The sequence below is a fragment of the Podarcis bocagei genome (assembly GCF_964188305.1).
Source record: "Podarcis bocagei genome assembly, chromosome: 8".
Taxonomy (NCBI): Eukaryota; Metazoa; Chordata; class Lepidosauria; order Squamata; family Lacertidae; genus Podarcis; species Podarcis bocagei.
In genome coordinates, this window is record NC_138133.1 from 626,237 (window position 1) to 770,415 (window position 144,179).

At 44.4% G+C, this 144,179-nt stretch overlaps 1 protein-coding gene across 1 annotated transcript; it reads right to left on the reverse strand.

Annotated features, from left to right (window-relative positions):
- Positions 1–27,375: 27,375 nt before the first annotated feature.
- On the reverse strand, positions 27,376–83,131 carry OLFM4 (olfactomedin 4). Its single transcript, XM_081206001.1, has 6 exons — positions 82,919–83,131; positions 59,884–60,077; positions 57,022–57,174; positions 37,884–38,096; positions 36,800–36,953; positions 27,376–29,564 (listed from the first exon to the last, which is right to left on the reverse strand). Exons 1-6 carry the CDS (start codon positions 82,920–82,922, stop codon positions 28,756–28,758), a joined length of 1,527 nt encoding a protein of 508 aa, XP_081062127.1. The 5' UTR covers positions 82,923–83,131; the 3' UTR covers positions 27,376–28,755.
- Between the last annotated feature and the right edge of the window lie 61,048 nt (positions 83,132–144,179).

The window sequence follows — 144,179 nt, forward strand, 5'->3', positions numbered from 1 at the left end:
CACAATAATTAACCAAGAGATAGAGTGGAAAATCAAACTAATGAATCAGAAGAATTTTGTTTGTTTTTTTTAAATAGTTTTTATTGCATTTTTTCAAGCATAGACAGAAAACAGAAGAAAAGAAAAGAAAAAAAGAGAAGAAAATAAAAAGAATCATAACCCTTCAACAGCTTATTTCAACTTTCTATCAAACTTCCCCACATCTCCCGCACAATGCCTTCTTAACAATAAATTTATCAGCAAATTATAACCTTGTTTCATGTGTTTCTTTGGTACTTTCAATTGCAGTTTAAGTTTAAATCCCTTATTGTCTATTTTCTCTAAGAACAAAACATATTATCATCTTTAACATTTAAACTTTGATTCCTTCAATAATGTTATCCAATTTCATAAATGTTACACTCTCATTGCTGGGGCTAGCATTTCAAATTATGCGTCATTTTATAGTTCATATAACTTATAAAATTTTTGCAAATAATTCTTAAATTTTTTCCAGTCCTCCTCCATTGCTTCTTCTCCCAGGTCTCGGATTCTGGCAGTCATTTCGGCCAACTCCATGTAGTCAATCAGTTGCGTTTGCCACTCTTCCAGCGTGGGCAAATCTTGAGTCTTCCAATATTTGGCGATCAGAATTCTTGCTGCTGTAGTAGCATACATAAAAAACGTTCTATCCTTCTTTAAGACCTTTTGGCCGACAATACCCAAGAGGAAGGCCTCCGGTTTTTTAGGGAAGGTGTACTTAAACACCTTTTTTAACTCGTTGTAGATCATTTCCCAGAAGGCCTTCACTCTTGGGCAAGTCCACCAAAGGTGAAAGAATGTTCCTTCAGCCTCCTTGCACTTCCAACATTTGTTATCAGACAAATGGTATATCTTAGCAAGCTTGACTGGGGTCATGTACCACCTGTATATCATTTTCATAATGTTTTCTTTCAAGGCATTACATGCCGTAAATTTCATACCGGTGGTCCATAACCTTTCCCAGTCTTCAAACATGATGTTGTAACCAATGTCTTGAGCCCACTTTATCATGGCTGATTTAACTGTCTCATCCTGTGTATTCCATTTAAGCAGCAAGTTATACATTCTCGATAATACCTTGGTCTTTGGTTCTAACAACTCTGTCTCAAGTTTTGATTTTTCCACCTGGAATCCTGTTTTTTTGTCCAACTTAACAACCTCGTTAATTTGGGCATAGTGAAACCAATCTTGCACCTTATCCTTTAAATTTTCGAAGCTCCGCAACCTCCAATTGTCACCAATTTTTTCTATTAGTTCCCAATATTTCGGCCAGCCGGCCTCCATATTGGGTTTTTTCCACGCCTTAGCCTCCACTGGTGATAGCCACCTCGGAGTCTTACTTTCCAGTAAGTCTTTGTATTTCAACCAGACCGTAAAAATTGCTTTCCTGACAATATGGTTTTTGAACATTCCATGTGCTTTTGCCTTGCCGTACCACAAATAAGCGTGCCATCCTAACGAATTGTTAAAACCTTCCAGGTCTAGGACATCTGTATTCTCTAATAGAATCCAATCTTTCAACCAGCAGAAGGCTGCCGCCTCGTAGTATAACCTTAAGTCTGGCAGGGCAAACCCCCCTCTCTCTTTTGCGTCAGTTAATATTTTAAACTTTATTCGGGGCTTTTTGCCCTGCCAGACAAACTTTGAAATATCCCTCTGCCACTTTCCAAAACATTCCATTCTGTCCACGACCTGCAAGGTTTGAAATAAAAACAACATTTTTGGCAAAACATTCATCTTAACAGCAGCAATTCGGCCCAGCAAGGAAAGCTTCAGTCTCGACCAAGTTTCCAAATCTTTCTTAACTTCTGACCAGCATTTCTCATAATTGTCCTTAAACAAATTCAAATTTTTAGGCGTCAAGTTTACCCCCAGGGATTTCACTTTCTTAACCACAGTTAACTCTGTTTCCTTCTGAAACCCCTCTATTTCTAAGGGCGTCAAGTTTTTCCCCAAAACTTTAGTTTTTTGTTTGTTCAACTTAAATCCTGCCACCCGACCAAATTCTTGTATCAGTTCCAGAACTCTTTTTGTACTAGATTCTGGCTCCTGTAATGTTATTACTAAGTCATCTGCAAATGCTTTCAGTTTATATTGTTTCACTCCGACCGTAATCCCCTGTATTTGCCGGTCCCTCCTAATCATGTTCAGCAAAACCTCCAGGACTGATATAAATAGTAGGGGGGATAGGGGGCACCCCTGGCGTGTTCCCTTTTCAATATGGAACTCCTCTGTCACCACATTGTTCACTATCAACTTAGCTTTTTGTTCTGAATAAATTGCTTCTATACCATTTTCAAACCCTCGTCCCACTCCCATCCCTTCCAAGTTTTTCTTCATAAATTTCCAAGAAATATTGTCAAAGGCCTTCTCAGCATCGATAAAAATTAACACTGCTTTGGTGTTAATATTTGTTTGTAAAAGTTCCAGAATATCGATAATATTCCTAGTATTGTCAAACAAATGCCTGCCAGGAAGAAAGCCTGCTTGGTCCTTATGAATTACTTCATTTAAAACCTTTTTCAATCTACTTGCCAAAATGTCTGCAAATATTTTGTAATCCACATTTAGGAGTGAGATGGGACGGTAGTTCCTAAGTTGAGTCTTTTCAGTTTCCACTTTGGGTATCAATGTGATGAAAGCTTCTTTCCACGTTTCCGGTGCCCTTCCTCCCCCCATAATCTGATTGCAAACCTCCATTAGTGGTAGAATCAGATAGTCTTTTAATGTCTTATAGTACTTGGAGGTAAGCCCGTCTGGGCCTGGAGATTTGCCCAGCTGCATATTCTGAATGGCATCCTCAATTTCCTGTTGTGTTATTCTACAGTTCAAGATTGATCTCTTCTCCTGAGATAGTTCTGGTAAACCGTTGAGTTTCAAAAATCGTTCCATCTCAGACACTTCCTCCGGCCCTTGTGTGTACAACTTTTTGAAGTATTTCTGGAAGCACTTTCTAATTTCACCTGGTTTCTGGATATTTTTCCCTTCCACCTCTAGATTGGTAACGTAGTTGAGTCTCTGTCTTTTTTTCAACTGCCATGCCAGCAGTTTCCCACATTTGTTTGCTGACTCAAATGATCTTTGTCTCATTTGTTTAATTTTCCATTCCACTTCTTGATTTATCAATTTCAAATATTGTGCCTGATGGAATTTAATTTCTCGCAAGATCTCTTTGGATTTTGGTTTAGATCTCAACCTTTTCTCTCCATCTCTTATCTTCTCTAATATTTTATCCTTTTTCCCATTCCAGAGTTTTTTCTTAATTGTGTTTTGTTGTATCAGAAACCCCCTCATTACAGCCTTACTGGCGTCCCAGATTGTTCTTTTTTCCACTGAAGTGTTCAAGTTGATTTCAAAATAGTCCTTTAAAGTTTTTTGGGCCTTCTTTACGATCTCTTGATCTCTAAAGAGGGTGTCATTCATTTTCCATCTGAAGGAGCCGGCTGGAGTAAGTCTCAATTCCATTTTCAGGGCGTTGTGGTCGGAGCAAGTCTTAGGGCAGATTTCCACTCTTGTAGTCTTCGGTGCCAGCCCTCTAGTTGTCCAAATTTGGTCGATTCTCGTCCATGATGAGTGGGCTTCAGAAAAGAAAGTTCCCTCTCTACCTAGGGGGTTCCTTGTCCGCCAAGTGTCAATCAAATCCATATTGTCTGTCAGTTCAAAAAAGGTTTTCCATCAAAGTAGAGACCACCCCATTCATGTCTCCCATCATAATGATGTTCGAATAGTCCAGATAGTCCAGTAGTGTCTCATGTAGCTTCTTGTAAAATTCTGCTTTCCCCTCATTTGGTGCATAAATTCCTAATATCAAAACTTTTTCTCCTTGAGATTGTATTTCAATTGCCAAGATTCTCCCTTGCTCATCTTTAAACAAAAATTTCGGTGCTAGGTTCTCCTTTGCGTAGATCACCAGGCCCCTCTTTTTTACTTTGTCTGATGAAATAAATTCTTGGCCTAGTCTTTTATTAATTAGTACTTTCCTGTGGAGCCTAGTCACGTGCGTTTCTTGCAAGCAAATTATATCCAAATTTTCCTTTTTCAAAATATGGAAGATCCTTTTTCGTTTTTCCGGGGAATTTGCGCCATTAATGTTCCAACTGTACAGCTGCAGAGACATCCTGTATCAATCTGTTGTTGCTCTTTATGGGGTGTCCTCCTTTTTGTCCGGGTCCGAGGGAGATGGTGTTGGTTCCAATCCAGGCTGTGGCAGAGGCCAAGGGACTGCTGTTCCCTTCTGGAGATCCTCTCCGTGGTCGTGCAGGAACTTCTGGTTGTCCTCTTTTGTCTTAATTCTAACCTTCTTTCCTTTGTATTTAAATGATAAGCCTTGTGGGAACTCCCACCTGTAAGGTATTCCGTTGCCTCTCAAGAGTCTTGCTAGGTCAGTATAGATGGCTCTGAGATCCAGTAGTTGTTTTGGTATATCCTTATAAATTTCTGCTCTTCTATCCTGGATCTCAAGTGATTTATTAAAATGAAGGTCAAGTATTTTGTCTCTCTCCTGTTTAGTCCTTAGGATGATCAGGCAGTCTCTGGGTCTGTCCTTCCTGGTAACACTTCCCAGTCTAAATGCCGTTGTTATTTTAAAGTCTTCGTCTTCCTTTATTCCCCAGAATTTGGAAAATTCTGCTGTCAAAAAGCCAGTCAAGTCTTCTTTTTCGAACTCTGGGATAGAACGTAATCTTAAATTATTTTCCCTGTTTCTCAACTCCACCATAGACAGGTAGGCCTGCTGGTCACTGATGTGCTTGTGTAGTGGCCTTACCTCTCCTTTCAATTCATCCACTTTTTGAATTGCTTGGTCAGCTTTTTCGTTCGCAGCTTCGGCCAGTTTCCGGTTCTCAGACGTAGCGTCTTTTAGATTCCCAATTGTTTGTGAGTGCTGTGCCACTTGATCAGATAGCTTTGTAATGGAGGATGTGGCTAAGTCAATTTTTGCTGTTTGGTCATCAACCTTCTTATTTAAGATTGCAAATTGTTGTAGCATTTCCTTCAGAAGTGCATCAGATCCACCTGCAGCCATATCCTCTATTGCTGGTTGTTCAGCTTCCTTAAGTTCAGCTGTTGTTAAAGGTTCAGTTCCCTTCAACTCAGCTACTGTTGGAAGTTCAATTCCCTTCAGTACAGCAGGGACTGATGATCTACGTGACTGAGAAGTCAGAGTTGTTTGCACAAGCTGGCCTTTTGTTGCTTTCGCTTTTGCAGATCTTGTTTTCGGTTGGCCACTCATTCCCCACCTGTCTATGAGTCAAGGTCAAGCTGTCAAAAGTTCCATGGGAAGGACAGGCCTCAGTGTAGATAACAACAGCGGAGAGACAAAACAAAGTTAGTTCCCAAGAAGTTGCAAATCCCAGTCTCCACTAGAGGGAGTACAGTTGGAGGGAGTACAGTTGGAGTTCAGGAGAGAAGGAAAAAAGTTATGGTCGCCGTTAAAGTTCCTGCAGCTAAATAGTTTACCAATAGTCCTTAAAACTTTTTCCACTAGCAGAGCCCTTCCAAAGTTGCCACAAGTATCACCTCTCAAGGCGCAAGGTACAGTTGCTTAGTTATATAGTCCAAAGTTGCCTCTATGTATCTGTTTCAATTTTATAGATTGTATCTGCAAAAGACATTCTTTTCCCCTGCCACCCTGAGGCTGGGTCTTAAACTTTAAAGTCCACCAGAGGAGAAGGTTCCCAAATTACTTCCACACTATAGAATAAATTAATAAGAAAGCTTGCCTTTAATTTCAAGCCTCAGCTCTGTCAGACGCATAATACTTCCACTTTTAAAATCCTTTTCCACTGCTTCCAGCCTGTCAGTTCCTTTGCCTTTGATCTGTAAGCCTTGCCGGAAGACGGACTTCCTGTTTATCATCACTCCGCTTTCAGCCAAATTCAGCCAAATTCAGCCAAATTCTAAATCTTGAGAGTCTTAGGAATCTTAAAAATTGTAAAGTCCCAATTACTCACGGATTGTAATTTTCCAATTTTGAAGGTTTCAGGAAGAAAGGTCAGCGCTGATCGGCAACAGCAGCGCGGCTTCGCTCCGTTGACTGCGAAACGACCCTCAGCGCCGCTACCCCCTCTGCGATCCGGAGCCCCGTTACGGGGTCCCTTCAACGTTTTAGGGGCTGCTTCTGGCACCCGCCGGGTCTCGAGACCACAGGCTTCTACCACCTGTGGTTTTCCTAAGTGGGTCTCCGCTTCGCCGTAGCGGACGACCCGTTTTCAGCGGAGCTCCCCTCTCCTTACAAGGAGCAGGCAGCCATTGCCGAACGCGCCGCCTCCAGAAGAATTTTGAATCTGCAAATAAGATAGGGAAATATTTAGCGTGGCAGATAAGAGAAAGGAAGAAACAAAACACGATTAATAAAATAAGAGAAGGAGAAAGGATTGTGGAAGAACCAAAAGAAATAAAAAAGATATTTCAAAAATACTATAAGGATCTGTATAATAGAGGAAAGGAAACAGAACAAGAAATAGATCAATTTTTGCAAAAGCATCATCTGAAACAAATTGTAAAAGAAGAAAAAGAGGTACTAGACCAGATAATTACACAGGAAGAGATAAAGAGGGCTATAAGAAAGATGAAAGCCGGGAAGGCGCCGGGACCGGATGGCCTTCCGGCCAAATACTATAAAACATTAGATAATCAAATATCACCAGTGCTGGGAGAAGTGATGAATAATATATTGAAAGAAGGAAAGATTCCAAATACCTGGAAGGAAGCCTATATCACACTGATTCCCAAAAAAGATGTAGATACTATGGAAGTAAAGAACTATAGGCCAATTTCATTATTAAACAATGATTATAAGTTATTCTCAGATATAACGGCGGAAAGATTAAAAAAGGTTTTGATTAATAAAATACATAAAGACCAAACAGGCTTCCTTCCAGGGAGACAACTACGGGATAATGTAAGGAATCTGATAGATATTATCGAATATCTAGGATATGAATATAGATAGACAGGCAGCATTGGTTTTCATAGACGCCGAAAAGGCATTTGATAACATTTCATGGAACTTCCTAAAGAAGAGCTTGGAAATGATGGGAATAGGGGGGAAATTTAGAAGAGGTATAGAAGCAATATACAAGGAACAGAAAGCAAAATTGGTCATAAACAATACCACAACAGAATACTTTAATATTCACAAAGGGACCAGACAAGGCTGTCCCCTGTCCCCCTTACTATTTATAACAGTTCTGGAAATACTCAATAAGAGACTGAGGGAGGCAACAGAAGTGAAAGGAATCAAGGTAGGAAAGAGGGAATTTAAAATCAAAGCCTTTGCAGATGATATTGTATTGACCTTAGAAGACCCAAAGGAAAGTGTAAAGGAAGCTCTACGAAAAATTGAGGAATTTGGAGAGGTGGCTGGTTTTAGGGTAAACAAGAATAAAACTAAAATGTTGGTTAAAAATTTAACTAAGGAAGAAACGATAGAATTAGAACGAAAGGCGGAAATCACAGTGGTCAAGAAAGTAAAATATTTGGGAGTGTGGATTACAACCAAAAACTTAAATCTATATAAGGACAATTATGAACTCACATGGAAGAAGATAAAGAAAGACCTGGAAATTTGGGGGAGGATGAAACTTTCCTTTTTAGGGAGGATAGCAGTGATCAAAATGAATATTCTGCCGAGAATGCTGTTCTTATTTCAAACTATCCCAGTTCTTAAAGGTTTAAAACAATGTAAAGAATGGCAGAGAGCCCTGGCGAAATACATCTGGCAGGGGAAAAGACCACGGATAAAAATGAAAATATTGATTGACAAAAGAGAAAGAGGAGGTTTTGCCCTCCCAGACCTGAGCCTATACTATGAAGCAGCGTGCCTACTCTGGCTAAAAGATTGGATAAAATTGGAGAACAGAGAATTATTGGACCTGGAAGGTTTCAATAACTGGTATGGGTGGCACGCATATCTCTGGTACGAGAAAGTGAAAGTTCACAGGGCCTTTTAAAATCATATCTTTAGGGGACCAATATACCAGGTCTGGGAGAGAAATAAGAACCTTCTCAAAAGAAAAACGCCCTGGTGGATTTCACCAGTAGAGGTTCTAACGATAAAAAAAAATCAATATGGAGGGGAGGAACCCTACTTATGAAGATTTGGTAGGAAAAACAGAACAAGGGCCTAAACTTAAGCCTTATGAAGAAATAAAAGATCTATTCACTGACTGGTTACAATACCATCAGGTGAATGACCTGTTAAAAGAGGATAAAAGGAAAATGGGGTTTGATGATAAAAAATCAAAATTCGACATAGAGATAATAGAAGGTAAGAGTAAAACATTGTCTAAAATATATGACATGTTATTAGAATGGCACACAAAAGATGAGGAAGTCAAAGAGGCAATGATCAAATGGGCAATTGACTTCGGCTATAACATCGAGTTTGAAAAGTGGCTGGAACTGTGGAACAGCAGTATCAAGTTCACGGCCTGTACGGCTCTGAGAGAGAATGTCTGGAAGATGCTGTACAGATGGTATCTTACACCGACGAAATTGGCCAAAATGTATAGATTAAAGAACAAGACATGCTGGAAATGTGGTGAAGTGGAGGGAGACCTCTACCATATGTGGTGGCTATGCAACAAGGCGAAGGTCTTTTGGGAAGTAATATATAATGAGCTCAAAAAAATATTAAAATATACCTTTCCCAAGAGACCCGAGGCCTTCTTGCTGGGAATTATGGGTAAAGAAATAAAAAATGAAGACAAAAAAATATTTCTCTATGCCACCACAGCAGCAAGAACTATGATGGCACAAAATTGGAAATTAGAAATTATGCCTAGTATAAGTGACTGGCAGGTCAAAATGATAAATTACGCCGAGCTTGATAGATTAACAGGCAGAATACAAGACCAAGATGACCAGAAATTCCAGAAAAATTGGAGTAAATTTTGGAAATATATTGGAACAGATTTATAAGATGAACTGGCAGGACTAGAACAACTCTATCAGCGAATAATTATAAGTTTAAAAATTAAATACGCAATCATGGAATGTATTTGATACTTTCCAAAAGGGTGAAGGGAAGTCAAAGGCTCGGTAGAGCCTAAAATATTATGATTTTCTTTTTTATGATTTTGTATGTTTATACCTTGTTTGTATAGTATGGGGAATGGGAATAACAAGCTATGTAAATGTGTTTATTTTGCATTTGTTTGTTCTTTATAAATTCTGAATAAAAACTTAATGGAAAAAAATAAATAAAAGTTCTTTAGATAGCCACCCTGGCTTCTTTAGGCACCTTCCATGTTTCCGTCTCATTGGTATTGCCTGAAGTTGTGCTTTTACTATCTCCCTCTTAATAAACTCCCAGCCATCATGAACTCCCTTTCTTTTTAGTATTACTGTCCATGGGATCTCACCCAGCACTTCCCTAAGTTTTATGAAGTCGACTTTCTTAAAGTCAAGAAATTGAGTCCTAGTATGTTTGGCTGCTCCTTTCCGCTGTATAGTAAACTTCAGAAGAGCATGATCACTCATGCCTAATGATCCTTCCACTTCTACCCCACTAACCAGGTCATCAACATTGGTTAGGACCAGATCTAAAATGGCTGTTCCTCTTGTTGCTTCTCCCACTTTCTGGACAATGAAGTTGTCTGCAAGGCCAGTGAGGAATCTGTTTGACCTTATGCTCTTGGCTGAGTTTGACATCCAACAAATATCCGGGTAATTGAAGTCCCCCATTACTATTATCTCCCTTCCTTTTGCATGCTTGGCCATCTGTTCCAGGAAGGCATCATCTATGTCCTCTGTTTGGCTTGGGGATCTATAGTAAACTCCCACAATGAGGTCACTGTTATTCTTCTCTCCCTTAATTTTGACCCAAATGCTCTCACTTTGGCTTTGAGGTTCTAAATCTTGGATCTCTTCACAGGTATACACATCCCTGACATATAACGCCACTCCTCCTCCTTTCTTGTCTGGTCTGTTTCTCTGAAATAGATTGTATCCCCCCATTATTACATTCCAATCGTGGGACTTATCCCACCAGGTTTCAGTGATGCCTATTATGTCATATTTAGTTTGCTGTACCAAGAGCTCAAGCTCATCTTGTTTATTTCCCATGCTTTGCGCATTAGTGTACAGACATTGAAGTCCATTAATCATTCCCCCGTGTCTCTTATTTAAGGATTTTTTCCTCCCACCACTAGGTCTGCGTGCTGTTTGCTCCATTTGGTCTATGACATTTGGATGATCATCTTCATCAATTGATAGGCTCCTACCTTCAGGAGCACTGTCTCCCTCCCCCACATTGGTCAGTTTAAAGCCCTCCTGATGAGGTTTCTGAGATTTTTGGCAAAAACATTTCTCCCAACCGTTGTGAGGTGCAGCCCATCGCTTGCCAGAAGTCCATCTTCAAGAAACTGCAGTCCGTGATCTAAGAATCCAAACCGTTCCTGTTTACACCATTTGCGAAGCCAGCTGTTCAATTCCCCTATTTTTCCCTCTCTCCCTAGGCCACGTCGTTCAACTGGGAGGACAGATGAGATGACAATTTGTGCATTTAATTGCTTCAATTTCCTGCCCAGAGCCTCGTAGTCTCTTTTGATCTTCTGGAGGCTATTGCTTGCAGTGTCATTGGTTCCCACCTTTCTCCCTCCTCTATGTGACATCCTTTTATATATTTGAACATGGCTATCATATCACGCCTTAACCTCCTCTTCTCCAGGCTAAACATGCCCAGCTCCCTTAGCTGTTCCTCATAAGGCATCGTTTCCAGGCCTTTGACCATTTTGGTTGCCCTCCTCTGGACACGTTCCAGTTTGTCGGTGTCCTTCTTGAACTGTGGTGCCCAGAACTGGACACAGTACTCCAGGTGAGGTCTGACCAGTGCAGAATACAGTGACACTATTACTTCCCTTGATCTAGATGCTATACTCCTATTGATGCAGCCCAGAATTGCATTGGCTTTTTTAGCTGCCGCGTCACACTGTTGGCTCATGTCAAGGTTGTGGTCAACCAAGACTCCTAGATCCTTTTCACATGTACTGCTCTCAAGCCAGGTGTCACCCATCTTGTATTTCTGCCTCTCATTTTTTTTGCCCAATAATGTGAATGACGTTGGATCAAAGAGAAGGGGGATTGGGAAATATGGACAAATCTGAAGTTGGTATGGTTGGGCCGAGCTGTTGTGGTGGGGATGAGGGTTGCTGTGTTGCCGGGGATGTTGCTTTTGTGTCAAAAAGTGCAAGTTTTGGATGGGAGGGATTGTTTCAGGAGGTGGCAGAGGGATGTTCCTGGATTGGTTTGGCAGGGCACAAAGCCTCGAGTAAAACTTAAGATATTGACGGATGCTAAAGAAGGAGGTGGACCTGCCCTGCCAGACACCTAAACTTTGTGGTGAATCATCTGCTCTTTGCTGGCTGAGAGAATGGCTGCTTCTTGAAAGCACTGAAGTGTTGGATAATGGCAGATGAAGTTGATGGACTAGACGGAATTGGCGGAAAAGACTGGCAAGATCCGAGACCAGGGAGAAGAGTCGGTGGAAGAAGACTGGGAAAAGTTTAAAGACTATTTATAGACATATTGTAAAATTAATGAATGTTAGAAGAATGTTGGAATGAAATTATATGGCTTCAGTAGAAATGTTATAAGGAATTAAGTATAAATAGATTAATAGAGTATTAAAGTAAAATAAGGTTAAAAGGTGTTAAGATAATTATAGGATAGAAAACAGGGGAAGATGGTAAGGAATTGCTGAAATAATTAATAGAAGTGGAATACAAAAAGGGAGGTGTGAGGAGGCTGTGGAAATATGGGAAAGAAAGATAAGATATTGGAAGTTTTTTTTCTTTTCTTCTTTTTTATGTGTTTTTAAAGTGTTTTTGTTTTGTTTTGTTACAATGTATTGTTTTTTTTTCTTTGTTTTTTCTTTTGTAAGTGTTTAAATTGTTGTAAAAGTAATAAATATTATTTTTTAAAAATGGTCAAAAGCCTGGAAACGATGCCTTATGAGGAACGGCTAAGGGAGCTGGGCATGTTTAGCCTGGAGAAGAGGAGGTTAAGGGGTGATATGATAGCCATGTTCAAATATAGAATCATAGAATCCTAGAGTTGGAAGAGACCACAAGGGCCATCGAGTCCAACCCCCTGCCAAGCAGGAAACACCATCAGAGCACTCCTGACATATGGTTGTCAAGCCTCTGCTTAAAGACCTCCAAAGTAGGAGACTCCACCACACTCCTTGGCAGCAAATTCCACTGTCGAACAGCTCTTACTGTCAGGAAGTTCTTCCTCATGTTTATATAAAATATATAAAAGGATGCCACAGAGAGGAGGGAGAAAGGTTGTTTTCTGCTGCTCCAGAGAAGCGGACACGGAGCAATGGATCCAAACTACAAGAAAGAAGATTCCACCTAAACATTAGGAAGAACTTCCTGACAGTAAGAGCTGTTTGACAGTGGAATTTGCTGCCAAGGAGTGGTGGAGTCTCCTACTTTGGAGGTCTTTAAGCAGAGGCTTGACAACCATATGTCAGGAGTGCTCTGATGGTGTTTCCTGCTTGGCAGGGGGTTGGACTTGATGGCCCTTGTGGTCTCTTCCAACTCTATGATTCTATGATTCCTTTGGCCTGATTCAGCAGGCTCTTCTTGTGTTCTCAAGAGCCCCCAGCTGAGCCATGATGTACCTGTTCCCAAACCTGCCTGGCAGGTTTCAACCATTAACCCCTTCTCTTAGAATCAAGAACTACTGAATTAGAGGGTGCTATGAGAGGTTATACCAACCAATTCCCAATCTTGGAACACTTTTCATCATATTGCTCTCCACTGTTCATCACATACTCAACAACTGTGAGTCAGTTCTGCATAAATACAGACAGCACTTTATTTGTCCTTTTCCATTGTCAGCTATGGAGTGCTGGGATTTCAGGCACTCCTCCCGGACTCCTGGTCCGGAACAGACATGCTGTGATTACTGTAAGTCAGCAGCAAAGTAGTTAATGCTCTGAGGACTGCAAAATGGACTCAGGCACATTCCAGCAAAAATTACCATTTTGTACCTGATACTTTCGCAACCCAACATTCATTTGTGGCAGTATTGTGCTATCAATCCATGTGCGTTCCAGCTGCATGACTCCTATTAATTTTAATAGAAGTCAGGAGAATAAAATGCTGAGCAAAGCACTTTGAAAATGTGTTCCATTCTAGGGGAATGTATTGCTCTGCTTTGTGCAGGGGGACATCTTTAGAAAACAGAGCTGAATGCTGCATCATTTCAATAGCTCACGCCTTTGTGCTGACTCCTAACAGTGGGGCTCTCTGGCTGGTGTAACATTGCCATAGACAATAGGCTTCTTTACTGAATAAATGACCAGAATTTATCAACCTGGAGCAGAGAAAAAATCAGGAGAAAATAATGTTATAACATTTGCATGTTATGTTATTTGGGAAAGATAGATAGAGAGCAGAGGCTCAGACAATCTTTTCCTGAGTAATCCCATCCACAGCACTACAGTTACTGTGGCACTGTAGACAGTGGCTTGAAGGCCTAACCAGTCTATTAGACAGAATGAAATTTGGTTAGTCTGTGTTTAGCCAGCAGGAAGCACAATGACATCAGCTGCTGGTCTTGGGCACCAGCTTCAGGGCCAGTTCACACATGCATGTACATCCAGAACTGTGCCGAATTGTGTGGTGTTTGAGCTGCAGTCACATCAGGGCTGCTGGGAGATAAACTGGGTTCATTACAAGCCATGATAAGAACATGCTGCCCCCCCAAAGGTACAATGCAGCATATACTATACCTTCTGGACAATATGAATGCAACCTGCAGGGTAGTTTCCCCAGGGAGAGCCTTTTGCATCCATCTGACACAATCCACAGTGGGCAACCCCTCTCCATGTATGACTTATCTGGGTGCTGAAGGAGGATCTCAGGGTAGGGCTGGCATTCCTATCATCTTACTGTGTATTTGGTGTGCTGGGTCAGTGGAGCTTTGGGTCCACTTCAAGGACTGTTGTAGTGCAGAGATACTTCCAGGGGCATTACCAAGGACCTGGCCTGGACTTTCTGGCAATTCCCCCCAGAGCTGGAGCTAGCTGCTCTGGCACCCGGAGCGGCGCACATGCTGTGCACCCGGGGGCAGGGCTAGCGTCCTGGGGGGCAGGGCGGTGATGTTACGCTCCCCCCAGGGATGACATCCGGGGTGGGTCACACACCCCTTCCACCACACATCCCTTCCTTCACCAGTGTTTCCCCCTACCTTGGTTGCTGTCTATTTGTGGCTAGAGGAATTCAGAAATAAGAGAGCTCAGTTGTGGTGTGATAGCCAGGCTGCAGAGTCAGACATACAGAAAGATGTCCGAGTGTGTCATTAATCTGGCCCCTCAAGTCAACAACCCATTGGACACTAGCTCTCCTCTCCTCACTGTCATCTGAGGACAAGAGTGTCTGGATTATCATTTCACTGAATGCACACTATGCAGTGTTGGATGGTTGGCAAAACAGCATCCATCACAGCCTTCTTTTGCAGTCTAACTTGCCGGAGCTGAAACAAGATATGGCCTGGGCCTGCCACCTGAGTGTTTTGCTTTGATGTTGAACCAGCAGGGGTAGTACACGCAAACAATGTATTCCACTATCAATGCTAAGTTGTTGAAGATTTTGCCTTTAAGGCCATGTATAGAAACACATATTCAACAAAGCCTGTTTGCTGTTCACCACGTTGAATGGCTCATTGGGCCATTTTCAAAAAGGGCCAGATCCATGGGAAGTTTTCCTCTCTGTTATGTACTGAGTTGAACAGGATCCAAACTGAAGCAGTCTGATTGGTCCTAGAACAATAGGATCCAAATTGCAGCAGTCTGATTGGTCCTAGAACAATGCAGCAGTATGATTGGTTGGCAGGAACCACCCAATCATGCTCCAGATATAAGTGAATCCACAACCTGATTGGCTTACAGTAGAATTCCAGAATTAGCCAATCATGTGCAGCCCATTGTGTAAATAATGTATATAAAACAGATACTTTGAGGGGACTTTCATTCATTCCTCCTCACCACTATGAGCTGAATAAAGAGCATGAAATCACTTTGCGACTCTGAGTATATTTCACTCTCCTTATGCCCTGTGTGATCCAATATCTGTATGCTTGATCAGTAGACAGATCCTTTATGACATTGTCACTCAGTGAAGCAAGAGGCTCGCCAGTTGAGAGTTTGGTGAATGAAGGATCAATTTCAAGTTCTGTAGCAGATTCCAGCATCTTGCCAATGTTACCTGTCCACTTGCTGTTAGACAAGTTCCCTAGCTGTTCCCGTCAAGTGCTGTGATCGAGTGTTGCAAGGGCAACTTGGTGGTGTAGAGGACACAAACAAATCAGATCAGCTTATGAAGAAGCTTGACCTCTACCCAATGCATAGTACCAAGTGCCCAGCCAGTGTTAACATTTGTAGAACCACCTCCAGTGACTTGGAGGCCCTTATCAATGCGTGCAGCTCCTTCCAGGCATGCCAGTTATTGGAGAGGTAGAGGCTGACAGCCCTTGTCATGTGAAATAAGTATTACATATGATTTCCTGACCAGGATATCCCATATCCTCTGTTCCCCAGATGACAATTTCTCACTCCTTTCCCAACTGTTGACCGCCCCCCCCCATTTTTTATGCCCCACCCACAGAGCATTTGCTATCAGAAGAAGGGCACACAAGCCCTCCACCATCATGAGAAGACTCATTAATCCCTATTTTATTTTATTTTATTATATTTTATTTTATTCTATTCTATTCTATCCTATTCTTTGGCAAATTTATAGAAAGAAAAACATAGGCCAATAGATAAATTTTAGAAAGGGGCAAGGTTAGAAAGACTTCTCCCGGAAGTCTTTCACCTTGGGACAAGTCTACCACATATGGTAGAAGGTACCCTCCTTTTCTTTACATTTCCTTCATAGATTATCACTGTTGTCATAAATCTTTGCTAATTTTACAGGGGTTAAGTACCATCTATACATCATTTTCATACTATTTTCCTTTAACGCCATACACACAGTGAACTTGACCCCTTTCCTCCACAACCTTTCCCAATCTTCAAACGTTATGTTATATCCTACATCTCTTGCCCAGTCTATCATCACAGATTTAATTTGTTCATCCTTTGTATGCCACTCCAACAACAGATTATACATTTTAGACAATTTTTTAACTTTAGAATCTAACAACTCCGTTTCCAGTTTGGTTTTTTCTGATGCAAAACCTTTTTTCTTATCTAATTTATACAATTCATTGATGTGGTGGTAATGTAACCAATTTATTTTATCTTTAATTTGGTCAAATGGTTTTAATTTAAATCCTTCTTTATCTTCCACTAACAAATCTGAATATCTCAACCACTTGGTTTCCATGTTTGACTTTTCCTGGGTCTTTGCCTCCATTGGCGAGAGACACCTGGGTGTTTTCCTCTCTAAAAGATCTTTGTATTTTATCCAAACATTATATAGAGATTTTCTAATTACATGAATTTTAAAACCATTATGGGCCTTTACCTTGTCATACCATAAATATGCATGCCATCCAAACACATTGTCAAATCCCTCCAAGTCTAAAACATCTGCGTCTTCTAGTTGTATCCATTCCTTAACCCAGCAAAGAGTGGCAGCTTCAAAATAAATCTTCAAGTCTGGCAGGGAGAATCCCCCTCTTTCTTTTGAATCCATTAATAATTTGTTAATTAATCCTGGGGTTTTTCCCCTGCCAGATGAATCTAGATAACGCTTTCTGCCATTCTTTAAAACATTTCACATTATCAATAATTGGTAGGGCTTGAAACAAAAACAGCATCTTTGGCAATACATTCATCTTAACCACGGAAATCTGGCCCATTAATGACAATTTCAAATTTGACCAAATCTCCAAATCTCTCTTAATTTCATTCCATAATTTCTCATAATTATCTTTATATAAGTTCAAATTTTTCACCGACACATTAACTCTCAGATATTTAATTTTTTTCACAAAGACTAGGCCTGTCTTTTCTTGTAATAATTTGCTTTCCTCATTATCCAGATAATTCTCTAATACTTTGCTTTTGCTCTTATTTAACTTAAATCCTGCTACCTGCCTTAACTCCTGTATCATCTCCAGTGCTTTTACTGCACTGGAGTCTGGATCTTGAAGTGTCAACACCAAGTCATCGGCAAAGGCTTTTAATTTATATTGTTTGGATCCTACTACTATACTTTTAATTTGTTCTTCTTTTCTTATCATACTTAACAAGACCTCAAGGACTGAAATAAACAGCAGAGGGGAAAGTGGGCACCCTTGCCTGGTACCTTTCTCAATTCTAATTTCCTCTGACACCACATTATTTACTATGATTTTAGCTTTTTGTTCATAATAGATCGCATTAATACCATTTAAAAATCCTGACCCACCCTACTACTTTCTAAATTTTGTGTCATAAAACCCCAAAGTACATTGTCAAAAGCCTTCTCCGCATCAATAAAGTTAACATTGCTTTACAATTTTTTCTTGTTCTTAACTTTTCCAGAATATCTACTATATTACTTATATTGTTTTCATATGTCTACCAGGCAGAAAACCTGCCTGGTCCTTGTGAATATATTCTGACAAGACCTTCTTCAGCTAGTAAGCAAAAATTTTGTAATCCACATTGAGTAGGGAAATTGGCCTGTAGTTTTTGACATTGGATCTATCTTGATCTTGTTTTGGAATCAGAGTAATATAAGCTTCCTTTCAGGTTTCAGGTGCTTTGTCCCCTCCTATAATCTTGTTGCAAACTTCTAACAGTGGCTGAATAAGCCAGTCTTTCAATGTCTTATAGTATTTTGCTGATAAACCATCTGGTCCCGGGGCCTTGCCAAGTTGCATTGAATTTATTACATTTTCTACCTCTTGTCTTGAAATTAGTCCGTTTAGTAGGGTCCTTTTACTTTTGGGAATCTTCTGCAAACCATTTTTGTTGTTGTTTAGTCATTTAGTCGTGTCTGACTCTTCGTGACCCCATGGACCAGAGCATGCCAGGCACTCCTGTCTTCCTGCAAACCATTAGTTCTGATAAATTGCTCAATTATAGCTTTATCTTCTTTACCTTTTTTATACAGCTGTTTGTAGTAATTCTGAAAGCATTCTGAATTAGAGAGCTGGAGCTCTTCTTGCAAGCAACAGATAACACCGTCTCCACCAATGAGAAGACAGGGGAAACCCCTGAGAAGGAGGCTAGTTCACCAACACAGGTGCCAGATATATGGAGAAACATGACTCAAAGAAGTAGGAGGCCCAGGGTTCGCTCTGATTGTTTAGAAATACACAATCGCTTTGAAGTCTTCTCCCCTAGCATGGAAGATGAAGAACAGATTCCATTTGAGGATCTCTCCCTCATTAGAGTCGATCAGGTATATGAAGACGAGCAGCAAAGTCAGTCCTCAGGGAATGTGCAGGCGACCTTGGAACGGACAGCTCATGGAAGAACCCCGACCAAACCTAAGAGGAGGCGTGTAGTGGTGATAGGGGATTCCATACTGAGGGGAACAGAAGCAGTGATCTGTGGGCCTGACAAGATGTCTCAGGATGTGTGCTGTCTCTCCGGGGCTAAGATCCAAGATGTAACTGAACGACTGCAAGGAATCATAAAACCCACTGACAAATACCCCTTCCTCTTGGTTCATGTGGGAACCAATGACACTGCAAGCAAAAGCCTCCAGAAGATCAAAAGAGACTACGAGGCTCTGGGCAGGAAATTGAAGCAATTAAATGCCCAAATTGTCATCTCATCTGTCCTCCCAGTTGAACGACGTGGCCCAGGGAGAGAGGGGAAAATAGTGGAAGTGAACAGCTGGCTTCGCAAATGGTGTAAACAGGAACAGTTTAGATTCTTAGATCACGGACTGCAGTTTCTTGAAGATGGACTTCTGGCAAGTGATGGGCTGCACCTCACAACGGTTGGGAGGAATGTTTTTGCCAAAAATCTCAGAAACCTCATCAGGAGGGCTTTAAACTGACTAATGTGGGGGAGGGAGACAGTGCTCCTGAAGGTAGGAGTCTATCAATTGATGAAGATGATCATCCAAATGTCATAGACCAAATGGAGCAAACAGCACGCAGACCTAGTGGTGGGAGGAAAAAATCCTTAAATAAGAGACACGGGGGAATGATTAATGGACTTCAATGTCTGTACACTAATGCGCAAAGCATGGGAAATAAACAAGATGAGCTTGAGCTCTTGGTACAGCAAACTATATATGACATAATAGGCATCACTGAAACCTGGTGGGTTTGTAATACTGAAGGGATACAATCTATTTCAGAGAAACAGACCAGACAAGAAAGGATTGTGGGAGTTACTATAGATCCCCAAGCCAAACGGAGGACATAGATGATGACTTGCTGGAACAGATGGCCAAGCATGCAAAAGGAAGGGAGATAGTAGTAATGGGGGACTTCAATTACCCGGATATTTGTTGGATGTCAAACTCAGCCAAGAGCATAAGGTCAAACAGATTCCTCACTGGCCTTGCAGACAACTTCATTGTCCAGAAAGTGGGAGAAGCAACAAGAGGAACAGCCATTTTAGATCTGGTCCTAACCAATGTTGATGACCTGGTTAGTGGGGTAGAAGTGGAAGGATCATTAGGTGCGAGTGATCGTGCTCTTCTGAAGTTTACTATACAGCGGAAAGGAGCAGCCAAGCATACTAGGACTCAATTTCTTGACTTTAAGAAAGCCGACTTCATAAAAACTTAGGGAAGTGCAGGGTGAGATCCCATGGACAGTAATATTAAAAGGAAAGGGAGTTCATGATGGCTGGGAGTTTGTTAAGAGGGAGATAGTAAAAGCACAACTTCAGGCAATACCAATGAGACGGAAACATGGAAGGTACCTAAAGAAGCCAGGGTGGCTATCTAAAGAACTTTTAACTGAGTTAAGATTAAAAAAGGATGTGTACAAAAAATGGAAAGGGGGGAAACCACCAAAGAGGAATTCAAACAAATAGCCAGCACATGTAGACACAAAGTCAGAAAAGCTAAAGCACAGAATGAACTCAGGCTTGCTAGTGAGGTTGAAGGGAAAAAAAAGGCTTTTATGGGTATGTCCGTAGCAAAAGGAAGAACAAAGAAACAGTGGGGTCACTCAGAGGAGAAGATGGTGAAATGCAAACAGGGGACACAGAAAGGGCTGAACTCCTCAATGCCTTCTTTGCCTCAGTCTTCTCCGATAAAGAAAACAATGTCCGACCTGAAGAATTTGGAGCAAATGATTCAGCAGAGGAAACACAGCCCAGAATAACTAAGGAGATAGTACAAGAATACTTGGCTAGTTTAAATGTATTCAAGTCTCCAGGGCCAGATGAACTGCATCCAAGAGTATTAAAAGAACTGGTAGAGGTGATCTCAGAACCACTGGCAGTCATCTTTGAGAATTCCTGGAGAACAGGTGAAGTCCCGGCAGACTGGAGGAGGGCAAATGTTGTCCCTATTTTGAAAAAGGGGGAAAGAGAGGACCCAAATAATTACCGCCCAGTCAGTCTGACATCAATACCAGGGAAGATTCTGGAGCAGATCATTAAGCAAACAGTCTGTGAGCACCTAGAAAGGAATGCTGTGATCACCACAGTTCAAGAAGGACACTGACAAACTGGAACGTGTCCAGAGGAAGGCAACCAAAATGGTCAAAGGCCTGGAAACGATGCCTTATGAGGAACGGCTAAGGGAGCTGGGCATGTTTAGCCTGGAGAAGAGGAGGTTAAGGGGTGATATGATAGCCATGTTCAAATATATAAAAGGATGTCACATAGAGGAGGGAGAAAGGTTGTTTTCTGCTGCTCCAGAGAAGTGGACACGGGGCAATGGATTCAAACTACAATATAGAAGATTCCACCTAAACATTAGGAAGAACTTCCTGACAGTAAGAGCTGTTCGACAGTGGAATTTGCTGCCAAGGATTGTTGGAATGAAACCATGACAGACGAGTAGCAGGTGTCATGTGAGAGGCGTCTCTCGGAGCAAGCCCCGAGAACTCTCTTTTATTGAATATCACAAACATTGTCACAGGTGCGCTCGTTGCTGATTGGTTGATACAAACACAAAGCAACTTGTTGCTGATTGGTTAACACAAATACAAGGCGAGGATAGGCATTAATCATCAATAGATTAAAGGCTGGGAAATGGAGCACAGAACTAGACAGGCATGAAACCTCCTAATTAAATTATAACTAAAGATTGATATAGCATGACTAAAACAATTACTAATGATTGATCATAACATGAAAGAATATAATAATTGAGTTCCGTAGATGTGGTCAGCTATGCATTAAGAACAGGTCATAGTGTTTTTCATGAACTTAAGATGAACTGAGCAGCCTAGGGAAATGAGGGAATGTCTTGGTCTTTGAAACAGGTTGTACAGTGTGTACAGAAGCAGAGAAAAGCTTATAAGCGAGACTTCCCAGAATGCCAGAGAAAAGAAGCAAGACTTCCCAGAATGCCACAGTTATGTGCAGAAGCAGGATTTCCCTTCATCTCCCCCTTTCTTTTCTTGTTTGCGAGGTGTGCTGGGTGAATAAGACAAAAATATTTCGGGATACGTGGTCTGCCAGTGCATGCCCGAAATAAGTTCGCCAGGGTTGATGGGACAAAAATGTTTCGGGATACGTGGTATGCCAGCGCATGCCCAAAATAAGTCTGCCCACATCTCCCCTAATGTTTACTGTTGGTGCTGCCATTTCGCAAAATAGGCAGCAAGGAGTTTATTGGGTGGTTGAGGGGGAGAGAGGAGGCGAGACAAGAGATTTATGAGGCCAGGAACGCGTTGGAGGAAGCAACATAACAAAAATTAATATACATATAATGACAATGGCATATTGAAAAAGATTACGAAGCCAAGTCATGTTTGGTAACCAGCCGGTGAACCACTGGGTGAAGGAATCCCAGAGGCCAGAAAATCCAACGTCTTGTTTAATGTGGTGTGTAAGATTTTGCAAATGAGAAATTTGGCTTTGAATGACTTTAGAATTATCAGTAATATTAAAACAACACATGTCGTCCACTTGTTCACAGCCATAATGATGAAGCATGAGCAAATAGTGATAGCAGCACGATTTCGTAAAAGTCCATGGTGGAGTTCACTCTGTTCTTTATTCAAAAGGTGAAGACCTTGTGAAGTAAAATTCAGGGCTTTTGCTGCAGAACAAGGTAAAGAATTAATGTTCATACGATTCTGTACAGCCAATCCAGGGACTCCTAAGAGAGAAACAGCTAAAAAGATATATTCAAACCTACTGGGAAGAGAGACAAAAGCATCACAATCATTAGTCAATTCCACAGAGCGGCGATATCGAGAGCGGGATAAATGATGCTTCTTGGGTAAAATGATGGACAAACAGCTTAAACAACAGGGTGTTCCATGGCTGATGTTTGCTGGAATGTAATTAAATGTATAGCCTGGACACGACCAGAACCAGCCTTCAGGCAGCTCTGTATATTTATATACATAAGAAATATTTACATAATCAGAGCAATTAAAATTATCCTTGCCCATTTTCACACAATTAGTTTTTGTGCAATTCACCAAACGGGCACAAGTAACATTAAAGGAAGCCACGTATGGGGTCAATAAATCAATAGCCAAAGGTGGGCGTCGGCGTACTTGGTTACCCCAGTTATGGTAACCAGAATAACCAAGAGTGCGGAGAGAATCATTTTGGGGTAGAGATGAATAAAACCAGGTATCATTTTGCAAATCTAGAGGGTCATGGCAAACAGGGATAAGGCAAGAACCAAGGATTTCACCTATGGATACCTGCTGGGTGAGGCAGAAGGAAGAAACATTAAGGGTCTTTGCAAAAGATTCCCACACATTTATCGGTGTGGAACCGCCGCTATTAGGAGCGGAAGCGGAAAGAGGCAAAAACAAAACGCTGAAAATGAGCACTAAAGCAAGTAGCTTTCCCCCCGTTATGGGCCATTGTTCTACCCATACCGGACTGGTAGATTTCCAGCTGAGGGGAAGCGCAAGATTACTCATTAAATTGAATGGTAGCTTGTAATTGTTGTAGTAAGTCTCTGCCCCACAGATTGAGGTGGATTTTTAACACACAGGGTTGGATGTATGCAATGGTTTCAGAGCTATCAGGCAGAGAAACAGGCAGCCACTGTACACTTTTGGAAGAGGTTTGGGGTCCACCCACACCCCAGACTGCAGAGGCAGACTCAAGGGGCCACGTGGGGTCCCAGCAACTACTGGAAATTACAGAAATATCTGCGCCCGTGTCAATCAAACCTTCCAGAACTATACCATTGATTTTATACTTACGAAGAAGTTTCTTTTCTCCAATCCTCTGGACTACAGCTAACAGCTGTGGAGGGAAAGAAGAGAGCTCGTGCAAATTACTATCCATAATAGAAGCAGTAGGATGACAAGGGAGAACCAACAAATGCGCCCAGGACTCACCCTTATTTAACTGCATGGGCATATGGCTCCAAAGTTGAACCATTATTGTGCCCACATAGTCAGGATCCAGAACTCCTGGAATAACCTGGATTCCTTCTTTTGCCGCAGAAAATTTGGGTAAAATTAAACCTGCGACTTTAGGAGGTAGTGGGCCTGCCAACTGGGTGGGCATAAGCACAATTTCACCAGGTAAAACAGTGTCTTTGGTCTCTTGATTGATCAAATCAATGGCAAATTCAGAGGGTGTATTTTTAGAAAATTTTTCAGCAGCGGAAACTAAAGGCGGAAAGCTCTCTAATTGTCCTGGCCCGAGAGTGGGGCCGCAATGGAGTTTCCCAGACTCCTGCATTGATTAGCCCAATGATAGCCTTTTCCACATTTCGGGCATTTTTTGGAAGGTCTAGCCTTGTTGGCAGCACCATCCTTAGGTTTGGTTGGGGTTCTTCCGTGAGCTGTCCGTTCCAAGGTCGCCTGCACATTCCCTGAGGACTGACTTTGCTGCTCGTCTTCATATACCTGATCGACTGTAATGAGGGAGAGATCCTCAAATGGAGTCTGCTCTTCATCTTCCATGCTAGGGGAGAGGACCTCAAAGCGATTGTGTATTTCTAAACAATCAGAGCGAACCCTGGATCTCCTACTTCTTTGAGTCACGTTTCTCCATATATCTGGCTCCTGTGTTGGTGAACTAGCCTCCTTCTCAGGGGAGTCCCCTGTCTCCTCCTTGATGGAGACGGTGTTCTCTGTTGCTTCCAAGAAGAGCTCCAGCTCCCTAATTCTTTGGAGCGTAGCTACACGTTCCTCCAGTTGCTGGACTTTGTCTTTTAAGAGGGCAATCAACATGCAATTGCTGCAGGTAAAGCTGCCTGCAACCTTTGGCAAGATGGCAAACATTGCGCAGGAACCGCAGGCGACTGCAGCTGTTCCCTCCCCCTCCATCTTGGGAACGTGTCATTGGGTGTGGCTACAGCGGTCCTCCATCATAAAAAGCGTGAAGACAGGACAAATAACTCCCCCCACAAAAAAACCTAGGTCTTCCCCAACAAACGTTTGAGACTAGCTCCCCTAAATCTAAAAGATGGATCATACTGCGCACGCCACTAAACTCCCACAGCTAATCCCCTGCCTCAACAGAAACCCTGCCCCCTCTGACCTTTGCACAGGGAGAACAGCTAATCAGCCACAAAGAAACACACACATGTGCTCCTGGTGATTAAGCTGCACCAGCTCTCAATAACACAAAATGAGGATTCCTATAGTAGATCTCCTACTAAGCTGGCAATGTAAACAGTTGTTCTTCTTCTTCTCCTCCTCCTCCTCCCCCCCCCTCATTCTTTATATTAGCACCATACTGGATTCCCAAATTAAGGCATTGCGTAAGGACAGATGTCAGGGGTTTAGGGACAGAGGCACAGGTGAGGGGGGAGACGGAGAGCGATGGGGAAGAATCCCAGGACAGTGAGGAAGAGGATGACAATGACTTGAGGTCTTCCATGAGTCTCTCAAGTGAATCGGAGGATTCCCAGAAGGGGGCGCCCCTGGTCAAGCCAAGGGGGGTCACGGGGGGACTTGCCAGGAGCAGGGAAGCAGCAGGGAAACCCCGAGTGGGAGTGGGAGATCGGGGTCGGCTTCCCAGGAGGAACGGAGTGAAGAGGGTGGAGTTCCCAGTGTGACACACGGACCAGAGCAGGAAGGAGACAGGGGAAGGAGATCGGGGCAGGATGTCCTGCCGGAAGGGGAGGAGAGTAGTACAGGGAGTAGTGTAACTGTCAAAAGGAAGGTCAGGGGTAGCGAACGCGCGCCAAGTTCAAATGTGGAGGCGCGCGGAAATGCAGAGAGCCCGGAGGAGGAGCCTGGCCCCAAAGCACGAAGGAGGGGGGAGCAGGCGTCTGAGGAATCCGCGTCAGGGGAAAGCAGAAGGGAAGGAACCCAGGTGGGCAGAAAGACCCTGCGGATAAGAAAGGACAGGAAGAGGTGGACTAGCACAAGCCTCTTAAACTGGTGTAGAGGCGGGACCGATTCAGAGGGGACTTCAAACGTCTAGGCTAAGAGACGCGGGGCTGCACGCCTCGGTTGTGGAACCAATAATGAACTGCAATAAACATCCTTGTATATAAGAAGAGCTTGGCGTTGGTCTTTTGTGAGCTGAGACCTGAGGCAGCCCCTGACAACAGACTTTAGTCCCATTTTACAGGTTTGACAAAGAGTGTGCTAATCAACAGGGGCTTTTGGCCAAGCACAGCTCTCTGCTAAGTGTACATATGCAATTGGTGTTTCTGAATCCCTGGTGGCTGCACAGTACATGCTGCTTCCAATCAAACTAGGTGGTCAGGTAAATGTAGCAAATGTGACAGTAGCTTTTAAGTTAATTCCACACATTTTTAAATAAAAAGCTATGTCACGCAGAAGTTCCTCAGCTTAGAAAACCTGATGTCAGCGAGAGGACAGGGTTGGAACTTTTCTCCCTGGCTTCCAATTTTGTATATGGAACCGGGCCAGCTCAATACATTTTGGCACCTAAGTCAAACCAGAAAATGGTGCCCCCTCCAGGATCTGCATCAGGATCTGCTGCCTCTGTGGATCCTGCTGCCTGAGGTGGTCACTTCACCTGGCCTCATGGGTGGTACAGAAAGACATTTTCAGATGGAGGAACATTCAGATCTTCAGTGTGAATAAAATTGGGCTATACAGATTGGCCACATGCTCATGATGTCAGTTGAGCTGGCCTTCCCAAGATTCTAATCCAGTTGGGTAATACACACAAAATTTGCTGACAGACTGCACAGTTTACTTCTACACATCCATTTGGGTTTTGTTAGGAGTCACATAAGCCACCATGTTTAGTGGCGTGTGAGCATCATGGTTTGAAATGGAATCTGCCCAAGCTGTTTCCTAGACTAGCTGTCGGAAATAGCATCACCCACTAAAGAATTCCATTTCATTTTTCTTTGCCTAAATATAGTTTATTGAAAAAGAAAAGAAAAACCAGACCAGTAGTAAAGCTATGCATTTTTTGCAACATTCAGTGCCAAATAAATATAAGCCCACATTCAACATGAATAATGCAAAGCATCACATTTATGCAAATGCACTTACAGTATCCAAGCTAACACAACTTCCATGTTTTATTATGAATCTACTTTTAATTTTTGGGGTTTTTTTTAAATATTCATTATTCGAAATTTATATGGCAAACAGAAGTGTGCAGGAAGAAACCACTGAACAAGTAGAAGAGAGACAGTTGTGAGATTAAGCACACTAAATTCTGTATTAGATGGTGGTCTAGAGTTTTCTTTTATTTACAGAATATAGAAGTCATAGAAAATTTACCGTATGTACTTCATTCAAAATTCTAATCACAATTATTCATAATTAATAAAAATGCAAAAGATGGTATAGCATATTATAATTTCTTGCTACAAAAAAATCAATTATTCACTCATTGATCACAACAAAGGAGGGGATTACAAATGTTTGCACAGTATCTTGGAATTTGTTGTTCAAAATGTCACAAATAAGACTCCCTTTTCATAAAACAATTAGTATTGCTCTCCCATTTCCTCCAAAAGTAGGGACAACAGCAATGAGCCATTTTTTATATATTCCAGTCCAAAAAAGGAAGGCTCCATTTGGTCTAAATCTTTACCTTTGCAGCACTCTTTTCACATCAAGAAGCTTGAGGACTGGAATCTATCCAGAGATAGATTAATATTTGGCTAAAATTGGCAGTACTTTTACATTAGTGGCAAATTGTTTTGCATACACCCTGGCTTGGATTATGCTGTGTGGACATAAGGTCACAATCTACCTTGTGGATTGTTCTCTTGAGCAAGCCTCATTGAAATGAACATAACAATCCTTTGCTGTGTAGCTCTTGTTAATTTTATTATCTGGGCTTTCACAGAAGGAGTGTGCCTCATGAGCTTATCCACTAACTGTATTTTTTCCTTTGTGATCCTTCCACATATCCCTGAGCAACAACTTTAAGGCCCCATCCAGATTTCACAAGATATACTTGTGGGAGTCAGTGGAGAGGGGTAGTAACCATAAAGGGCCTGTCCCAAAAAAAGTTATCAGTTTCATTCTTACTATCCAAAGTTGCAAAGCACCATTCAGAGTGCTGGAGAGGGATGAAAGAGTCCTCAGTCTACAATTTATATAACTTTCCACTTTAAAACATTTCATTATTGTTAGTAAGTCTAGATGAGTGTTGATGACATTCAAAGAATATTTTAAAACTATAAGGTAAAGGTAAAGGTAAAGGTACCCCTGCCCGTACAGGCCAGTCGTGTCCGACTCTGGGGTTGCGTGCTCATCTCGCTCTAAAGGCCGTGAGCCGGCACCGTCCGAAGACACTTCCGGGTCATGTGGCCAGTGTGACGAAGCTGCAGCTGGCGAGCCAGCACCAGCGCAGCACACGGAAACGCCGTTTACCTTCCCACTATAAAGCGGTCCCTATTTATCTACTTGCACTTAAGAGTGCTTTCGAACTGCTAGGTGGGCAGGAGCTGGGACCGAACGACAGGAGCTCACCCCGCCACGGGGATTCGAACCGCCGACCATACGATCGGCAAGTCCTAGGCACTGAGGTTTTACCCACAGCGCCACCCGCGTCCCAGACAAAATCCCAGATTAAAACTATAATCATGAATAAAACATGTCACTATAAGGCACAGGAATAGGGGAGAAAGTACAGACAAGGAGTTGTCATGTGTTATTCTGATACCACAAATGCTAACCAAGTGCTGCCTATGACACACACAAACAACAGCCTGGGAGCAGAACCAAATTCTCACTGCAATGAACTACTGCAATTTGAGCACTGGGAAAATGTAATAACAGTAGTGGTGCTTTAAGAGGAAATGTTTTAAGTCTGCATAGCAAATAATATGGAGTAGAAAAGCCCTGAGGTAGAGATGAATATATTCCCCTGCCCCAATCCAAAAAGACCAGGTCCCCCCTCTAGTAACAGACATGAGCATCACACATAGGAAGAACACTGACCTAAAGGGACAATTGGTCTGAACCACGCAAGGTGTATTGTTATGGGCACAATCAAGCCAAGCTTAAGCAGTTTTAAGTCCTGCTCATTTCAATGGGAATGTTAAGCAAAGGCTTAATGAAATAAAGCAAAGGCTGGTGAAATAATTGAAATTTAAGTGTTCAACATTGGCTGGACCTTGCCCCAAGTTTTCCAAACCTCCATGTTGCCATGAGTTAATATTACATTTCTTCCCCTCGCCCCTCAGAAATGTAGTAGCAATATTGGGAGATAGCACAAATGAGTTACAAACAAGTCAAACCTCTGCTTTCCCCTCTTCCTCTGCTTCACTTTTGTTGTGGAAGAGTCTGGAAGGTCAACTGATGCTGAACAAGGTAGCCATCATTGAACACATAAAGTTTCCCATCTATAGGGCTGTAGTTGATACTCTGAATTGTTTCTAGCATTTTATCTAGAGTGATGCTTGTTCTGCCTTCTCTTCCTGTGTTTGTGTCATATGTGTAAAATATTTCCTCCTTCCTAGTATTGATGGGCCTTGTGGCATAGAGCACACCACACACAACAAAAGCATTGGACACGGCTGGCTTGTACTGCCTTGTTTCCCATGTACTGATCACCTCAAGAGTTGTTTCATTAAGTCTGCTAATCACGATATTACCTGTGCTATCTTCTTTTGAGTAAATTACCCACAATCCATTCTCATCCACAGCAAAATCCAGATCTTGCCATGACACCCCTGCATATGAGAACCGATTGTTAAAAGCAGCATCTGGAAGAGTTTTCTTCAGCACCACAGTATTGGTGCTTAAATCTAGTTTGCTCATATCTCTTGAGCCATGTTGGTTAAAATACATATAGTTCTTGTAAGCAACCATGCCACTGCCTTGGCCATATAGAATTCTAAATTGATTAGAGTATCTGAACAGCAATAAATTATCAAAGGAATCATGAAGTCTATAATATTCCAGGTATCTTCCATCAGTGTTCAGTGGTGCAACCCAATAGAGCTCCTTTTCAGGGTTCAAGGGAGAGGTATATCTTCCCCAGGCACCATATTTGTAGTCAAATCCTCTCCAGTTTAGCTGAATCACAAAGGGCTGGCTGGCATTTGCAATTCCACCATGACTGCAGCTTCCTGAAACCAACCAAAAACAGAGTGTGTTGCACATATGCAGTTCAAAGATTCTGAGTATCTCTGGCAGTGAAATAACTTATGTCTCTAAAATCTTCACCTCTCACTTGCTTTGTGCCCTCAGTCACTCACCACCACTTCCTCACCCTCATTTCTACCTCCCATCCTGCTCTTGGCTCGTTATTACCTCTCGTGTCACAGGACCCTCGCTCCAGACCAGGTGTCTTGGCAACGCATCAGTTTGGAACATATCTAGAGAAAACCTATTGCAATCACGGGGGTTTCCCCCCAGAGATTAAATGAATCATTCCGGGCAAAATTGACTAAGAGTGTCATGTCCAGAAGGATGGCTGTGTTTCAGTTCTCATATTGTTTTGCAAAGTGTGGGTTAAGCAGGTTTGCCTTTAAATGTGAATTGAATTGACTTTACAGTGGTGCCTCGCAAGACAAAATTAATCCGTTCTGCGAGTCTCTTCGTCTAGCGGTTTTTTCGTCTTGCGAAGCAACCCTATTAGTGGCTTAGCGGATTAGCGCTATTAGCGGTTTAGCGGCTATTAAAGGCTTAGCGGCTTAGCGGCTAAAAGGCTATTAGCAGCTTAGCGGCTTAGAAAAGGGGGGGGAGCGAAAAAAATCGCAAGACTCGCAAGACTTTTTCGTTTTGCGAAGCAAGCCCATAGGGAAATTCGTCTTGCGAAGCACATCGAAAAACAGAAAACCCTTTCGTCTAGCGGGTTTTCCGTCTTGCGAGGCATTCGTCTTGCGGGGCACCACTGTATCCACCATTCTGACTCCCAAGCAAACATATTGCTAAAACAGGAGGACAATGCATTCCCAGGGTCAATAGTATTGAAAAGAAATGGTTGTTAACGTAACAACATCAAGCATTTATGTAACACTTTAAAGAGTTTCTAGATGGGGGGGGCAACCTGTGGCCTCCAGGTATTACTAAACTACAAAACCCATCATCCCTGACCATTGCCCATTCTAGCTAGGGCTGATAGGAACTGGAGTCAACTCCTGGAGGGCCATAGGTTCCCATCATTGCTCTAGACAAAACATATTACCATTTGGCAAAACTGCTTCTAGGCTGTACTATTTCAGAATGCACAGGAGAAGTGCATGATAGAACCTCCACCTCCAAAAACAACAATAAAGAACACCTGCACATAGAAAATTAGCATGTCAGGTAGAAAGCTAAATCTTGTCCTTTAATATGCAATCCTCTACCTGGAATATGAAGTTGTGGAGTTCAACCTCCTGATCTGATTGTAGTGAGTCTATAAGACAAATGTTACTCAGGGCTCATCCACACTTCCATTTGTTCCTGGGAAAACCCAGGGACCCATGCTTTCTAGACATGGGGCAAGTGGAAGTGTGAACGAGCCTTTAGTCACCCTTACAACAGCTCAGGCCAGTGTTGATTGCTATCCCCAGACTATTGATGGGAGAGTTGCCAAATCCAACCCTGCGAGAGTTCATGGTAAGGCATGAACTGAACTGGGGACTGCCCAACTCACAGCTTTCATGCTCCAGACCTTATGCAATCAACATGATCTCAGCTCTTGGCATACCTACATTTCTGTACTTAGAGTTATATATACCTCCATCAGCACAATACAGGAATATATTATGTAGTTTTATGATCTGGGTTTACTGCTAAATGTTGTGCCACTTACCAGCTCGCTAAATCAATGGGAGCTCTTTACACAGCAGAGAAGCCACTATAATTTATAGTTTGCCCTTAACTGTCAACACATTGACTGAATTAGTGCACCTAAATCAGTAATGTTATTTTCAAATTAAATGCTTATTAACGGCATGCATAAATCTGCAACTTACTTTTTAAAAAGCTGCAAAAAAGATATAAAAATGTCCACAGCAAGTTGCAGAGATTCAGCCTAAAATAATTTTTCATGTCATTAAACCAAGCACGGATCTAGCTTCATCTTAATAATTCATGCATTGTTTCATAAATAAAAAACAATCATGTATTCAGCCAAAAGGCTTTTTATGGTACAAAAGAAATAAGAAGATCTTATTTTTCCCCTTAAAAAGATCTCTTTCCTGAACATTTGTTTGTTCTTTACTTATGAAATAATACATGAATTATTAAAGTTAGAAGTGGGTTTGGTTTATTAAGATCAAACATTGTTTGAGGTTCAATATCCAGTCTAGGCTTTTCTTTTTAAAAACAAAACAGCCTTTTCAACATGCACACAACATGCACACAAATAGTCAGGGTAGGTTATCCATTTCTTGTACTAGATTTGAATACTGTGTTGCTGTTGAGTTTCTTTAATGTTGGCATACTGAGCAGAACAGGGTGGGGTGGAGGGGAGTAGAAGAAAACAAAGCATTCTCTCACTTTGTAAATATTGGAAGGCATAAGAAATAAATGTACATCCATTATTCAAGCTGTCACTTGTTTTCAAAGCTTGACCATGGGACAGCATGCATGTCAATGCAGGGGAGTCAAGAAATGTTCCACACACAACTAGGGGAATTAGCAGATATATGTTCATATACTTAGTAAACTCCTGTGGTCCCCCACAATATGCTGGAGCCATGCTAGTCTTTCTTTCACCTCAAGTATAACTCACAGATATCGGGGACCCCTCACACTTTCCCATGACATGTACACAGTCATCAGGAAAAGCTTAGCAAAGCACTTACAAATTTCAGGGAATCTCAGAAGCACACAGCATATTCACACACATGTACACACAATCCTTGCAATGTTTGAAGGGGCACTAAGAGAGTATATGGGTGCTTTTCCAGATAGTGAGGACTGCAGTTCTGGGAGAGGAACCAGGGATCTTTCTTTCCTTTCTTAAATGGCAAAGACTGAAAGTCATTGTGGTGAAAATGATTTGAGCACAAGCCTTTGCCCTGAAAGACAAATGCTTTAAGTCATCTTCAAGCACTACATTTTGAGCTCAGGAAACGCAAGAGTGGGACAGGCAGCAAGGATATATCCACGAGCTGCATCCCTCTGTCACCTTTCCCATCACCTTTTAGCACAGGGAAAGCAATCTTCTGAAGCAGGAAGACTTCCATACATGCTTTTCAGATCCCTGGAGAAACACGGCTCTCAAAGGTTTTCCCAAAGTACAGCAGGCTCCCTGCTTCAGACCACCTTCTGCAAATTGGAAGGAAATGAGCATACTCCTCTCTGGACCCTTTTCACGTACAGTGGTGCCTCGCAAGACGAAAAGAATCCGTTCTGTGATTCTCTTCGTCTAGCGGTTTTTCGTCTTACGAAGCAAGCCCATTGACGGATTAGCAGATTAGCGCTATTAGCGGCTTTTAGCGGCTTATTGGCTTATCGGATCAGCTGATAAGCGGCTTAGCGGCTTAGAAAAAGGGGGGAAAGGGGAAAAAACCCACAGGAACTCGCAAGACATTTTCGTCTTGCGAAGCAAGCCCATAGGAGATTTGTTTTGCGAAGCACCTCCAAAACGGAAAACTCTTTCGTCTAGCGAGTTTTCCGTCTTGCGAAGCATTCGTCTTGCGGGGCACCACTGTACTTGCTAAACCATCAAGGCCATCACCAAACAAAGAAATTTTAAGCACTTTCACTATTCTCAGGAGTCTTTGAAGTAAGTCATGAAAGCTAAAGCAGGATAAAACTGAAATAAGCTTAATGAGATCCATGCTAAAACACTCTTTCTTGCTCTTTCCTGTCTAAGTCTAAGACTTAGACTGCAAGAAGCTTTCATCATAACTTTACATGAAGGGAAAGGGAGAAGGGAGAAGAGGTGGAGACAGACAGGCAGGTGTCACTAGCACATTAGACTGCTTTAGGCAACAGCTTCCCAGAAACAGGACAGGTGTAGGCATGGACATAGCCAGGGAGCAGGGGGGCATTCGCCCCCCGTAAAGCAATCAAAATCTCTACAAATCATTACACATGTGAGGTTCTCCCTCCCTTAACAAAAGCCTGCCCCCCTAACAAAAATCCTGGCTATAGCCATGGACATAGGATAGCTCCATTAAGATTCCTACTCAGCCCTGAAGCTCATTGGGCATAGAATCATAGAATTGTAGAGTTGGAGCAACCCCTAGGGTCATCTAGGAATCTTTTGCCTAACCTGGGGCTCGAACCCATGATCCTGAGATTAAGAGACTCATGCTCTACCAACTGAGTTACACCAGCAACCATTGGTTACTTCTCAGTCTCACAGGAAAGTATAAATGACATTAGACTTATAAAACACTTTTTCGCATTAGAAAACACTACAGGAAAAAATAATACCCTGCCATCTTATCTATAAGGTGTGCATGTGTAAAGAGGGCAGATGCACCTACAAGGCAGCAGCTCCCTTTTTTGAAACAGGTGCACTTGTTCATGGCATTATAATCATGTTTACAGTAGTCAGTGGCCATGCTAGAAGTCAGAGGCATATCAAATATGATCTACAGTGAAATAATTGTGTAGATAAGACAAACGACTATTTTTGGAGGGGAGAATTGTTAAACAGATGAAAATGTCAATGATTTGCCAAAATGTTCTTCAGAAAATGAGGGTGTAATTCAGTACAGTATGCCAAATGCTTTTTTCTTCCTTGGAATGAGCATTGAGTTAGAAATTTGCAAGCAAAATGGAGGACACATTTTGTTTTAACATTGCTGCAAACTAGGCTAATCCACTCTATTGAGCACAGCCACAAGAGAAGCTTTACAACAGAGCATCTCACGAGGTGACTTTCTAAAGCTCTGCCATAGCCGTTAAACTTTGTATAGTCTCATTAGATTCATAAGCTTAGACAGCTCTGGGATTTCCTAGGCACTCTTCACACCCGCCACAAAATATCAAGGAAAGAGAGAGGAGAAAAAGGAAAGCATTGGAATCAGGACAAAAAAAACCACCCAGTTTAATACAAACATTATAAATATAAGATGAACCCAAAGCAAATGGAAGCCAAATGGGCTGGCAGATATACACATGGAGCTAAGTTTGCTGGGAGAATGTACTTAACTATCTGCTCTCACCTGCTTCAATGAGTGCAAGGAAGCTGTAAACCCACAAAGCCCCCACCCACTTAGAAAGTAAGGGAAATTACAGGGTCCTCCTGCTCCCCAGCTGACTGGGTGTTGCAGTCAAGTCAGGGGCAAATTAGAGATTACATGCAAATGTAGGTAACAATAAACCTCCAACAGCCTTGTTTTAAAATAATATGGAAAAGTAGCCTTGTTGTGGAAGGCAGTAATTTTAAACAAATTAGTGGCAGACTAGTTTCTTTTATTCAGACTTACTCTGACTGCTTTCCCCCATACAGATGTATATTTATTGTGAAAGCTCATCCAGCAACGCCCCCAAAAAGGATGAAAATACACCTAGTGGGAGAGATTTTTGTGTGTGGGAAAATGACTAGTGCAAAAAGCATAGAGCCTCTCCTCCTGCACACACAACTGTGTGACCCAAAATTCAAAGTTTTTTAGCTGTTTCTTGAAGGAGAGTAATGCCCTTTCTGGGCTTCAGAGGTGTTGTTTCAGATCTTTTGTGTATGTGTGTATGTTTTAAATCTCTCTCTCCCCAGCCCCACTTGACCTGACAGACAAAAGGGTTCCTCATCCTTCAGAGAGAAAATGCAGCTGCTGCCTGAAAGGCAAGTAAGTTCAAGAAGGTTTTTTGAACAATGAAACTTTGTCTTCCATCACTTCATTTATCCTTCTAGCAAGGAAACAGAAGCATGTGGTGAACAAAAATAATAAGATCTTTCTGAGATGAATTGCCCTTCATACAAAACACGTAACTTTTTTCCTGACCCACTTTGTACCTTATAATCCAGGGACTGTTTCCTGTGGGCCTCTAGATATTATTAGACTACAAATCCCATCCTCTCTAGCCACTGAACACGCACGTTAGGACAATGGTGGCTGCAGCCCAACAACACTGGAGGGTCACAGGTCCCCGCAAGAATGTAAAGTACCAGAGACTGTCCCATCACCAGGGAATGGGCAGCAGCCGCCTACTCAGAGGGCAAATCCTGGGTCCTGTGAAAATGGCAGCACAGATAGTTCAGCAGAATGGTGTGCTGTTCACCAGAAGATTTTCTGAATAAGCCCAACTGAGATGAAGGGAGCCGTCCAAGAGCATAACAGAAGCCACTACACTACCTGATGGTTAATCTGTGGTCATTGAAGTGTCTTCTACACTTTGCCATGGTGATTATCTGAGACTGATTTCCCCTATGGCCCATTTCATTAGCATACTGCAAGCATACTGATAGTGCAGGAAATGTATTTCCCAAGGTTATGATGAGCAGGAGATCACAAAGGAAGTTTCAGAAGAGAGTCACTGCAGAAAGATTAACAAGATCCTCCATTATGTTATGTAGATAACTTGAATGTATTAAATTCTGGCATCAGTGAGTTATCACTAAATCTTGCTACCTCTGACAAAGGTCCCCCGCCTCCAAAATTAGGAGCCATTCTGGAATGTGGTAAGAGTCATTGAGCTAAAGCTCAACGGGTTGGGTAGGGTGGGAGACTCATTCAGGAACCTTGCAAGCAATCTGCTTAATAAATTGAAGTCAAAATTTTGACCGTTCTTGGTACTTTTGACCAGTGGGGAAGTGTTTTATTCCAGCATTTTTCTGCGCATTTTACCATGTGGCTTCATTTAGGTACCAAGTCATGTCTCAGTATTTTTTAGAGTTGCAGTCACACACAACCTGGAACAATCTAAGGGGTCGGGAGCCTTTGGCTCCACAACCTAATCATTATCAGGATTGGTGTTGCAGGCCAAATTTGATAGGTGGGAAAGGCCACCCACTGTCAATCACATGATGTCACCATGCCATCCAGTGCCAGGTGTTTTGAAGTCCCAAACCTTACAAGGTGCTGCTGAAATTGAGGCCTCCCCTTTCCTTTTAGAGTTCAAAAGGGCTTACTTCTGGTTGGTTAGGATATTATTTACTTATTTACTTTCAGAAGCATTTTAATCCCTGTTTCATTGCAAAATGAAGAATTTCTCCATTAATTGCCTGGTCCTCCTCCTCTCTGCTCTTTTTCTCATTCACTGCAAGGAAGGATGAAAATGGCCACAGTGTGACATGCTGAGGGCTGGGCAAATGAATACTAAAGATAATTCATTCACAATATATGTAACAAAATGAAAAGTTTTCAGGAAAGAAGCCTCAGATCTAATTATTTACCCTGCCCTCCAAGAATGGAAAATATGAAAATATACTTCTGCAACATAGGTTCCATCATCTAACAAAACAAATACTTACCAGGAGGGATGTAGTGGCTGGTGGTGCTCTGGTTTGTATTCGCTTCACATTCTTGCAATTTATTCTTTAGAGCCAGAATTTCTCGGCGGACTGCAAGGATGTTATGCTTATCCAGCGATTCCAGTTCATTCACCATAAGACTCAAATTCTTAATCTAGGCACATAAAATGGTAGGAGTGACTTTTGGTTATGCTCAAGTTTGTTTTGCAAACTCATTTTTTGCTGATATTTTAATAAAGGATGTTACCAAGAGTGCAGTAAGTACAGTGGTACCTTGGGTTAAGTACTTAATTCATTCCGGAGGTCCGTTCTTAACCTGAAACTGTTCTTAACCTGAGGTACCACTTTAGCTAATGGGGCCTCCCGCTGCTGCTGGGCTGCCGCTGTGCAATTTCTGTTCTCATCCTGAAGCAAAGTTCTTAACCCAAGATACTATTTCTGGGTTTGCGGAGTCTGCAACCTGAAGCGTATGTAACCTGAGGTACCACTGTAATTAGAAATTGTGCATTTCTAACAATAAATGTTATGCCATCACCATTAATGTAGATAGATGTATGACAGGTGCTCAGTGTCACATAGAAATCTTTTGGCTTTTGCAAATAGCTTAGGATAAGGTTACTAATTTGCTTTAACTTCCTGTTTTGTTTTGTGTGCGTGGTTTTGTTCTTTTACTGTGAAGTGCCTTGAACAAAATGAGTGAGCGATTGGATGCAAATTTATGAATTCTTTTCAGTGCTCAGTGTGGGAATAGTTACTAAATTTTTTTACAGAGCAGGCTACTTGTGGAGCTTTTGATTGGTCCATGGTAATTATTCTGGACCACATAGCTCCCATTTCCTCCTTAGGGCCTGGATCCTTCTCCCCCTTACTCTTGACCCTTATTCCAGCCCCACTGTTTCATCCTTGACACTATTCTCTTATTCATGAACCAGCCATATTTTCCAGTCCTTGTGTAAACTGGCTAGGAAAGGAGGGAATAATTTCTACCTTTGGCTATATGTGCATAATTTCAGGAGAATCATATTAAAGCTACTGGAGATTTTATCAGGAGAAACTGTGGATCTTAACAAAGCTTTTAGCATACCTCTCCATACAGCTGCTCAACAATCACATTGCTTCCCATTAGTGTACTTTTCAGCTGTGTGACTAGCCTCTCCATTTCACTGATTTCCAGTTTCATCAGTTGGAAGTCCAGTTCAGTGTAAGAAACGCTCATCTTCTCCATGCGCTCAATCTTGATGGTTAGGTTTACAATCTTTTTTTCATACATTGCAATTTCTTTGGTGTACTTGGTAATCTATACATATACACAGGAATGTATTCCATTTTAGAAAATGTATTTAAGATACCTTTTAAAAAGATAAGTTTTGCCCCACTGCACCTCTGTAATCTCGCCAAGATCAAAATATGATTACTTGGGTACCACTGAGCACAGAAGCTTATATAACATTGCTGTGGATTCTGGTCTAAAAATAAAGACAAAGATTACAGATAAATGACATAGATAAAGAAGAATGTCTGCAGGATAGGGAAAGTGTAATCACTGTTCAGCTACATTTTTCTCAGTGGGTTTTAATTTTTATTGAGTTCAACAGAAAAGTGCCTCCAATTGTGACAGAATGACATAGATGATCCTTATCCATACTGTCAGGGGTTTAGGTGCAGAGGCACGGGCAAGGGAGGAAACAGAGAGCGAAGGGGAGGAGACAGAGGAAAGGATGAGTGATGACGACGACCCGAGATCTCCCAGTCTTTCCAGTGAATCAGAGGATTCACAGAAAGGAGCACCAGTGGCCAGGGCAAGGGGGGAGTCTAGGGAGGCACCCCAGGAAGATAGAGCCAGAGGAGACTCAGAGGGGAGCAGCTGGAAATCGGGACCAGCGTCACCGCCAGGAAGCAGGGAAGAGGAAAGGAGCCAGGGGGGAAGCGCTGGCAGCTCACCACAGGAGGGAGGGCATGAGTCAGGAGTGGCCACACCTCCATCGGGGAGCGAAGAAACGGTTAAGAGGAAAGTGGAAGGTTGGGCGCGCGCGCCAAGTTCAAATGCAGAGGAAGGCGGCGCAGTGAGCAGCCCCGAAAGGGAACCGGGTCCTAAAGCCCGGCGCAAGGAGGCAGAAGGGTCCGGGTCAGCGTCAGAAGAATCCCGGAAGGAAGAAGCCCCGGGGGGTAGAGGGACCCAGAGGAGGACAGTCAGGAGGAAAAGGTGGAGCAAGGCGAGGATATTAAGTTGGTGCGCACGGGGCGGAGACTCAGACGGAGCCTCGCCGATCTAGCTAGTAGACGTAGAGTTGCAGACAGCAGCGTGAGAATGGAAACTGTAATTCAATAAAGACTTTTACTTAATGACCGCTGGCTAGCGTGATCCTCTGTGAGCTAGGATCTTGAAGCAGCTCTGACAGTAGGCTCCGTCTCTACATTGTGGGCATCTGCAGCCTCGAGGAGGGGAGAGAAACAGGCGCCCACTAGCGAGCTCACGAACGGCAGGAGACATGACGGCTGAGCAGCAGATAGAGGACCTCAGAAAAGCAGTGGCACAACTGAACGCCGAGGTTCTCGCATCCAGGAAGAGAGAGGACGAGGCAGCTGCCGCCTGCAGGGATCTCCAGGTCAGGTTAGACGTACTGGCAAAGCAACCACCCCGGCAGGAGGGAATTGGGTTGGCGAGACGGACAGGCGGGCTGCTCTCTCACTTCGATGGGAACCTGCAACAGTATCCCAACTTTAGAGCCGACGTACTGTGCGCACTGCAACTGTTGCATAAAGACTTTAGAGATGAACAGGAGAGAGTGGGGTTCATCATGTCCCATCTGCATGGGGAGGCGAAAGCATGGTTGCGCAATTTATGGAGAGATAACGATCCGGCGCTCCAGAATGCGGATGCCTTTATTAAAGCGATGGATGGGTGTTTCTTATCAAGTATTGACATTGATCTTGCACGGAAGGAGGTGCATGGGCTGAGACAAGGGAGGGCCAGCGTCAGACAGTATCATGCCCGCTTTTTCGCCTTGGTCAGCGCCCTGGAATGGGACAGAGATTCGGCTCCTGTAAGAGACCTCTTTTGGGAGGGACTGCACAACTCGATTAAAGATGAGATAGCGAGGGGGGAGAGACCCCGAACCACCCAGGAGGTCGTTCAGAGGGCACTGGCCGTGGGGGTGAGGCTGGAAGGACGTCCGTGGAGCAAGGACGAAGGACGTGGAGGGCGCGAACCAGCCGGGGGCCCCTCCTTCTTTCCCAGAGAAGCAGCGCGGGCGCAATCCACGCCTCCGCCAGGAGGAGGAGCCGAACCTATGGAGGTTGGAGGTGCAAGGGCTCAGTCAGCAACCAGAGCCCTAGCACCGGCAGCAGTGAAGGCGAAGCCTCCTAGAGGGACCAGGAAGTGTTACGTCTGTGAGCAGCCAGGGCATATGGCGAGAGAGTGTCCCCAGAGGCCCCACAAGCTTACTGCAGCCTCAGCAATGGTGACTGCAGCAACGCAGCAGGGAGGACCACAGCAGGGAAACGACGATGTCTGGCTGGAGGAAGAGGCACTGGGGCCCAGCCAGACGTGTTAGTGACGCAGTCCCCAGAAATTTTACAGCCAGTGAACCCCCTCCCGCCCAAACCAGTAGTGAGGCTCACAGCATCTCTCCAGCTGCCCAATGGAATCACCATGGACGTGCCAATCACCATCGACTCCGGCAGCAACGCGGACTTTATAGGGCAGGAATTTGTCGACAGGCACGCTGTGCAGTTGCTGCCGGCCACACTGCCCCTGCAGGTTGTCACGGTGGATGGCAGGGAGCTGCTAGGGGGGCAAGTGGTGAAGCAGACGCCACCAATGGTGATGCGACTTGGGAATCACAGGGAAGTCATCAGCTTCAACGTCACTCAACTGTCTGACACGCCCATTGTATTGGGTATGAGTTGGCTGGACAAGCACAGCCCAACGATGGCTTGGTTCCAGAGGCAGTTGGTCTTCGGCTCTTCCTTTTGTGCTGAACACTGCATCGTACCCAGGCAGGAAGGAGAGGAAGAGGAGTCACAGCTGCTGATAGGCACGCTGCAAGCGATTCCCCACAAGTACGCAGAATTTCTGGAAGTTTTCTGCGAGAAGGAGGCGGACAAGCTACCCCCTCACAGACCATATGACTGCAAAATTGACCTGCTGCCGGGGGCGGCGCTGCCTAAAGGGAAGCTGTATTCCATGTCTGAGGACGAACTGCAGGAACTCAAAGACTTCATCGATCATAATTTGGAGCGCGGTTTCATCCGGGAGTCTAAGGCAGTGGGGGGCAGTCCTGTATTCTTTGTTAAGAAGCGAGACACGCCCCAAAAAAGACTCGTAGTGGATTACAGGATTTTGAACAGTGTGACCAAGCCGTCGGACTTCCCCATGCCCCGCATCGACGACCTCCTGGCGAAGGTACGGAAGGGAAAGGTGTTCACCAAGTTGGACCTGCGGGGGGCGTACAACCTCATTCGCATGCGGGAAGGTGATGAGTGGAAGACAGCCATGTTCACGCCACTGGGTACCTACGAATACAGAGTTATGCCTTTTGGACTGCAAAATGGCGCTCACGTTTTTCAAGCATTTATGCATCACGTGTTGGCGGGACTGCTCTACAAGACGTGCGTCTGTTTCTTGGATGACATCCTGATCTTTTCGGAGTCGCAGCAAGAACATGACAAGCACGTCAAGGAAGTGCTGGGCAGGCTAAAGCAACACAGGCTCTACGCCAAGCTGGAGAAGTGCCAATTTGACGTGCCGGAGGTGGATTTTCTGGGCTACAAGCTGTCTGCCAAGGGGCTCGCCATGGACAGCGCCAAGGTTCGAGCAGTGTTGGATTGGAAGAGCCCACGCAACCGGAAGGAGGTCCAACGGTTTGTCGGCTTTGCGAACTTCTATCGCAAGTTTATCAAGGGCTTCGCGATGCAGACGGCGGCCATCACTGACACTCTTAGCTCCAAGAAGAAGAAGTTCATCTGGACTGAGCAGGCGGAGCAGTCCTTTCAGGCCCTCAAGCGTCTCTTCGCGTCGGAAGAGCAGTTGCTTCATGTCAACCCCAGCAGGCCGATGAGGGTGGAGACAGACGCTTCGGACAGAGCAGTGGGGGCGGTCCTGCTGCAGAAGGACCCGCGGGGCGTGTGGCGGCCGGGAGCGTTTTACTCCAGGAAGCTCAGCAAGTCCGAGCAGAACTACACCATCTGGGACAGGGAGTTGCTGGCCATTCATGCAGCGTTCAAGGCGTGGAGGCACTTTCTGATCGGTGCCAAGCACACGGTGCAGGTTTGCACGGACCACAAGAATCTGGAACACTGGCGCACAGCACAGTTCCTGAACCAGAGGCAGATACGTTGGGCTGAGTTCTTTGCGGACTTCGACTTCCGAATAGAGTATGTCCCGGGGGACACCAACATCATGGCAGACACTCTCTCCCGCAAGCCACAGTATCTGGAGGACGCGACACCAGCGGCCGCCATGCACATCTTTGCACCGACAGTGTGGGCGTGCGCCGCGGCGACCGTGGACCTAGAGGCGGTGCGGCGAGCGTTGCAGGGGGACTCCTTCGCACAAACGAAGATGGCAGAGGTGCGAGGGGGCAAGGCAGCGGCCGACGGTTTCCAGCTACGAGATGGCTTGCTCATCCGTAAAGGGGCCATCTACGTGCCGGGTGACGAACTTCGAGCCAAGGTGCTACAGCAGCTGCACGACGCACCCACTGCCGGGCACTTTGGCAAGGAGAAGACGGTGGAATTAGTAGCCAGGGATTTCTGGTGGCCTGGAATGAGAGGGGAGGTCGCAGACTACGTAGCGAGGTGTGACACCTGCCAGAGGGCAAAGCCGGTGCACAAACCGCCGGCTGGACTGTTGGAGCCGCTGCAAACTCCGGTCGAACCTTGGGAAAGGGTGGCTCTGGACTTTGTCACGGATCTGCCCAGCTCAAGGGGCAAGACGGCAGTGTTGGTGGTGGTGGACCTGTTCTCCAAGATGGCGCATTTCATTCCGTGTGCTAAGGTGGCCACGGCGGAGCAAACCGCCAAACTGTTCATAGACCACGTGTTCAAGGTTCACGGTCTGCCACGGTCTATTCTGTCCGACCGCGGGCGGCAGTTCATCTCGAACTTCTGGCAGAAACTGATGGGCTTCCTGAACGTCAAGATCAATCTGGCGTCGGCGAGACACCCGCAGACCAACGGGCAAGCGGAGCGAGCCAATGCCATCATGCAGCAGTACCTGAGATGTTATGCAAACCAACAGCCTGCGACGTGGGTGGATTACCTGCCGCTTGCAGAGTTTGCCTACAACAACACGAAGCACGTATCCACGGGCGTCACGCCGTTCTTCGCCAACAACGGGCGGCACCCTAGAACCTTTCCGGGACTGGAATGCAGGGGAGAAGAGGAGCCGCAGTCAGCAGATGCGTTCGCGTCGGAGCTGCAGGAAGTCCACGATCAGCTGCGGCGCCACCTGGAGCTGGCTAAACACGCATACAAGGTACAAGCGGACAAACACAGAAGGGTTGGCGAAGAGCTCCACGTGGGAGACTGGGTCTGGTTAGCAGCCCACGCAGTGCCGGCCAGGTCGTTGGCCAAGAAGAAACTAGGGCATAAACAACTGGGGCCCTACCAAGTCGAAGAGCAGGTCAACCCGGTGGCTTTCAGGCTGGCGCTTCCGGAGGGTTCCAGAATGCATCCGGTGTTCCACAGATCGGTGCTCACTCCCTACAAGGCACCGCACAGGTTCCAGGAACCCGGAACGGCGCCGAGTCCGCTCAGAGAAGGAACGGGGCACGCGGGAGTGGCACAGGAGGAGCGCATCAACGAAGTCACGGAGATTTTGGACTCCAGATGGGGGGAAGAGGGAGTAGAATACTTTCTCGCCAGGGAGGGCACCCCGGCCAGTGCGAACAGCTGGGTGCCGGGCTACGCTTTAGACGAACCTCTGCTCAAAGACGAGTTTCATGCCCTCTTCCCACATAGACCGATGCCAGCAGACTTTTTCGACGACTGGCTTTTCACGCCCACGCTTTCGGACAGCACGTTCAGGGGGTTCGACTCGGACGAGGAACCAACACGAGACGTCCGTTCCCCGGAGGGGTCACCCTCGGGATCTGTCTCAGAACCCTCGTATTGGTGGGACGATAGGCCGGAGGAGCAGTTCCGCAGGAAGTGGCTGGACTGTTCCGGCCGAGCAACGCCGCCTGGAGGTAGTGCGGGAGAGACGGACATGGACATTTTCGGGGACGACCCTGGTTTCGAGCACGGCGGCACAGAGATGGAAGAGGAGGTGACTGTCGTCAACGAGAGCAGAGAGGAAGACCTGGAAGAGTTCCGCTGGAGGCCTGCCACGGGAAGCGACCGATATCCGACGTTCGTCCCTTTGCAACAGCAGCCCCCAGTTCCAGCACCGGAAGGAGGGGAGGGGGGACTGGGGGGCTTCGAGGGGGGGATGGATGTCAGGGGTTTAGGTGCAGAGGCACGGGCAAGGGAGGAAACAGAGAGCGAAGGGGAGGAGACAGAGGAAAGGATGAGTGATGACGACGACCCGAGATCTCCCAGTCTTTCCAGTGAATCAGAGGATTCACAGAAAGGAGCACCAGTGGCCAGGGCAAGGGGGGAGTCTAGGGAGGCACCCCAGGAAGATAGAGCCAGAGGAGACTCAGAGGGGAGCAGCTGGAAATCGGGACCAGCGTCACCGCCAGGAAGCAGGGAAGAGGAAAGGAGCCAGGGGGGAAGCGCTGGCAGCTCACCACAGGAGGGAGGGCATGAGTCAGGAGTGGCCACACCTCCATCGGGGAGCGAAGAAACGGTTAAGAGGAAAGTGGAAGGTTGGGCGCGCGCGCCAAGTTCAAATGCAGAGGAAGGCGGCGCAGTGAGCAGCCCCGAAAGGGAACCGGGTCCTAAAGCCCGGCGCAAGGAGGCAGAAGGGTCCGGGTCAGCGTCAGAAGAATCCCGGAAGGAAGAAGCCCCGGGGGGTAGAGGGACCCAGAGGAGGACAGTCAGGAGGAAAAGGTGGAGCAAGGCGAGGATATTAAGTTGGTGCGCACGGGGCGGAGACTCAGACGGAGCCTCGCCGATCTAGCTAGTAGACGTAGAGTTGCAGACAGCAGCGTGAGAATGGAAACTGTAATTCAATAAAGACTTTTACTTAATGACCGCTGGCTAGCGTGATCCTCTGTGAGCTAGGATCTTGAAGCAGCTCTGACACATACTTTTAAAAAAAATCTGGTGAATTCATCAATCAAGTGCCATCGATCACAAGAGCTTTTAGGCAGAAATACATTTACATAGATTACCTACCTTACCAATTGCAGGGGCCAACACTGCATACACACGCTCCTTTCTATAGCTAAAGATGTTTTGGAAGCCTGAGTACTGAGTATCCATGGAAATTAACTAGGTAGGGTTTTCTCTTGTGTGTTTGTTTCTTTGTGGCTGATTAGCTGTTCTCCCTGTGCAAAGGTCAGAGGGGGCAGGGTTTCTGTTGAGGAAGGTGATTAGCTGTGGGAGGAGCTTATCAGAGCCAGCAGGGAAGCAGTTGAAGAAGGAGCAAAAAGGGTGTTCTCTTGTGTGTTTGTGTTTCTTTGTGGCTGATTAGCTGTTCTCCCTGTGCAAAGGTCAGAGGGGGCAGGGTTTCTGTTGAGGAAGGTGATTAGCTGTGGGAGGAGCTTATCAGAGCCAGCAGGGAAGCAGTTGAAGAAGGAGCAAAAAGGGTTTTCTCTTGTGTGTTTGTGTTTCTTTGTGGCTGATTAGCTGTTCTCCCTGTGCAAAGGTCAGAGGAGGCAGGGTTTCTGTTGAGGAAGGTGATTAGCTGTGGGAGGAGCTTATCAGAGGTAGCAGGGCAGCTCCATCTTTTAGATTTAGGGGAGATAGTGTCAAACGTTTGTTGGGGGAGACATAGGGTTTTTTTGTGGGGGGAGTTATTTGTCCTGTCTTCACGCTTTTTATGATGGAGGACCGCTGTAGCCACCCCCAACGGCACATTCTCAAGATGGAGGGGGAGGGAACAGCTGCTGTCGCCTGCGGTTCCTGCGCAATGTTTGCCATCTTGCCAAAGGTTGCAGGCAGCTTTACCTGCAGCAATTGCATGTTGATTGCACTCTTAAAAGACAAAGTCCAGCAACTGGAGGAACGTGTAGCTACGCTTCAAAGAATTAGAGAGCTGGAGCTCTTCTTGGAAGCAACAGACCACACCGTCTCCATCAAAGAGGAGACAGGGGACTCCCCTGAGAAGGAGGCTAGTTCACCAACACAGGAGCCAGATATATGGAGAAACGTGACTCAAAGAAGTAGGAGATCCAGGGTTCGCTCTGATTGTTTAGAAATACACAATCGCTTTGAGGTCCTCTCCCCTAGCATGGAAGACGAAGAGCAGACTCCATTTGAGGATCTCTCCCTCATTTCAGTCGATCAGGTAAATGAAGACGAGCAGCAAAGTCAGTCCTCAGGGAATGTGCAGGCGACCTTGGAACGGACAGCTCATGGAAGAACCCCGACCAAACCTAAGAGGAGGCGTGTAGTGGTGATAGGGGATTCCATACTGAGGGGAACAGAAGCAGTGATCTGTGGGCCTGACAAGATGTCTCGGGAAGTGTGCTGTCTCCCCGGGGCTAAGATCCAAGATGTAACTGAACGACTGCAAGGAATCATAAAACCCACTGACAAATACCCCTTCCTCTTGGTTCATGTGGGAACCAATGACACTGCAAGCAATAGCCTCCAGAAGATCAAAAGAGACTACGAGGCTCTCGGCAGGAAATTGAAGCAACTAAATGCACAAATTGTCATCTCATCTCTCCTCCCAGTTGAACGACGTGGCCCAGGGAGAGAGGGAAAAATAGTGGAAGTGAACAGCTGGCTTCGCAGATGGTGTAAACAGGAACGGTTTGGATTCTTAGATCACGGACTGCAGTTTCTTGAAGATGGACTTCTGGCAAGCGATGGGCTGCACCTCACAACGGTTGGGAGAAATGTTTTTGCCAAAAATCTCAGAAACCTCATCAGGAGGGCTTTAAACTGACCAATGTGGGGGAGGGAGACAGTGCTCCTGAAGGTAGGAGCCTATCAATTGATGAAGATGATCATCCAAATGTCATAGACCAAATGGAGCAAACAGCACGCAGACCTAGTGGTGGGAGGAAAAAATCCTTAAATAAGAGACACGGGGGAATGATTAATGGACTTCAATGTCTGTACACTAATGCGCAAAGCATGGGAAATAAACAAGATGAGCTTGAGCTCTTGGTACAGCAAACTAAATATGACATAATAGGCATCACTGAAACCTGGTGGGATAAGTCCCATGATTGGAATGTAATAATTGGGGGATACAATCTATTTCAGAGAAACAGACCAGACAAGAAAGGAGGAGGAGTGGCGTTATATGTCAGGGATGTGTATACCTGTGAAGAGATCCAAGATTCAGAACCTCAAAGCCAAAGTGAGAGCATTTGGGTCAAAATTAAGGGAGAGAAGAATAACAGGGACCTCATTGTGGGAGTTTACTATAGATCCCCAAACCAAACGGAGGACATAGATGATGCCTTGCTGGAACAGATGGCCAAGCATGCAAAAGGAAGGGAGATAGTAGTAATGGGGGACTTCAATTACCCGGATATTTGTTGGATGTCAAACTCAGCCAAGAGCATAAGGTCAAACAGATTCCTCACTGGCCTTGCAGACAACTTCATTGTCCAGAAAGTGGGAGAAGCAACAAGAGGAACATCCATTTTAGATCTGGTCCTAACCAATGTTGATGATCTGGTTAGTGGGGTAGAAGTGGAAGGATCATTAGGCGCGAGTGATCATGCTCTTCTGAAGTTTACTATACAACGGAAAGGAGCAGCCAAGCATACTAGGACTCAATTTCTTGACTTTAAGAAAGCTGACTTCATAAAACTTAGGGAAGTGCTGGGTGGGATCCCATGGACAGTAATACTAAAAGGAAAGGGAGTTCATGATGGCTGGGAGTTTGTTAAGAGGGAGCTAGTAAAAGCACAACATCAGGCAATACCAATGAGACGGAAACATGAAAGGTGCCAAAAGAAGCCAGGGTGGCTATCTAAAGAACTTTTAACTGAGTTAAGATTAAAAAAGGATGTGTACAAAAAATGGAAAAGGGGGGAAACCACCAAAGAGGAATTCAAACAAATAGCCAGCACGTGTAGACACAAAGTCAGAAAAGCTAAAGCACAGAATGAACTCAGGCTTGCTAGAGAGGTTAAAAGCAACAAAAAAGGCTTCTATGGGTATGTTCGTAGCAAAAGGAAGAACAAAGAAACAGTGGGGTCACTCAGAGGAGAAGATGGTGAAATGCAAACAGGGGACACAGAAAGGGCTGAACTTCTCAATGCCTTCTTTGCCTCAGTCTTCTCCGATAAGGAAAACAATGCCCGACCTGAAGAATTTGGAGCAAATGATTCAGCAAAGGAAACACAGCCCAGAATAACTAAGGAGATAGTACAAGAATACTTGGCCAGTTTAGATGTATTCAAGTCTCCAGGGCCAGATGAACTGCATCCAAGAGTATTAAAAGAACTGGCAGATGTGATCTCAGAACCACTGGCAATCATCTTTGAGAATTCCTGGAGAACAGGCGAAGTCCCGGCAGACTGGAGGAGGGCAAATGTTGTCCCTATTTTCAAAAAGGGGAAAAGAGAGGACCCAAATAATTACCGCCCAGTCAGTCTGACATCAATACCAGGGAAGATTCTGGAGCAGATCATTAAGCAAACAGTCTGTGCGCACCTAGAAAGGAATGCTGTGATCACCAATAGTCAGCATGGATTTCTGAAAAATAAGTCATGTCAGACTAACCTGATCTCGTTTTTTGACAGAATTACAAGCCTGGTAGATGAAGGGAATGCAGTGGATGTAGCCTACCTTGATTTCAGCAAGGCATTTGACAAGGTGCCCCATGATATTCTTGTAAAGAAACTGGTAAAATGTGGTCTTGACTATGCTACCACTCAGTGGATTTGTAACTGGCTGACTGACCGATCCCAAAGAGTGCTCATCAATGGTTCCTCTTCATCCTGGAGAAGAGTGACTAGTGGGGTGCCACAGGGTTCTGTCTTGGGCCCGGTCTTATTCAACATCTTTATCAACGACTTGGATGATGGACTCAAGGGCATCCTGATCAAATTTGCAGATGACACCAAACTGGGAGGGGTGGCTAACACCCCAGAGGACAGGATCACACTTCAAAACGACCTTGACAGATTAGAGAACTGGGCCAAAACAAACAAGATGGATTTTAACAGGGAGAAATGTAAAGTATTGCACTTGGGCAAAAAAAATGAGAGGCACAAATACAAGATGGGGGACACCTGGCTTGAGAGCAGTACATGTGAAAAGGATCTAGGAGTCTTGGTTGACCACAAACTTGACATGAGCCAACAGTGTGACGCGGCAGCTAAAAAAGCCAATGCAATTCTGGGCTGCATCAATAGGAGTATAGCATCTAGATCAAGGGAAGTAATAGTGCCACTGTATTCTGCTCTGGTCAGACCTCACCTGGAGTACTGTGTCCAGTTCTGGGCACCACAGTTCAAGAAGGACACTGACAAACTGGAACGTGTCCAGAGGAGGGCAACCAAAATGGTCAAAGGCCTGGAAACGATGCCTTATGAGGAACGGCTAAGGGAGCTGGGCATGTTTAGCCTGGAGAAGAGGAGGTTAAGGGGTGATATGATAGCCATGTTCAAATATATAAAAGGATGTCACATAGAGGAGGGAGAAAGGTTGTTTTCTGCTGCTCAAGAGAAGCGGACACGGAGCAATGGATTCAAACTACAAGAAAGAAGATTCCACCTAAACATTCGGAAGAACTTCCTGACAGTAAGAGCTGTTCGACAGTGGAATTTGCTGCCAAGGAGTGTGGTGGAGTCTCCAACTTTGGAGGTCTTTAAGCAGAGGCTTGACAACCATATGTCAGGAGTGCTCTGATGGTGTTTCCTGCTTGGCAGGGGGTTGGACTCGATGGCCCTTGTGGTCTCTTCCAACTCTATGATTCTATGATTCTATGATTCTATGGTAAAGTCCCATTCTCAGAACCAGATGCCCCTGGGACAAGGCAGAGAACCCCAAGAGTCCCTGCCTGTAACTACAAACGAAATGGATGTATAGGACACATGATCTGCATTACAGCCTTCCTTTTATTTCACACCAGTTAACTATCATGGCATCACCTATCACAGGGAAGGGAAGAAGTTTGAACCACCCAGTTCAAGTTGGTTGCTGAGATTCCTGCAAAGTATGTGGAACTGAATAGGCCTTCACAGAACAGCAATTAGGGAGTGGGGCTGGTTGAATTTTCAGGAGGGTTAGGGGAATGAAACCTGGAAGAATGTGAACTCAGGGTGTATGGGAACATCATAGGAAAAAGTAAAAAGTAAAAATGAACAATGTTTAGATTTAGCTTATCACCAAACGTATGATTTGTACAGTTCTGTTAGCTGAGTACATGTGGTGAACAATCCAAAGCCATACGGGTTTTTTCGGATCATGTCACCCTCTAGTTAATCCTCCAGACTGTGATATTTAATAGGTTTTCATGTCAGGATGATTGACTGTGTAAAAGAAATCCTCAGCATTGTGATTCCAGTGTGAGATTACAAGAGGACATAACGGTGCAATATAAGCATGTCTCAAACAGATGCTTGGAAGTGTAGTGCCTGGGGCACCTAGCCATTTTCAAGAACAGTTATGCATTTACAAGATCCATCAATCATTTGCTGCTGGAAATAATAAGAAAGGTGATGGCTTGAATAATGTTTTTATATAGAACAATAACAAATGAGGTTGCATTTATTTTATGTCTTTACCAAATGACCTCAACTATGAAACAGAAGCCTCAAAAAGCTCTTTATTTTTCCTGTATAAACAATTCTCATAAATAAGTGAGTATCTTTAACACCCCTGTAGAAAAGCTTTGTTTTCATGTCTGACCCGATCTGTTATCTGCCAAGATTATGTCAGAGGATGTGTCGCTCTGCATCTAGCTTGAGGGTTTGTTGCCCTGCTAGGCTGAATTGTCCAGCTGGACTGCGGAGCCACAAAGGTTTGGGGCAGGGCTGGGGGGGTTTCTTTTTCCAGCTACCATAACCTTAATCGCATAGTGCTCCACAGGAGAACAAAACTGTTTGGTTTCAGAAATTTCATTGTTTAAAACTATCCTTAAACAGCTTTCAACTGGGAAGACGACTTTTTCTGTAATTTTGCTGAATAGCTCAAGATAATTCGCTAGTAAGCACAAATGATTAAAATGATTTTTAAAAAGTTCCTATCAAAATTATTCATGTAGGTTGTTAAATTATTTTTGTAGTCCTACAAGTGGGACCCCATTAAGAATGAACCAAATGGCTGATTTTAGTCCTTGACCATCCCTTCTTAACTTCTGCAAGAAATCTGTCACTGCTGGAATAGATGACCCTCTACAATTCTATGATTATGCAATTCTCAGTCTGTTGTCTGATTCTTTGTGAAGTCAGGTGAGAAAGCCTTCACAGCCTAATTCCTATACTTCTAATTTTTCTGTTCAGGATGGGATTTTAAACTTTATTCAGGCCCATATTTTAAATGTATGTTCAACCCTCATACATGGGCCCTGGAGGAATAAATTGCAATTAATATATCCTCTGGAACGTGTCCAGAGGAGGGCAACCAAAATGGTCAAAGGCCTGGAAACGATGCCTTATGAGGAACGGCTAAGGGAGCTGGGCATGTTTAGCCTGGAGAAGAGGAGGTTAAGGGGTGATATGATAGCCATGTTCAAATATATAAAAGGATGTCACATAGAGGAGGGAGAAAGGTTGTTTTCTGCTGCTCCAGAGAAGCGGACACGGAGCAATGGATCCAAACTACAAGAAAGAAGATTCCACCTAAACATTAGGAAGAACTTCCTGACAGTAAGAGCTGTTCAACAGTGGAATTTGCTGCCAAGGAGTGTGGTGGAGTCTCCTACTTTGGAGGTCTTTAAGCAGAGGCTTGACAACCATATGTCAGGAGTGCTCTGATGGTGTTTCCTGCTTGGCAGGGGGTTGGACTCGATGGCCCTTGTGGTCTCTTCCAACTCTATGATTCTATGATTCTATGATTCTATGATTCTCTCCTGCCTATTAAATCCCATCCCACAGTTAGAGAGGTGGACCTTTGGGTGACAAGGAAATCAAAGGTGTGCTAAACAAGAGAAGGAGATGGCAGAGAAGCTGAATGAATCACTTGCATCTATCTTCATAGAAAAGCCTATAGCACAGATCTCTGTGCCTGAATAAACTTTCAGTCTGAGGAACAAATAGTGGTTACAAGAGACAAAGTTCTAGATCTTATTGAGAGAGAAAAACCTTTAAAAATCTGCAAGTCTGGATGTTATCCACCCAAGAGATCTTAAATGACTCAAACGTGAAATTGCTGTCAAAATATTTTTTTTAAAACTGAAATGTATGTATGTATGTATGGGACGCGGGTGGCGCTGTGTGTTAAACCAGAGAGCCTAGGACTTGCTGATCAGAAGGTTGGCGGTTTGAATCCCAGCGACGGGGTGAGCTCCCATTGCTCAGTCCCTGCTCCTGCCAACCTAGCACAACCTAGTCAAAAAAGTGCAAGTAGATAAATAGGTACTGCTCTGGTGGGAAGGTAAACGGCATTTCCGTGCACTGCTCTGGTTCGCCAGAAGCGGCTTATTCATGCTGACCACATGACCCGGAAGTTGTACACCGGCTCCCTCAGCCATTAAAGCGAGATGAGCGCTGCAACCCCAGTGGCAGCCACGACTGGACCTAATGGTCAGGGGTCCCTTTAACTTTATGTATTGTATGTAGAGAGAGAGAGAGGGAGAGAGAAAAATTGCTGACCTTCTCACAAAAATATTTAACTTGTCTCTAAGATCAGCCTCTGTACCTGAAGACTAGTTAGTGGCCAGGGTAATACCATTTTTAAAAAAGGATCCAGGCTGGATCGAGGGAACTACAGGCTGGTTACATTAAAACTGGTGAAAAGCATTGTTAAAGATAGGATTACCAAGAATACAGATGAAAGTCCTGCTGAAGATGAACAAACTGGCTTTGGCAAGGGTTAGTCCTGTCTCACTAACTTACTACTACTACTACTACTACTACTACTAAATTTTTATTATACCCCGCCCTCCCCGGCCAGAGCCGGGCTCAGGGCGGCTAACACCAATAAAATTACAATAAAACATAATGGGGGGAACCCAGTTTATTAAAATACGGGTTAAAATACCATTTAAAATGCAGCCTCATTTTAATAGTAGCCCATAAATCAAAACCATAAGGGGAGGGAAACATAAGGGTCAGACCGAGTCCAAACCAAAGGCCAGGTGGAACAGCTCTGTCTTGCAGGCCCTGCGGAAAGATGTCAAGTCCCGCAGGGCCCTAGTCTCTTGTGACATAGTGGGGCCAGTATTGAAAAGGCCCTGGTCCTAGCTGAGACCAATCTAACCACCTTGCGGCTTGGGACCTCCAAAGTGTTGTTATTTGTGGACCTTAAGGTCCTCCGCGGGGCATACCAGGAGAGGCGGTCCTGTAGGTACGAGGGTCCTAGGCCGCATAGGTCATAGTGGACAGCTTTCAACCCAGTGTATGGCAGCTGTGAAAGATGCAAATTCCATGCAAATGATCATTGGAAAGGGAACTGAAAAGAAATCTACCAGTATCATAAGGCCATTATACAAATCTATGGCATTACTGTACCTGGACAGTTCTGGTCACTTCACCTGAAAAAAGGATATTGTAGAGTTGGAAAAGTTCAGAAACTGGCAATCAAAATTATCAAGGGGATGGAGCACCTCCCTTAGGAGGAAAGGATACAACATTTGGGGCTCTTTAACTTAGAGAAAAGGTTTAAGGAGTAAGGAGAGAAATGACAGAGGTCTATAAAGTTACGCATGGCAGGCATAACACTATAACCCATGGACCATCCAGTGAAGCTGAATGTCAGAAGATTCAGGACAGAGAAAGGAAAGGACTTCTTCACATGTGGCATTATCAGAGGTGCCAATTTGCGGGTGAGATTGAGGGGGCAGATGTTGCGCGTGTGACATCATGACATTAAGTCAGCATATGCTTCAACGTTGGTCCAACATTTCTTGCCCTCTCGCCCGCCCAACACCACTGATGCCTCTGCACATCTCATACCCCCATATCCAAACCACAACGCTACGGCCACAGCCACTTGGTCTCTTGCACTGCCCCCCCATACCTGCCAACATTCTTACCGGGGCATGATGCTGAGCGTGGAGGGGACGGGGAGGAGCTGCTCTCCAGCACACCAGGGAATAGTAGAGGCCGCTTCCTCAGATCTGGCCCACCACTGCCAGGCCACAGCTCCACTCCCAACTGACTCAGGACTGACTCAGGTGTGGGGGGGGAGTGGCTAAGAGAAGGAGTGCTGGCACCGATGCCACGCTTCTTCTCTGCTGGGCTCCGGTGCATAAGGGGGGCGAGGACAACCCCTGAGGGGAGAGTATCCTTGTAGCAGCCAGTGATGTACTTCAAGTAGCTTGTGCCTCAAAGTGCACTTCCAGAGAAAGTCAATCCGGACCTGCCAGCAGATTTATGTTTCTACAATGTTCTTTTAAATAAACTCTATATATTGACTTTCTGTGGGTAATAGAAGAATCTTACAAATGAAATGGAACAACATAGAGAAGATAAAGTTCAGTGTGTAGTTAAAAATGTAATGAGGGTAACACAACAGGTGAATCGGAGGTCATGGTGAATTTAATCACCAATCGTTTTTCTTTTCTTTTTTCTTTTTTTACAATGTGTATTAATCATGGATTGAGTACTTGTTTATTTCCTTCTATTTTTTATTTCCAATGACTATTTATGTTACTTAGTATGTAATACAACAAAGCATTCAAAACTCAAAAAAAAGGAAAACAGAATAAGTGCACTTCCGGAAGTGCAGCTTGGCTTCCTGAAGGACATCAGCAGCCTTAGCAGGCCTTGTTGGAGGCTTGGCAGCAATCAAAACAGGAGATCATGGATTGACACCAGAAGCCGAGGCAGCTTCTGCCAATCAGTGATGTCCCTGTTGGCAGGAGGGGGAGCAGGAGGCGGCTTGGTGCTCGGCCTCCTTCTCCCTCTCAATATGGAGAAAAAAATATTGAGGGGGCTGAAGACACCTCTGCCCCTAGTAGTTGGTGCTATGCTGTATATATATACTGTGAGATTCACTCACACAAGAGGCAGTGATGGCACCTACATGGATTAGACAAATTTATGGAGATTCTTGGCATCTAGGGCCAGATCGTCCACTATCAGTTGGTGTTTCCTTGCCCTGGCTCTTTGTGGTTCCCATTCAGCCAACACAACTCCTTCCTGGGCCAGGATCCTCTCTTCTCCTCTGCAGACAGGGACATTCGTCAACAAGAGGACAGAGGTGAACATATGTAAGCCTCACCCTGGGCAGGTGTGTCATAATTCCTATTACTTTAAAGAAAATTGTTTAAGCAAAAAACAAATGTTCCCAGAGAACTGTCTCTGTCTCCACCACCTCCCTGTTGTAGATTTTTTTTATGCTTAAACTTCTTATCTCTTCCTGATTATACTGTTAGAAAGTTTATTAATATTTATGGCCAGAATTTATAATTTAGTGTTCTGTCTTTCCTCCTGATTAATTCAAGGACACTTCATTTGTTACGACGTCTGGTTCCTGGAGCAGTCAAATAATATCTCCTGGACACCTAATTGAAACCCTGCATATTTTTCATCAAGCAGCCAATGTCAAATGCTGGTTCTTGGCTGCATGAGGTATTTCCACCCCCAAACCTCACCCACCCCCACTTCCTCGAAATTACAGATGTTGGGGCTTATTTGTGGGGATTTTAATGAATGTTGCAAGGGAAAGGCAGCAGAATTCCTAAAGCAAACCACAAAACAGCAAAAGGCTAAGCAGCTTTCCTGTTAGACAGCCTCATGACCACATGAAAACAACCCACTGTTGTGCAGCTTCACAAGGCAGAGGGAGCTGTTGAATCTCCCACCTTCAGGTCTTGCAATATTTTCAGACAGAAAGGAGGAGTATCAGGCTATTATCAACCTTCTTTTATGTGAGAAGATCCACCTTGCTTTCCCCCATAACTACCTGCCACAATAATAACAGGAGCTTCCCCTGCCGTTACAGTAAAAGCGAGGCTAATCAGTAGATTCTGTATCCACAGACACCCCTCAACCCCAGTATGTTAAGCAATATGCTTAATGTGGGGTTCTCAACCAAGGAAAACATTTCACTTGATTAACTGGCTGCTTTTTAGCCTCTGATTTTATTAATTATGCCTGCACAGAACCTCAGGACATGTGCCTTTTTGAAAGTTAAAGGAAGTATAGGTTACAATGCAATGTGACAAAGCTAACTCTCGTTCTTTGAAGGAAAGACCATTTTTAATCTTTTCCTTTGTGTTTCTGACTTCTGTTCAACCCCATGGCAAGTTCTGTTTTGTCTCCCATGCTAGTCAACATCTATTTTAATCCATTGGATGGCCTCATCTGGATATTTGAAGCATGCTACCATCAGCATGCTGATGAAAATCAACTCTTTCTCTTCATACTATCCAAATCAGAAAGGGCTGTGCAAGTGCTGGAATGATGCCTGAACACTGGGATGGGTTGGATGATGGCCAGTAAACTGAGGTTGAATTCTGATAAGACAGAGACACTGGTTCCAAGAAATAGGTGAATGTCATGTTCCACATGGGGTGCCACTCCCCCTAAAAGAACAGGTTTGTAGTCTGGGGGTGCTTCCAAGCCGTAGGTGCTCATGTGCCCTGAGTGGTTGGCTCAGCTTTGACTGGTTTGCTAGCTGCACCTGTCCTTGGAACAGGGTGACCTATCAGTCACCCAGAGCTCTTATGCGAGGGTGTGGCATAAGAAATAAAAAGATAATAGTAACACTGCCAATAACACACCAGAATTATAACAGCAATGATCAAGTGGTCCCTTAATTCACAGGCTAACTGATTAAGATTATCTGATTAAACTGCAGGAGCCAAAGTCTTAGGTGCTTAATCAAACAGATTAAAGCCTGCAGTTGCCAATTAGACCAGAAAAATATAGAAGGTTGTGTAACGTCACTGTGCTATTCTGCACAGACCCTGTGAAACAAATGGGAGCTGATTTCTCCCTCCCTCTCTCTCTCAACTTAGTTTTAAAAAAACAGAAACTATATGTGCTGACTACAGAGGTGTATACTTTTATTTATTTTTTAAAGTAACTTACTTTTGAAAGCTCACTCTCAAATTTATTTGAGAGCTGTTGGGCTAAGATCTCAAGGCTCTCCATTCTCTGCACAGGGAATGTGGTGTCTGGTAAGAAGACGGAACATCGGCAAACTTTGTGGGCATCCACAGAACCAGTCACATTAGCAAATGGCTGCAAGAAAATTGGGGTTGGGGGAAACAACATGAATGTTATACAATTATTGACACAAAAGGGTAAAAGCCTGAGAGAACAAGTGGCCTGTTTGACTTCATTGGTCATTGATAAGAAACAAAATCTATTTAGTGGGTGTCATTCCTGTTGAGCACTCCTTTTCCCTCTTCATGTTGTGTGCTCAAGCAAGTTCAAAGTAAAGAAAAGAGGCTAGATATTTACAGTACATCAGTAATTCCCCAAAGTACCGTACTCATAATTCTATAATTACCACACCACCATTGCTGTTGTTGTGATGTTGTTTGACATGAAAAAGCAAAACCTGGCCCAACTCCCTGTTCCCTCACACTGAACATGGCCTCTAGGCTCTGAGAAGCTGGTGGCAAATTCCACTCCTCACTCTCACTCCAGAAACTGGGGGATTCTTTTAAAATGAAAAATGAAAAAAAAGCATAACTGAAGGGACTGTAGTCCCTTGTCCTGCTCCCAAAACTGTCCCCTGATTTGTCAGTGCTTGGAACTGTAAATATATATTGCTTTCTCCTCCAGAACAACTGGACTCTTTGGAGCCTCCTCCACTTAAAAATGGGGACAAAAGGCCTTGTTCTGCTGCCACCAGGCCCTGGGCTGCTTTGTGCTCCTCGCCACACATAGGCCAGGCTCTGACTGTTGAGAATATTCTTGTGGGTTTTCCTATTTACCTAAAGGCAATAGCTGGCCAGAGTCTGGAAGATTCAGATTATGTCCCTCAGTGGCAGATAACTCTTAAAAGATTGTTTTAAGACGAAGAAGGAGGTAGGAAAGATACCTCCCTGCAGCCAAGGGTGATGCATTCCAAGGCATCTTGGAATGCCTTGCATGCAGTGCACTCCCACTGTGTACAAGCATCGTTAGCATCCTGCAATATGGAATACTACCTTTTGACAGGTTTTTCCCCCAAACCAGATTTGGTCTGAATTGAGAAAAAGAATAACTTAGCCGCACAACAAGCTGGTAACGTGTACACAGCAAATAACCCAAGTTGAAGTTCTGAATTGGGGAGCAAGAGAGACTGAGAAAAGACACAGAATGTCAGTGGGTTGAGGCGGAGGGGTGGTGGTTCCTGTAAATACAAACAGCATCTGGAGATGCAGAGATGCCTTGCTGGATATTTAATGTGGGACACAGGAACTTGCTTTGTTTGAGCACTAAAGCTGTCTACCTCCAGTTATGCTAACATTTATACATAAGCTCAAGTATGATCCAATATTGTAAGGTTCCAGTGATCCCTCCTTTGAATGGAAACTGAATATGGAGAAGTACCATGCCATTGGATCTTCCCATCCCTCAGTGAGATGAGGCACATGTAGGCTCCTGCAACACCTGCAGAGAGAGCAGGCAGGTTCCCTAAAAGCAAATTGTGCCTGCTCTGCTAAAGAAGAGACAAGGCAGGCATAGAACAACAACAGACAGAGAAAGTCAACAGCAGCTCTGCATTCTTCTCCAGCTTCCTCTGCCTGGTGAAACCTACAGAAGTCTCAACAGAGAAAGCCTGGCTCACCTGCAGCTACTTTTCACTCAATGACTTTTTGAAGCTAAGCCTGTGGTGGAAGGGTCATCAAGGGTCAGGGGTGGACCAGGTGCCTCTGCAACCTTGTCCAAAATTGCAGGTGCAACTCTTATGTTTCTAAACTGCTCACCCTGCGTTCTGTTTCTTGGTCACAGTTGTTTGGACTGCTGGGAACCTTCCCTGGATGAGATTAGATAGCATGAAAGAACCTAGGGTTTCTCTCCCATCCACCCCGCCTTCCTGTAAGGGTTTGCAACACATTTATTTCCAAGCAATTCAAATTTTATGGTCTTGCTTGCTATTTTTTGTGACCCAGTAGATAGTTCTTACATAATTTATATTTAGTATATATAATAATAATAATAATAATAATAATAATAATAATAATAATAATAATAATATTTTTAGTAAGAAGATTCATAAAACCTGTTCCAGACACTCCAAGTGTCTCTATTTTCCAGGGACATCCTTGATTTAGAGGAGCCATTCCCATTTCTGCTTTGATCCTGGAATGTCCTCCATTTCCTTAGGATGTCCCTATTTTCATTGGAGAAATGTTGGAGGGTATGGAGTTATCTGACCCCTGAGCCATCTGAAGGCAATCCTTTAATGTTTAATTTTTTTTTGTTTTTTGTTTTTATATAAGCTGGAAGCTGCCCAGAGTAGCTGGGGCAACCCAGTAAGATGTGTAAATAAATAGTAAAATGAGCATTATGGAATGGGACATCCCTATTTTCATCAGGGAAATGTTGAAGGACATGCTGTTCTATTGGCTATAAATTTGGTGTCACTGAAATAAAGCCTAATTCATCCCTGCCTCCCTTTCCCCTCTTCTTACTGTATTGTCTGCTCTGTGGTGAGTTCTAAATTGTAAGGCCTTTGGGGCAGGGTCCTGTCCTCCTGTATACTGTGATGGTATAATATAAACACCAACAGCAAAACAAATATAAAATAACCCCCCACCCTTTGCTTCCCTCCTGACCTCCCCTATCTTTTGGGGGATGCTTTTTGGAAAACCTACCACAGCACTTAGTTGGGAATCAGCTGCTTTTGAACACTCTCACCCAATTTAACCTGAATAATATTGTGATGATTATGCCAGAAGGAAAAGAACTACAATATATGGAGTTAATGATAAATAATCAAAAGACATCTCTTACCCCAGTTGTTGGCCTTGCTGCAGTGACATTTGCTGCAACTGCACTTTGCAGAAGAAACAGCAGCCCAGCTGCACTGATGGACTTCATCTCCCCAGCTTGGACACATCTGATGAAGCATGGAGAGGGAAGTCTCTTTATAGTGTGGTCTGGGGATTTCCCTTCAGGGGGCTTGCGCTTAGAAGGAATTTGTGCAACTGGGTGGATGACAAAATCAGAAGTGTGAGTCACAATACCACCAGCAACTGAACAAGAACATTTATTTCATTGTTTGTCCGCAATCGTTCTTGCAAAACCCCTTTTGTTACGGCCAACATCTTATCAGAGTGATTACAGAAGACAGAAATACCATTTACCATTTCCTCCTAAGGTGGGAAGTGATGACTTGGGCTAAGCTGAGCTGGGCAGTTTTCTCTATGCCTGTGGCTTAATCAAGAGCTTTCCAAACTTTTCATGTTGGTGGCACATGTTGTTTTCTGTTGCTCCAGAGAAGCGGACATGGAGCAATGGATCCAAACTACAAGAAAGAAGATTCCACCTAAACATTAGGAAGAACTTCCTGACAGTAAGAGCTGTTCGACAGTGGAATTTGCTGCCAAGGAGTGTGGTGGAGTCTCCTTCTTTGGAGGTCTTTAAGCAGAGGCTTGACAACCATATGTCAGGAGTGCTCTGATGGTGTTTCCTGCTTGGCAGGGGGTTGGACTCGATGGCCCTTGTGGTCTCTTCCAACTCTAGGATTCTATGATTCTATGATTTTAGACATGAATCATTTCGCTACACAGTAATTCAGCTTTACTAGCAAACAGGAGATTTTGGTGGACATACAGTGGACAGGCAGGGTTGATCTACAGGCCTGTGCCATTTATCAATCATGTATCCCCTTCAAGCACATTGAACCCTAATTAAACCCTAAATAGGCAATATGGATTAATCGCCTGCTCCACTGTCGAAATACAAACTCTGTCAAACAAATAATTTCATATATCACAACATCCACCCCTATTTTTGGAGAAAATGTGATGAACCAAGAGCAGCAATCAACAAAGCACACCGAGGAAGGCAGATTATGCAACTGCAAACAATTATGCTCACCTTGAATGTCCTACAAGGTAAAGGCATTCTTTGAAAGAGAAATACATCACAACTAGCAATACCTATTTTGCATGCCTGGGGGATTTCCCCTACATTCCTCTCGCCCCAGCTTAGAGATTTCCCTTCTGCCTCTACCTTTGTTTGATGAATTGTAGATTCATACCATTGTGTATGCCTATTTCTGCACACATTGTTTCATATTTGATCACAGCTGGGAGTCCAAGAATACGTCTCAGAAAGCTGGAGTGAATCTTTTTTAAATCACTGTTATATGCTTGGACCCATAGCGGGATTCCATAGAATATCTGGGATTGCACTTTTGTTTGAAATATCTGATTGGCCGCAGGAATAAATTGATTACCTTTCTGATAATAAAAACGGGCAACTGCTGATGAGGTACACTTTGCCTGTTTTATGGCATTTGTGCGATGATTTGCCCACCCTAAATTGCTCTGGAATAAGATTCCCAGATACCTATAGATTTTCACTTGTTGGATTTCTTGCCCTCTTATTTTCCATTTCTCTAATTTCCAACCATTCGAGAAGACCAAAATTTTTGTCTTCTCATAATTTATAGAGAGTTTGTTACATTCGCAGTAAAGGATCAGAGAAGATATAAGACGTTTCAGACCCAAGCTCGTTAATGATAGTAGGACAGCATCGTCTGCGTATAATAAGAGAGGAACTGGTTTCTGATTAAGTTTAGGGGCATGTGATTCTATTTTTTGGAGGTGATCTGGCAAGTCTGATAAAAATAAATTAAATAGAAAGGGAGCGAGAATACACCCTTGTTTTACCCCTTTCGAGTTTGGGATGTCTGATGAAAGGTGACCTTTGGTGTTAAGTTTGACTTGACAGGTATTGGAAGAGTATAGATTTTGTATTAGAATCAATAAGCGTTGATCAATTTTTAATTCTGCGAGTTTCCTCCACAGCTTTGGGCGGTCAATTGAGTCGAATGCACCACGAAAGTCTACAAAAGCAGCATATATCTTAGATTGCCTTTGGGATCTATATTTTTCAACCAAATGCATAAGTATAAGGCAGTGGTCTAATGTAGAGCAACCTTTGGAGAAACCTATTTGTTCTTTCCCTGGTAAATTTAGATTTTTCATCCAGGTAAGAAGTTTAGATAAAAGGTGCTTGGCGTAGATTTTCCCTATCACTGATAATAGGCTTATCGGTCTGTAATTCCTTGGTTCTTTTGGGTCACCGTTTTTAAAGATTGGGATAATTATTGATCTTAGCCATATCTCAGGTATGATCCCATATTTATCTATGAGAGTAAACAATTGAGCTAAGGGTTCTGCCCACCAATCTATATAGGTCTTGAATAATTCTATTGGTAGACCATCTGGCCCAGGAGATTTCCCCGATTTGAAATTTTTAACTATCTCTCTAATTTCCTCTTCTTCTACCCTTGGCCACTCCTGGAGTTTATTGATTTTATTCTTAGTGGTCTCATTTCCTTTGAGTTCACTGTGTAGATTGTTAAATACAGATGTGAAGTATTGGGACCATTTGGATTCTGCAATTGGTGGTAGAGTTAGTTGGTTTTCGGCTTTCAATCCTCCGTACACCAGGTTCCAGAACGCTTTGTTGTTTTTACTCTGAATTGAGTCGAGTAATTGTAGCCATTTTTGGGTTGCATATTTCTGTTTCTTTTCGGCCAGAATGTAATGGTATTGTCTTTTTTCATCAAGATAAGAGGGCTCTAGTTTAGCGCGATTATTTTTAAATGTTTGGCGCAGCTTTCTTTTTAGCTGGAAACATTCATCATCAAACCAAGGGCTAGCGCTATGTTTAAGTACCCAAACTTTAGGTGGAGTACTAAGCTCTACAAACATTTGGAAGATTTCATTATAAATTTTCGGAATATCACTGTAGGGATTAGTGGTCTTTAAGTTGGATAATACTTGTTTTCTCAGGTTGGCTGTAAGTTTTTGCCCCACTGCTGCACTCATTTCCTGGGACCATTTTAATTGGGTCATTTGTTTGTTTTGAGAAGGTTCTATGATATTGTACTTGGTTATTTTGGTTTCGTCCTTTAATTTAATAGACAGCAATAATGGCTGATGGTCGCTTTCAGTACGCGTTCCAATTTTGAGGTCCATGATTGAATTTATAATATTATAAGGGACAAGAATATAGTCGATGACACTGCATCCTCGGGGGGAGAAGTATGTAAACTCCCCGCTTCTATCGCCTTTTGTTGAACCGTTCACAATCTGCAAATTAAAGTTGTTACATAATTCAAGTAGGCGTAAGCCTTCGTTGTTTACAACCCTATCTCTGGAGAATCGTCCTATTTTCAGGGCATGTGCGATATCATTATCAGTATTCCAATTTAGTTTGCTACATAGTTGTTCATTGTTGGTTCCCACTCTGGCATTAAAATCACCTGCTATTATCAGTGAGGCATTTGGGTATTTATCGATCAAATTTTCTATATAAAAGGTTAGTTGTGACCAATTTTCACTGCTGCTGTTGTTTTTGGTTGGGGGGATATAGACATTTACAAGTAGCAAAGTATCGTCTTTTTGGGTTAAAAGTAGAGCTTGTGCAAGTGGTAAGCATTTTTCTAGCTGCTTGATTTCAAACCCTAAGTTGTCTTTGATCATGCAACAGAACCCTGCTTTCGGCCGGCCCTTCGTGTTTGTTTTCACTGCGGGTTTCGTATAGGAGGTGAATCCATTGATTTTAATATCTCTAGTTGACCATGTTTCTTGTAGAAGTATTAATTCAAAATCTTTAAGGAAGTTCATTAGGTCTGGGTCTCCGTCTTTGTTTCCCCACCCTGCAATATTCCAGGACAGCAAGCGTAGGATCCGTTTTTGAGTTGATGGCTGGTTGACAGTATTTAGTCATTCTAGTTCTGTTATTGAGTCCAGCGAGGGATTTTGTCTTGTGCAGATACAGCCATTTGTCGCTGCTTTCGGCGGGGAACATAATGGTGGGTCTTTTAGATTCTTTTTTAAAGTGCGGGAAATTAAGATTTCCTCCCTTTCTTGGTTTTCTTCCTTAACTATTCCTTGCTCCTGAGAAATTTCTGTGGTTGGTAGACTGTTGTGGACAGTAGGACTGTTTTCAGTCTCTAGTTCCATTTCTTTGGCCTCATTTGATGTTGGGCTCAGTGAATCAGGTCTGTTGGAGGTCATCTTTTGTTCGGCAATGTTAGAGTCCTTTGTAGTACTTAAATAAGGGGTACCTATTTCGTTTAGAGCTAGTATTTGATATCTCAGCCAGGAATTTGTGGTCTCATTGCTGGAGTTTTTCCTTGCCATTTCATATTCTAAAGGAGGCTGGATTTGAAGGTCTGCATCTATACATTTGAAAGTTCCATTGGTGGCTTTCTTTTTGACTATGCATTTAGGAGAGAGGGCTGGTAAGTGTAAAGTTTGATTGTGTATTGTTTCTACTGCATTTTGTTGCCCTTGTTGGTGAATTTCGGTCAATCTGGCCTGTAGTTTCGTCAATTTACTGAGTATGTTTATTTGTTCTTTGTCTGGTAGCTTGGTAAAGTTACTCAGCAGATCTACTTCTTCTGGGACTGTCCAGTCTATTGTATCAAGGGCGAGGCTGTTATTTGATGCTACAGTCGCTTGGTTTGAGAGCTTGGATTTTTCTTGTGTGATTTCCCGGGTAGCTGGCTGCGGTTTCTCCCATCTACTGGGTTCTTCCACGGGAGTAGGGCAGATGTCGGCTTCTGGTAGAATGGCCTTATTCATCTTGTTCTGTCTTTTAGATGCAATCAATGGTCTGAGTGATATATCTTCAAAGTGTCGACGCGGAATAATTCCTTTCTGGGCTAAATAAGCCTTTACCCTTAGGATTTTGGTTGGAATTCTATGACTACCAAATTTTAGTAGTACTTTTTTGGAATGTCCATCGTTAGTGAGCCTCTTGACTGCTTTTAGGTCGATGCTTCCACCCTCAAGGCCTAGGAGCAGATTTAGATGGCGTCTGGCCCAGAAGGATGACTCCCAGTAAGGTAGGGGCCCTCTATATGGAAAAATGTGGAGAACAATCTCGCATGGCCTCAGTATCAGGTTGACTGAGTGAGGGGGGCTTCCTCTGGTTTTTGGTTGGTTTAGAGGTATAAATTTGTATTTGTTCTGTTTGTCTCCAGGGCTTATTAAGGATGGCAAAAAGGGAGTAAGTTGCCTCCTTTCATCTGGGTTATCCAGCTTCTTGGAGATGTTTTGTAGTTGTTCAAAGATTTTTTGAACTGTTTGAGCAGTCATTAGGCAGCATTCCTCCAGCAGCTCCACCTTTCTATCAATTAGCACTTGTGCCTCGATTATGGGAGTAGTAGCCTTGTCCTCATTTATTCCTAGGGATATCTCTTCAACTGTCTTTCCATGTAAAGAGTTGAGGAAGGTTTTGGGAGGAGATATGTGCTGTTTTTGAGGTAGCAGGTAATTATCTAGATTACTCTGTTTAAAACCGGAGGGCTCTGCGTCAGTTTCTGTATCAGAACATCTGAGTCTTTTGGCTCTTCTCATTGCTAGATTCTTCTTAAATCAATGAGATCAGACTTCTAAACGGAGTGATAGAGTGTTAAAGTTCTCAGGTCGCAATCTCATTCAGTTTTCATTCAGTCCTGGCTGGGCTGCTGCGAGGAGTTTAAAACTGGGTCCAATTAGGGCACTCCTTTGAAGTATCCCCCCCCCTTCTTCTCAGTTTGTTAAAACAGCTGAGATGTTTGGGGGTCCACGAAATTAGAGGTGGTGGGAGAAATTTGTGGTTTTATAAATTTATAGTTTTTAGGGTCAAAAGCCCATTAGAGGTCCTTAAAGATCCTTGGGATAAGTTTGTCACAAGGAGTCAACGAGAAACTGGGAGGGAGTGCCTTAATGCCCGGGAGGGAATGTCTGAGAGCCTTCGTTAAAACTTCATTAACTTCACTAAGTCCCGGCACCGAGGAGGATAAGATAAGATGTTCAAAAGCCCAGCGAAGTAGCGAAAGGAAATAAAATCCAAAAGAAGGAGGAGAGCCGGCAACAAAGCCAAGAACAGAACAGTAGATTAAGCAGTATTTTTAAAAAGTGTGAAATTCAATTCTTAAAAAAGAAAAAAAAAATCACAATAATTCAGCTGCAACTCACCTAGATGTTAAACAGTGGTTGTCAGGGAATTGGAAATGGCCAAAGAGCGGGGGGGGGGGGGGGGAGAGGCAATTGCAGAGAGCCTAAATCGCTCATCAGCAGTTTCTCATCCAACTCAGAGGACGAAATAGGGAGGGGGGATCCAGTGCCAGGAACTAGCCACTCACAGAAGAGAGGAAGTAGGAGGCGTGCACTGAGGAAATGGTCCTGCTGGGGGAGGAGTAAAAAAAGATCGCCAGTCAATTCATCTGACTGAGCAAGAGATGGATGTGCTTTTTGAACTCTTGTAACTGCTTTGAACTTTTGGCAATAAATCTTCAGTACAGAAATTTAGCCTGGAGAAGAGGAGGTTAAGGGGTGATATGATAGCCATGTTCAAATATATAAAAGGATGTCACATAGAGGAGGGAGAAAGGTTGTTTTCTGCTGCTCCAGAGAAGCGGACACGGAGCAATGGATCCAAACTACAAGAAAGAAGATTCCACCTAAACATTAGGAAGAACTTCCTGACAGTAAGAGCTGTTCGACAGTGGAATTTGCTGCCAAGGAGTGTGGTGGAGTCTCCTACTTTGGAGGTCTTTAAGCAGAGGCTTGACAATCATATGTCAGGAGTGCTCTGATGGTGTTTCCTGCTTGGCAGGGGGTTGGACTCGATGGGCCTTGTGGTCTCTTCCAACTCTATGATTCTATGATTCTATGATTCTATGATTCTACTTCTGCTTCATTGACTATGCAAAAGCCTTTGACTGTGTCGACCACAGGAAACTATGGCAAGTTCTTAAATAAATGGGAGTGCCTGATCACCTCATCTGTCTCCTGAGAAATCTCTATGTGGGACAAGAAGCTACAGTTAGAACTGGATATGGAACAACTGTTTGGTTCAAAATTGGGAAAGGAGTATGACAAGACTGTATATTGTCTCCCTGCTTATTTAACTTAGATGCAGAATTCATCATGCGAAAGGCTGGACTGGATGAATCCCAACAACCTCAGATATGCAGATGACACAACTTTGATGGCATAAAGTGAGGAGGAATTAAAGAACCTCTTAATGAGTGTGAAAGAGGAGAGCGCAAAATATGGTCTGATGCTCAACATCAAAAAAAAAAAGATCATAGCCACTGGGCCCATCACGTCCTGGCAAATAGAAGGGGAAGAAATGGAGGCAGTGAGAGATTTTACTGTCTTGGGCTCCATGATCACTGCAGATGGTGGCAGCAGTCACGAAATTAAAAGACGCCTGCTTCTTGGGAGAAAAGCAATGACAAACCTAGACAGCATCTTAAAAAGGGGAGACATCACCTTGCCAACAAAGGTCCGTATAGTTAAAGCTATGGTTTTCCCAGTAGTGATGTATGGAAGTGAGAGCTGGACCATAAAGAAGGCTTATCGCTGAAGAATTGATGCTTTTGAATTATGGTGCTGGAGGAGACTCTTGAGAGTCCCATGGACTGCAAGAAGATCAAACCTCTCCATTCTTAAGGAAATCAGCCCTGAGTGCTCACTGGAAGGACAGATCCTGAAGCTGATGCTCCAATACTTTGGCCACCTCATGAGAAGAGAAGACTCCCTGGAAAAGACCCTGATGTTGGGAAAGATTGAGGGCACAAGGAGAAGGGGACGACAGAGGACGAGATGGTTGGGCAGTGTTCTCGAAGCCACAAACATGAGTCTGACCAAACTGCGGGAGGCAGTGGAAGACAGGAGTGCCTGGCGTGCTCCGGTCCAGGGGGTCATGAAGAGTCAGACACGACTAAACGACTAAACAACAACAATCCTGAAGTCCATTTCTGCTCTCTTTCTGAGAGTTTTATTTGGTTTCTCTTAAATGAGCAATATAAAAAAGTTATTCAGCAAAGGTGAATCTTAAGGCAGACTATAACACATAAACTCCAACAGGTACATTTCTCTGAGAAGAGAGATTCAAACAGTTCCCACAGTTACAGAACTTACTATTTCCCAACATGTCACATAGCTTGCACGATTGTTCTTTACTTTATACAGGCTGTTTACTTTCTTCCTTTGTACTTCAGTATGTACGCAATGAACTGACATATTTTGAAATATGTGCTATGGTGCCATTCACTAAGACATCTGGTGGGAGATCAGCAGGAAGTTACAGAATATTCACTGACTGGAAACGATGCCATGTAACCAACCCAAACCTTTACAGGTGCAAACGGTATTGAAAGTGGAATCACATAGGACTGCCACAACAGTATCACGAGTACAAATCATTGTGGCTGTTCAATAAAAAGGATGTTTGGAGGGACCCAAATGTTCTCATTTATTTTTAATCCACTTTCATTGTGCTGTGGCCTCTCTAGACAGCAATAATGTGGTAGCATCACAGAACAAACTAAAGCAGAATAAATCCACTACTAATGCACTATCAAGAACATGCATTATCAAGAATGCACACATCTCCTCCCAGCCAATTGAATACATTTATCATGACTGTAACCCAGTTTACTCAAACCCCCCCCCCCGATAGAGCTAATGTGTGGAGCAGAACCCTGCCTCCTTGCTCCATCCCAGACATTTGCGCGTTGAGTGCAAATGTTTGCATAGGGGCATGGCCACATAAGCTGCTGCTCACATGTAGGCATGCAGTCAACATAGAGACATCAAGGGCAGGGGCAGCACAGTGCGCAATGCCAGGGGCATAGCTGTAAAGTGGGTGTCAGCTCCACTCAGTTCCACAAGTTAGACCTTTGTTTGGAGGGAATAAATGGATAGATGTCATAACTACCGTATTTTTCCCTCTATAACACGCAGATTTTTTCTCCTAAAAAGTAAGGGGAAATGTCTGTGCGTGTTATTGAGCGAATGTGTGGTCCCTGGAGCCGACAGGCGCGAGTGAAGGCAAAAATCAGGCAAATATCAATCGTCCGGAGAAGGGAAGCCTTAAAAAGAGGAAGCTGCTGCTTTCCTGCATTCTGCCTCAGGGTCTTACTGCCCACCCGCTTCTGTTTGTTACTGTGTTTGCTCAAACGGAACAAAGAGCAGAGAAAACCCCTCCCCTCCAGGCAAGCAGAGGGGAAAGCAGAGCGTCCTTCCTTCTAATTCCTCTCGTGCTCCGGTGCTGCAACATGCAGGTGGGGGAGAGAGAGAGAGAGCTGGCTGGCTTGGGTGGGTGCATGGGGGAACTTTTGCCTTCCTTTCCTCCCTCCGGTAAAACCCCTCTCCTGCATTCTTAGCCAGCTGCTTCTCCGCACACCCCTCTCGGTGCTCCTTGTCCCTTCTACGTTTTTCCTTCCCTCCCCACTTAAAACGTGGTTACAAAGCACGGATCCACATGGATCCTCAGGATCTTTGCATTGGGTCACCCCAAATTCACCATCAGATCACATAGCAATGATCTGATGCAAAAACAGGGCTGCAATGGTCAAAAACGTGGTTACAAAGCACGGATTCAGATCACATAGCAATGATCTGATGCAAAAACAGGGCTGCAATGGAGCAAAAGCGTGGTTACAAAGCACGGATCCACATGGATCCTCAGGATCTTTGCATAGGGTCACCCCAAATTCACCATCAGATCACATAGCATGTCCATGGCTACAGCCTGCACCAAAAAAATCACGCACCCACTGTTGCCTGGGGCTGCAATGGTGCAAAAACGTGGTTACAAAGCATGGATCCACATGGATTCTCAGGATCTTTGCATTGGGCTACCCCAAACTCACCGTCAAATCACATATCTGTGGCCACAGCATGAAGCACAAAAATGATACATCCACTGTTTCATTCAGATTTTTTTTTCTTGTTTTCCTCCTCTAAAAACTATGTGCGTGTTATGGTCAGGTGCGTGTTATCGAGCGAAAAATACGGTAACCACACTAGACAACTATTCCAAAGACATTCTGACCAAGAAAGATCTGAAGCCACCTGGAACTGGTGGCACCCAGCAACAACCAGGCCCAGGCAGAGGTGGGCAATATCGGCCACTTCAGATTCCCAAGGGGGCCTTGGTCAGCATATTCACAATCGCAGGAGATGCACGGGGGTGAACGCGGAGGCGCAAAGGACGCCTAAATGGTTTAGCAATGATAACATAAACCACAATAAGGCAAAGTTGCTTGATTTTTCCTGTGTTATTCAAGAATTTGCAGAAAAGAAAGCTAGGAAAGCATTTTTAAATGTAAATACCTAAAATAATCCTTTTCCCTGTGTATTTTTAAAAAGAACTATTGTATATCTATATTTTCCATTTTGTCTTTATATTCAGATACGTTTCAAGCCCTGAAATAAAATTACCGGTATTTGTCAGCATAACTTTGTGAAAATTATTTATATACTTACTTATTTATAAGACTTCAGTTATCCCCAGGGTAAAAAAGGGGGGGCACATTATCTACCTGGCCCGGGCCTCTGCCTGGCTCTGCAAGACCCTAGGAACAACCCAAAGCAATGGCCAAGGACCCAGGACCCTCGGGCAGGCCCATGCAAAGGATAGGGAGCTGGGTACACTTGCCCCAGACCTTGGAGGACTAAGCTGGCCATGGGGCTCACCCAGGGACCAGCTGCTTTTGTGTTTGAGCTTATAACTTTATTTTAACAAGACTCCTGTCCTGGGCCTCAGACAAGTTCTGCATGGGCCTGCCCTTGGGGGAGATGGCTGGGGTCCTACCATCCAGAAAGAAAGCTCAGCCTCTGTTTCTCTCTGCCACCACCAATTAGAAAGTAGACAAAAACTGCACACAGTTTTTAATTCAAAAACTGACTGATGGAAAGAATAAAGAGGGTTTTGGTTTGGTTTGGTTTGGTTTGGCTTTGTGCAAAGTTCTTAAGTGGCTAAAATTCCCCTTGGCCTCAACCTTCGCTGTGACACCCCGGGCTGCTACTTATTATTGACCCACACTTGCCATGTGGGAAGCTAGATAGTGTCGTGGGCAATCCTTAAAGAAAGAGTTCAAGCAAAGCATTTACTTGGCAGCCCAGTTCTCCAGATAAGAATAATTTTCTTTCGCTGGATGTTAGGTTTCACTGGGACTTCAATGAGTGATCAAAGTCTCTAATAAAATAATTGTCAACTGTTCATAGGAAATTGAATAAAGCTTGGTTTCTTTTCAATCAGTAAGTCAATCGAACATACGGAATGCTTTCATATATTATTTTCTTATTTTAGCAGATTTATACCCACCTTTCTATGCAAAAGTGTCAGAGATAGCAAATTCCTAACAATAAATAATAAACAACATCTATCTATCTATCATCTATCTATCTATCTATCTATCTATCTATCTATCTATCTATCTATCATCTATCTATCTATCTATCTATCTATCTATCATCTATCATCATCTATCTATCATCATCTATGATCTATCTATCTATCTATCTATCTATCATCATCATCATCATCATCTACCTATCTATCATCTATCTAATCATCTATGTACACACACACACACACTTAAGAAGTCCTTTAAAATAACACAGAATTCCAGAACAACCCCAATAAATCAGCCCAATAAAAATACCAATGCCTTCTGGAAAATAGATGTGTCTTTAAAAACCCAAATAAAAGTAATTAGAGAGAGTGTCAAACAGATATACCCAAGGCATGGCATTCCATATAATTAGTACCGTATTTTTTGCCCTATAGGACGCACCGGCCCATAGGACGCACCTAATTTTTTTTTTGGGGGGGGGGGGGAAATAAAGTGAAAGAAATTATTTTTCCCAGAAAGTAAGACCCCGAGGTGGTTATCACCAGTGGAGGCCAAGGCTCGGAAAAAACCCAATATGGAGGCCGGCTGGCCGAAATATTGGGAAATTGTAGAAAAAATTGGAGATAATTGGAAACTGCAGAGCTATGAAAAACTAAAGAATAAGGTGCAGGACTGGTTCCATTATGCCCAAATTCATGAGGTTTTTAAGTTGGACAAAAAAAACAGGATTCCAGGTGGAAAAATCGAAACTAGAGACAGAACTGTTAGAACCAAAGACTAAGTTATTATCAAGAATGTATAACTTGCTGCTTAAATGGAATACTCAGGATGAAACAGTTAAATCAGCCATGATAAAATGGGCTCAAGACATTGGGCACAACATCATGTTTGAAGACTGGGGAAGGTTATGGACCACCGGTATGAAATTTACGGCATGTAATGCCCTGAAAGAAAACATTATGAAAATGATATACAGGTGGTACATGACCCCAGTCAAGCTTGCTAAGATATATCATCTGTCCGATAACAAATGTTGGAAATGTAAGGAGGCTGAAGGGACTTTCTTTCACCTTTGGTGGACCTGTCCAAGAGTGAAGGCCTTCTGGGAAATGATCTACAATGAGTTAAAAAAGGTGTTTAAGTACACCTTTCCTAAGAAACCGGAGGCCTTCCTCTTGGGCATTGTCGGCCAAAAGGTGTTAAAGAAGGATAGAACGTTTTTTATGTATGCAACTACAGCAGCAAGAATTCTTATAGCCAAATATTGGAAGACGCAAGATTTGCCCACACTGGAAGAGTGGCAAACGCAATTGATGGACTATATGGAATTGGCCGAGATGACTGCCAGAATCCGAGATTTGGGAGAAGAAACAATTGAGGAGGACTGGAAAAAATTTAAGGACTATTTGCAAAAATTTTACAAGCTATATGAACTATAAAAATTCGCATGATTTGGAAAGGTTAGCTCCAGCGATGAGAGCTGATGATATATGAAATTAGGTAATACCAATGAAAGGATTAAATGTTTGAATGTCTAAAATGATATTATATTTGTTTTTAAAGTAAATGGATAATAAGTAATTTAAACTCAAAATGCAATGATTTGAAAGTATAAAAGAAACACATGAAACAAGGTTACAATTTGCTGATAATTTTATTGTTAAGAATGCATTGTGTGGGAGATGTGGGGAAGTCCGATAGATGACTGAAATAAGCTTTGAAACGATTCATCTTTTTTCTTTTATTTTCTTGCTGTTCTTGTTTTTTTGTATATCTGACTGGTTATCTTTATCTGGAAAAAATGCAATAAAAATCTTATTAAAAAAAAAAAGAAATTATTTTTCCCCCAGGCGCGGGGCTGGGGCGGGGGAAGCCCGAGCTGCGCTGGGCCTCCCCGCTGTCCCCCGAGCTTGCGGGGCTGGCGGCAGGGAGAAGCACACTTCTCCCCGCCGCCAGCCTCCAAACCAGGTTGGGGGACAGTGGGATGCCGGCGTTCCGCCTCCCCGCTGTCCCCCGAGCTTGTGGGGCTGGTGGTGCGGCTCTCCAGGCTTCAGCAAAAGCCTGCATTCGCCCCATAGGACGCACACACATTTCCCCTTCATTTTTGGAGGGGGAAAAGTGCGTCCTATAGGGAAAAAAATACGGTAATAGTAATTTATTATTTGTACCCCGCTGTCAGGGAAGTGCCAATGGCTAGAGAGCCGAGGGGGGAGACTAGCACTTATAGAGAGCCGAAAGAGCTTATCAGCAGTTTCTCATCTGAACCGGAAGAAGAGACAGGGAGGGGGGATTCAGAGCCCGGAACTAGCTATTCATTGAAGTAAGAGGCGGGTCTTTCGACGATTGGCCTGCTGGGGGAGGAGGAGTAAGAAAAGGCCATTCGAGGCATCTGAGTGAGACAGGCAAAGACATGCCTTTGGAGCTCTTGGAACCGTTTGAACTTTGTAAATAAATCTTAAAGACAGAAACTGGCTGCGAGCCTGGAGTTTTAGCTATGCTAAAACCCCTTACACCCGCCCATCTGGCTGGGTTTCCCCAGCCACTCTGGGCGGCTTCCAACAAAGATTAAAAATACATTCAATATAACTGCCACCACCGAGAAGGCTCTCTCTCATGTTGCTGCCATAAGGTCCTCTGATATTGGTGGGATAGACACAAGGTCTTTCTCCACTGATCTTATAGGATGTGCACAGCCTTAAAAGTATCCAGGCCATAAAGTGTAGTAGCAATGCATGTCAAGCAGTGAGTTCACATGGTGAAGTTGACATATGCTGTTGTGAGTGTAGTTGCAGTTAATTTGGGCAGAATTCAAAACATGCTGAAACCAACAAGTGATTGTTTTGGTACACATGCCCAAAGTTTTATGTGGGTAAGGGGGGCGGCCTAAGTGGCTTTTAAAGTAAAAAAAAAAGCACTAATTGCAATACCTAATTTGGGCTGCAATACCAGCCCAAATTAAGTTATTTGATTATCTACCCCTTCGTATGAGTTAATCAGATCCTCCTGTCCATCCCAACCCCAAATACATCCAGTTTTGCAAGCTTGGAGCCATTTTTTTACCAGTTTACATTCTCATTCTCATCTCAACAAATGAAACAGTGATAGAAAAGCACAGCTGTATTATGCCATTAATTCCATATTGTTTCGCCTGTCATCTAATGTCAGAGAGAAATGTAATCCTTAATGTTTCCATATTTATAGATTAGAGACAGTGGCTGTTTCAAATCATTGTTTTATATTCATCTCTACTTCTTCTTCTGGGGAAGCCCAGCCAGATGGGCGGGGTATAAATAATAAATTATTATTATTATATTCTTTCCTTTTCATCAATTTGAAAACAAAATTAAAATTCATGACAATAACGTGTGATTTTGCTGGTGAGCAAGAAGCTTGAAAAGAAAGAGGTCTTTATATTCTGAATTCAAATTGCCCATGCATACTTAAATATGTAACTTGACCTGCAAGTTGCAAGAGTGGCTGAGGAAACCCAGTCAGATGGGTGGGGTATAAATAATCAATAAATTATTATTATTATTATTATTATTATTATTATTATTATTATTATTATTACTACTACTACTACTTCCAATAAGAAAAGACTTAATCATTTGAGCTAACTCAATTAAAGGCTTGATCCAGCCCAAAATAAGCACCTTTTAAGCACCCTTTCCTCTAATGGATAATCAAGCACATCCTTTATTCCGTGTCATTAAAATAAATAAAATTAAAATTCCTTAAATTTGGCTGCATCATACCCTAAATTGCAAGAAGAGCCCTCAGGCACACAAGCTGGGCAAGCAGGTTATAGACATTTCTGTTAATTACAAGGAAACACATCTTTTCAAGTCTTGAGGTAATACTGGGCAATTTTGAATGTTGTCATCTAGTGAACAACATATGCAGACCTGAAAGTAAAGTCACCCAATCAGGTGGGGCATATTTGCATATGATTCAGGAAGCTGAAGGAAAACAGGGCGATCTGCGAAGGCCTGATTGGTGCAGTCGTCATCACTTTGTTTTATCTGCCCAGGAAAGAGAGGGATATATTCCTCAACTAATCCAAATGCTAAATCTGCTCTGTCACACAGAGGTAATTTTGTTATACGGGGAGGATATGCATTTGCTTTTAAAAGAGGGAAATTTATCAGGAATAGCACCCTAGTTTGCCACTATTGAGACAGTTGTATTTCCAGTGTTGTAGCAATTCATTGGTGCCAAAATGTGGAGATTATGCTTGAGATGCATACATGGTATCTTTCTCTGCCCCCCCCCCCCGAAAAAGAGGTGCTGGAACTGTCCACAAACACCTCCCTTGTTCTCTTATAATGCTAATGGTGCCCCCCTGAGAGGTACCAGAACTGAGTTCCAGCTGAAAAAAGCCCTGTCTGGAACACCTTTCAGATGGTCGCCAATACCATTATAAGAGAACAAGGGAGGTGTTCATGGACAGTTCCGACACCTCTTTTTCTGAGAAAATAGCACTGCTTATACAGCTCTACTTACCTCAGTGATAGCCCTCACATCCCTTCTACTAAAATAAAATACTGCTGTGCTTACAGGCTTTCCCTATCTTGAAGTACTTTCTCTCTTCTCTCTTCTTCTTTTTCAGTGTGGCCTGGACAAGCGCCAAGTGGAACATATTGACACTTAACAATATACTGTTAAATCATGTAGTCATTGTAGTGCCTGTTTTTAATATGAAGGTTAAGCACCAGATACCAGCTTGCTCAGGGTCTTAGTGAGGGCAGCTGGCCAGGCAGTGACAGCATTGTACCTTCTGAGTCATTCTTACTATAGCCTAACACACAAAAACACATTCAGCTGCTGGATTCATGGTAAGAAAGGAGACAAACGGAGAGATGTGACAGAAACAATGGGCACATTTTTGCAGAATTTTGGAATAGACCCAGGCTACCTGATAAATGCCAATGTTGAATTCCAGCAACAATATCCTTAAATATCCATAGGCATTCCCACTTGCCCCAGTGTCATTTCAAAGGGTGGTGTCAGGGGTTCAGGAGCAGAGGCACAGGAAAGGGAGGAAACAGAGAGCGAGGGGGAGGAATCCGAAGGAAATATGAGCGATGACAGCGGCCCGAGATCTCTGAGTCTTTCCAGTGAATCGGAAGATTCACACAAAGGGGTGCCAGTGGTCAGAGCAAGGGGGGCGCCCAGGGGAACACCCCAGGAAGAAGGGACCAGAGGGGACTCAGAGAGCAGCAGTTGGAAATCGGGACCAGCTTCCCCGCACTCTGGGGGGAGGGGTCCCAGGTATCGGGATCTGGCGGCTTGCCGCAAGCGGGAGGGCATGAGTCAGGAGTGGCCACACGTCCATCGGGGAGCGAGGAAACGGTCAAGAGGAAGGTTGAAGGCTGGGCGCGCGCGCCAAGTTCAAATGCACAGGAAGGCGGCACAGTAAGCAGCCCGGATAGGGAGCCAGGTCCTAAAGCCCGCCGCAAGGAGGGAGAAGAGTCCGGGGGGTCCGCGTCAGAAGAGTCCAGGAAGGAAGAGACCACGGGGGGTAGAGGGACCCAGAGGAGGAAGGAAAGACGGAAGAGGTGGAGTAAGACTAGAGTATTAAGTTGGTGTACAGGAGGCGGAGACTCAGACGGAGCTTCGCCGGTCTAGCTTCTAAGACGTAGAGCTGCGCGCTGCGGCTTGAAAATGGAAACTGTAACTCAATAAAGACTTTTGTACAGTACTGCCGGCTAGCGTGGTCCTCTGTGAGCTGGGACCTGGAAGCGGCTCTGACAGTAAGCTCCGTCTCCCTTTTGCACCAAAAGCCTCGCAGCGTGAGTGGGCGCAGCGAGGGGTGAAGATTGGTGCTTCGCGAGCTCACGAAAGTCGGACGAGATGAATACTGAACAGCAGATAGCAGCCCTGCAAAATGCAGTGACACAACTAAACGCCGAGATACTCGCATCCAGGAAGAGGGAGGAGGAAGCAGCTGCCGCCTACAAGGATCTCCAAGTCAGGTTGGAAGTGCTTACAAAGCAGGGGCAACCGGGACCCAAATCGGAGGGAATTGGGCTGGGGAGAAGAGGAGGCAGCCTTGTATCTCATTTCGATGGGAATTTACAGCAGTACCCCAACTTCCGAGCAGATGTGCAGTTTGCTCTGCAACTGCTGGACAAAGACTTTAGAGATGAGCAAGAGAAGGTGGGGTTTATTTTATCCCATTTGCATGGAGACGCTAAAGCGTGGCTGCGCAATCTGTGGAGAGATAAGGATCCGGCGCTCCGAAGTGCGGATGCCTTCATTAAAGCGATGGATTCGTGTTTTTTATCAAATATAGACGTTGATATCGCCAGAAAAGAGATACATGGGCTGAAACAAGGGAGGGCCAGTGTGAGGCAGTATCATTCCCGCTTTTTTGCACTGGTCAGTGCCCTGGAATGGGACAAAGATTCAGCTCCAGTCAGAGACCTTTTCTGGGAAGGATTGAACAGTGCGGTAAAAGATGAAATTGCGAGGGGGGAGAGACCCCGGAGCACTCAGGAGATCGTTCAGAGGGCGCTGACGATTGGGGTGCGTCTAGAAGAACGTCCATGGAGCAGAGACGAAGGGCGTGGAGGACGCGAGTCGGCAAGAGCGCCTTCCTTCTTTCCCAGGGATGCAGCGCGTGCGCACTCCACGCCTCCGCCAGGAGGAGGAGGGGAACCTATGGAGGTTGGAGGTGCCAGGGCTCAGTCAGCAACCAGAGCCCTAGCACCGGCAGCAGTCAAAGCGAAGCCTCCTAGAGGGAACAGGAAGTGCTACCTCTGTGACAGTCCTCAGCACATGGCGAAAGAGTGTCCCCAGAGGATCCACAAGCACACTGCAGCCTCCGCGACGGTAACAGAAGCAACTCAGCAGAGAGAACCACAGCAGGGAAACGACGGAGTCTGGCTGGAAGCAGAGGCACTGGGGCCCAGCCAGACGAGTCAGTGAAGCAGTCCCCAGAGATTTTGCAGCCCACAGACCCCCTCCCGCCCAAACCAGTGGTGCAGCTCACCGCATCGCTCCAGCTACCCAATGGACTTACAATGGAAGTGCCGATTACCATTGACTCTGGTAGCAACGCGGACTTTATAGGACAGGATTTCATCGAGCAGCACAATATAACACTGCTGCCAGCCACGCTGCCCCTGAAGGTTGTCACGGTGGATGGCAGGGAATTGCTAGGGGGGCAGGTGGTGAAGCAAACGCCACCGATGGTGATGCAAATTGGAAATCACAGGGAAGTCATCAGCTTTAATGTCACACAACTGTCGGACACGCCTGTAGTATTGGGCATGAGTTGGCTGGACAGGCACAGTCCAACGTTGGCTTGGTACCAGCGGCAACTAACTTTCGGCTCCTCTTACTGTGCAGAACACTGCATCCTGCCCAGACCGGAGGGGGAAGAAGAGGACACACAGCTGCGATTGGGCACGCTGCAAGCAGTGCCCCACAAGTACGCAGAATTTTTGGAGGTTTTCTGCGAGAAGGAGGCAGACAAGCTACCTCCCCACAGGCCCTATGACTGCAAGATTGACCTCCTGCCAGGGGCGACGCTGCTGACAGGGAAACTGTATTCCATGTCTGAAGATGAGCTACAGGAACTCAGGGAGTTCATAGATCATAATTTGGAGCACGGGTTCATCCGGGAGTCCAAGGCAGTGGGGGGCAGTCCCGTATTCTTTGTGAAGAAAAAGGACACGCCCCAAAAAAGACTTTTGGTGGACTATAGAATTTTGAACTCGAAAACCAAGCCCACGGTGTTCCCCATGCCCAAGATCGACGACCTCCTCGCGACAGTGCGCAAGGGATGCGTGTTCACCAAGTTGGATCTGCGAGGAGCGTACAACCTTATTCGCATACGGGAGGGCGACGAGTGGAAGACGGCCATGTTCACGCCCCTGGGCACCTACGAATACAGAGTTATGCCATTTGGATTACAGAATGGCTCCCACTGTTTTCAAGCTTTCATGCATCACGTGTTAGCGGGGCTCCTCTACAAGAAGTGTGTCTGCTTCCTGGACGACATCCTGATATTTTCAGAATCGCAGGAGGTTCATGACAGAGACGTCAAGGAAGTTCTGCAATGGCTACAGGAGCATAGACTGTACGCCAAGCTGGAGAAGTGCCAGTTCGACATGACGGAGGTGGATTTCCTGGGCTACAAATTGTCGGACAAGGGGCTCGCCATGGACAGCGCCAAGGTTCGCGCAGTGTTGGACTGGAAGAGCCCGCGCAACCGGAAGGAGGTCCAGCGGTTTGTCGGATTTGCTAACTTCTATCGCAAGTTCATCAAGGGGTTCGCGATGCAGACGGCGGCCATTACCGACACGCTCAACTCCAAGAAGAAGAAGTTCATCTGGACGGAGCAGGCGGAGCAGTCCTTTCAGAAACTCAAGCGTCTCTTCTCGTCCGAAGAGCAGCTACTGCATGTAAATCCCGGCAAACCGATGAGGGTTGAAACAGACGCCTCAGACAGGGCCGTGGGAGCAGTCCTGTTGCAGCAAGACCCGCAGGGGGATTGGAGGCCGTGCGCCTTCTACTCCAGGAAGCTCAGCAAGTCGGAGCAGAATTACACCATCTGGGACAGGGAGTTACTTGCCATTCATGCAGCATTCAAGGCGTGGAGGCACTTCCTGATCGGAGCCAAACACACAGTGCAGGTCCGCACGGACCATAAGAATCTGGAGTACTGGCGCACGGCGAGGTTCCTGAAGCAGAGGCACATACGTTGGGCAGAGTTCTTTGCAGACTTCGACTTCAGGATAGAGTACGTCCCAGGTGACAACAACGTCATGGCGGATGCACTGTCCAGGAAGCCGCAATACCTCGAGGAGGCGACGCCAGCGGCGGCCAAGCACATTTTCGCACCAGAAGCGTGGGCGTGCTCTTCGGCAACCGTAGACCTGGATGCTGTACGTCGCACGCTGCAGGACGACTCCTTCGCACGAGCGAAGATGGAGGAGGTGCACAGGGGCACGGCGAAGGGCGACGAGTTCCACATACGCGAAGGGTTGCTCATCCGCAAAGGGGCCCTCTACGTGCCGGGAGATGAACTCCGCGCTAAGGTACTGCAGCAGTTGCACGACGCACCCACTGCCGGGCACTTTGGCACAGAGAAGACGATAGAATTAGTCGCCAGAGACTTCTGGTGGCCCAAGATGCGGGGGGAAGTCGCGGATTACGTCGCGAGGTGCGACACCTGCCAGAGGGCTAAGCCAGTGCATAAACCGCCGGCGGGACTGCTCGAACCGCTGCAAACTCCGTTCGAACCGTGGGAGAGGGTGGCCCTGGACTTTGTCACGGATCTGCCCAGCTCGAGGGGCAAGACAGCAGTGCTAGTGGTGGTGGACTTGTTAACCAAAATGGCACATTTCATTCCGTGTGCGAAGGTGGCCATGGCGGAACAGACCGCCAAACTGTTCATTGATCACGTGTTCAAGGTTCACGGTCTGCCACGGTCTATACTGTCCGACCGGGGGCGACAGTTCATCTCGAACTTCTGGCAGAAGCTGATGGGCATCCTGAACGTCAAGATCAACCTAGCGTCGGCGAGACACCCGCAGACCAACGGACAAGCGGAGCGGGTCAATGCCATCATGCAGCAGTACCTGAGATGTTACGCAAATCAGCAGCCTGCAACGTGGGTGGACTACCTGCCACTCGCAGAGTTCGCCTACAACAACACGAAGCACGTGTCCACGGGGGTGACGCCGTTCTTCGCCAACAATGGGAGGCATCCCAGAACCTTCCCGGGATTAGAGAGAGTGGGGGAGGGGGAGCCACAGGCAGCGGACGCCTTCGCGTCAGAGTTGCAGGAGGTCCACGAACAGCTTTGAAGGCAGTTAGAGCTAGCTAAGCACGCATACAAACTGCAGGCTGACAGACACAGGAGGGTTGGGGAAGACATACAGGTGGGAGACTGGGTTTGGTTGGCAGCCCAGGCAGTGCCGGCCAGATCGTTAGCGAAAAAGAAGCTCGGACATAAGCAGCTAGGGCCCTACCAAGTCGAGGCACAGGTCAATCCGGTGGCTTTCCGGCTGACACTTCCAGAGGGATCCAGGATGCATCCGGTATTCCATAGATCAGTGCTCACTCCCTACAAGGCACCTCACAGATTTCAGGAGCCAGGGACGGCACCGAGCCCGCTCAGGGAAAGGACCACGCAGGGGGGGGTGGCCAGAGGGGGAGCCCATCAACGAGGTTACAGAGATTTTAGACTCAAGATGGGGGGAAGAGGGAGTGGAATACCTTCTCGCCAGAGAGGGCACCCCAGCCAGTGCCAACAGCTGGGTGCCGGGCTACGCTTTGGAGGAACCTCTGCTCAAAGACGAGTTTCATGCCCTCTTCCCACACAGGCCCATGCCAGCCGAGTTTTTCGACGACTGGCTTTTCACACCCACGCTTTCAGCCAGCACGTTCCAGGGGTTCGACTCGGACGAGGAACCGACACTGGACGCACGTTCCCCGGAGGGGTCACCCTCGGGATCTGCCTCAGAACCCTCGTATTGGTGGGATGATCGACCAGAGGAGCAGTGGCGCAGGAAGTGGCTGGAGGGGCCCGGGCGAGCAACGTACCCAGAAGAGACCGAGGGAGAGACGGACATGGACGTGTTCGGGAAGGACCTTGGGTTCGAGCACAGCGGCACAGAGATGGAAGCAGAGGAGATCGACGTCGGCGAGTGCAAGGAGGAAGAGCCGGACTTATCCAGTTGGATGTACGCCACGAGAAACGAACTGTATCTGGCACTCACCCCCATAACAACGGAGCACCCAGCACCCACACCTGAAGGAGGGGAGGGGGGAAGGGGGGGCTTCGAGGGGGGGATGGATGTCAGGGGTTCAGGAGCAGAGGCACAGGAAAGGGAGGAAACAGAGAGCGAGGGGGAGGAATCCGAAGGAAATATGAGCGATGACAGCGGCCTGAGATCTCTGAGTCTTTCCAGTGAATCGGAAGATTCACAGAAAGGGGCGCCAGTGGTCAGAGCAATGGGGGCACCCAGGGGGACACCCCAGGAAGAAGGGACCAGAGGGGACTCAGAGAGCAGCAGTTGGAAATCGGGACCAGCTTCCCCGCCAGAGTGCAGTAGGGGGGAGGGGTCCCAGGTATCGGGATCTGGCGGCTCGCCGCAAGCGGGAGGGCATGAGTCAGGAGTGGCCACACCTCCATCGGGGAGCGAGGAAACGGTCAAGAGGAAGGTTGAAGGCTGGGCGCGCGCGCCAAGTTCAAATGCACAGGAAGGCGGCACAGTAAGCAGCCTGGATAGGGAGCCAGGTCCTAAAGCCCGCCGCAAGGAGGGAGAAGAGTCCGGGGGGTCCGCGTCAGAAGAGTCCAGGAAGGAAGAGACCACGGGGGGTAGAGGGACCCAGAGGAGGAAGGAAAGACGGAAGAGGTGGAGTAAGACTAGAGTATTAAGTTGGTGTACAGGAGGCGGAGACTCAGACGGAGCTTCGCCGGTCTAGCTTCTAAGACGTAGAGCTGCGCACTGCGGCTTGAAAACGGAAACTGTAACTCAATAAAGACTTTTGTACAGTACTGCCGGCTAGCGTGGTCCTCTGTGAGCTGGGACCTGGAAGCGGCTCTGACAGGTGGGCACATGCGTTTTCCAGCCTGCTTTGCACCCGTTCATCTCCTGATATCACAATGGATTTCCATATAGCAGAAGCTGCCCAGGCACTCACCCATTCTCTTGTGAGCACTTCATGCGCCATTGGAAGATGCCTGCAGTTCCCCTTCAATAAAAGAGAAATGATCACAATCTACAATTCTTATAGCAGTTTAGCCTGGGCTCAACTGAACACATTCTCTCTCTCTCTGCTGGAGAAGGGTTCTTCCTTTTTATCTGTGCTGCCATCTAAGTGCATTGCCTGTGTCGTCTGCCTGTCTTCTTTTTCCATTTTCCCTTCAGATGCTGCAGAATTTAATAGAAGTGGGGGAAAGAGGCTTGAAATTACTTCAAAGGGGTATTAGTAGCACTAGTAGCTTTTGTAACATTCTGTTTGCCTTGAGCAACCATTGCCCAAGCTGATGCCATCATGTGCTTGCCGATGTCACCACAAAGCAGCTGAACATCCTCCCCCAATAATCCATCACTCCCTTTCCCAGAAACTCTGCACTTATTTGCCTTGAGGTTTAAGCAGCTGCTGCAAAGGAGTAATGCTTAAGACCTGTTCTAAGGCCTAGCCAGGTGGAAGTTCACGAAGTAAGAAAAACTGGTTTTGGACTATACCACTTCAGACTGCAGAAGGGGACTGCCAGTTGGATGGGACTTTGTCTCACGACTTTCACCCTATATATGAACGAGTGCCTTGACATCCAGGGGGAAGTGCAAACATTGCATTTGGGATACTGCTGCACTGAAGGCATCAAGGAACCTTTTGTCTCTCGATGCCGGTCATGACTCCCTGCAAGCCGCCTCTCTGCCACAGCCAGCTCCCCCGGTTATTCTGGGCATTTTGCTCGCAAGTCAATGAAGCCTGTTTCTGCTTCATTGTACAGCAGGGGACGCCGTCGCTTTTAAAGATCTCTGAACTTTTTACCGTGCTTTGTTTGCTCCGATCCATTCATTGTGCATTTCTACTTGGTATGCAGCAGAAATACTCCAAAGCAAAAACCTGTCAGGCAAGCCATTCCTTATTATTTGGAAATTAGCAATCTCTGAACTGTTTCTAAAACAAATTGTCTCCATTAGCTCAGCTTTCTTCAGTGTGTTTCACAATTAATGGCTGTCCAGATATATTTTTAGCTTCAAAAGGGAGGGACTGGACTAGTTGGGGAGGGGGGTCACAATATTACTCACTTGCAGAAACTTCAGCTTCCAAGAGCCAGATGCAAATTACTTGCCATCATTTCCACAAACCCTGGAGAACATACTGAGTGTTCTGTGCCTTCTAATTTTAAAGAGGGCAGATGATAAATTAAATAAATAAGAAAATAGAACATAAATCTATTAGCAACATCTTGGGGAAATTTGTAGATGGAAATATTAATCTTCTTTAAGGTTCTGCAAAAAGCACTTTCTGCCTCCATTTCACTGATATTATACCAACAGGAAAACAAACAGGCAGGACTAAAGAAATGAAGGCAATTCCATTTGGAAGGAAATTTATGTATTCCCATACTGTGATTCACGAGCACTCAGCCACACAAAATAACAAGAATGCCTCTTGGCCTTTATACAGCTCTGTAGAGCACTCAAACCACTTGGCATGCATTGTCTCTCTTATGTGGCCTACACATGAAACAGAACATGGTGCTCTGAGTTCTAAGATGGTCGACCAGGTGGGGGAATCACGTTTTTTAAATGCTCCCACAGGGCGTGGAGGGAGCATGGGGAAAGCTAGCACACAAGAAATTGAGAAATGATGCAAGGGATTGTTAAGTGTTTCTTCATCTGCAGTTGGAAGGGTTTTTAATGCTGCATGTGTAAATCAGACCTGCGTGACCATTGCAGGCAGCCCAGTATCACAAGGGGGTTAGCATTGCCACTTGGTGAGTCAGGGCTGAAGCAAAAATACAACCAGTTATTTTCAGGCATTATGCTAACTATGTCATCTCCTAGAGATGGGTTACTATCATTGCCTTTTGACAGATGGGGAAAGGAGACAGAGAGAGAAGTATTTGCCCAAGACCTCCCTGTGAGTTCATTCAGCTGGCACGTAGATGTGCCAGTCTGCATTCCACCCATGGCCCCACATCTCCTGAAATCTCCTGCCTTTTATCCAAGTCTTAGAATTATAGAATCATAGAACTGTAAAGTTGGAAGGGACCCTGAGGATCATCTAGTCCAGGGCTTCTTTTAAAGCCAGAACTCAGTTCCAGCACCTCTCAGGTGGGCACCATTGCCATTATTGGAGAACAAGGGAGGTCATGGTGAGTTCCAGCACAATTTTTTCTAGAAAAATAGCACTGATCTAGTCCAACGCCCTGCACTGCAGGAATCTTTTACCCAACGTGGGGCAAGCCATGGGGATTCTGAGTCTGGGGGAGGAGACAAAGCAAGTCCCCTGGCTGCCAGTGACACCTGCTTCTTGGTGAATCTGTCCACCCTTTTGCCCCTAGTTATACCCTTGAACATGGAAGAATGGAGAGTCACAACCAAGGAGCCCCTGAATTGACCAGACACAATCAACAAAGTCCAGTGGTAAAATCTAAGTAACACAGTCAAAGTTATCTTCTTGTAACTGAGGCAACTGGGCTATGCACGAAATTAAGAACTGCCACATGCAGAGGGAATGGAGAATATTGGGCAGCTCTAGCAGAAGGATGAGGGGACATTGGAGGGTGAAGCATAAAGAGCACCAGAAGGAAAAGGGAGGAGAAGCTGTGCATGGAATTCTTTCGCTCTTATATGCTGAATTTAGAGTTCTGTCCAACCATTTTTTTTCCAAAGCAGCATTTTTTAAAAAGAGCTTTGAATATATCATTTTAAAAAGAGTGTAGGAGCACAATTTGCAAGCAGCATTGTGCCATCTTGACAATAATTTTATGGGTTCAGGGCTACTGAAAATGTTGTTCTCTTATTTTTTTGGCAAATAAACACTAATTTTCTGGTAGCAAGTATAAGACTGCCAGTTAATGGAAATCAGAACCTAAAATTAGCTCCTGTAACCAAAGATGTAACATGAAAGAATTTCACCAGTGGAGCAATATCTATTTCTAAAGCTCAGTGGCTGTGTGTGTTGCCAGGATCCCACGCGGCTCCACAGACTTCAGTGCCAATTCCATTGTTCAATATCTTCATCATGGCTGATACACATGGAAATATTCTAGGCTAGTGGAGTTCAAGCATTCTCTACATAGGGAAGTATTTCTACATTGATCCATCTATGTTGCAAAGGATTCTGCACCACATTCTAGACCACACTCTGAGTTTCTGGGCTGAAAAAGCATTCAGGGTCATAATGCAAGCTTTGTATTTGAGATGACTGTAACAGGTTCCTGAGATTCCTGTTTCTGAGTCAGGAAATATAAATTCTGGCAATATCTCTACATCTAGCTCAGTGCTGTCTGCTTTTGTTGGTAGTGGCTCTCCAGGACTGCAGGCTAAAGTACCTTGCTTTTAACCTGACTGGCCATACCAGCGATGGAACCCAGAGGCCCTGGCATAAATAACATGTGCTGTGCCACTAAGCCATGCCTCCATCTGCAAATTTAGCAGTAAACTGCTAACTGATAAGAAAGTCTGTACAGGTGCAGGTAGAATAAGAGGAAGTCTACATTACAAAATGCAAATCATGCTGAAATCAGTTTAACTGTCAGGACTCCTGACTAAGAATCTCTGAGAACTGCCAGTTTATGAAGGTCTAGAAATACAAAATAAAAATATCCCAGGATATTCGCAGAACTGCAATTTAGTTCACTGGGGAAGGCATGCTAGTTACTGGTAAATTGTCAGTTGCATGCCATTCTAAGTTGTTTCTGTGGTATCCTAACTTTCAGGACCTGACTAAAAATGGCAAATTTTTGTGCAATGTTTGTATGATCACATATGAGGTAAAAGTGTTTCATTTAAGGAGCAACAGCTACACTGTGATATTAATGTTTGAAACTCTGGATGGTTACTGAGGTCAGTTCCCTACCTGGAAATACCACTTTTTAAAAAGGATAGGAGACAACCCACAGAGGTACTTGCCTTCCTTCTCTCCTTGCTTTGGTTACTGTGCCTTTTATGATACAGTAGGTAGTTCAAAAGTGCTGTTGAACCAAGGGCTGCACTTAACTTGGAGGTGCCATGCCGGAGCCCAAGGTGACGCGTAAGTGCCCCAGAGCCCAGTACGCCACTTCCCAAAGCAGTGTAGTCTGGGGCTGGCTTTGCAGCGCACTGAGCTGTCATGTCACGCCCGGCCACTAGAGGGCGACCAAGGAGGGTGAAACCAGCACACACAGGACCTGCGATCCCCATGGGACCTGCAGCGTGCCCGAGCCGCGGCGACTGCCCTGCGCTGTCTGAAAAAGCAGCATCCACCCACCACCTCCCCCTCAGCCGCCCTCCAGCTGGAGCGTGCCCTGCAGGAACACAACAACTTGCACCCCAGCCCTGTGCTTCTTTGGCAGGCAGTGCTGGGCTGCCGCACCCCCCCCCACACACACATTCCACTCAGTCGCTGTCCACGTGGAGGGCACTGAGAGGGACAAGGTTCTAGCAGCTTGCCCTGCCCCACCTCACCCTGCTTCCATGGGTGGCTTTCCCCAGGCGCCCCTGCAGGTTGCTACACCGCTGTGTGAAGGTGCTGCTTCTTTTTTTATACATATCACCATTGATGGCAGGTTGCAGCGCCCTGGAAACAGGAAGAAACACTCCAGTGTTTCCCAGGACAGCTCAGTAGTCTTTGGAGCAGATTGTTGAAGACCACTCAGAGCACCCCTCGGTGCTTTTCTTCTAGGAAGAAAGGTGTCGGTACCGCATTCCCTTGAATACCCCCAGGGGAAAAGGCATTGTCACCCCTCAACCTAGTGGGCACAGGCAACAACAGGTGTACACAAACTGGACACGACAACATAATGGGAATTAAAATGGGCCACAACTTTTATTGATTACAGATGTATTTAGGCCTCCAGATGGAGGGCTGAAACTTAAGTAGGGTTGTGCCTGGGCCCAGGGGCGCCATCCATGCTGAGTTGTGAGGGCTGAGGTCTCCCCAAATTTTAAATGAGGGAGCCATGCCCCCTTAATATTCCATAGCCCACACCGTGAGACAAGGCCCAATAGGGCCTGTTGCAGCTGCGGCAGGCCCCGTTGGGCCTGGGGGGGGGGGCACAACAGGGCATGTCAGGCCTCCGTTCACAGTCAGTGCGTGTGATATCACATGCATGCACTGGTCCCCCACAATGTTGGGCAGAACCCGGCACACCTGCCTGGGATTGAGGCCTCCTCAAGATGCAGGTCTACTGAGGTGGCCCTCAGTGGAAACTAACACCAACAGCACTGTTTCTAGAACCTCTCACTATTCACAGAAGTCAGGGACAGCGCATGGCTTCATGTTACACTGGAAGGAGTACTGCATTTGAGTGTGCAAATCCTGTGCAGCCTCATGCTAATTCCTCTTAACGCAACCCTTCATGTTTATCACAAGCTCTGAGAGCTTCTAAACGTTGATGCACCTTAGATTATTATTCCTTTAAACTCTCATTTGGAAGCATTACAATACTTTCCACTCAGGGTTTGTGCAAACATTGTGCTTTCCTCAACATCTTACCCCTATAAATTAATGTCTCCCTGAGGCAGTTGCCCTTTGTCCCCATATTATGCTCCAGGCAGGCCACAGAACTGCAGCAGATTCTTGCTTACCTCTCTTGAATTGTCTCCTCACTGATTAGATTTAGCTGCAGCTATTCAGAGGTCAATGCTGCAGCTGCTACAGCAACCAGGAAGCAAAATGGAAGTTGAACACAAGCCATTTTTTGCTTTTTCTGCTACTCTGAGCAGCACTTGACACAACTGCAAATCTGTTTTCCTCTCTGGTGCACTTTGCAACAGAGCTGAAAATCGGGCTTATGATTCATTTTAGCGGCTAATAAGGCTGAACAAGAGTTCTAATTATGAGCAAACATGCCATGAATGAGGTTAATTTTACTGCAATCCCAGGGGTGGCACAGAAGAAAATGAATGGAAGCAAGGAAAGGGAGAGTTCCTTTATACGTTGAGCCTTGAAACTGTACAATATGAGAAAGGGGGAGGTTTTGTTCTGCATTCTTCTCCCATGACAAGATTTAAAATTCAGCCCCACTGACTGCATCTTGCTCCTCTGCCAGGAGACAGACATAAGAGATGCATAAACAGGATCACACACAGGGACTCCATACAGTGGTACCTCAGGTTACAGACGTTTTGTGTTACAGACGCTTCAGGTTACAGACTCTGCTAACCCAGAAATAGTAGCTCAGGTTAAGAACTTTGCTTCAGGATGAGAACAGAAATCGTGCTCCGGAGGCGCGGCAGCAGCGGGAGGTCCCATTAGCTAAAGTGGTGCTTCAGGTTAAGAACAGTTTCAGGTTAAGAACAGACCTCTGGAACGAATTAAGTTCTTAACCCGAGGTACCACTTTACTTGAAATCTGAAATATGGACATTATTTAATCTGCATCCACTAGTGAGAGTTGAGAGCAGGGAGCTGAGCAAACCGTGGTCACGGTCACACCACATTCTGGTGAAGTTCAGTTTGTCAGTAGGTAGTTGGAGGAACTATTAAGATGTCCCACCCTTGGAGACGGATGGAATCTGATGTGATGTCACTCTGCTCATCTGCAACAGGGTGGGCAAATCTGTCTCTTATGTTGCCTTCTTATACCCTATTCCATTCTGTTCCATTTCTAAATGAACCTGCTAAGTTTAAAAGTACATATTTTAAAATCCTCGTCTTAATACATTTTAGCATGTATTCATTTTTTTTCTTTTCTTTTCTTAAAGATACTAATTTAAATGTCTATTTTCTCTCAAAATAATTTATCTTGATACCTTGATGCCTTTAAACTGCCAAGAATTGCATCACAGCATCCAGAGAAATGCAAAAGTTGTTGAAGTGCAGATCAGGTCATTTCATACATGAGTCTGCAAATATCAAATCCCTCAGAAACGCTAAATCCACATCCTTTCTCTGGAGGAAAGAGCCTGGAACTTGGATTATTACATCAACTGCCAGGGATTAGGAAAGACCATTGGAAACTCTTCTATGCTTCCCTGGTATATGTTAAAATAAAAAAATTCCTTCCAGTAGCACCTTAAGATACACTTCAGTGTATCTGAAGAAGTGTGCATGCACACGAAAGCTCATACCAAGAACTAACTTAGTTGGTCTTTAAGGTGCTACTGGAAGGAATTTTTTTATTTTGACTATGGCAGACCAACACGGCTACCCATCTGTAACTGGTATATGTTGTACTTTTTTGTAGATTTTAGCTCTCAACATTTAACAGTTTTAGGAGTTGATATTGGTTGAAAAGCAGCCTTGTGACATTGTTGCACACCACCCCAATCACCAGGCAGTGCAGGCGCTTCCCCAGGGTTCAGTTTCCTTAGAATGAAGGACAGCGGAAGCTGTAGTGTCTTTAGAATATATGGTTTATTTACACATATATACAACCTGAGCCTACAATGGAGGAGCTAACAGCATCAACATCCCAGGAAGGTCTTCTCCAATAGTCACAACCTTGTATTCAAGCAGAAATTAAGTCTCTCTCTTTCTGGCTTTTGGATTTCTCTTTCAACCCTTTCACTGCTTGGTTTCCCCTCTGTTGGGATCATCTTTTCCACTTTTCCACTAAAGAGGTAGGAGCATTACCTATCCCCAGGAATTTGTCCAAGTCCAAATTAAACCATGGTTTGAACCTCCTTGCTAATAAGGATGACAAAACTAAGCAAGTTTCACCATGGTATCTTATAGCTAAGCAATAAGGAAATCCAGGGAAGCCTGGAAATGACATGGCGTTTGTACACACAGGTGTTACCTACTAACACATGAGGCTTTCAAGCCCCTGCTCCTCACTGTTTTGCCCTCTGAATGCATGGCTGTCTGGAGGCTTCTTCCAGGTCACCATTCTTTACCACTGGGCTTAATAGGTCACACATGAGGTCACAACCTTTTGATATAATCAGAGAATCATAGAATTGCAGAGTTGGAAGGAACCCCAGCTTGATGTTTTCCTTGATGTGCTTTCTGCAAAACTATTACCAAACTTCGGTTGCACAAAGCTACCAAACTTTGGTACCAATTTGGAGCGAATCAGACAACATTAGATTTTGGGGTGGTACCTATGATCCCCGTTTCAAGTGTCAATTATTCCGTTTGTGGGGTGCTGCAAAACGTGGGGTTTTAACTGCAAAACACTGCAAAATTTTTGCCAAACTTGGGTGCCAGTTTGGAGTGAATTGGATGGTGTTGGGTTTTGGAGTGACACCATGACCTGTTTTGAGTGTCAGTTACTCTGTTTGTGGGGCACTGCAAAACGTGGGGGGTTGCTGCAAAACACTGCAAAATGACTGCAAAACTTTGACATTAGTTTTGAGGGGATCCCAAATGTTGTGGTTTGTAGTTAATTAAGCTCCTGCAAGTCCCAAGAGCTTGAGGTGCCCTTCCCTAATCCTAGTGCCTAGGAAGTAAAAAAGGAATTGAGGAATTCTCAGGAATGTTGATGTGAGGGATCCCTGCTCACACCTGTTCTTCAGCTCCTTTCTACAGATCTGGTCACCTAACAAGTCCTTGACAGTGACTCACAAATTGCCTCTTGTTCTTTCAGTTTCTAGGGGATGCGACTGAGATGCTGACCTAATGATAGTGTAGTGTATATATGTGTTTATTAAAAAAGCCTAATCATTCTGATGCCTTGTATTTTTATATTGTACGGATAGTATGTACAATATATGTACAGACAGTATACTGAGTCACACCATTTGCCCATCTAGCCAGGGTTCCAGGCAGAGGGTATTACACAACCGTGTGACTCGAGAGTGGGAAGGTGGATCTTGGCTTGCAAAACATCTGTGGCCCCCTCACCTCTTTGTTGTTGTTCCGTCATTTAGTCATGTCCAACTCTTCGTGACCCCATGGACCAGAGCACATCAGGCACTCCTGTCTTCGACTGCCTCTTGCAGTTTTGTCAAACTCATGTTAGTAGCTTCGAGAACACTGTCCAACCATCTCATCCTCTGTCGTCCCCTTCTCCTTGTGCCCTCAATCTTTCCCAACATCAAGGTCTTTTCCAGGGAGTCTTCTCTTCTCATGAGGTGGCCAAAGTATTGGAATCTCAGCTTCAGGATCTGTCCTTCTGGTGAGTACTCAGGGCTGATTTCCTTAAGAATGGAGAGGTTTGATCTTCTTGCAGTCCATGGGACTCTCAAGAGTCTCCTCCAACACCATAATTCAAAAGCATCAATTCTTCGGTGATCAGCTTCTTTATGGTCCAGCTCTCACTTCCATACATCACTACTGGAAAAACCATAGCTTTAACTATACGGACCTTTGTCGGCAAGGTGATGTCTCTGCTTTTTAAGATGCTGTCTAGGTTTGTCATCACTTTTCTCCCAAGAAGCAGGCGTCTTTTAATTTCGTGACTACTGTCACCAGCTGCAGTGATCATGGAGCCCAAGAAAGTAAAATCTCTCACATCCTCAATTTCTTCCCCTTCTGTTTGCCAGGACGTGATGGGACCAGTGGCCATGACCTTAGTTTTTTTGATGTTGAGCTTCAGACCATATTTTGCGCTCTCCTCTTTCACCCTCTTTAATTCCTCCTCACTTAATGCCATCAAAGTTGTGTCATCTGCGTATCTGAGGTTGTTGGGATTCATCCAGTCCAGCCTTTCGCATGATGAATTCTGCATATAAGTTAAATAAGCAGGGAGACAGTATACAGCCTTGTCAACCCCTTTCCCAATTTTGAACCAATCAGTTGTTCCATATCCAGTTCTAACTGCAACTTCTTGCCCCACATAGCGATTTCTCAGGAGACAGATGAGGTGATCAGGCACTCCCATTTATTTAAGAACTTGCCATAGTTTGCTGTGGTCGACACGGTCAAAGGCTTTTGCGTAGTCAATGAAGCAGAAGTAGATGTTTTCCTGGAACTCTCTAGCTTTCCCCATAATCCGGCGTGTGTTTGCAATTTGGACTCTGGTTCCTCTGCCCCTTCAAAATCCAGCTTGCACTTCTGGGAGTTCTCGGTCCACATGCTGCTTAAGCCTGCCTTGTAGAATTTTAAGCATAACCTTGCCAGCATGTGAAATAAGTGCAATTGTGCGGTAGTTAGAGCATTCTTTGGCACTGCCCTTCTTTGGGATTGGGATGTAGACTGATCTTCTCCAATCCTCTGGCCACTTCTGAGTTTTCCAAACTTGCTGGCATATTGAGTGTAGTACCCTTTTAAAATTTTAAATAGTTCAGCTGGAATATCATCAATTTCACTTGCCTTGTTATTAACAGTGCTTTCTAAGGCCCATTTGACTTCACTCTCCAGGATATCTGGCTCAAGGTCAGCAACCACATTACCTGGGGTATACAAGCCATTCATATCTTTCTGGTATAGTTCCTCTGTGTATTCTTGCCACCTCTTCTAGATGTCTTCTGCTTCTGTTAGGTCCTTACCACTTTTGTCCTTTATTATGGTAATCTTTGTACGAAACGTTCCTTTCATATCTCCAATTTTCTTGAACAGATCTCTGGTTTTTCCCATTCTATTGTTTTCCTCTATTTCTTTGCATTGCTCATTTAAGAAGGCCCTCTTGTTTCTCCTTGCTATTTTTTGGAAATCTGCATTCAATTTCCTGTATCTTTCACTATCTCCCTTGCATTTTGCTTGCCTTCTCTCCCCCGCTATTTGTAAGGCCTCATTGGACAGCCACTTTGCTTTCTTGCATTTCCTTTTCATTGGGGAGGTTTTCGTTGCTGCCTCCTGTATAATGTTGTGAGCCTCCATCCATAGTTCTTCAGGCACTCTGTCCACCAAATCTAAATCCTTAAACCTGTTCCTCACTTCCACTGTGTATTCATAAGGGATTTGATTTAGATTGTATCTTACCGGCTCAGTGGTTTTTCCTACTTTCTTCAGTTTAAGCTTGAATTTTGCTATAAGAACCTGATGATCTGAGCCACAGTCAGCTCCAGGTCTTGTTTTTGCTGACTGTATAGAGCTTCTCCATCTTTGGCTGCAGAGAATATAATCAATCTGATTTTGATGCTGCCCATCTGGTGATGTTCATGTGTAGAGTCCTCTCTTGTGTTGTTGGAAAAGAGTGTTTGTGACGACCAGCTTGTTCTCTTGACAGAACTCTGTTAGCCTTTGCCCTGCTTCATTTTGAACTCCAAGGCCAATTTGCCAGTTGCTGCTTTTATCTGTTGAACATTCCAATCCCTTATAATGAGAAGAACATCCTTCTTTGTTTGTTTTTAATATTTTTTTTCCCTTTATAACAACCAAATAAAATTTCTGCTTGCTCAAATTGAGCTTTGACTTCCTCCTGCACCCTCCCTGACTTCCATATGTAATCACTTTTATCTTAGCATTTCTAAATCACCCTATTTACCTTATCTCAATACTTAAAAAAAACTTACTTCCAATATTTATGTTTTCAAATGTTTACAATGTTCCTTCATATATTGTACAAATTTACTCCAGTCCTTTCCAAAGAGTTTGTCATGCTGGTTTCGGATTTTCCCTGTCAGTCTCGCCTGTTCGGCATATTCAATCATCTTCGTCTGTCATTCTTCCAACACTGGAAGTTCCTGCTGCTTCCATTTCTGGGCTAAAAGTATCCTTGCTGCAGTGGTAGCATACATAAATATATTTATGTATTTTTTGGGAATTTCTTCACCTATTATCCCTAATAAAAAGGCCTCTTTTTTTTACTAAAGGTATTTTCGAAAATCCTTTTCAGTTCATTATACCAGTATATCATATCCCAGTAGGCTTTAATCTAAGGACATGTTCACCACATATGAAAGCAACTCCCTTCCGAGAAGAACAGCCTTCTTTGGTGTCAATTCTAGAAGGTGTTGTAAGTCTTCATAGAATTGGTCAATTTCAGTTTCTTCAGCACCGGTAGTTGGTGCATAATCTTGGATTACAGTGATGTTAAAAGGTCTGCCTTGGATTCACATCAATATCATTCTATCATTTTTGAGATTGCATTCCAGTACAGCTTTTGCTACTCTTTTATTGACTATGAGGGCCACTCCATTTCTTCTATGGAAGTCTTGCCCACAGTAGTAGATACGATTATCATCCGAACTGAATTCGCCCATTCCCATCCATTTTAGTTCACTGATGCCCAGGATGTCAATATTTATTCTTGCCATCCCATTTTTGACCACATCCAGTTTACCATGGTTCATGGAACTTACATTCCAGGTTCCTGTGTAATATTTTTCATTACAGCATTGGACTTTCCTTTCACTTCCAGCACATCTGCAACTGAGTGACCTTTCAGCTTTGGCCCAGCTGCTTCATCAGCTCTGAATCTACTTGTACTTGTCCTCCACTCTTCCTCAGTAGCATGTTGGACGCCTTCCGACCTGAGGGGCTCATCTTCTAGTGTCATAACTTTTACATGTCTGTTGTTTTTGTCACCTCTTAGCCACTTACACAACCAAGGTATTTACTGCAGAGAGGAGCATATTGTGAGATGCTATTTGTCTGTGTCACGATCTGTCAGAATGGCTTCACGAAAGCGGTTACCAAGCATAATGCAGAAGCTTTCTCATCAGAAGTCTTCAACCTTCTCTTTTTAACTCACTTGCCTTTCAACTGAACAATTTGCCCTACCATATGGCAAAGGCTGAGGTCAGACAGATAAAATATCTCATCACACGATAGAATGGTTAACCAACATGTGAGTTGGTACAATGAACACATCGTAAAAGTGTTGCAAAAGCCAGCTGAAAAGAAGCTTCAGCTTAAGACAAGAAATCTGCTTCCCAGCCCCAGCCCCAGCCCCAGCCCCAGCCCTTCCAGTTCATTACAGATATTGTGCAAAGAAAAAAGGCCTCTGAGCCCTCCCTTGGCAATCTGTGCCTGGCTCCTCTGACAGATTTCTAATGACTTTTCAATGATAACAACTTAAAATGGCTTTGTACCTTGGCATTGAAGTTTCATATCTTATCCTTCTCACATACAGATCTAGAGTGACTTGAGTGCATGCAGGTGGGTGTGCAAATACACCCACACCCACCCACCAACACTTTCGTGGCATTTTCACTTCACTTCAGTATTCCCTGCACAGTTATTCATAAATATCAACCTAGTGGGGAAAAGACTCCTGTCTTTCCACTCTCTGGCTTCACCACCAAAAGGCTTCTCTCTTTTCCACTGGAAGAGGCTCCATCATGTTCTGTGAGGTGTGTGTGTGTGTGTGTGTGTGGAAGTGGCAGAGACTCTTGCTCACCCCTACAAAGCAACTGGAACTGAGAAGCTCATTTTCCACCATTGCATTCCACCTCAGTCATTCCTTGCTGTCTAAGATATGGACACTCCCAGACTGTCATCTCCTTTACACACCTGTTAACTCCTTCAGCCTCTGTGGAGAGCAGAGTTGTGTGAACTGAAGTGAGCAAAGAGAGGAACCCAAGGCAACAGGAGTAGAAAAGGAGCCTGGAAAAAAATGCTAAGTCCTGAGGCAGGAAGCAGAACCTGAAACATTCAAAAATAAATTGCAAGACTACTAGCTCATATACTGTATGGTCCATAAAAGAATTGTTTCCACCGCTAATTTCATGTACTGCATGTTCCTTCCTTTAAAAACTAGTGTGTATTCTTTTTTACAGAGTAAAGAGGTGACCTCTCTCTTTAGGTGTTACGTGGCTTGACAACAGAAGGAGGCCAGGAGCTTGCCTTAATGCCTTTTGATGGCTGCTTCCATTCAATGAGAAATGTGTTGTGTCCCACTGCCCTATTAGGGGGTGGGGGCAGCAAAAGGAAGCAGGTTTTTCCTCCAGAGCAAACCCAAACACCGATTCACTGATTCAGTCCTGGTGCCAAAATAACTTGGCTAGCCTTGGATACTATGTACCTTGACCTAGTAGGGTATATTTGCTATTGCACCTCAAGCGGTAAAATGTCTTGGGCCACTCAGTTCTGAGGAAGACACCTTTAGCTGCTGACAAGAAGTGGCCTTGGGTAATGCTGTAGGGGAGAGTAGTTACATATGGAGAAAGTGGCTGAGCTCAGCATGGATTGGGTCCCTTTCCCCATTAAAAAACCCCCCTCAAAGTGGCTTGTCTACAAATAGAAACATTCACAACCATACTTTAAAACATGTGGAAGTTAAAATACTAAAGAAGTTAAAAACTATCCCAACTTCCTAAGCATTTGCAACAGGTGGTCCAACGCATGGCCCAACAGCTGCATGCGATCCTTAAGACCTTTTTGGAAGCCTTTGGCAACATCTCTCTCTCCCCTCCCCCCGCCTTCTCAAAACCAGGTAAGCTAGGCGCTGGGCTTTGGGAAGGAGGTGTGAAGGCTCTGGCAGGGTCCTAGAGTCCTGTCTCCTTGCCAAAGCCCTAGTTAGTGCTTTCCCAGCTTTGGGAAGGAGACGGGATGGCTTTAGGACCCTGCCAAAGCCCATGCACCTCCTTCCCAAAGCCCAGCACCTCACTGAGCCAGCTTGGGGAAGGCATTTCAAGGGTTGGGGCATCCAATTTTGGCCTTGCTCCCTGCCTCCCACATAACAAGGCCATGTGTGGCCAGCGGGTTCCAGATCTTGCAGCCCCCTTAGTATAGACTGTTGTACCACCTGCTCTAAGATTTGCATTTAGTGGCTTTTAGTGTTGATTTTCTAGCCCACTTTTAGCACTGGTGTTGCTTCTGCCTTCAGCACCATAAACACACCCTAGCAAGGATGGTTCAGACCTAACCCAGCAACTGCAGCAAAAAGATCTTTGTCCAGTGCTGTGTTCAGGGAGGTGTGTCACCCCCCCCCCTTATTAAGAAGGAAAATCAAAGAGTTTAATCTTTTCTGGTCTCACCCTGAGGACTATCTTCAGCTTTGCCACGGCCTCTTAAAAGAGATTTACTTCACTCCGTGGTGAAGGTGCTCAAATTTTTACAGCTATCTAGGAAAGAGGCTGCACACAGTACAGGCATAATTAAGCCATCACTAATCAGAGAGCAACAATGAATAATGGATATCTCCTCATTAGCAGGTCCTCCCCAAATCCACCATTTGGGGTAATTCATATGTCCTGATTTGCCTCAGACAGCAATAATCAACGGAGAGTTGCTATTGAGTTTGTCGTCCAGTAGCTTTACGGCAAGTATAGTTCAAATAAATGCTGGTTTTTAAAAAAGCTTAAATCAAGTGTACTTTCACATAGAAAGTACTCTTGATTACAAGCTTATTTTTTTTTTAAAAAAAACCAACATTTGTAGCCTAGGTTAAAGTGGCCTGGGACAATAAAATATATTACACACTTGTTATAGAAATATATATCATTCCAGGTCTGTGATAGCTTTTCCTTTAGATTTAGCTTGATCATTTCCTGGTAAAAGAGAAGCACCAGGACTAGATTTTAATATATTTCACAGAGTAACATTTAAAACATAGTAAGCACAAGTAAATTCAAAGTAAAACTTCCAAGTCTACAGGGGCAATGAATTCAGAACGAATACCAGGTGAGCAGGCATTATGCAATCTATCTATCTATCTGGTTATACATACCAGGCGTTGCTGCGCCTCTTATAGCAACCCCGCCTGCCTGCCACACACCCCACCCTTTCCACCTGACCAATCCCCATCCCATTAAATCTGCACTTCAGCAACTCATTGCTGTAGCTCTCCCCATGGTAAACCTCCAGATCAGGGGTTGTCAACCTGGTCCCCATCGCCCACTAGTGGGCGTTTCAGGATTTTAGGTGGGCGGTAGGGGGTTCTACGGCACAAGCTGAATCCTCTTTCCATCAAGTACTGGTGGGCAATAAGTAATTTTTACCATCAAGAAAGATGCGTTAGTGGGCGGTAGGTATAAAAAGGTTGATTACCCCTGCTCTAGAGCTTCCCTTTCCCACCCCACATAAGTACTAAGCCGCCTTCCCTACCCTGTTTATGAAGTGGCTCCTCTTTTCTATTCTGCAGTCCTGCTTTGTACCCCTATTTTCCCTCTCACCGCCATGTTTGTGCTTCTTCCCAACTCCTTTTCTGTAGCCTCCCTCCTTGCACTTAAATGGCACTCCAGGCCACCTCCTGGGTCTTCTTCCCCACTCGACTGAGCCCTCTTTGCGCACAGATCCAATTCTGAAGCATTCATTCCCTCCTGTTCTGCAGCCTTCTTTGTAACTGCTTTGTCACCTTTCCCCATTCCCATGCCTCTTCCTCCCTGCTCTTTTTCTGGCAACCCCCTGCCCAAGACACCTTGCAAAAGAAGCTCCTCTGAACATGTGCAAAATGACTTTTCCTCCCCGCCCACCATGTTTTTTTATACCACCAAATGACTAATCTCCATAGTTCACTGCATCTTCTTTTTCTCTTCCCAGCCCTGGAGATTCCCTCTTTGACATGCTCGCTCCTCCCACTTCCCTGTTTGGCATACTTCTCCCCCTCTTTTGCCCTATGGTACTTGCCCATCCTTGGGAACCCCACTTTCCCCTTTTAGACTCCTCCTCCCTCCCTCTCTGGTAAACCCCATTTCCCACCTCCTATCATAAAGCCCAATACAGTGGTACCTCGGTTTAAGAACAGTTCTGTTTATGAACTATTCAGTTTATGAACTCCGCAAAACCGGAAGTAGTGTCCTGGTTTGTGAACTTTACCTCGGTCTACGAAAGGAAAGCGAATGGTGGAAGGGCACCGGCGGCGGGAGGCCTCATTAGGGGAAGCGTGCCTCGGTTTAAGAACAGCTTTGGTTTAAGAATGGGAGGGGTGGCTAACACCCCAGAGGACAGGATCACACTTCAAAACGACCTTGACAGATTAGAGAACTGGGCAAAAACAAACAAGATGAATTTTAACAGGGAGAAATGTAAAGTATTGCACTTGGGCAAAAAAAATGAGAGGCACAAATACAAGATGGGGGACACCTGGCTTGAGAGCAGTACATGTGAAAAGGATCTAGGAGTCTTGGTTGACCACAAACTTGACATGAGCCAACAGTGTGACGCAGCAGCTAAAGAAGCCAATGCAATTCTGGGCTGCATCAATAGGAGTATAGCATCTAGATCAAGGGAAGTAATAGTGCCACTGTATTCTGCTCTGGTCAGACCTCACCTGGAGTACTGTGTCCAGTTCTGGGCACCACAATTCAAGAAGGACACTGACAAACTGGAACGTGTCCAGAGGAGGGCAACCAAAATGGTCAAAGGCCTGGAAACGATGCCTTATGAGGAACGGTTAAGGGAGCTGGGCATGTTTAGCCTGGAGAAGAGGAGGTTAAGGGGTGATATGATAGCCATGTTCAAATATATAAAAGGATGTCACATAGAGGAGGGAGAAAGGTTGTTTTCTGCTGCTCCAGAGAAGCGGACACGGAGCAATGGATCCAAACTACAAGAAAGAAGATTCCACCTAAACATTAGGAAGAACTTCCTGACAGTAAGAGCTGTTCGACAGTGGAATTTGCTGCCAAGGAGTGTGGTGGAGTCTCCAACTTTGGAGGTCTTTAAGCAGAGGCTTGACAACCATATGTCAGGAGTGCTCTGATGGTGTTTCCTGCTTGGCAGGGGGTTGGACTCGATGGCCCTTGTGGTCTCTTCCAACTCTATGATTCTATGATTCTATGATTCTATGACTTCCGGAATGGATTAAGTTCGTAAACTGAGGTACCACCATTGTTCTGATCTAATGTAGCACATTCAACTTTCCTCCACCCATTCAAGAAACTTGCTTTTAGTACACTTCTTCCTCTTAACTTTTTATCTCCCTTCACACACACACAACACACAGGCAGACGCACACCCGCTTTCTATCTCTTTTTTTCACAAGCACATAGAAAACACACACCCATCCCTTCCAGACGCACATGCGTGCATTCAAGCACAAATCCCTTTCTCTCTCTTACTTGGGCTCACAAACAAACAAATTCTTCCATAGGTGGAAAAAGGCAGCAGTCTCCCCAGCAGACTCCACCCCTTGATAATATACCCCTGGTATTAGATTAAATGCTGTATGGAATCTCTATTTAACTCCACTTCCAATCAATTACAGAATAGCAGTGTCTCATCATCACTAGAGGACCAAAGGGTGAAAATACGGTATCTCCCTCTGTTCAGACTAGCAGTGCACTGTTACTTGGAAAAACATCCACAATATATTTACGGAAAACAGCCTGACAAAGATCCTCCCCTAAGTTAAAAGCATGGGTCTTTAACTTGCCTACCATCTGAGACCAGGCTTGAACCAGGATGCTACCTCGGATGCATATCATACAGTGGTCCATGTGGTACAATTTCTGTTTTGCATTCCAGTTTGTCCAATTTAGCTTCACCTATATTGTGTCAAAGGCAGAGGAATATATCAAGTATATAAATAGAATTCAGCTAACTCAAGAAGAACAAATTTATCTTTTTTTGTCACAACTCCTTTGGCCCTCAGGAGCAGTTAACAAAAGCAGCACTGCACAAACCCATGGCAATTAACACAGCAACAAAGACTCTGAACTGCAGCACCACACAGTCAAGCTGAGAAACCAATTACACAGGGTTCTCCCGGAATGGCCACATACTCTTATCATTGGTAGATGATTTATTCCTTCCCTTTTATGCTAACCAGAAAAGGAATCCAGGCAGCCTCAGCACCTCTGTATCAAGTGGGACTTATTCTGTCATGGAGTAGGAGCCTCAAGAACTAAATGTCTGCAGAAGGAGCAGCCTTAGAAGAGGTAGCACAGCCATTCCCTTCATGGCTTCTGATGAAACAGCTTCTGTTCCTACCAGTGCCGGATTGATAGCTAAACAAGCTATAGCTTAGGGCCCCACTCTTCTGGGGGCCCCCAAAAAATTGAAAGGAAAAAAACCCTGGATGTACATTTCCAAAATATAAGATAAAAAACAAATAAAATAAAACCTATATACAGCAACAGTGTGATGTGTTGTGTAGGCTCCTATTTGTTATGTGCAAATAGCTTTAGATACCTTTTAGCGTATTCAGCACAAAAAACAGAGACAATTTGTTGTTGACAAAGGACAGCTGGACATAGAAAGGGCGCCATTACCTTCAGTAGCTTAGGGCCTCAACAAACCTAAATCCAGCCCTGGTTCCTACCCTCATCTGTGTCTGCAGCAAACTACAGAAAGCTCATCATAGTCATTGGTCAATATTTGCCTGAATACATAGGCAAGAAATGAAACTTACTGGAATCCTCGTAATTACTAATCCCAGTAATAGGAAAATCAGTCAGACTGGATACAATGCAAATTTCCCATTCTGCTTACCTTGCTTTGGGGCTGTACTTATGCTAAGTACGGTAATATGCAGAAAGGCATCATGTTGCTTCATTATGTGACAACACCAGCCAATCAGAAGGTGCATATTAGCATACCTGTTGCTTCAACAACTTTCTTGACTTCAGATGTCCTAATTCACATTTATAAAAATCTGTAGATTCAGAGCACATTTTGTATCTGAATCCAAAACTGTTCAGGTAAACTAAATGGACCTTTGCTAAAATTGAAGCAGCCTTGGTAGGGCTTGGCTTGTTTCTGAGGAAAGAAAGAAGCATTCAACAAAAGTGTTGTGTTAATGCTTATTATTATTTTCTAGGAAGAATTTAAAGGCCCTTTCTTGGGGAAAGGGGACTTAATCCCAAGACTTTTTCCAAAAATGAATAGCCCTCTTGAACCTTCCTCTATGGAGCTTTTGAACAGTGCCTTTAAAAGGCTAAATGCACATCATAAATATGGTATTTAGTGTCTGGCGTTTTCTAAGGCCCCTGAGACAGCTCAGCAAACCTCTGGCAGGAATCATTTCAAATTGGCTGGAATAATCACAGGTCTCAAAGGTTTGCAGTGACAAGATACACAATTAAGATTGTATGGGGGTGGGGGGTAGGAGGCTGCCTGAAGTTTCTTTCATGCTGTAGCTTATATGGAGAGGAAAGCTTGTGAAATGGCCCTTTCCCATTGCATTAATAATATCTGAATAGGAAAAGGGAACTTCTGAGCTCTGTAATACATAACACACACTGCTTCTGCCCAGCTCCCCTGCTGATTGATAGCTGGGGTTTTGTCCCTCCTGACATATGCTTTCTCTGTTCCTTCTCTTGCTCTTTCAACCCCCCCCCCTTTCTCGGAGTAAAAGTAAATGCAGGGTATTTTGCTTTCAGTGTGGAGAGGCGGGGGTGCAACTGAAGGGTCTGCATTCAAGAGCTCTTCAGAAAGGGCTTCCTGGGCTGTGAGTCATCCCACCTCACCCGCTCCCCAGTCATGGGGAGCTACCAAACCCTCTGCCTCCCAGCACACTGGCTGTCAGAGTGCAGACACGTCCCTCTTTCATGAGAGATTGGCTGCATCTCCAGGGAAGCCTCCAATCTTGCTATAGCACAGAGCGCAGAGAAGAGAGGCAGATGTGATAAACATTTAACTGGTCTTAGGTGAATGCGGTAACACAGATTCATTAGCAAGGAAATGAAGCCCTTGACTAATGGAAAAGGTTGCCAGAGCTGGTTACTTGCTGGGGCCCAGGCATACAAAGAGCCCTGCTGGATCAGGCCAAAGACCCATCTAGTCCAGCACTCTGTTCTCACAGAGGACAACCAGGTGCTTATGGGAAGCCTGCAAAGACACAAGCACAACACCCTTCCCCCACCTGGGATTCCCAGCAACTGGCTTTTAGAGGCAGAACACAAGACGCTGGGGCTGGGAGCCATTGATAGCCTGATCTACAATCAATTGGTCTAGTCCTCTTTTAAATCTTTCCAAGGCGTCCTGCTGCTGCTGCGCCGCTGCTGCTGCACGATTTCTGTTCTCATCCTGAAGCAAAGTTCTTAACCTGAAGCACTATTTCTGGGTTAACGGAGTCTGTAACCTGAAGCGTATGTAACCTGAAGCATATGTAACCCGAAGTACCACTGTATTATGCCCTATATCCTGTGCCCATTTAATCATTACTGATTTAACTTCCTCATCTTTAGTTTCCCATTCCCAAAGTATGCCATATGGCTTTTTAACAGTTTAGAGCTGTCATCTATAACATCCCTTTGGAATTTGGAAACTGTATAGGCAAACCCTTTTTTATTATCCTGTTTAAAAAATTCATTACAAGATATTCTTTACAAGAATATCATGGGGCACCTTGTCAAATGCCTTGCTGAAATCAAGGTAGGCTACATCCACTGCGTTGCCTTCATCTACCAGGCTTGTAATTCTGTCAAAAAACGAGATCAGGTTAGTCTGGCATGACTTATTTTTCAGAAATCCATGCTGACTATTGGTGATCACAGCATTCCTTTCTAGGTGCTCACAGACTGTTTGCTTAATGATCTGCTCCAGAATCTTCCCTGGTATTGATGTCAGACTGACTGGGCGTTAATTATTTGGGTCCTCTCTTTTCCCCTTTTTGAAAATAGGGACAACATTTGCCCTCCTCCAGTCTGCCGGGACTTCGCCTGTTTTCCAGGAATTCTCAAAGATGACTGCCAATGGTTCTGAGATCACCTCTGCCAGTTCTTTTAATACTCTTGGATGCAGTTCATCTGGCCCTGGAGACTTGAAGACATCTAAACTAGCCAAGTATTCTTGTACTATCTCATTAGTTATTCTGGGCTGTGTTTCCTTTGCTGAATCATTTGCTCCAAATTCTTCAGGTCGGACATTGTTTTCTTTATCAGAGAAGACTGAGGCAAAGAAGGCATTGAGGAGTTCAGCCCTTTCTGTGTCCCCTGTTTGCATTTCACCATCTTCTCCTCTGAGTGACCCCACTGTTTCTTTGTTCTTCCTTTTGCTACAAACATACCCATAAAAGCCTTTTTTGTTGCTTTTAACCTCTCTAGCAAGCCTGAGTTCATTCTGTGCTTTAGCTTTTCTGACTTTGTGTCTACACGTGCTGGCTATTTGTTTGAATTCCTCTTTGGTGGTTTCCCCCCTTTTCCATTTTTTGTACATTTTTTTCCATTTTTTGTATCTGAAACTGGAAATGAAAACCTTCAAAAATGGCAGCTCCCATTTGCCTCCTGAAAGGGAACAGTCTTTTCTACCACCTCAGCATTTGACTGTCAGGAAAAAGCACCAAGGCAAAAGCCAGCTCCAGATGGCTGGAATGCAAAACAGGATGTTGTGGTTTGCAGATGTACTGTTGGAGAAAAGGTGGAGCTATTCTCTGTACTGAGCACCGGATGTTAGCTCAGTGTGTCATCTGACCTGTGCTGGAAGTGCAGGGGTGGAGTCTGACTCTCTTCTGATGGAGTCTGAAGGGAACAGTTGCATTTCTATGTACTGCTGAGTGACAGGAATAAAACATGTAAAAAGGACTCCTGTCTGTCTCATTTCCCCTCCCTGGGAGAATGCAGGGAGGGAGAGAAGAAGAGAGAGAAGAAGAGGAAAGCAGAGGGTGTGTTCTTTCTCACGTCTAATGAGAAGAATCGCTGGGTTTGTTTACCTAGCCTGCCGGCAGTTGCAGACAGAAGGTAAACACAGTATCTCGCTCAATTGCCTCGGGGGAGGCCAGGTACCTCTGACTGTGAGCCAAGATACTAACATTGACAACCTTATCCTTCTGCATGTGCAGACCAGGTCCTTTTTGCATCAGCTCTTGTTCTTAAATAATCACTTTCTGTCCTCTCTTCCCAGCCACACACCCCAACCCCCTTATATCAGGTATGTTCACAACAGCCTAACATGAATTATTCCATGCATTCATTTGCCTCAATGTAGTCAAATGGATTTTCATGGATTTAAGTCCTTTTGGCCACAGACTGCTGGCAATATTGACTGACTCCCTCCCCCATCAGGAACTTGCCACACACTCATTCAGTCACACCTCCCTTGCCCCACAAAGAGGCCACAACTGCTGGAAAACATGTTTACTTTTTCACATCTGTCAAATCTTCTATCATCAAAGTGGGAAGGAAAACTCCCAGAGACAAATCCAGAAATGAGCAAATTAACACTCGTTGGCAAGTGTGATCCTGGAGCAAAGCAGCCCTCTCTCTTCCTTTTGGTGGTGTTTGCCCTTCCTTAGAGTTCTCTCTTGTCCTACATAATAAAGTGCTTTCGGCTTCGTAAAAGAAAGAAATTAGAGGGTGTTGTTAAAAAGCGTCGCAATAAATCAGAGCAGACCAGTTTATTCTACTTAGATCGGTGAAGCATGCATAAGAGAGCCCTTCATCACTGGCGAATTTGCAGAGAGAACAAATGCACATTCTTTGGAAGAAAATGAGAGGAATCTAACATGAGTTTTTGGGCTTAGAGGGGGAAAAGCAAAGTATACACAGTGTTATGGTCTGAACAAACAGTTGTTCTAGCCTTATATAGCACAAACAATGAAAAAATACTTTTTCATAATTTTTTCATAAAAATTGATAGTCACTGTTGGGTTTGTAGAAGAAAGAGATGAGGAACATCAACGAACAATAATGAAAAAGTCAGATGGCTGCAAATGGCCAATCAGGGCATTGTGACAGAAAGAAAGCCTGACCCCCCCCCAAAAAAAAATAAAAATATTTGAGCACTGGGCAGTAGATCTCTATCTGTAAACATAGTTCTGTCAAAAATCTTGTGGAAAGGAGGAGGGTCTTTTACAGTACTGGAGGTCCCCCAATATAACACCACATAACACCGGTCCTGAAAGACCTACAATGGCTCCCAATACGTTTCCAGGCATCAAATGTCAAGGAAATAAACAACTACAGTATCTGATTTTTAGAAGACATCTGAAGGCAGCCCTGTTTAGGGAAGTTTTTAATGTTTTTAATGTTTGAAGTTTTATTCTGTTTTTAATGTTCTGTTAAAAGCCGCCCAGGGTGGCTGGGGAAACCCAGCCAGATGGACAGGGTAGAAATAATAAATTATTATTATTATTATTATTATTATTATTATTATTATTATTATTATTATTATTATTATTATTCTCTTACTCTTCCCTGCCTCTTGCTTTGGCCCACTTCCTTCCGTCACACTTCCGGAGAAGAGACATGGGTCTGGTGAGTGACTGTCCTATGGACGATCAGGCACTCGCCCCCAAAAGCTGCTCAGGGTGGCTTGAGCTTTCCCAGCACATGGAAGTGCAGGTGCACATATCATTCTGAAGCACAGCTGTTGGGAAGAGGTTGGATCCATGCTCCTTCTTAGCCCTTGTGAACCTCCTGTGGCTCTCCAGATTTGGCTGGACTACATTATCTCCCATTATCCTTGACCTCTGGCCACACTGACTGGGGCAGATGGGAAGGAAGTCCAAAAACATCTGGAGGGCCACAGATTCCACACTAATCATTTGAGGTGTTTAAATCTTTTCCTTTTCCTTTTGCATTTACATAGGGAATGAAGTCTAGGTTCTGTGGTTGTCATAAATATTTATGCAATGGTGTGTTACTCTTCCTATCATGCAACAGGCCAATTGTTGTCATTGGACTGTGGAAGCAATGGGAAATAGTGCTCTGGTCCCAGACACTTGCCAAAGGAAAAATAACCACCAATGACTATTCAAGCAAGAACGCCAGCGAGGGAAGATCACATGGGCCTGACCTGGAGATGCATGCCCTCTTATAGCTCACCACTTTGTTCTGGATTTCGGCATTAATGTTGGCCCTTGTGGAAAGATAACTGCCTAGGTAGGAGAAGTGATCGACATTTTTCAACGTTACACCATTGAGTTGGATTTGTGGTGCTGCAGAGGGGTTGTTTTGTACTTGTTGGTGCAGCATTTTGGTTTTTTGGATGTTGGGAGATAGGCCAAGCTTTTGTAAGCTTCTGCAAAGATATTTAGGATGGTTTGGAGGTCATCCTCTGAGTGTGAGCACATACTGAAGCTGTATGACAGAAATTACAGTAACCTTACTCTTTGCTTTCAGCCTGCTCAGATTGAAGAGCTTTCCATCTGTTCGATATATGGTTTCTAATCCAATGGGGAGTTTCCCATTGACAAAGTATAGGATCAGTACAATTGCAAAAAGTTCTTCTGCAGTGTTAACCTCATTTCACAGCTTGCATCATAGACATACTAGTTAGTCAAACACTGGTTCAGCTGTCCGCCTTGCTGCTCCCCAAATTCTTCAAAGGGTCTATCCTTCCCTCCCCTGCCCCCGGCCCATGCATTTATTCATTTGAGTGTTCAGTCTTTCTTTGGTGTGTGTGTGAAAACAGAAACATTCTCAAAACAATGACAAACTTGCTGTAGGTATTGGGGGAAAGGTATATTGGTGACATCATTGGTGTGGCACAGGTCCCAGGTCTTGTGGCCCCACTGCTGCTCTAAGCCAAGATGACAGACTGACTCTGGCTCTCATTGGTCAGAAAGAGTCACAGGACATGCCCTCCAATGACAGGGGAGGGGGCCTCTCAAGGCTGAGCTGCTGCTAGAGCTTTGTTCCATGTCTCACCAAATGGAAGCTGATTCTCCTGATGGCCTACTTGACCTCTTCCAACTATGTGTAAATAAACTAGGAACATTATATGCAATAGGCCAGGATTAGTCTGGTTTTAGAGTCGCAATGCTCTGGTTTGCCTGTGGTCCGCTTCGCCCTTACTTTTTATTTCTAATAAAGTTTCAGTGTTCGAGTAGTAGAGGCAGTGTGTGCTTGCTGCCCTCAGGATCTGGGAATCCCCACATACCTTAGTTGCTTTGAGTTCTGTGCTGTTGGAAGTCTTAAAGCCAGAGTGCCAAGACCCAACTGGCAGGGCTGCCATGCAGCAGTTGGGCAAGGAAGGGAGTGTGAGAGGCTCTCCTGAGCACCCCCTTCTCCACATTTGGGACTAAGCAAATGGCACCTTCACAGCCAGCTTGATTCAAACTGAACCAGATTGCAGAATAGTTTTTTTGGATATTACCCCCATAAAGAAAATTATACTGAACATGGTGATATCATTTCCAGACTAGTTCTAGTGTTCAAAAATTGTTATACCTGTTTCCAGCCTTTATGGGCCAGCAAAAATCTTCATGTAGCAAATGCACACCATCCCCCTGCAACACAGATTACACTACAGATAATGTGGGTGCTACTCACAAAGTAGGTGCCCAAATTGCATGATGCTCATTTTTTTTGCTCTTTTTTTTTGCTCTTTGGGAAGAAATATGCAAATAAAATATTCAAGTGATGTTTGTGTGGAGCATTCAGATTGTATGGGAAGCTACATCTGTGGTTGTGGAGAGGGTTTGCCTGTCTCCAAACCACAATAACACTTTCGCTAACTTATTAAGCACCTGATTGGCCCTGAAATCAAGGATGTGGGACCTAAAGGCCATACTCCCAAACATCAATGTCAAGTGGCTCTGCAGAAGTCATACCAGGTCAGAAGAAAAAGCTATGTGCGTCATCAGCACACTTCAAGAACTGAAGAGCAAGATGTCCGTAGAGATTTAAAATATGTCTAACTTTCAGTCTGGGATGGAAATACTTCAATAACTTTTTTTAAAGTGTGCGCTGAGTTCAGCAATTTATGTCTCAGACTGGCTACTTTCCAAACTGGAAAAAGAGGGAGGGGAGTGAGAAGGGGAAAGAGGAAAAGAAAAAGGCTACCAGGTTCTGCACGCTCAACCCACCAAACCCCCTTGTTTCAGATTCCATTCTAGATGCTGGCAGAGTTTCAAGCAATGAGTGAAACTTTATGCAAATTAATCTGCCATTCGCTGTAATTTAAATCTAAATTCATCATGCATCATGAATTCATTAAGGTAGATGGCCATTTGAATACTCAGCAAAGTTACCTGACTGCTGCCTAATTAATCTTTACACCACCTTGGAGTGAATCCACTTCCTTCAAACTCATCCTGTAGTCTTCCCATGCCTGATTTCTGCCCCCTTCCACTTTGACATTGGTTCTACCTCCTCCCTACTCCCTTCAGTCTAGAAGAGGTCCAGGATATGAATAACAGAATCATAAATCATATAGTCCAACCCCCCTGCAATCCAGGAGTGATGAGGGGGAGACATTTTCCTCTTGAGAACAAGAGATAGTTCAGTGCTAAATGTTCAGTTTTTTATACAGAAAACACAACACATTTAAGCCATCTTAAAGTTTGGCAAGGGTTGCAATTAGCCTGTTGTTGTTATTTTGCCATTAAGATGGTGGTTTCAGAGTAGAGTGCTTGGGCTCAGAAACCACCACTTGGTAGCCTTGGGCAAATCCCTTGTTTCCACCTAGTCCAGCAGTCTCTTGCCTCTGTAAGGTCACAAGCAGACCATAAGGGTAGCAGAGTTCTTCTTTTCTTTGTTCCCTTCTTTTCTTTGTTCATAGACCTACTGCCTCTGAATACAGAGGTTCCATTTATCTAGCTGGGCTGGTGTGGGGGCAAGATCGTCTATGCAGCACTAATGGAAGATATGAGTAGGATTTGTAGCATCCTTACTTTTGCGACCAGTCAAGGTGCAGAGAATTCAGAGTGTCCATCTGATGTGAGATTTGACTGGACATGGATCAGGACTACCAAGAGGCACTGAAGGTACTATTGTGCCAGGCCTGCATGGTTTAGGATGGGCATTGGGGGGCAGGAGCAGGGCTCTTGTGCCTTTTGCAACTGTGTGACGGGTGGAAATTTAACAGGAAAAGTCTACTATGGGAATTCAATGGTGGGGAAAGCTTCACCTGTCTGCCAAACATCTTTTTACTTGTGTGTGGTCCATGATTTTCTTATGGGCCCTTTGACTCCATCTGCACAAGAGGGCACAAACTTGCAGGTGACAAAATGTATGAGATGTGTTTCTTCTTTTGCAAGTGCAGCAGAGGCTCCAATCCATATGCTGTGAACTGGGCACAGAAAACCAAGGTAGCACTTCTGATGTGGATGCAAGACTACATGAAGGAGCTTTAGGGCAGTGGAAGCTGCATAATTAGGAAGCAGGCAACAAGGGTCCCAGCTAACCAAAGATCAAGACATTAATCACACTGATTGTGCTCATCCCAAACCAAAATATGGTCTAAAGACCACACTACGCTGTCACTACAACAGAAAGCCAGACCAGACAGTTGTCATTTTTAATTATCATCATTTGCCACTATTAATACTGATTTATATAATGTCCCATCATGTTTGCATGAAATCTGTCTGCTTTCTACTCCTGAACTGTTTTGCTGATCTGGGCAAGAGAAGCACTGTCATAAAGCTGAGAGGGAGGGGAAAGTTATCGATGAAGACATCTGTGACTTTGGTGCGAGGTTCCTTCATTTTTGCCTAAAGTCCCTCTAATGTGTTTCATTCATTCATTCATTCATTCATTCATTTACCAATAGACCAGTCTTTTCCCTCTGTAGACACAGATTTACACTGCAAAACCTCCCTCTATCATCGGCATTACTGGATGAGATCTGAAAAGAAAATTGTAAGGCGCAGGGAGCTGAGAAGGTAATGGGAGAAAGTGACCAGCCTTAAGAAAAAAAGAAGGGTGGAAATAGATAACAAAGGAGGCCTGGGGGAGGCAGGAGCTGAGGACCAGCAGAAGGTGAAGATATACATCGTATTTTAGAGCAGTGGCTGCTTTGGAAGCATCCTCACCATAATCAGTGCAGATATCAATATCATCATCCATTTTATTAATATGCTGTTGAATATTGGAAATGAAATGGTGAGTTACCAGTCTGAAGCATTAGAGAGAAGCAAGTCTGGTGGCTGAGCCCACACCTGTGGATATTTCCACTCAGAGGAATCTGGGGTCACCAGTTACACTCTTTAAAATCCCTGACTTTATATATTATGGCTTCTTCAGCCATAGAAGTTTAGGAAAGCAATGGGAAATGAGTGCAAGAGGAGGTGGAAATATGTGTTGGGATGTGAATAGATGCTAGGAGAGGGTATATTTATTAGACATCATCCTTCCTTCTTCATGTTTGTGAGTTCATCAGAGTATAGCCCTTTCAGCTTAAAAGGAAGCTTAAATAGGTTAGTTTTAGCCATTTGGTTTAAGTAATCTAAGGCATGTATTTTCCTGGTATTTCCTCCTTTTCTCCCCCCTTTAAAACAATAAATCACAAAAACAGTCTTGTAAAGATAAAAATAACATTTACTCACACAGAGTTTCTGTTGTAGAATAACAGATACAGCAGCCCATACATAGGGCTGTCTATGTCTATTCACTTTCTCTATTCTGACATTTATGCCAAATGTATTGATGCATGTGGAAGTTCATTCACATGCTTGTAATTAGCTCATGGATGGCTAAAAAGTGCCTTTCTTCCCCCACCCCCAATCTCTTTATATTTTGAACTGACATCCAAGGGTTTATTTATTAATAAAGCTTTCAATTACTAATTTATAGCTTGATATTTTGAGCTATGGCACACAGCGTATATTATATTTCATTATTTAGGATACTTAATTATGTACGTGCCTAATTAGTATCTGAAGGAAAAGAAGTTTCTTTACTGCACTATAGATTTGTGATAACAGTAAAAAGCCACCCTGAGCTTCTGCTCTTTTTCCTTAGATTCCTGAGTTTTAATATGTGTAATTGCTAGCAACTGGCAGGAATAATATTAAGTGACAAAATCATTATTTGGATGAAAAGGTTTTTAAAATATTAAGATCAAGTTTCAGCGTTTTTATAGGTACAGCTTTATAGGTACCTTGGACACTTCACCCATTTCCATCACTTCTCCATACCCATGATGAGGAGCCACGAATGAACCCACACTCTTACCCTAGCCGAAACATAATACAAGATGAGGGTTTATTTCTGCAGTATTTCTCCATCAAAAGTGGGGGAAATCCATGTGGACTCTCTGCACATGTTATAAGCCCATAACATGGGACTCTCTTGCAAGAACATTCACACTTTCCAGCCAGCTGACACACATCTTTTTAGGCGGATGTATAAACTGGGCCAGAGTGTATTTCGTTTCTGTCTCGGTAAACACAATTTTTTCTCTATTTTACAACGGACCTCTGTGCTTGAAAAACATATGGCTAACTGCTATGATTTATATTTTTTAGGGATCTCACCCTTCCGCCAGCATCCCACCATGTTTTGAACTTTATTTATTGTGGATGAGGCTTCCAAAATATGGACATTTGGTAGCCCTGAGTCGTCCATTCCACCCATGACCTCTTTGTGTTTCAAACTTTAAAAAGAATAGTATAGTCTTTATTAAACGGTAGCTTTCAAATATACATGAGCAGGCAAGGCTTGTTTCTTTGTCCTCAGTTTGTTACGGATGCTTCCTAGACAGTAGAATAACAAATCCTTAAATATGCAGCAGAAAGCAACCTCATGAAGCATGTCCCATGGCTCTCCCTCAGCATGTTCAGCATAACTCCCAAAGCAGTCAGTGCTGCTACAGCAAACTTCAGACCTCAATGCTTATTAGTTGGCTTGTGACCTTTGCAGACTATGGTTATTTAGAAGAATGTTGAATTTTTCAGCAGGATAGATGCACAGCCTTCAGTCAAAAGAAAGAAAAGAGAAGCCCTTCAGTCTCTTTGAGCTTTCAGTAGGTTAAAATGGCCCTCCAGTTGCAGTAAGGTTTTAAAATCTATTTTAACAATGTCCACAGGCCTTTTGGTTGTACATGAAAAGACAATAGGCAGGCGCAATTAAGAATGATGGGTTTGTTGCTTGGGTGATAAATAACTCTAAATAGCTCTTTAGATCATCATTTAGGGCCTTCCTTTCCTTCTCTTTTTTGTGGCAGATGGTTTGAAATCTCTGTGCTCCCCAAGCCTTGACCTCCTGCAGATGTTGGGATGGCCCAAAATGGTCCTCATGATTACAGAAGAAAGGAAGAAAACTTTCATAATGTACCGTATCAGGGCTAACAGTGGGGTGGGCCACTAACTGCTTTTTTATTACTGTCACTTACCAGCTCTGATTCTTCTGTACTTAAAGAGTTATGTCAGCAATTGTGAAGCAGTTGAAAGGGAAAGTGGATGCATGTGGTGGAAAGCATTATTGGAAAGCAGGCCAATGGAAGATGAGAGGGGCCCACAGAACATAGCTAGCAATGCAGTAACTAACTAGACACTTATATTGTCCTCCCAGAGATATTCTGACAGGCTGTTATAGGGCCCCTAATGAGGTTGTCATGCATATCTCTTTATATAGCTATTAAAATCTTGTCTACATCTGCCGAAGTTTGCCTTAGAAAGGGCGAGGTTAGGCTGGGAGAAAGTTGGGGAGCCAACAGTATTCTCTCTATTCTGCAGTGTGTCCTGGCTTCCTAACATGCACTGCACCTGACCTAACAGTGGGAGGAAATATTTCAGAACGTCTAATACATAGGATCAGCTTGGTACAGTCTTTCATCGAAAACAGAGTGGAAGGAGCATTCCACAGCAGTCACTAGCAATGATGAAAGGGCATGATGGATGGGAATATAACCAATGGGGAGCGCATTGCTCCAGCCTTTCTTGATCTATCCAGACAGCGAAGCTATGCAGTATCATTATCCAGGCCTCATTAAATGTAAAAACCCTGCACATTGCTTGTTAAGTTAAAAAGCCAGTTAACATGGGCTCTAAAACAACAAATGAAAAAGGGATTAAAATTCACAATCAGCATTTATTAGCTTCTAAATTCTGACTGGGAATCTATGTGTATGCCCTCTGAGTTGTGAGCATCACTAGCCACAGCAAAACTGTAACATAAGCAGTTGTGGAGAGGTATAAGCCTTCTTCTAAACCTGTGGGAAGATTAGAAGTAGTCTTCTAGTCACATTCATCCCACTAAGGTCTCTGGTCGAATAGTTTTTGCATTTCACAGTCTTCTGTTGTTGTTTTTTTATAATATTTTTTATTACATTTTTCAGGTACAGAAAACAGAAAAAAAGAAAGAAAAAAAAAACTCCAACATTCCAAGACATTTTTTCATAACCAACCGGACTTCCCCACATCTCCCTCACCCTGCATTCTTTACAATAAAGATATCAGCAAATTATTACCTTGTTTCATGCATTCTTTTGTACTTTTCAAATATTATATTTTGGATTTTAAATACTTATTATCAATTTACTTATACCTTGAATTGAATATAATATTACTTTAAACTTTAACCCTTTCATACTTATAACTTAGGTTCCTATATCTCTAAATCCTGATTGCTGAAGCTAGATTTTCCAAATCATGCAAATTCTTAAGATTCATATAACTTATAATATTTTTGTAGATAGTCCTTAAATTTTTTTCCAATCCTCCTCCGTTGTCTCTTCTCCCAAGTCTCGGATTCTGCCAGTCATTTCGGCCAATTCCATATAGTCCATCAGTTGCGTCTGCCATTCTTCCAGTGTGGGCAAATCTTGTGTCTTCCAGTGCTTTGCGATGAGTATTCTTGCTGCTGTTGTTGCATACATAAAAAACGTTCTGTCCTTCTTTAACACTTTCTGGCCGACAATGCCCAAGAGGAAGGCCTCTGGTTTCTTGGTGAAGGTATACTTAAATACCTTTTTTAGCTCGTTATAGATCATTTCCCAGAAGGCCTTCACCCTCGGACAGGTCCACCAGAGGTGAAAGAATGTCCCTTCAGCCTCTTTACATTTCCAACATTTGTTATCAGACAGGTGATATATTTTTGCAAGCTTGACTGGGGTCATGTACCACCTATATATCATTTTCATAATGTTTTCCTTTAAGGCATTACATGCCGTAAACTTCATTCCGGTGGTCCATAACTTTTCCCAGTCCTCAAACATAATGTTATACCCAATATCCTGCGCCCATTTTATCATGGCTGATTTGACTGTCTCATCCTGGGTATTCCATTTAAGCAACAAGTTATACATTCTCGAAAGTACCTTAGTCTTTGGTTCAAGCAATTCTGTCTCTAACTTCGATTTTTCCACCTGGAATCCAATTTTTTTGTCCATTTTAAAAACCTCTTGAATTTGAGCATAATGTAACCAATCTCGCACCTTATTCTTTAAATTGTCCAGGCTCTGCAACCTCCAATTGTCTCCAATTTTTTCTATTATTTCCCAATATTTCGGCCAACCGGCTTCCATATTGGGGGTTTTCCGGGCCTTAGCCTCCATTGGTGATAACCATCTTGGGGTCTTGTTTTCTAATAAGTCTTTATATTTTGTCCAGACGATAAATATTGCTTTTCTGACAATATGGTTTTTAAACATTTTATGAGTCTTTACCTTGTCGTACCACAGATATGCATGCCATCCTAAAGAATTATTAAACCCTTCCAGATCTAGGACATCAGTGTTTTCTAAAAGTATCCAATCCTTCATCCAACAGAAGGCTGCTGCTTCATAGTATATCCTTAAGTCCGGCAGGGCAAATCCCCCTCTTTCTTTTGCATCTGTTAAAATTTTAAACTTAATCCTGGGCTTTTTGCCCTGCCAGACAAACTTAGAAATATCCTTCTGCCATTTTCCAAAACATTCCACTCTGTCCACAATCTGTAGGGTTTGAAACAAAAACAACATCTTTGGCAATACATTCATTTTTATAGCTGCAATTCTACCCAACAAGGAAAGTTTCAATCTTGACCAAATTTCTAAATCCTTTTTAACTTCTGACCAACATTTTTCATAATTATCTTTAAATAAATTCAAATTTTTGGAAGACAAATTGACCCCTAGGTATTTCACTTTTTTAACCACATTTAACTCTGTCTCTTTCTGAAACCCATCTGTTTCTAAAGGTGTCACATTTCAGTCTTCTGGAAAAAGCCCTTGGTTGCTTGCAACTACCACACCTGACCCAACAGTGGCAAGAAGGTTCTGAAATGTCCAATATGCAGGTAGTGAGTTGCGCAGGACCACAGTGGAACAAAAATAAGTTAGTTTGTATACCATGGTCAATGCTGACTCTAACAAACCAATTCTCTTGTTGCAAATAAACAGGCTGAAAGGAAATCCCACGCACGTTGAGAAGAAAAGGGTTTATTGTCTTTATTGGCCAGTAAAGTTGACTCAGAGGAATCAGTTCCAAATTCTGAGTGGCGCTTACAGAGCGGGCGCTCTCTGATATACAGTTCTTAAGGCATGAATATGCATAAGCTTCTGTCCAATCCTAGAATTACACATTCTGCTAATGAGATCCTTATATGGGCAGCTCTAATTGCATATGCATTAGAGGCAGAACAAAGACTCTAAATATCACCTTGTAGCACATGAAGAATAGTGGGCCTCTTCTTATTATGCATACACTCTGGTATGTGGTAAACAAGGTAAGGAGTAAGGCTGTTCCTGGTACCTTAAGGACAGAATGTTTCCTGATACAATGGGGCAACTCTTTGGTGCAAAGGAGATTAGCTGCAGGTCTCTAATTGCCACATTTAGAAGTATTATCTAACTGCAGTTTGCATAATGCCTGTTTGGATATGAAAATTGTGGGAAACTGAACCAGAATTCTGCCTGTGGGGTTTAGTGGCTAAATCAATTCAGCATTGATTGGATCCCTGAGGTTTGTGAATCTGAGTTTTTGCTGCCCTCAGGATAGAGTGGGACTTCTTGCTCTGTTGGGTTAGGGCAGCAGTTGGCTTAGCCCGTGGCCCTCCAGACACGGCTGTACTTCAACTTCCATCACTGGCCAGGCTGGCTAAGGAGTCCAACGACATCCAGAAGACAGCAGGTTAGCTACCCTGGGCTAAGAAAACCAGGGGCCCTTTGATGTGGCTTGTGGGTGCAGGTTGCATAATCTCAGCTGTGGAACCTGATGGTCATGAGGCCTGCAGGAGAGCCCACCCGGGCCTTCAAGTTGTATCACAAGTCTAAATCTAGCCAATAATTCTTTTTACTCTTACCAACTGTGTGTTAGACCTCTAAGCAAAAAATCATAACATGGTTTATCAAGCCATAGTTTGATCAACAAGTTGCAAGCTGCCCTGCAGACAACTAAACAAACCTTGGTTAGTTTCATCATTCTTTGACTTGTCTTCATCTCCCCTCCCTGCCCACTTCCCACCTTTTTCATAGTCTCTGAGGTGCCCTGCTCCTGGCTTTCCCTCACAAAGCCACCATGCCCTCTCACTACCCATCAGTAGTGCACAGCTAACCCCCACCCCAACATTACTGAGTCCCTGAGTTGCCATGAGCAAAAGGAGCAGTGCCACATCTAACAGCGCACCTCTCCCCACCACCAGTCCCCACTGACTCATGACTTAGAACCATACTCCATCTGGGAAGCAGATTCCCAGCCCGCAAGCTCCCTCTAATGCACACAGCTGCAGGGGCCTTTATTCACTGCTCCACATTCACCCCTTCACTGTTATTCTGCTTGTGAGCCCTAATGAGTGTGATGAACAGCAGTTGTCACAATCCGCCCCCAAAACCCTCCTGGCCTCCCCATCCTTCTCAGGTAATTTTTTTAAAAAAATAGTTTTTATTAAGGTTTAATGTTAACTTGGACTAAGCATGATGTAAGTTTTCAAAACTACTGCAAAAAGAAGCATGTAGGAGTGGAGGAAAAGGGGACAAGCATCATTTGCTGTCTTTGCTTTTCCTTGGAAAGCTCCCCTCAGGGGAGACAAATAACAAAATTTAATTCAGTAATCTTAAGTTCAGCCTTTCAACAATACAAATGTCAGCTAAAAGATGAATTCCAAAATGTCCCTTTAGGGCTTTATCTCCAGTGTGCATGAAATGAAGGCTATAATGGGAGCAGCTGGGCAGGGGGACAGATCCTGTCAGGGTGACCCAGTACATTTTGGCACCTGAGGTGAACCACAAAATGGCACCCTCCTTCCACCATGAAAGAAGGGGTGAATGAAGATCTATATCAGAAACGGTGAGGAGAGAGATTGACATCAGGTTCTGCTACCCCTGGGATCCTGCCACCTGAGGCAGTTGCCTTACCTGGCTTCACAGGTGGGCCGGTCCTGGAACCTGTCATAGATTGAGTTAGCAGTGACATCAGAGGAAGAGCCAGCAAAAGCAATGAAGTGCCAAGAGAGCTTGCATTTTCTAGCCACCCTTGGGTAGCTTCTTTGTCGCCTGGTGGGCAACTTGGGTGAGGTGAACAAGCAAACCACACTGAAACCATCATTAAGGAAGTGTCCACATTCAGCTGTAACACTAAACCATGGGTAAGGTCAGTCAGCTAGCAACTAACCAGGGCCTGTTTTCTCTAACAAGCCATAGTTAAGGCACTGGACTGGGTCTGCATGTAACACTACACCAGGGGTGAAGAACCTAAGACCTAGAGACCAGATGTGGTCCTTCATGTGCCTCGACCTGACCCTTGGAGCTCAGCCCAGGCCACATCCCTCACTGATCCTGCTCTGTGCCTTCCTTTAGAGTTTTGCTTATCTGAAGGATGGAGAGGCATATGTGTGGAAACTACTCTATTGCACAAAGGTGAGATTCACATTCACTGTTCTTCTTACTTCTGCCTCTAGAACTTCTGCCAATGCATCCCTTCGGCTGAAATTAGCTGTGCTAAACCATGGTTTACTCATCCATAGTTTCTTAAACAGTGGTTTAATGTAATGTGCAAACCAGGTTAAAGAGGGCATCTAGAAAAGTCTTGTTCAGCAGGTATGAAACACTTCAGAATTGCTATATCATGATCCTAGGATCATGCAACCAGTGTTATTCCAATAGGCAATTTTAATTAATTAATTTATTTTTCTGGGTTCTGTTCTGTATTTTATATCAATGTAATTTTTTTTGTTTTAAAGTTTTGTTACTCACTCTGAGGTCCTGAAATAGGTGAAAACTAAAACTTTAAATAGACAAGCAAACACCTTTCTGTGGTCTTTCAGTGAAGTTCTAAGGTTCACATTTTCTCCATTGCTCAAGTCCACTTATTTGTCTGCCTTCCTTCACAGAAATTCAGAAACAAAACCTATGTTCTACATGAGTTACCACCCAACTGGGCAAAGGGGCTGGCCTGACAGATCCATTGGGGCTTGATGTGTGAACTGTTCTGAAACGAGGGTTCGCCATGAATATGTCAGATGCTTGCGCTTTGCTTCGCAAGAGGCAGAGAAAGGAAGTCTCAGTGGGCTCTAATGAGGCAGATTGAAATGTGTGAATACATTTCTACGCACAATGCATCGGTGTCTGGTTTGTTTTAGTGAAACACTAACCTCTTTTGCTTTTCCAGGGTAAATGCCACACAATAGGCCAGCACCACATGAATCTATTATGTCTTGCAGAGCTTTTAGCAGGAGTATGACTGTTTAACCAGGCAGTGACACGAGAAGAATTACTAGCCAGCCCTGCAGCTGAAAGTAGAGATTTTATTGATTCACTGCATTGCCTGCCATTTGAGCCTTGATTGAAAGGCACTCATGAATTCAAGGAAGGTAATGCTGCTTTGCAGAAAACAACAGCAGGCTGTGACTGGAACCATCTGTCAGTTCATAAGAAAGATGGAGCCACGTCTCAAAGAAGTGCTTTAGCTCAGGAGTGGGTGAGTGAGTCCTGCTATCTGCTGCACAGCTCTAACAAGAAAACTGATTTTTTCAGGATTTGGGAGCTATATTATTCTTTAGCAGCTTTTATAAACTTTGAGCTGGTTCTCACAACGCAATGCTAATCCAAACTATGGCATAGTGCAAGCAGGAGACATCCCAGAGAGGCCATTGTGACCCCTTTCTCCTCTTCCACTCTTGCTCTTGCTGTGCTGTTGTAAGCTAAGCCATGGTTTGGCTTAGCAAGTTGTCTGAACCTGAGCTAATGCTTTGCCTCCTCCAGACAAATCACAAACAAACCCTGGCTATAGCTTGTGGTTTGTGTGGGTGGCTTTAAGAGAGGATTAGACAAATTCATGGGGAAGAGGGCTACTAGTCATGGTGGCTATGCTCTGCCTCCATAGGCAGCAGGGCTTCCAAATACCAGGTGCTGGAGATCACAGAAGTGGGGTCTGTTGTTGTAATCAAATTCTTCTTGCTGGTTTCCCACAGGCATCTGGTCGGCCACAGCAATGACAGCATGCTGGACTAGATGGACCACTGGCCTGATTCAGTAGGACAGGACCCAAACCAAGGACTTCCAGTTACAAAGGACATTCCAACTCAACATCAGGATGAAGTTTCTGATATGTTTGATGGTGGAACGGTCTCCCTCAGGAGATTGTGAACTCTCCTTCCTGGGGGGTTTTAAGCAGAGGTTGGATGACCATCTGTCAGGGATGCTTAAGTTGAGATTCCTGCAATGGAGGGGGTTATATTAGATGATCCTCAGGATCCCTTCCAACTCCACCATTCTATGATTCCATTCTATGATATCACACTAAGCCAAACCATTGTTTGCTTTGCTCAGAGCCACACAGAAGAAGCAGGACCAGAAGAGGAGCAAAGCAACCACAATCTCTTTTCCAGGAGCTTCCCCATGTCTCTAAAGCCATAGTTTGGCTTAGCATTACATGCAAACTGGCTCACTATGTCTTTCATTCATGCAGAACCTGTGCAAGGTAAAATCATGGTGGTTCCCATTGTTTCACACCTTCACTCCATTGTGGAAGGTTTAAAGGCAAAACTTTTATATGCTTACTGTCAGGAGCCGGAGTCACAGTGTCAGTGAAGTTAACTCTTTATTCAAAAAACCGAAGACAACACAGGCAGTGCTTTTCTTCTAGAAAAAAATGTGCCAGTTCTGTCTACCCTTGAGTACCCTCAGAAAAAAGGCCTTGTGATCCCAGCAACAATTCCCTGTAGGACTTGCCCCAATAAGGCAGTTGTGATGACTGAAGGTTCCTGCCTTTCCACCGCTCTCTAAGGCTCCTCTTCTCCAGGGTGTTTCCCAAGCAGTCATAGACTGTGTCTTCACACAGCCAATCTCTGTTCTGCTCTTTTCATTTTTCTGCATGTACTAGACAACCAGGGGAGGGAAGTGGTTGCAGCAGGATGGGGAGACTCCCTGGCTTCTTTAGCAGCCTGTCTCAGCTCTGCCTCTTGACCAGCTGATCCAGCCTCCACTTTAGTAGACATAGAAATCAAAGGATCAGGCCAGTGGGAGGGGAAGCTATTTGGCGGCATGCAAATTTTGTAAGTAAATGGTCAAATAAATCTTATGTTTGTTAGCTCAGAAATAAATTTGAGTAAGGCTAAAGATTATTACTTCAAAGTAAGTGGATCTAATGCTTACAGAAAACAATCATAATGAGGAAGACATAGCAGCTCCAACATTGCATTTAAAGCCCTGCAGGTCAGGGCAGAGAGCATCCGGGGGTGTCATCCCTTGCCAGCTTCAATCTTGCACAGCAAAGGAGTCCGAGGATCAGACTGAGAAGTGGATTTGAATCCATTCTACCTTCCTGGGTCCTCAGAGCCCCTCCAAGCTGGTGCTTTATTGTCAGTGTTTACTGCAACATTTTCTGGAGGCAATAATAGTGCAACAGGGGCACTTTTGTTTGTTCTGTGATGTTTCTCCAGTGCTACCAGATTATACTTTGCTGTCTGGGGGAGTTATAGTGCTACAAAAACAGGACAAAAATAAGCTGGAACATTTATGGGATAAAATCTTATGGAATTTCAGCAGGAAGTTATAGGATATGCACTGACTGGAAGTGAAGCAGTGGAACCACCGCAAAATGTTTTCATGCACAAACATTATTCATAGTGCAATTGCTTGTGACCACCCCAATAGCATCAGGAGCACAAATCATAATGAATGTGAAATATAAAGGACATCTGGAGGAAACCTAGTTATGCCCCCCCCCAAATTGTGTTGCTTCTGGTCCAGCCCACAGGCCTCTGAACCTCCTCCATAACAAGATGTACAGCTCTGAGCTGGGTCTCTGATGGGTATTTTAAAATAATGTGTCTTTACTCTTTCTGCCACAACATACTTTCTCCCCCTGACAATACCAAACCTAACATAGCTAAATATGAAAGATGTGGTGTGATACAATAGCTTATTAAAACAATAAACAAGGGTATTGTGGTTATTTGATATAGAAAAGCATATACCATAGTTTCAGTTTATCTTTATCTTATTTGTTCCTTCATTATGTAGAATCATAGAATCATAGAATCATAGAGTTGGAAGAGACCACAAGGGCCATCGAGTCCAACCCCCTGCCAAGCAGGAAACACCATCAGAGCACTCCTGACATATGGTTGTCAAGCCTCTGCTTAAAGGCCTCCAAAGTAGGAGACTCCACCACACTGCTTGGCAGCAAATTCCACTGTCGAACAGCTCTTACTGTCAGGAAGTTCTTCCTAATGTTTAGGTGGAATCTTCTTTCTTGTAGTTTGGATCCATTGCTCCGTGTCCGCTTCTCTGGAGCAGCAGAAAACAACCTTTCTCCCTCCTCTATGTGACATCCTTTTATATATTTGAACATGGCTATCATATTGTGGCATCTGAATATAGACTGCATTTTTAATCAAGGCTTATATTGGCTTATATCTTGATCAGGTTCCTAAATTAAATGGGCTTAGATTTTCAAATGTTTCATGCCAGGCAGAAGGCCAGCTGTTTAAAGAACACAGGCAATGTTTTCCTCCTAGACAAGGGGCCCCTTGATTTATAGCAGAAAACAATTCTCAAAGTCGTAAAAGCTGGAATTACAGACTGAGTGAGGACACTGACCCTACATGTTACAGAAGATAAAAAAGGCAGAGATAAACATAATTAATAGTTGGTAAATAGTAAAATAATACCAATGTGCCTCCCAGTAAAATGAGCCAGATCTTCTTTCTAAGGTTAAAGACCAAATGGAGAAGCATTTAGCTGGCAGAAAGAGAGCATTTTTGGGAAGTCCTTTTTAAAAGCTGTTTCTTTCTTAAACTGAGAAAGTTAGAGGGCAATAAATGTTGGGAAGAGCTAATGGGAAAAGCAGCTGGCTGAAGGGGGGGGTGAACTGAAGAGGCTTCTTTTAAAGCGGTTTTTTACTGTGTTCCTTTTTACTGAGTTCCTTTTCTACTTTACAAAGGCCTTATTCCTTTTAAAAGGCTACCTATGTTATGTATTAAATATATTTGCTTAAATGTAATTATGCAAAGGATTTAAGAAATGCTAAATTCTTATTTCATATAATTGTAAGAGTTGTATTTATCCTGAAATTAAGTCAGCCACCAGTCTAGCCCCCCTGCCAGACAGGAAGACGCCATCCAAGCAGTCCTGATATATAGCTGTCAGGCATTTGTTTAGAAACCTTCAAATGAAGGAGATCTTTCAATGTTGATGTGAAACTCAAGATCCTTGACATATGTTTAAGATAAAAATTTAAGATTAACCATTTGTTTTAGAAGGCAATAGGGCAAGGAGGGCAAGAGGTGAGCTGGTAATTAAGATTCCTTGTTGAGACACATGTAAGATATATTACTACTTATTTGTCATTTATAGATGTAACAATATATAGCTCTTTGTGTTCCATATAAGGACAGGAGGATATGGGTGTATCTTTTAGGATTGGTTATAGCAATCAGCCAATAGGAAATCCAACCAGGCTGATTGGACAGAGGCAGCCAAAGGAGGAGCAAAGGGGGCTGGATTAAGGGAATATAAGTGCTGGCCATAATGGCAGGAGGCCAGGCCAGAGCTTGGTAACCATATACCACTGTGCCTCTCATTTATTTGTCTGACAAATAAATAATTATTTTAATTTCTCTATTGCTGCGTTGAATATTTCATTCCAGCTAAGCGTTAACCACAAGCAGGGTGCTACATTTTATGGTGCTCCTGTGACTCGGATAAGTGGTCTGCTGGAACGCAGCCCCTTCGCCCTATTGGGCAGGGTACAAGAGAGAGGATCTCTAAACTGCTTACCCAGCGCGCACTGGTAAATTTTTCCAGGGGGAACGCAGAAGTCTCGTCTGTCTGATACCCTGCTCACTGGCGGCGACGGACCGGGGGGAAACGGAACCAACCAAGGGTAAGTGCACAAAGGGATTTTTGGCCCTCCAATTAATTGGGAGGAAGAGAAGTCTTGATCAAACTTCTGCGTCTCAGTAAGTGGGAACTGAGTACGCTAGGTGGTTGGGTACATCAGATGGTGATCTGGTGTAGGGAAAGGAAAGTTGGGAGGTAGTGTGTGGTGAAGTATCTAGCGCATTGTGTGTGTGAGAAAGTACAGAGCAATCTGTAGCTGACCTGAGTGTGGAGTGGGCAGTACTTCGGTTCCTAGTAAGGCGACTTCACTAGGCAAGGAAACCCACGAAGCGTGTGTGTGAGTGACTGAGTGGATACTTCACAGGGCCATACAATGGGAGTTGGGGGTTCAAAGGGGGAAAATACACCTCTTGAATGTATGTTAAATAATTTTAAGAAAGCCTTCTCAGGGGCGTATGGAGTCAAAATGACGCCAGAGCGCCTGAGAACGTTATGTGAATTAGAGTGGCCGAAGCAAAATACTGAATGGCCATCTCAGGGAACCTTTGATATAAATTTAGTAAGCAAACTTTGGTCTAACATCGCCAAAGAAACTGGAGGGTGCCCAGAACAATTTTCATATATAGATTCCTGGCTGAGCACATTAAATAAAAATCCTCCATGGATAAGGGAATGCAAAGTCCAACGATGCAAATTATTGGCTGTAAAAGCCGAAGCTAGGAAAGGAATCTTGCCAAATAAACTCAAACCCATTTTTGAGGGACCAGAGGAAGAGCTGCTTCCACCTCCACCCTATGCTCCACATCGAAGGGAGCCTAATCCAAACACTCCACCAGTTGTAACCCCAAGGCAAGAAAGTGGAATGAATAATGGGGCTGGAGTCACAGAACTTGATTCCTTGATAGATTATGATAAATATCTTCAGGAGGCATTGGAGGCCTATAATAAAGCCCAAGCAGAAGCGGTTATTCCACCTGTGAGTCCCAGTAGAACTCCATCTACAGTCTCTTTTAGTGGAACAACTGATTGCCTACCCCAAACTCCTGTACATCCAAGTCCTAGAGAATTATTACAGAAGTTACAGGGAGACCTTAATCGGTCAGCAAGCAATACAGCCAGGCGTATAAGGCTGCTAAAAGAACGCCTTGGGACAAATACCATCCCCTATGATTTGAGGCCCCTAGAGCAAAGCGAAGAGAAAGATCACGTAGTAGCCCCTCTCAGAAGAGTATTTGATGCACTTGAGGAGCCTGTGCTGGTTAACGGGCAACTCGGACCACGGCCACCTCGAACTTCGACCCTCCAGTACATTCCATTCACAACTACGGATCTGATGAATTGGAAAACACACACCCCATCTTTCGCAGAAAAACCTCAGGCTATGATGGACTTGGTGACTTCAATAATAAATACTCATAGTCCTACTTGGACAGATTGCCGCCAGCTCCTGAATACTCTGTTCACCACTGAGGAAAGGAGAGACATAATTGAAAAGGCACAGATATATTTGCGTGAGCAGGCCAGAGTGGGAAATATTTTTAATATTGACCGTCATCTCCAAGACAACTTTCCCTTGGAAGATCCTAATTGGGATCCAAACAATGCAATTCACCTGGCCAGACTTACCACTTACCGCCAGACGCTTGTGCAAGGTATCCGCAGGGCATGCCAGAAGCCCACTAATATGTCTAAAGTCTCAGAAGTAGAACAGAAACCAAATGAGAGTCCAGGAGACTTTTTAGAGAGGCTGCAAGAAGCCTATCGTATATGGACTCCTTTTGACCCTGAAGCCCCTGAAAACAGCAGAATGATTACTGCTACATTTGTGGCCCAGTGCGCTTCTGACATTCGTAAGAAAATTCAGAAATCAGAAGGATGGGAAGGGATGCTGATGAGCCAAATTATGGCCATTGCACGCCGAGTTTATCGGAATAGGGATGAGGCTGAGAAACAAGAGAAGAAGAAGTGGCAGAAGGAAAAGATGGTAATGCTAGCCACAGCAGTGAAGCAAGACTACCGCCCCTTAAATGGAGGAAGAGGGCGGGGAAGGAATCCACCACTGGGAAGGAATCAATGTGCGAATTGCAAGAAGGAGGGTCATTGGAAGCGGGAATGTCCTGAACCCCTGAGGTTGGAAGAAGTACGCCCAGGCCCAGGCCCAGGCCCAGGCTCCGGCCCAAGAAACCAGGGACGGGGAATGATCCGAGATGGAAGATATCAGAGACCTGGACAAGTACGGAGTAGGGACAATGTCATTGGACTGGCAGAGGAGGATTTTACCCAAGACTAGGAACGACCGGACTCCATAAAGTTAGGCTTCCAGGAGCCCACGGTCACGATTCAATTAGGAAGCCATTTAATAGACTTTATGATTGATACTGGGGCTGAATACTCAGTACTCCCAGAACTATTGCAGAAAAAGGCATCCAAAAGTGTAGTCATTAAAAGTGCCACTGGTCAGTCAGCTAAGAGGTCTTTCCTCCAACCTTTGGAATGCCAGATTGGGGGACATCGTTTAACCCATCAGTTTTTGTATATACCTGAGTGTCCAATACCTCTCTTAGGTAGAGATATGCTGTCCAAATTGCAGGCCCAAATCACCTTCACTCCTCGAGGTCCAGAAATGAAACTGCCATCAAAGGCAGCAGGAATAATTTCCCTCTCAGTACCTAAGGAACAATCATGGCGCCTAATGTCAGCCCTGCAAGTCCAACCCACATTGGATACAGAGTTAAACAAGCTCCTCCGAACTCTACAGGTGCCACCAGGAGTATGGGCTGAAAATAGCCCACCAGGAATGGCCAAGAATATAGCTCCAATTGTAGTAACCTTAAAACCTATGGCTACCCCTGTATCTGTAAAGCAATATCCTTTACCCCGGCGAGCAGCAGAGGGCATCCAGAAACATTTGGACCGTCTATTAAAATATGGTCTGCTTAAGCCCTGCCAATCAGAATGGAACACACCTCTATTGCCTGTTCGAAAACCTGGGACAGATGAATACAGGCCAGTGCAGGACTTGAGGCTCGTAAACCAGGCTATTGAGACCTTGCACCCAAATGTACCAAACCCATATACCTTGCTGAGTTTGATCCCACCAGAAGCAACATTTTTTACTGTATTGGACTTGAAAGATGCATTCTTCTGTTGCCGGCTGGCACCACAGAGCCAACCTATATTTGCCTTCCAGTGGGAAGACCCTTTAACAGGAACAAAAGGCCAGCTAACCTGGACGAGATTGCCCCAGGGATTCAAAAATTCCCCAACTTTATTTGGCACTGCCTTGGCAAAGGATCTAACAAGTTACCCCTCAATACCTGGAGAAAAGGTGGTTCTGCAATATGTAGATGACCTTATACTAGCAGCAAAGGATTTTGATACCTGTAAAGAAGGGACAGAGGAACTGCTCCACTTGCTCTGGGAAGCTGGCTACCGAGTTTCCCAGAAAAAGGCACAGTTATGTTTAGAAAAGGTCAAATATTTGGGCTTTGACATCTCACACCAACAACGAGCATTGAGGCCAGAGAGGAAAGAAGCTATTTGCCTTATCAAGGAACCTACCACAAGGAAACAACTCAGAGGATTCCTGGGAACAGCAGGGTTTTGTAGACTATGGATACCTGATTTCAGCAGTCTGGCCAAGCCCTTACATGAAAGCACTCGAGGTGCAGAAAAGGACCCATTCGTATGGGGACCTGAGCAGCAACAAGCCTTTTTAGTTATCAAACAACGACTTATGGAGGCCCCAGCCCTTGGACTGCCTAATTCGGAAAAACCCTTTCAGCTGTATGTACATGAACAGAATGGGATTGCAGCGGCAGTCCTGACCCAGAGATTAGGAAGTTGGAACCGTCCAGTAGCTTATTTGTCAAAACAATTGGACTCAGTAGCAAAAGGATGGCCTCCATGCCTAAGGGCAGTAGCGGCCACTGCAAGCCTTGTCAAAGAAGCTGATAAATTTACCTTCGGCCAGAAGATGTATGTGAATGTACCTCATGCTGTTCTGACGCTCATGGAATATAAGGGTAGTTATTGGCTAACGAACCCAAGGATGGCTAGGTACCAAGGCCTATTGTGTGAAAATCCCAGGATTCATCTACGAGTAGTGAATATGCTCAATCCAGCGACTTTGCTGCCCCTACCAGAGGTAGATGATGAGGAATCACATGATTGTCTCCAAGTAATGGATGAAGTTTATTCCAGTAGACCCGATCTGAAAGATGAACCATTGAAAAATCCAGATGTTGTATATTATACTGATGGTAGCAGTTACCTGCATGAAGGTGCCAGACGAGCAGGATATGCTGTGGTCACCAATGAGGAAGTTGTGGAAGCTGAAGCTTTGCCTGCTGGCACCTCAGCACAAAAAGCTGAACTTATAGGTTTAACTAGAGCTCTGCAATTGGCAGCCGGATGTAAGGCAAACATCTATACTGATTCTAAATATGCCTTCTTAACCCTGCATGCACATGGTGCTCTATGGAAAGAAAGAGGTCTAATAGGAGCCCATGGGAAGGCCTTGAAATATGGACCTGAAGTAGAAATCCTGTTAGAAGCAGTATGGGCTCCAGAACAGATTGCTGTAATGCACTGCAAAGGTCATGGACGAGGAAGGGATCCAATAACCAGATGAAATCATGCTGCTGACAAAGCAGCCCGAGAGGCAGCCCAAAAGCCTGTGGGAGGATTTATAGCAGCCCTCATACCAGAGGTAGTTCCAGAAGAAGTTAAACCTCACTATACCCCAGAAGAGAGGAAGTGGGCTGAACAGGAAGGAGCGGTTGTGAAGGACGGTTGGATGATCCTGCCGGACAATAGGATTTATGTACCTCATCATCTAGCAGGCACAATTGTAAGAAATTATCATGAATCTACTCACCTTGGCGGTACTGCAACCAGAGAGAGTCTCAGTCGGAAGTTGTATGTTATTAATCTATCACAATTAGCAACTTGCATTTCACAGAAATGTGTTCTTTGTGCTAAAAACAATCCCAGGCAGGGACCGGTACAACCTCCTGGAATCCAACATGTGGGATATGTCCCCATGGAAAGCCTAATTGTGGACTTCACAGAGCTGGTCCCTTCTAAGGGATTCAAGTATCTCCTTGTGTTTGTAGATACTCTTACCGGATGGGTTGAAGCTTTTCCCACCCGAACTGAAAAGGCACGAGAGGTAACTAAGAGACTCCTCACTGAATTGATCCCGAGGTTTGGATTACCTAGATGCATTGGAAGTGATAATGGGCCAGCGTTCATTGATCAAGTAGTACAAGAAGTATGTCGAGTCCTACAAGTGAAATGGAGACTGCATGCAGCCTATAGGCCTCAGAGTTCAGGGAAAACTGAAAGAATGAATCGGACTCTGAAAACCCAATTGGCAAAATTAACCCAGGAAACGGGATTGGGATGGGTAGATGTGTTACCCATAACACTGTTTCGTGTTCGGTGTGCACCCACAAAAAGACTTAAGTTGTCACCTTTTGAGCTCCTGTATGGGAGACCGCCCTCCTTTGTTCAGGATATTTCAGCTGATCTTAAACAAATAGGAGACCATGTGACACAGGGACAAGTGCAATCTCTCTCCCGTGTTTTTGTTTCTCTTAACAGGTGGGCCCTCGAGCGCATGCCGTGCAGCATTGCCGAGCCGATTCATCAGTTCCAGGCTGGCGATAGCGTATGGGTGAAAGAGTGGAAACGTGATCCACTTGCACCTAAGTGGCGTGGACCTTACACCGTCTTGCTCTCTACTCCAACAGCGGTGAAGGTAGCTGAGGTGACCCCCTGGATTCATCACTCCCGTTTGAAGAAGTCCGAAGGCAGTTGGACGTGCAAAGGTGACCCCTCTAATCCTCTTAAACTGACTCTCTCCAAAAACCCCTGTATCTAGCCCTACCGGGAACGGGCTAGGTCACGGGCAACATTAGACGACCGGCCTGCTGCAGCCACAACCTGGAAGCTGGCTGACCTGCGCACGCCTGAAGCTTGAGGAGCATCTGAACCAGCGATTGTGAAAGGAAAGATTCTCTTATACAATTAATTGACTGCCCCCCCTTGTGGAACAATTAACAGAGATATTACTCATTGGGGATCCTCGGGATATATGTTTTGGTCTTGGTGGTTCCCCATTTCTGTCACTGGGGGAATTATATTGGGACTAATATTTATTTGCTATCACAATAAGGTAATCTTTTGTGGAAGGAATGCATATGCTAGACATCAACATGATTTTATTATTAATCCTGATCCCTTGGGAAGGGGAAGGGTCCTTGAATCTGACCAAATTTGCTAAATATGGATTCCGCCATGACCACAATATGTGGGTAGGTTTAGCTGAAATGGTAGCCAATGTTGCAAATAGGACCAATTGCCTTGTTTGCTCTCTTGGGCCAGATGATTCAGAGGGAGGTATGCCCTTATTACCGATACCATTAGATGCCATTGGTATGGTAAGCGAAATGCCACACCAAACAGAAATACAGAATTTCCCCGGATGGAACTCAACTAAACCATTACGAGTTATACCTGTACAAGGGGAATTCTGTGTACATAAATCATCAGATGCAGCTGATTCTACCATGATAGGCTCTTCTCATTGTCACTATACTTGGGATTATATTAAGAATAGTCATACCTGGGCACACGGTACTACCTATCGAACTCGGAATACCTTGCCCTGTGCACCTCCTTTTATTCATGCATGGAAAGTGGTATGGAACATAACTGTGACAGAAAAAGGCAATCTAACATACTGCACTGTGAACTCTCTACCTCTTTTGATATTTCGCCTTCTGTACTCCACGTACCAAAAACCTCAGACCCGATGGTTGTGGTGGATATGTGGAGAATGGGCATACAAGAAACTCCCCTCCAAATGGAGTGGGACTTGTTTCCTGGGATGGGTATTACCACCAATGTGGATTATGCCCACTAATTTGGCCAAGCGTACACGAAGAAACGCTGATATTTCTCGTATAGCAGGAGGAAGTACCCAAAGTTGGAGCGATACTGATGATTGGCCACCAGAGCGCATTATAGCCTATTATGATCCCGCCTCCTGGAATCCTGGTGAGCTCATACAAGGGGCACGGGATCCTATTTATAATCTAAACAGAATAATTCGATTGCAAGCAGTAGTGGAACTTGTAACCAATGCAACGGCCCAGAGTTTGAGACTTATTGCACAACAGCTGGATGAAAGTAGAGCCGCCATTTTGCAGCTGAAAATGGGAATGGATTATGTACTTGCCAAGCAGGGAGGCCTATGTGGAGTCTTGAACTTGACAGGGAATGCCTGTTGCTTTAACATTTCAGATAATGGTGAGGCAATCCGTGTGTTGGCCACAAAGGTGGAGAATATAGCACATGTCCCAGTACAAACATGGGAAGGATGGGATATGGGATGGCTCACCAATTGGTTACCTAATGTCACAGGACTCAAAGGGATACTATTGTCTTGCTTGTTTTTCTTGACAGTAGTGGTAATGGTTTTATGTATGATGCCATGTATCATTTCATGTTTTAGAAGTACAATTAGCAAAATGATTTCGAATGAAACTCTACCTCATATCATGGCCCTATACAGAGCTTTACCTCAGGAATATGATGAAGGTCAAGCTATCAAGGACACTTGGGATGAAGGTCCTTGAGCTTGAAAGGGGGGAATGTGGCATCTGAATATAGACTGCATTTTTAATCAAGGCTTATATTGGCTTATATCTTGATCAGGTTCCTAAATTAAATGGGCTTAGATTTTCAAATGTTTCATGCCAGGCAGAAGGCCAGCTGTTTAAAGAACACAGGCAATGTTTTCCTCCTAGACAAGGGGCCCCTTGATTTATAGCAGAAAACAATTCTCAAAGTCGTAAAAGCTGGAATTACAGACTGAGTGAGGACACTGACCCTACATGTTACAGAAGATAAAAAAGGCAGAGATAAACATAATTAATAGTTGGTAAATAGTAAAATAATACCAATGTGCCTCCCAGTAAAATGAGCCAGATCTTCTTTCTAAGGTTAAAGACCAAATGGAGAAGCATTTAGCTGGCAGAAAGAGAGCATTTTTGGGAAGTCCTTTTTAAAAGCTGTTTCTTTCTTAAACTGAGAAAGTTAGAGGGCAATAAATGTTGGGAAGAGCTAATGGGAAAAGCAGCTGGCTGAAGGGGGGGGTGAACTGAAGAGGCTTCTTTTAAAGCGGTTTTTTACTGTGTTCCTTTTTACTGAGTTCCTTTTCTACTTTACAAAGGCCTTATTCCTTTTAAAAGGCTACCTATGTTATGTATTAAATATATTTGCTTAAATGTAATTATGCAAAGGATTTAAGAAATGCTAAATTCTTATTTCATATAATTGTAAGAGTTGTATTTATCCTGAAATTAAGTCAGCCACCAGTCTAGCCCCCCTGCCAGACAGGAAGACGCCATCCAAGCAGTCCTGATATATAGCTGTCAGGCATTTGTTTAGAAACCTTCAAATGAAGGAGATCTTTCAATGTTGATGTGAAACTCAAGATCCTTGACATATGTTTAAGATAAAAATTTAAGATTAACCATTTGTTTTAGAAGGCAATAGGGCAAGGAGGGCAAGAGGTGAGCTGGTAATTAAGATTCCTTGTTGAGACACATGTAAGATATATTACTACTTATTTGTCATTTATAGATGTAACAATATATAGCTCTTTGTGTTCCATATAAGGACAGGAGGATATGGGTGTATCTTTTAGGATTGGTTATAGCAATCAGCCAATAGGAAATCCAACCAGGCTGATTGGACAGAGGCAGCCAAAGGAGGAGCAAAGGGGGCTGGATTAAGGGAATATAAGTGCTGGCCATAATGGCAGGAGGCCAGGCCAGAGCTTGGTAACCATATACCACTGTGCCTCTCATTTATTTGTCTGACAAATAAATAATTATTTTAATTTCTCTATTGCTGCGTTGAATATTTCATTCCAGCTAAGCGTTAACCACAAGCAGGGTGCTACAATATCACCCCTTAACCTCCTCTTCTCCAGGCTAAACATGCCCAGCTCCCTTAGCCGTTCCTCATAAGGCATCGTTTCCAGGCCTTTGACCATTTTGGTTGCCCTCCTCTGGACACGTTCCAGTTTGTCAGTGTCCTTCTTGAATTGTGGTGCCCAGAACTGGACACAGTACTCCAGGTGAGGTCTGACCAGAGCAGAATACAGTGGCACTATTACTTCCCTTGATCTAGATGCTATACTCCTATTGATGCAGCCCAGAATTGCATTGGCTTTTTTAGCTGCCGCGTCACACTGTTGGCTCATGTCAAGTTTGTGGTCAACCAAGACTCCTAGATCCTTTTCACATGTACTGCTCTCAAGCCACGTGTCACCCATCTTGTATTTGTGCTTCTCATTTTTTTTGCTCAAGTGCAATACTTTACATTTCTCCCTGTTAAAATTCATCTTGTTTGTTTTTTGCCCAGTTCTCTCCCAATTCACATGAACCAAGAGCAATGACTAACACGAAAGGAATCCTAGCTTAAATAAACCAACCAATTCACCACCAGCTCTCACTTTGGTGTAGGCCTTGAAGACTGGACCTCTCATTCTGTCAACAGGAGAGATTGGGGAGGGTGCTGGTGTACTGCAGGTGTTGGGGGATCTCAGGACAGTGGTGGCTCCCCCCAGGTTCTGCTGGTGTGTCAGCTGTGCTCTCTCCTAGACAAGGATAGCTTGGCCACAGTGACTCATATGCTGCTAACCTCACATCTCCACTACTGTAATATCATCTGTATGGGGCCTTCCATACGGCTGGGTGGTGAATGGTGTCCCCTACCAAATGCTGAGGGACCTGCACTGGCTGCCTATTACCCACAGAGTCAGTTTTCAGATCTTGTTACTTTCATATGAAGCCCTAAACTGCTCTGAGTAGGGTACCTGAAGTCTTGCCATGGCCTGATGGTTATTGGCTTGAAGGATTGCAAAGTGGGCCTTTATCACTGGTAATACAGTGGTGCCTCGCAAGACGAAATTAATTCGTTCCGCAATTCTCTTCGTCTTGCGGTTTTTTCGTCTAGCGATGCACGGTTTCCCATAGGAATGCATTGAAAATCAATTAATGCGTTCCTAGGGAAACCGACTTCAGACCAGGTCCGGGGACAGTCTGTCCCCGGACCTCTTCTGAAGGCTGGGGGGGGGGACAAGGGCTTTTCTTCCCACCCCCAGCATTTTAAAAAACCCTGGGACAGCAGAGGACTTCTCCGCTGTGCGGGGCTATCTTAAAATGCTGGCGGGCGGCATTTTTAAATCGCTCCGGACAGCGGAGGACTTCTCCGCTGTCCGGGGCGATTTAAAAGCCCCTGGGAAGGCAGGCAGGGGGGACAAAGACTTTCGCCCCCTGCCCGCCTTCAGAAGGTGTTCCCGCCCCCCGCCCCACTTCGGAACAGCTTTCCGAAGTGGGGCGGATGGGGCAGGTGTCCCCGCCCCCCCGCCCCACTTCGGAACAGCTTTCCGAAGTGGGGCAGCGGGGCCAGGTGTTCCCGCCCCCCCTCCCCACTTCGGAAGAGCTTTCCGAAGTGGGGCGGCGGGGCCAGGTGTTCCCGCCCCCCCTCCCCACTTCGGAAGAGCTTTCCGAAGTGGGGCGGCGGGGCCAGGTGTTCCCGCCCCCCTCCCCACTTCGGAAGAGCTTTCCGAAGTGGGGCGGCGGGGCCAGGTGTTCCCGCCCCCCCCTCCCCACTTCGGAAGAGCTTTCCGAAGTGGGGCGGCGGGGCCAGGTGTCCCCGCCCCCCCGCCCCACTTCGGAACAGCTTTCCGAAGTGGGGCGGCGGGGCCAGGTGTTCCCGCCCCCCCTCCCCACTTCGGAAGAGCTTTCCGAAGTGGGGCGGCGGGGCCAGGTGTTCCCGCCCCCCCTCCCCACTTCGGAAGAGCTTTCCGAAGTGGAGCGGCGGGGCCAGGTGTCCCCGCCCCCCGCCGCCCCACTTCGGAACAGCTTTCCGAAGTGGGGCGGCGGGGCCAGGTGTTCCCGCCCCCCCTCCCCACTTCGGAAGAGCTTTCCGAAGTGGGGCGGCGGGGCCAGGTGTTCCCGCCCCCCCTCCCCACTTCGGAAGAGCTTTCCGAAGTGGGGCGGCGGGGCCAGGTGTCCCCGCCCCCCCCCGCCCCACTTCGGAACAGCTTTCCGAAGTGGGGCGGCGGGGGCAGGTGTCCCCGCCCCCACTCCCCACTTCGGAACAGCGTTTTAAAATGCTGGGGGTCGGGAGCGAAGCGCTGCCGACCCCCAGCATTTTAAAATCTCCCCGTGTCCCGGGGAGGTTTTAAAATGCTGGGGGTCGGCAGAGCTTCGCTCCCGACCCCCAGCATTTTAAAATCTTCCCAGGACACGGGGAGATTTTAAAATGCTGGGGGTCTGCAGCGCTTCGCTCCCGACCCCCAGCATTTTAAAATCTTCCCAGGACACGGGGAGATTTTAAAATGCTGGGGGTCTGCAGCGCTTCGCTCCCGACCCCCAGCATTTTAAAATCTTCCCAGGACACGGGGAGATTTTAAAATGCTGGGGGTCTGCAGCGCTTCGCTCCCGACGCCCAGCATTTTAAAATCTTCCCAGGACACGGGGATATTTTAAAATGCTGGGGGTCGGCAGCGAACGCTTCGCTCCCGCCCGCCAGCATTTTAAGATCGCCCGGGGCAGGCGGGGGGGAGGCAGGCGGGGGGGAGCAAAGACTTTTGCCCCCCGCCGGCCTTCAGAAGAGGTCCTCTTCTGAAGGCCGGCTGTGGGCGAAAGTCTTTGCTCCTGACCGCCAGCATTTCCCTATGGGCTTTCGTCTTGCGATGCAAGCCCATAGGGAAATTCGTCTTGCGAAGCGCCTCCAAAACAGAAAACCCTTTCGTCTTGCGGGTTTTCCGTCTTGCGAGGCATTCGTCTTGCGGGGTACCACTGTACTGGAATGCATTCTGTGCTAAAATATGACAGGCCCATTAGCATTCTGTAGGCTTCTGAAGACACATCTGCTTATACAGTGGTGCCTCGCAAGACGAAAAGAATTCGTTCCGCGAGTCTTTTCATCTTGCGATGTTTTTCGTCTTGCGAAGCACGGTCCGTCGCAACTGCGCCTCTTCAAGCGGCTTTAAGAAAAAAGCGCAAGACGTTTTCGTCTTGCGAAGCAAGCCCATAGGGAAATTCGTCTAGCGAAGCAACGCAAAACCGAAAAACCCTTTCGTCTAGCGAGTTTTTCGTCTTGTGAGGCATTCGTCTTGCGGGGCACCACTGTACAGGTATTTTCTTCACTTCTCAGCCTGAGTCTCAACCTGTTTTGAATCGTTTAATTAGTTTCATGGTACTGTTTTATTGTGTGTTTTAATTATAGCTATTTATATTTTAATGGTCTGAATATCTTGGATTTTATACTTTGTAAACCACGTTGAATCCTATTTTGGCATTGAGTGTTATATAAATTAAGAAATAATAAAGTAAAATAATAACATTATGTTGTTAACCACACTGTGTGTGGGAAGTTTAGGGAAGTTTTTAATGTTTAATGCTGTATTGTGTTAATAATATTTGGTTGGGAGCCGCTCAGAGTGGCTGGGGAAACCCAGCCAGATGGGCGAGGTATAAATAATAAATTGTTGTTGTTGTTGTTGTTAGAGTGGACAGACAATTTTAATTAAAGAAATAACAGTTCAATGGGATCTGTGGAAGGTGAAGGGTGTCCTTTGCCTGGCACGGTCCAGTCTTCATAAAAAGCGTGGATGTTATGGGTGAATTATTTCTGCTAAAGTTTTGCAGGGATCAAAGGTTATATATGTTGTCAAGTGAATCGATAGAATCACCCCCGTGCAAAACAAAAACATGCCAAAGGCCAATGCTGTCCATAACTTAAGGTCTAAAGATTTCCAGGGTGAGCTTTAGGGGCATAGATGCTTCTTTTCCAATAAACAATGTTAATCATTAACCTATGTCCAGTCAGTACTAAAAGTGGTCTTTTTATATATAATTTTTTAGTGAAAATTTTCAAACATTTTCACAATAACCTTTAAATCAATTACATTGTTTCCACCCTCACCTCCAGTGTTTTTACTCAAACCTTTTCTACTGCATTATATCTTTATCTATTACCAAAAGTTTCTCTGTTGCAATTATTTTGTCATTTTTCTTCTGCTGCTGTTATCTCAAATCCTGCCTGCGATTTCATTTACGGCCTAGGACCCTCGTACCTATGGAACCGCCTCTCCCAGTCTGCCCCACGGAGAGCTTCTTCTTTTTTTAAAAAAAAAAAAATTATTAACAGGCCAATCACATCACATTATCCATATCACCTTGATTCCAAATTATACAGCCAAATTTTAAATTTTGTTGGGGGTACCCATACATCAAGCTCCACACGAGTCCAAAACAGCATCACTTTTCTTACTGCATTAATTAAACAGTTCTGTCCAGTTTGATCCGGATAGTCCTTTATTACTTCCTTTCTCTTCTTGTTGTTATCATAAATTCCTTTCTTTGCGATCTCTGATGATTTTCACAAGCAGGTTGAAAACTGGCATTCTATGTGGGTTTTGTACTCTTCCAAAAATCATATCGATCCGGAACAGCCTCCGTACAATGCTTCCATAAACAAAATTAATCTCCGATCTGTCCTTTATTTTTCTCAGGCTTACCGAATAAATCAAATGAGTCTGGGGGTTCTGTTAGGTCAAACTTACATTCTAGCATTCCTTTTCATCAAACAATCCTGATTCTCCTCCCCCAGTCCTTCTTCCTCCGGCAGACCTGTCATGGCGAGACGCCATTTTTTAACTGCGTCATAAAATTTTTCCTCTTTTCTCACCGTTCTCCAGTCTTCTTTCCTCCCACATAGTTCTTAAAATCCTGCCTGTGATTCATAGAAACGCGACGATCTTATTTCTTTCTGGGGTGAAGGGTTATTAATGTCACATCATGCAGGAAAAAAAGAGTTTTTTCCTCCATCCCCCCTTCGTTCCAAACATACAGTCTCCTTATGGTAGTTCATCAGAAGATTTACTTATCCGTCCGTCACTCCTGGTTGCAGAGATCCATAAATCAGCAGCCTTATCGGTTGAGCTTTACTTGATGTATGTGCTTTCAGCTTCCTTTCCAATCGTATGTTTCCAATTATAATTCCAAGCTGCAGCAAACAGCACGCGCTAATTGGAATCGGCGTCCGGAAGAGCTGACTTCACCGAGGGCCTGTGCCAAGTGTTCAGCACCCCCATCACTCGTTTCAGGGGGTGCATTGTGAACACCGCTGACAGGACAGCACTCCCCCACATCCTGGGGGAGCAAAAGGAAGGCTGCATACTTCCTATAGCAGCCCCTTAGTACCTCGTATGGGTCAGAGAGATGTTATTGTCGACCATCTTCCAACGCGCCACCTGGTGGCCCCACCCCACGGAGAGCTTCAAGGTCCATAAATAGCAATACCCTAGTGGTCCCGGGCCCTAAGGAAGTTAGATTAGATTCAACCAGAGCCAGGGCCTTTTCAGTGATGGCTCCGGCCTGGTGGAACGCTCTGCCTCATGAGACCAGGGCCCTGCAGGATCTGATTTCTCTCCACAGGGCCTGTAAGGCAGAGTTGTTCCACCTGGCCTTTGGCTTGGAGCCAATTTCATTCCCTCCCCTTCTTTCTTTTTTCTTTTTCCTTTCTCCTCCTGTGATGAGGCTGCATTTTAATATTTTAATGTTTCAGTATTTTAATGTTGTATTTTTAATCTTGTTTTTAAGTTGTATTCATTCAACTTGTTTTTATTATTGCTTGTTAGCCGCCCTGAGCCCGGCCTTGGCTGGGGAGGGTGGGGCATAAATAAAAATTATTATTATTATTATTATTATTATTATTATTATTATTATTATTATTAGACTGCAATATTTTTTTTAATGGTCCATGAAAGGCCTCCACTTCTATAAAAATCTCATCATTTTGATTTCTTAATTTCACTGTCAGCTTTGTCATTTCTGCATAGTTCATTACTCCTCCTTCGCTGGAATCTTCTCTTCTTTCCATTTCTGTGCATATAATATTCTAGCTGTCTTCTCTGGAAGTTCCATCCCTATTAAACCTATAAGGAAAGCTTCTGGTCTTTTGGAAATAGCCATTGTGGATGGCCACACCAACTCGGCCCCTTACACACTGACCAGATGCTTGGAAGCTGTGGCTGGATGGTTTCGTGGGAGCCGATTGAAACTAAATCCTTCGAAGACAGAGGTCCTATGGCTAGGTCGGGATAGCATGGGGATGAGGGACCAACTCCCTTCTCTTGCGGGGGCCCAATTAGTGCCATTGCCTTCCGTTAAGAGTTTGGGTGTAATCCTTGACGCCTCCCTTTCCATGGAGGCGCAAGTCACAGCAACAGCCAAGGCGACATTTTTCCACCTTCGCCGCATCAAGCAGTTGGTCCCTTACCTTTCCCGCCCCGACCTGGCCACAGTGATCCATGCAACAGTCATCTCCAGGCTTGACTACTGTAACTCGCTCTACGCGGGGCTGCCCTTGAAGCTGTCCCAGAAACTCCAGCGGGTACAGAATGCTGCAGCGAGGCTCCTCACAGGGTCTCTGCCATGGGAGCATATTCATCCAGTGCTTTTCAAGCTGCACTGGCTCCCGGTGGAGTACAGGGTCAGATTTAAGGTGCTGCTTTTGACCTTTAAAGCCCTTCACGGCCTAGGACCCTCGTACCTACGGGACCGCCTCGCCTGGTATGCCCCACGGAGAGCCTCAAGGTCCATAAATAACAACACCCTAGTGGTCCCAGGCCCTAAGGAAGTTAGGTTGGCTTCAACCAGAGCCAGGGCCTTTTCAGCACTGGCCCCAACTTGGTGGAACGCTCTGTCTCATGAGACCAGGGCCCTGCAGGATCTGATCTCTTTCCGCAGGGCCTGTAAGACAGAGTTGTTCCGCCTGGCCTTTGGATTGGAGCCAATTTGATTCCCTCCGCCCCCTTTTTCTTTTTTCTTTTCCTTCTCCTGCAATGAGGCTCCATTTTAATATTTTAATGTTCCATTATTTTAATGTTGTATTTTATTTTTGTTTTTAAGTTGTAATCACTCATCTTGTTTTTATTATTGCTTGTAAGCCGCTCTGAGCCCGGCCTTGGCTGGGGAGGGCGGGGTATAAATAAAAAATTATTATTATTATTATTATTATTATTATTATTATTATTATTATTATTTAAACATTTTCTTCATTTCATTATATATCATTTCCCAAAAGCCTTTAGCTTTTTTACATGTCTACCACATATGGAAGAATGATGCATTTATCTGCTTTCCAGCATTTACTTGACATGTTTTTGTACATCTAGGCCACTTTATTTGGCGTTAGTATACAGAGTGGTCTTGTCAAGCTCTTTATTCCAAGGAAGTAAGAGCCTGACGCCTTCCTGCCTCCTGGTTTGTTGCTGTTGTTTTTACTGTACAGCTGCCGAGTCTTTTATACACTCATTTGTCCCTAAACTTTGAGCTCTGACAAATGTCTGACTAAACCATAGAGTGCATTGTGCTGTATTCACCATGATGTACCCTGCATGATAATAGGGAAGTGAAATCTGAAGTACAAACAGTCAGGAAAAACACAAATGTGGTCAGCAGGACACAGTTCAACTAACAGACAAGCTGAGAAACACACAGAGATACCATTGCATCTAGTTTGGGCCTCGCAGGTAACATTCTGTGCTTGTTTTTGAAAATTTTTAGCCTGATTTTTAGCCTGTGAAAGGCCTCCAGGGTGGCCTACAAATTTAAAACACCAAAATACAACAAAAATAATGAGATAAAAGGAAACACAACAATGGAGCTTCAGGGACAGGGTGGCTTGGAGCAAAGGTTGAAGTTGTCAACGCCTTTGCACTTTTCACAGGTAGTTGTACTCCTTCATTCTGAGTACAATATATTCCTGCAAATTGGGGTGCAGTTTTATTCTTCACACTCCTCCTAACTGGAGGTGTGTGTGGGGGGGATATTGAGCTTTCCTACAGTGGGATTCAGCACTTGCCTTGGGTGGAGAAAACTTAACACAAGAAACAAAGAAACAAAATCCAGCATCTGTGCCTGGGTCAAAAGGAACAGGTGGGTGCCTGTTACCAGGATCTTGGGGAAGGGGAAGCATGGAATGATGGGTAGCCAACATCATCCTAAGGGAAGGGGTGGTAGACACTTGATGTTGGTCAACCCTACTCAACCACCTGCTGTAGGAACTTGGGTAGGCATTCAGACCTGCCCTACCTACTCCCTGTTGCTGCTGCTGCTGCTACTAAATACCAGGTCAGTCGATAATAAAGCAACTCTTATCCACGATCTGACCATGGATGAAGTGGCTAACTTGGTGTGCATTACAGAGAAATTGGCAGGTGAGCAGGGGTGAGAGCATAGGTAGTGCAAGCCTCAGAGCTAACCAAATGGAGGTAGGCATGCCAAGCATCTTGGCAGTGGTGGCAACAAAGAGAGAATATATATGCGTATCTATTGTGTCCTTCGTGGACCATCTAGTGGTAAATTGGCTGGTTATGCAGTAATGGACCAGTGTCCCATTGTAAACAAAGCTCCATTCAATAGTCTGTTACAACAGATGTGTGGAGTGTAAGATCCCATGGGTCCATTCTGAGCTTGAGACCACCCACTAGCACTCCCGCAAGCACCCCAGAAGTTTGACCTGTTGTTTCAGCTGTTGCAGCTTGTGACAGTGAGACCAGCCACATGCCCTCTTGATCCCTACCCATCATGGCTGATAAAATATTGTAGAAATAGATTGGTCAGATAGATCAAGGCCTTATTACAGGATGGAGTTATATCCAAGGACTTGAAAGTGGCAGTGGCAAGGCTCCTCCGAAGAGGCCTTCCCTGCATCCTGAGGTCTTAGGAAACTACTGGCCAGTCTCTAGCATTTCCTTCTGGAGTCAGGTGACTGAGAGGGTGGTGGCCAGCCAGCTGCAGGTATGCATGGAGAAAGCAGATTATTTAGACTTATTTCAATAGTGCTTTGAGTAGGATACAACACCCTTTGCTAAACATCTTTATTTTTACGAAATCGCTGTGTTGTTTAGAACAGAAGCTTAAAATGTCTTCTAGCCACAGTATCAGTATCAGTAGCCACTCTTTGAACCCAGCTATATATATTGATTTGCACAGCTAGTTGTTGTTCGATTTTTGATTAGCTGTGCAAGAAATTAGCTTAAAGCGGCCAAAGCTTCACTCCTGCCACCCAACTATTTCCATATGAATGGGCTCTCCGCTTATTTATATTGGGCTGTAATAAGTATGGATTTCCTCTCAATTATGGGATCCAGGAAACATTAGAAAATTCATTAACAATGACTAGCAGGGGTTTAATTTCCCATTATAACGGGCTTCACTTTTAAAATATTCTAAATGAATGACAACATCTATTATGAACAAAGGCACTGTATCCACGCCTAATTTGCAAAGCACATTAACTCTGATCAATATTGGACGGCAAGTGTGCAGCTGACTAAAAGCAGCAATTTTGGAATGCAATTGACATATGGTGTAAATCCCACAGAATCCACCCTGTTTTAACCAAACCAAGAGGACATGAAATTTCCAGAATGCAGTGCACTACAAATAACATAACTTTCCTCTTGGGAGCATTGCCCTTTTTTACATTTTGGAGGTCTCGCAGGCAGAGATGACCTTGCTGCTCCTTTAGAGGCCAGGGCACCACAGGCCAGAATATAAAGGCACTTTATTAAACTCACATACATTCCTTCTCCCCCACCCACTCCTGCTATGTTGTCTGGTTTATTAAATGTCTGTCTTTCTTATTCTCTGTATGTGCATGGAAGAAGTTACAAGTCAAATAAAAAACTATTAATTAAAAAAAACCCATTCTGGCCGAAACCTCTATTTCTAAGGGAAATTGCCTTCCCACACCTGACATGTATCAAAATGTATCCAAACCTAGCTGTTTTCTAGGGGTTCCTCTAAGCACCACTTAGATGCATTAATAATCACTTCATGGAAGAATGTTAGTTTTATTTGCAGCCAGCTTTCAATGGTGGATAATTAGCACCAAGTTTACAATTTCATTTAGATTCTCATAGTGTAGCCCTAGCTCTTTATCATGTTGGGAATTAACAATCAGGAATCTGAAAATGCTTTTGTCTTTCTTTTATTAAACATAAAACTGCTTTGGGGAAAATGTACTCAAAAGCATCAATTACAACAAATTTGATTGCATACTTTGTTTCAAAAAGTTAAGATTCTGATTATAATTACCAGAAGATATTCTGCAGGTAAAACACTCTGGGTCACACTGACCTTATTTTGCATTGCCTTAGGAATGAGTCTGATCCACAAATGAATGAGTCTGGTCTGCTTAAAAAAACAAAAACTTTTTCCCATTCTGAAGAATATATTTTCTGGTAAGTGAATAAAAAAATCAGCAGATGCTCCAACAAAGCTGAAAACAATGTCTGGTTTAGATCCTGTTTCAAAATCCTGCACAAGGCTGATGCTACACTGTTTTTACTATGAAACAAAAAAAGCAACAGTGAAGTGAAGGAGGTTGCTCCAACATCAGATTCTAGATGGAAACATCGGAAAAAGATAAACTGCTAATATCCTCCAACTGGTTGTTCCCCCATCTCCAAGTCTCCAATTTGATCTGCCATCAGTCAATGGAACCAAGGCCACTGGGAAGCTGCTTCCCAGGGAAGAACATCATGGCAAGAGGGAGACCTACCTGGTTCCTCCATGCATCCTCCAAAGAAGGAACAGCTGCGGGAAACTTAT

Coding starts and splice junctions, on each gene's coding strand:
- OLFM4 (XM_081206001.1), bottom strand. Junction 57,175..59,883: donor CAGCAAGGCCAACAACTGGG/GTAAGAGATGTC, acceptor ATTTTCTTGCAG/CCATTTGCTAATGTGACTGG. Junction 36,954..37,883: donor TTGAGCAGCTGTATGGAGAG/GTATGCTAAAAG, acceptor TTATGTGCCTAG/ATTAAGAATTTGAGTCTTAT.